Below are 142,996 nucleotides of genomic sequence, written 5' to 3' on the forward strand. Positions count from 1 at the left end.
TAGTGACTTTTTGGATTTTGACATTTCAGATCACAGTCAACAGTAGTTTTATCTGTTGCAAGAGTAAAGCCATTCTTGCAGAGTGTCCACATGTATGCAGGCATGCCAAGCCCCCCGCCCTTCTCTCTCTCTCTCTCTCTCTCTCTCTCTCACACACACACACACACACACACACACACACACACACACACACACACACACACACACACAGGATAAATAACATAACAGTACAACAAGAACAATTGAAAAGAAATGGAAAGTTAAAGAACTCGAGCCGAGCGGAGCCACCTCATTACAAACTCAACTTTTTTATGAAATAATCTGCACACACTCATACACATATTGTTATCGTCATTCACGACACTGCACAGTTTGCATGTGGCAAAATATTATTTGCATTTCTGAATAAAGAGATATGTCGCTGCGAGTGCATTTTATTTTCCTTGTGCGCGTGTCAAATCAGCTTATCGTGAGCGGAATTGGTTGTAATATCATTAAAGAATTCATTTTGGCAAGGGAACACACTCCGAGTGAGACTGTTCGCAGAAGAGCAAGGCCGTAAAACGAAACCTACACACACCAGCACCTTCATTTGCATGAGTGTGTGGCTTGGAGTTAAATAACAGTTTTTTAAGCATTAAAATAACATAACATGGGTAAGATATATCATCACTGAGACGGGGACTTTTTCTTCCCCCCTCCCCCCCTTTACAGTTATGCCAAATGTACCCTCTGCGTTAACAGAATCAACCGTTAATAATCAGATAATCACATATATGAGCAAGACATTAATATTCACAGCATCACATGAAGCACATTTCTTTCAGCGCCCCTTTTCTCGCCCTCCTTCCCTCTCACTCGCTCCCATCTTTTTCTTTGATCCCACGAATTGCTGGCTCAAGAGCTTTAAATTATAATAATAATAATAATGATAATAATAATAAATCCTACCTGTGTATGAGGACAGTTAAAGGCAAGATTTGAGGTTTATTCAGTTTGTGTTTTTTTTGTCTGAACTCATTTTAAAATGGCCTCATCATTTCTCTTCCACTCAGTAAAACAAATATAAATTATATAAATATAAAATCACCATGTCATGCAATACTGGAGACACTGGACATGGACAGAGCAGCAGCTAGTGAGGCTTCCTCCCTTCATGCCAAACTGTAGGTCCTAAAAAACTTTGAACTTACTGGCAGATCAGTGTTAGCGACCCTACATCTTATGCTGAGTCCAGGTGGGAAATGCTGCCTTATTTCTCAGTCTTGCAAAAAAGCTCAAGTCTCACCCCAAATAACAAAACGCAGATTAGTCTTTGAAAATACAGGAAAGGTGCAAGGCCAGGCAACATTACATAAGATTTTATTGCCCTGTATTATGTATCAGAGAAACATACAAATACACAGATTAGTTGAGTTTTAATAGATTTGTTTCCAATTTCAGTGAAATAAATGCGCACATGTCAGTGGCAGTATTGATTTAAAAAGAAATACAGTGAATATTTCAAGGGGATCACACTGCCAAAATTAGTTACACTTCACATTCCTTCGACTATAATGCACATTTGAGCTGCATGTACCAATTGTGCAGTAGGTCATTAATTAAGTTGCCGGTAGTTCTCATGTGGAAAAATAAGTGAGAAAGGTTCAATAAAAGCCAGCGCGGCTGGCATCAAAAAGCTCTAATGCCGCTTTTCACTCTTCCCTCTCTCGCTCTTTTGCTGAGCGACACGCTGAGCTGCACAAGCCGTCAGAGACAAACTCTTATAGAGACAGAGCCGAGTGTCCCTGTATAGCAATCAGGACAATGTGCTGAATGGGCAGTCTAATTATAAATGTGCCATTTAGACTTGCATTTGGTCTCCAGAACCGGCTTACCTTATGAGGAAACGTGCGTAAACAGCCACAGTAAGAGCAACTGTGCAAAACAAAATGCCACACGGACTAAAAACTTTACTTGGGCGGAGGAGCGGACTACCGAGTGTTCTTATCACTGTGGCAAAAATAATAATAGTAATGCGCGGGAGGGCTATCTGGGTTTGAGGTCTTAAAACGGGGGGGGTGCCGGAGTTAATTACAGTGTCATTAATTAGCCACAGGTGTGTCGTTTGTGTGGACGAAAAATGCACGTGCTCGGCGCTGAAAACACAGAAGAAGAAGAAGAAACAGAAAGGGGGGGGGGGGGGGGGGTGTTTAAACTGTTGTCATAGTGGATTCCCGTCTTATTAAAATGTTATTAGAAGTCCCGCAGTAGCCTCAGAGTGCTGTTTTTTTTTTTTTTTGTTGTTGTTGTTTTTTTACTCAGGGAGTGTGTCTAATTTTGAAAAACGTCTTAAAATGAGGGGGCACTCTACACCCGCTGCTGCCGAAATTAATGATCTTGGAGTGATATTTTAGGAAATCTTCAATTTTTCATAAACCTGCAAAATCAATTGACGTGCGTGCAAAAATAAATATTTCCTCAATGAGCAGTGTGTCTGAAATTTAAGTGCTTTTTAGTATCCTAAAATATGACCAAAATCTGGCGTCTCTAAATATCTAAAAAAAAACATTTTATACTGGAAGGCCTTACTATTCATTGCTGGAACTGTCTTGCGGCAACAAACACATAAAAGGTGAGAAAATATCTCCTAATGGACACATGTACAGTTCTCACAATGGAACTTCTGTTCCGTTTATCCCGGGAGCGAGGAGCTTCAGATATTTCGGCTTAAATGGAAAACTGTCTGTTCGAGTACATCTTCTCTAAATGGACAAGCCCCGCGATTGTTGAATTTAATTTATGGCTTATGCATTCTTTTGGGGTCAATTCCCCTGACCCCCGGAGAAAGTTAAGGAAGAGCAAATTCCCAGGCTGCACGGCTTCAAGAAACTCCGAGGTTTCGGACAGGAAGAAAAAAAAAGATTAGTGGGGGTCTGATAACTTCAGGCAACAAAGGTTCTGGATGCACGAGGGTATAATGAGACATAAGCGGAAGGTTCAAATAAACTTGTCTACCTCACATGTGGACAGGAACCTACCGGGACGCACGTCACTGTCAATGAACGGTACCGCTCTGTGGACAGAAGGGAAACTGCCACCAGCAGAACAAAGTTACAGGGCGCTGTAAACACGCACAGAACACCGCAACCAACCATCAAACATTTAATAGCTGATTAAGAATCAACACTCGGCAACGATAGATAGTTGAAACGTTATCGGTGGCAGCGGTCGGGGTTGGTCTAAGCGCTGCAGATTGCACTGTGCAGCCTGAGTCCGCCCGCACGCTCCCCGCTGCTGAAAGGGAGAAGAAAAAGAAGATGATTTTAAAGCTCCGAGCGATGAATCGGGCTGCCGCAGAGTTTACTTGTGATAAAGTTCAGTAAACGCGCTTTTTACGAATTACGAGGTCACCAGAGCCACTTCCAACCAGCACTTCACGCGTCACTCTCGTCTCGCGTGTAGACTTGGCTTGTTTGAGGTGAAAGCGACGCACCAGACAGTCTCAGTGATTAAAGTTTGACAGTCATTCTCCGAGTCTCAAAATGTACCGACTCGAGAAAGCTTTGCACACAGTTTACTTTGTAAAAAAAATAAAATAAAAAACAATAATAGTAGTTTTAAAGCAAAACGCGCGCAAGGTTGTGTGATCGCTCGCGCTGACAGCGCGCTCGCCTTTAAGGAATCAGCAATTAAACACAAGGTGGAAATATAAGGAGAAGGAGGCATGTTGGAAAAGTAGAGAAAACGTGTTGTTTACCTTGTTGGTGTGAGCCGTGCTGATGATTGCCTACTTTTGCGTCCTTCCCCGTGCGCAAAGAACAGCAACTAGTCTCGGCTATACTTTACTGAAAATGATCACCGAGCTATCTGTTGAGCGAAAACTTAAGTCTGCTCACTCGGGGCCATAGGAGGGGATCCCGTCCACTCTCTGTGAAGTTCAGTTGTACAAAACTACAAGTACCTTTTGTTAACCGTCTATCTGGTCTTTATCTCCCTCTCTCACACACTCAGACAAGAGAAGACGATGCTGTCAATCTTGGCAATCAATGCGCGCAGCCATGTCGCAAGTATTCAAAGCATTTCCCGTCGTGCAACATCAGAAAGTGAGTGGCCAGGGCATTGATCTGAGGAAGGCAAAGAGGCAGGACTCCCCCTCCTCCTCCCAGACAAGAGATACGGGAGAGAGAGAGAGAGAGAGAGCGAGAGAGAGAGAGCGCGAGAGAGAGAGGTGGCGAAATAAAAGTGGAGACAGGGAGGATGGCTGTTAGCTTACTGCCCGCTTTTAGTAAGTTTAATAAGCTTACTTAAATTAACACCACTTACAAGCTACACAACAACTGAAAACTTAAGGGCGACCTTTCCACCCCAGAGTTTTTCTTCAGTGACACTTTTTTTTTCATTTGTCTCGTTAGGAAACGAGTAATTCAGCGACCCCTCCCACTTCAGTCAAAGTTTATTATAATTATTACTATTGTTTCTTAAGAGGAAAATGCGGTCATCTGTGAGTATAGGTGACGAGATCAGGTGAGCGATAGGCTGTTTTATTTTTATTTACTTAAGTTTTGTGATACAACAGCATGTATTTGTGTGAATTAATCACCGTTTAAAATATAGCAGCATTAGATTCGGTGTTCTTTATAGTTTGTCACGGTGTCCTATACGCCTAGTTTTCATTTTCACACCATCCAGAAGGCTGCAGCTTCTTCTTCCTCTTCAGATTATTTCTAATTTAATTGACTGAGTCTCACATTATGCATTTTTGATTTTTTTGTGTAGATTTTAAAAAAAATATTATTTATTTATTTCATCATACGCGCATTTCTTGCCAGTCAATTAAGTACATGCAAGTATTGTCACGATATATACTTACTGGAACACAAGTGAATTATTACATTTTATAAAAACGTGTCAAAAAATAAAAGACTTGTCGGTGACTGTCTTACTGTTTAAATTTACACACTTATTTCAGAATTTTGATATACATGTATATATTATTTTGTAAATAATTAAAAACAAACACACACAAATTTATATATTGACCAGTATAACGTTAGAAAATAATGGAAAATTGTTCGAAGCGTTACGTTTAAGTTTTACTTTCATAAACGACATTTTACTGTAGTTTTGGTGTATTTGTTCTTAAGTTTTAACACAGAAACTAAAAATAAAATAACCATTATGTACCATCAGTACGTTAACGCAGAGCTATTGATTAGCAGGTTAGACTGGATACAGCTGAAATACAAAACGCCTCATTTTTTTAAACAGATTCAGCAAATGTAAGTTGACATCTGATATTACTCAAAAATCCAGCTACTGGGACCTTACAGGCAGACCCTCACTTGCAATAACAGAAGATTTTACTGAGAGGAATTTATCTGTCACGAACAGAGCATATGTTTTAGATAATCAGCTGGGTTTGGATGAGGCCCACAGCTATCATTCAAAAAAGGAATCTCGGTAGAAACGTGCACATATTAAAAAAATGTAATTTAATTTAAAAAGAGGAGAGAGAGATCTGACAACGTTGTAGCTTTGAAAAACATCAGCAACATTTTGTGACCAGCAGAAAATACAAATAATAATAATAATATTAATAATATTAATAAAAGGTAGAAGTCCGTTAGTTAACATGCCATAAGTGTCACATAATAGAAATGAGAAAGTTACTTACAAAGACAGGAGACAGCAGAAGAAAATTCTGATTGTTAACTGCAGAATGACATGAGCTGAGCTGAAAGAAGGAGGGGAAGCAGAGGAAGAGAGAGAGAGTGACAGAGGAGAGAGAGAGGGGGGGTGAGAGGGAGGGAGAGAAAGAGAGTGAGGCAGAGAGAGAGAACAACTTCGCGACAGATGCGAGTCCTGAGCGTCTCACTTTCCCTTTCTTGCTGTTCCAGGTGAAGCAAAACACACCAACACCACATCTACATCAAAGACCTTCAAAATGCTCCTGTGCGCGTTACAATGCACACACTGCATGCTTTTCTCCACTGAACTTCTACAACACTGATAGCCTGCAAGTTAAGTATTAACTTTTTTTTTCCCGGCAGTGTGCGAAATGTCAAAGTTTACATTTAGCTACGAATAAATAAAGAAAGACTTACCTTTAACACTGAAACTTTTCTACTGTCACACTTTTAACCTGAGCCCCTCTTCTAAAGCTATAACGATCTGATTCACATCACCAAATTTAATAAAAATCATACAGAGTAAAAAGCTTTGCACCATAAAATTGCATATGATCCTATAACAGTCTGACACCGTGTTTTTCCGGATGCATACATGATGATTCTGTGTTGTTCCTGCTGTTAGTGTACCTTCTTTAACGAGCGGAGTTTTTTCTTTCACCGCTTGCACTTGAACGTGTGTTGGATGTGTCTCATGCGCCACCTTTTGGTCACTGTGTGAAGCTCACCTGCAAGGAAAAAAAAATCTCTTTAAAGACAGACAATCAGTGCATTTAGGGAAAACACCTTTATTTTATTTATTGATCTTTGTTTTTAAAGTTGGACGTTCAATTTTTATTTGGTTAACATTGACCAAACGGCAATAAGGAGTGCAATGGCATTACCACCGGTTTCCATTGTTGCTGCTTCAAAAGTGACAGTGTGAGTAGGGTTAAAAGAAAAAAAAAGGGTGCAAAACAATATGAGTCATTACATTTGTTTAACGTGTATTTATTTCCAGACTTTGCTCTGTTCAGTGACAGATGATTGTGCAGCTGAACAGGTGCCCGCAAGTGCCAGATAGTTCTCTAAATACAAATATAGGCTACTTTTACAGAGGTGACTGTAATGGCTTCCTCTTTATAGTTCAGATGGTAGTGCGCGAAGCCTGTGTGAAGAGCAAAAGACAGTCCAACTTGTTGGGGGGTAAGGCAGACACATTTGCATACCCTGTGAGTCTTTGATGCATCTTGAAATTCAAGTCTAGCCCATAAATATTTGAAAAGGAGAGTGCATGAAAATCAACATTTTTGTTACATTAAATTAACATGTGTTCTTCTCCTGTTCTGCATGGTTAATTAGAGAACACCATTGAGTCAGTGAGTGAGGATTGGGGGGGGGGGGGCTGCTTTGATTACACTGCAACCAGAGGAGGTTTCAAAGGTGTGCAGCTGATTCATGCTTAGGAATACAGTCATTAGTATCTCAATGAGCAGCCAAAATTATCAAAATTCCAAAGGAAGATTTTAAAAGTTCTACTTTAAACCATTTACTTTTCATTCTACAGCAGTTTAGGTGTCTGTCTCTGGACATGGGATCTCCTTTGACACATACAAGTTTGTTTTAACCCCATATTTATGAGCAGTGCACAGACAATAAGTGCTTGTTGCAGTTATACGTAGATACACAGCAATTTTAAGCACTTGTTTAATATCTACACCCATGACGGGTGTATAAATGGGTAATATTTGCTTGATAATGTAGTATATAGCCCTATTTTTAATATAAAAAAAAATCTAAACAGTGCCACCTTCATATAATCCTAATCCATCTTACATTTGGAAATGTGCAGGCAGAAATGTGCAGACACACCTTTGCTTTTCATTTTTAATGCACTTTGCAAGTAGTTGTGCATGCAGGTTTGGTGGTCTAGGTAAAAAGTAAATGCTGGTAGTTCTGCTCAGCTGTTACTTCCATGACACTGGGCGCAGTAAGTGACTCCAAAATGTTGCAATAAATACAGTTTCTTAAGTTTCTTTTCTATCTATTAATACAGTTTATATTTTGTGTTCTATAAAAAAATGTAAATGTATGAGGAACTGTAAGATTTTCAGTGACTAAGACCCTTACCTACCATTGGTTAGATGATCAGTTAAAAACGCCGACAAGGTTCAGCTGTAAGTGATCAGTGTCCGCCCAACCAACATAGCTTACTGAATGCCAGATATAGCAATTAACTCAAACACTATTTGCATACGTGCAAATGATCTATCCCAACTGGACTTGCAACGTGGGATGCGCTGTTCTCATTAGTTGACCCAAATCTCTTACTTGTAACTCTGGATTTCATCAAAGTTTAGTCAGGATCTAATATTTCCTTTCAAGTTAACAGCGAACCCCTGATAAATCATGTCGAAATAAGGAGTGCAACATGCCAGTTCTAATGATGTAGTGATGAGCGACATCATCACGCTGCCTGTGCCAACAACGCTACAAATGTACACATACAACTCATGTATGATGGTCAGTGATGTGCGGTACTGTACATTTAAAGTGCTTCTGAACACGTTACCTGCACTGTCTTATTTGAGGTACAGTCAGAAATCTGGTTATGCGAGCGAGTATAACACAGATTACTCCGAAGAATTTAATTTTTCCACAGCTGTTATATCTTTCAGTAAAACACATTTTTCAAGCTGCAAAGTAAATGTCCTACCATTTTAATGCTGATAGACTTATTAAAAAAATTTAAATAGTGATATGTCATGATCTTTTTGTTACGTAGCTCTGAAGATCCAAGATGCACAGCATTCTCACTGAATGCAGTAAATTTCACTTATTTAAGTGTGTATGTGTACATGGAGCTGCTAGACTAAAGACGAGGCCCAGGGGCATTTGGTTCATTTGCAAAGTAATTGCTTTTATGTACAAAAAACTCATTCACTGTAGGTATTGTAAAAGCTTTCCGTTTAGGGAAACATGAGATTAATTCATTGTTTAGCGTAACACAGCACCTTTTCAACATTCACTTAATGATTCATGTTGGAGGAATTGTGTTGTCTATAATAGGCCAATAAAGAAATGCCTCAATACGTAATAAACATTTGTACCTCTCTGATGATCCCATTGTTTTAAAAAAAACATTAAAAAACTAACAAAGTGGCTTCAACATAAAACAATTCAAAAATAGGAATTGTTTTCTTTTTGGGGAAAGCTGGGCCAATGCGGTGCAGCATGAATGTTATTCAGCTTTCCCTCTATTCTTTATATAGCGTGCACACACGTTGGGAAGAATATTCAGTGATTCCTAGCTCTTCAATTATTCAACAAATTCCATTTCTTACATATTAAAAAATGTACCGTATGTGGAACTTGAAAATGATAAAACAGCATAAAATACTATTTTGAAATCAAAGCACCTATTGCATGGGCTTTCTTGGTTTTGTATTTGTACAATTGGACCACAATCCGGATCCCCACAGTGTGCAAAGGAGGCACCAGTTGGGTTTTCCACTGTAGCCTAATTCTTATTCACTGTAACAATAATATTTATGTGATTGAAATAGGTATCACTGGGAATCGCAGGCGGATTTCTCCTTTCTTCTTCATGTCACAGGAAAACTATGAATATGTTACAAATGCATTGTGCGCTGTAGTGAAGAACACAGACCTGAGAACAAGGTCAGACTGCTCAGCGTGGTGTCAAGAGGCTCTCTCTCTTTCAAGCAAAGGCCTTTAAAAAAAAAAGCAACAAAAAGTCAAAGCCTTAACCTAATCAATGTCATCTGAAGAGCACTGTAAACACTTGCGCGAGGCTCTTTTATGCTTGGATTTTAAGTGAGACATTTTATTTTCTTGTATAAAAGCTACTCTCTAGCAAACATTTCTGTCAGGACGCTGAGCAGCGGTTTTTCTTCTTGTGGAAAAAAAAAATCACTTCTGAAGCCAGTAAGTATTTAGTAAAGGATTAATGCGGGAGGCCTTGATTGCGTTTAACAGAACAGGACCCAATTAGCATAATAGGCCCTCTTTCATTCTCTTTGAAGTCCAGAGCATAGAATAACAAATGTATATGAACCGCCAGCCAAACGTCAATACATGGAAATGCCACAATCCTCGGTGGAGGGTCTTGGGTGAATTTTTTGCAAGAGGAGGGGAAAACATCCCATCTTATTGCAAAATAAGCAGAACAGTGGATGTGATTGGTCTTCTAGCCACCAGGGCCAGCGTGCTCTGTGGGGCCCTGATCCTGGAGGATCAAGATGGAAGCAGAAAGGATGTAGCTGCTGGAGGGTGGGGTGGGTAGGCGGGGGGTGCATCCCCTCTCTCTCTCTCAGGTGTTTTTAAAGCACACTGTGATGCGGATGAGTAAAAGTAATTACTCTCCAATTAAAGATAAAGATGTCACTTGGGAGGGAGCTGCAACACAAAGGCTCGCCATGCAGAGGAGGGCGAGGGCAAAGTGTGCGCATCACATCCTACAGCTGCAGCGGGACGAGTCATGATAAATGTAACGTGATAAATATTTGTGCTGGAAACTGCAGTATTTGGTAATAACGGCGCAGTTGAGCTTTCCATTTAAAAACATATTCTCTGCATTATTTTTCCTTTTGAATCCGAAGTTCAACACATGCATTTCTCAGAGGTTTCTTTTACAATTGCAATGGAGACGTAGTTCATGATTTAAAGATATGAATTCTGTACTTCAGAATCCAGAGTTATTAGTATCCACCTTCTTGGTTGAAAATACACGGAATTAAAAATGCCCTTTTGAGATGGAAAAAGCTTTGAACTTAAGAAACATTTCAAGAAGCCTCTCTCTTTCTTTTTTTGTATTGGAAGTTCACCTCCTTTGAGCATGCCATAGTTTGGTTCCCTTTTCAAATAATAGAATGAAGTTTAATAGGTCACGGCAATCAATGTGAAGGTTCAAAGAGAATCTTGGAGCGATGCAGATATATTTTGTAATTTCCCTTTGTACATGATTTGAATAAAGATACAGTCAATAAACGGCATCAGTGAAATCAAATAAAGACCAAAGGCTCCTGTAGGTTAAAAGCTAAAGTCACAAAATGTGTTCGGTTCCTGCCGTTTGAGGTTCTCAAACGGGGGGAGAATAAACTGTCCATCACTGCAAGAACTTTTTTTAAGGTACCTCTTTCACATGTCAAAGGTAAAATCAGGTCTGAACTAGTTGTGGAGGAATACCAACATCCCACAGGAAACATCAGCTAAAACAACTTTAGTGTCTTCGGAGATGCTCTCTCTCTCTCTTGTACAGTGTGGCAGCTACTGTACAGAAGACTTTACAGCCATATTACAGCTTTGCCCCTGGTATTTCTGCAGTGGGCTGATTTGTTTGGGTGAACACACCACTGAGTTTTGATATTTGGTGTAACATCAAAAGGCGATGCCAGCTGTGCCACAAAGACCTGCGCCACTAATGCGGCAAGGGAAATGTTTCATAAGTCGTTTGCACTCATAAGCTCCAGATAATGTTGCGAGAAAAAAAGGATCGGGACACTGATGCACTTTCTCGTACTCAGCGGGAGTCTGCTTGAAAGCGCTGAAATGCTCTGTTTGGATTCAGGACACTGAATTCTGCACTAACCTACTGCGCTATTCTCCGCAGAGGCACAATCGAACATCACAGGGGCCCACTGTGTCAGGGTGCCTTAGCCTACTCTAGCAGACATTTGGGTATTTGTTATGCCTGGAGAAGTCGAGCGAAAACCGCGGTAGAGTTTTAAAGTTCCCTTGAAAAAAACAAAAGATTTTTACATGTTTTTGTACGTAGTCTGAAGCTTGAGGCCATTGTACGTGGTGCTCGACTCATTCGAGCCAACCTCGTAGAAATAAAATCAATGAAATGAACACATGTGCGACAAAGCAAATGTTGTGTTAATAACTTTAATATTCACATTTTTTTTATAAACTTTCATTGCTCGACCTTCTCAAGTCACACAAAAAATATGTTCGAGGTTATTTTCATCCCGATGTAAGCAAAAATAAAATTTATTTTGGCAAGCCTAAAGGGGACTGGCAGTGCTACAAGTACATACATATGAGATTTCAAGTGGTTTGGTTTAAGAATATTATCTGAGTGTTGACAAAAATACTATCATCGTGACGCATTTAGTACCTTCTCGCTCTTCACATTCCATTTGAGTTTTTCAGTTGCGATCACACTGCAAGAAGCAATTCAGTCGTGTCTTGAAAATATGATACAGTGCACAGTTAAAAGTGCGATAACTTGTAGAAAATGTCATTTTACTATTATGAGATTAACATTTTTTTTTTAGACATTTCCATATTTGATAAGCACAGCCACAGCCACAGCCACAGCGAAGTCCTCAGGTTTTCTATAGAAAGTTGCTTTCAGCAGCTTTGAAACACCTCAGTTAGTTGTTGCTGCATACATCTCAGAGAGCAAGTTCAAGGCGTCGCTACCGTTTTTCTGTTGCTGCATATAAAAATGTCCCGAATCAAACAAAAATCCTCTTTGCTTTGAAAACCCAGTGGATTGTTGTCAGTGTGAAATAGCACCTCAGTGTCCAGAAATTGCTTGAGCTGGGAAGTGATGAGAGAGAGGAAAAAGTAAGCACAAGGAAAGTAAATATCATAAACACAATAAAAACAAAAAACTACAAAATTGGATAAAGTAACAGTGTGTTTCAGTTTTTTATGTTGGGGTGGGGTTACTTAACAGTCCCTTCTTAAAAAGTAGCTTTGTAAAGATATAACATACCTGCACATTATTAAAGGGCAGTTAGAGGCCAATCATTAAAGGTATTATCAGACAGCGATAATAACAGGGCTTTCACCGCGGTGCATGCATAACTTCATGCTGCCCAACATGCAGATTAAAACTAACATGCAAAATGTTACATGCGAGGGGTTTTTGTGAAGAAACAAGTGCCGTGCATGTAATATTCTTAACTTTCACAACCCGACTGCGCATTAAAGCTCACCTCCGAAAGCAAACCCAGAATATAAAGAAAGCATGCAGCGACATGAGTAGATAGTATCTCACATCCACATTGTGCAGTTCTGAAAAGAAACTATTCCACGCTTTCAGAGCCACATGAATGCTGCATTGCTCTGCAAGTTAAAGTTCATATACGTGTTTGTTATTGCGAGTCTTCGTTTACTGTTTTGGGATCTGATTATTTTACGTGCGTCTATTTGTCAAAAGATGGCTGATATGGTTAGTACAGGAAAAATACCTTTAAACAGGAAATAGCATTAAAATATCTGTGGCATCAAGTACTGGGTGATGGACAGAAGTTTTTTTTTTTAAATAAAGCAGTGAAATGACACGAGCTTTATTTGTGCATTTACAGTAACAACAGTGATATGTAGATTTTCTTCTGCCAGGCTACAGATGGGGAGCTAATTGGTGCTGAGGAATGCAGCTGTGCTGACTGCTGAACTGTCAAGGTGCTAAATCAAAAGGTGTCTCTTTTGTTAATTATACACAATGCTACAAACAGTCGTGTTCGTTTGAGCCCTTTCTTTGCACAGCCATCCATAAATATTTTGGCAGTGGTACAAAAAAAAATTTACACACAATTATCACAGTGGGATGAGCAGACTGCCTGAAGATGTTTGTTTTGATTATAATGGGAGCAGAGGCAGGGCTTCCCTAACCTAGAGGAGATGTGTTTCCGACAATCATGACGGCGCGGTGAGCATGCGGCGAGGTGCGAAGCACGCAAGAACACCTTGTTTTGGGGGGGGAATTAGCAAGAAGCATTAGCACCGCAAAGCGTGCACTTAGGCCTTACTTCATGTTTTCTGACTAGACAAATGTGTAGTGAATTCCGTTGTTCAGAGGAGAAGGAGGCGCCAGAGAAACGGGAGGAAGAGGAGGAGGTGGAGGAGGGGGTGGGGGAGGAGGTGTTAGGACGTTAACCTGTGGAGGAACTATGGAGAGAGGGCAAGAGGGGGGGGGAAAAAGAGAGAAGGAACATTTGTTGTTAGAAGCCAAAAGAGTGAAATAGTTTCATATTCATGTTTTCCTGAAAAGAAATATAAGCATGAAACTTTTTAACTGTACTTACAGTTTCTATGTTGTGCATCTATTACACTCGGGATGGGAAATATGGATTAGTCCAATAACACTGCTTATGGTTTTTTATTATATTGGTCTTCTTAAATGTTAAAAAGATTTTTCGATAAAATTGGATCAGTTTTGGGGAAAATTTTAGTCATTTCAAACAGCACTTAAACAAATTAATAGTGCATTTTTTAAACAATAGTGAATACATGCATGTATATATACATATACATATCACCCAACTTCAATAGCAATGAAGTATACTAAAGAAATCTGAAAATGTAGATGTAAATGCAAATGTAAAAAAACGTTTTTTAATAGGTCATCATAACGTGATTAGGACTGGTTAATATTCATTTTTAATTAATCTGCTTATATACAAAAAAACAAGAGGCACTGAACAAGAAAATAACTTTGTAGCTCATTAATCATTTCCCTGTACAAAATTACAGATTTGACGAGATCCAATGAATACAAAGAATTTTAAAAAATCCAACAATGAAAACACCTTTGCAATAAATACCACACGTATGTGATATTGCAGCGACAGATATTCCTGCTTTTATGCTGGAGTTACTGATGTCTCTCATGCATAATACTATGGAAAAGACTCTTCTTTTAATTCAAGGATTTGAAAGTGCACCAACATACCTCACTTTAACACCAAAGGAAGAGAAAGTCATTGATTCAGTCTCCACTGACAAGATGCCACCAGTTATATTCTCTGGCATTTCTCTATGCTGGAAATAATGTTATAATTGTTGACTTTGCTTCACTGTGCATATTAAACTTCCTCACACGCTGACAGCTTGAGTCTTACCGTGTGTGACAGATATATATGTGTGTGCATAGGTGTGTGTGTGTGTGCGTGCGAGGCAGGCAGACTGACAATCTGCTGCAGCTACAGTGAAAATTAACTCGCCTGTCTGCTGTAGAGTATGAAAGAGATGAGATGTGGGCGCAGTGTCTTTTATGCAGGTTCAGAGCTACGTTCAAAGCGGCAGCAACAGTATGCAGATGTGGAGTAGAGTTTGACTGGGTCATTGATCAGATCACAAAATGGCCTCATCAAGCGATTCCTCCCCAGCCTAAAAGATCCTACATGGATTGCAATTAGAGACTATCTTAGATCCTAGTAAGGAATAACGTTCACTTATTAGGAAATGAACAGCCTTATTGCTTGACTCTGCACCTTACGCCCCACCTCATCAATCCAGAATTCTTGAAAGACTGCTTCCCTCTCTCTTTATCCCTTCTTCAACAAAAATATGTCAATATGATCCCAGAAGGAATTCCACTCAAGCCGTCAGCTTGTGTGGAATTATTATTTTTTTCAGCATTTTTTTTTTTTTTGCAATGATTTTTCACACTCACGGTTCAAATAGGCAGATAATGGTTTCAAATTAGATGAGAGACCAACCTGCAACAAGTTTGCTCTTGAGCGAAGCCTCTGAGGCGAGAGCGTAGGACATGGTGATGATCCGCTCCTGTTCCTGCAGAGCTGAGTCGAGCGCCACTGGCACCTCTTCTGGCTTCTCCGCAGACACCGCTGGTGCTAGGTTTTGCACACTGTAAAAGAAAAGAATGAAAGCAACAAATGAACAAAAATCTCACACACCATAGAAATGTGGAAGGACCCTAGAGGGAGGTCAAAAAGAAGCCTGAGATATACCAAACTGTCCAAAAATCTTGGACACCCCTCATTTCTTTATATTTTGCTAGGAATATGAGCAATAGGTGCTGTGACCTAATGAAACATGATTTTATGAATGAAGATATTCAAAGCTCCTGCTTGGATGTCGGTTGACTTTTGTCCTATTCCCTAGATCACTGCTTCAGTAAAGCTGAAGCTCTGTGGAGGCCAATCCATGACTGATGATGCCATCAGTCATCAATCATGCTTTTACTGCACTGACAGTGTGTTTGGGATCACTGTCATGCTCAAAAATAAAGAAATTACAAATCAGATGCTTTCCAGATGGTAGTACATGGTGAATCAAAATCTGATGGTTCTTTTCTGATTGACATTTCCATCTAATTGAATAAAATCCTCACTAACACTGGCTGAAATACAGCTTCACATCATGACAGAGCCTCCACTGTGTTTTACACGCACTCACTTTTGTAAATCTCAAAGTTTGTACCTTGCATATGGTGGAGTAGGATGTGAAACAAAAATTTCAAATTTGAATCAATCTCCCTATAATACCTGTTGTTTCTGGGTTTCAGTCCAGTTCTTGTGTAACTTGGCATACCTCAGTCTTTTCTTCCTCTTTCCCTTCCTTAGGAATGACGTCCTGATGGATTGAAAGGACATATGCATCTCTCCTGTGTCAGGTATTTGATGGATTTTTTTCCCTTTTTCTTAACGGTATGACTTTCAGATACTGTTATTCTGCTGTAGATAGCTTTTTAGTTCTGCCAATGCATCTTAAATGTTTTAAGGACACTCTGTGCAACATGCATGATATGCATACCTTGGCTAATAATTCTTTGGGAATTACCTTGTTGGTACAAGAACACTTTTTTATGACACTCAGACTGTGTTATCTGTGGCATTTTTGCAGATTCTATTAAATAAATGAGAATAAATTGGGCTGCTAGTAACAAAGCACCTAAAGATACAATTTAAAAATGTGTCTTCCAAAGTTGTTATGTGTAGAAACAAAACTGAATAATACCTTGAGTTAGGTTGCTTTAAAAAAATATTTGATTCATATACATCAGTGTTAAATGGCCTAACAAAAAACACATCCTTTTACAAATGGTGAGGTACAAAGACTTCACTGAAAATGAGTAAAAACGCAGCCAGTCTGTAAAGAAAAACTTTGAAAGAAAGGCTGTTTGTTGCTCAAGATCCTTAAAAAATTACAAGAAAGCCTGAATCCTAGGGTCCAAAATATAAAGAAATTAGGGGTGACTCAATGCTTTTTTTTTTACAGTCCTATAGTCCAGAATCTTCAGGGCCTTGAAACTGATTGCATTTGCTTGACTAGTAGTATGGAAACACTACTCTCCTAAAACATCAGAGTTGAGTAACACTCCAATGTAACTTCAGGGTTTATTTAGTTACACTTCATCTACCTGGACTTTGCCAAGATGCTTTTGATACGCTCCACCTTACGATGACGCTCCTCCACTTCTTGAGGACTGAGTGGCTCCTCAGGCTCCGAGTCCACGTAGCGCTCTGGAATCGACACTTTCTGAGGTTTGGACAGCTAGAACACAGATGCAGTGTGTGAATTAAGATGTTTGCCACTTTATTGTGATCTCTACTGTGAGGTCAAAAATGATATACGAGTTCACTACGCAAGTTGAAGATTTGTAATCCTGAAAATGATCAAATAAGCATAGGACAAACTGTAATAAAATATGGAGACTAAATATGCAGAGATGTGCCCTGAAGTATCTTTAAAATGCTATTTTCATTTTAGTACAGGCAGAAAGTTTCAGCACTTGTATAGCTTCACACAATGACGTTTATCTGTCGCATACTAATGCATACTTTATACCGCCAGCATCCAGCCTATAGCTCATTTCTTCAATACCTATGTAGAAACAGTGCTGCAATACTTTCTGATGCTTTTTCCATAATTTCAGCAGCAAGTTTGTCAGCCAGTCTAATCAGGCTGCCTCACGACAGCATTGTGTAGGAAATTATTAATTATGTGCCACGTTTGCTGGTGCAGGTGCTGTTTATCTGTTGCTCATTTTAACATATTCTTTAAACATGATAAAACCTTTCAGTATATGCCTTTTAGGGATTCATCAAAATATCAGTGGAACATCAGTATCGACCAGTATTGACTTCTACCAGCCAATCAGCAAAAAAAGACGAGTGACATTTATTGACTGGAAATCTGTTGTGTCCCATTTGATACAGTTAGGTATTTTTAAAATCAAGTTTATTTTATTTTCCTCAAAAATGGGAGAGAAATACCAAGAAAAAGTAAACAAACAGAAAAAAAATGTCATCTGAGAATTTAAAGATCAGCAGCACAATCCACGAAATCCAATCCATGAGAATATTAAAAAAAGGGCTTGGTTGTGGCGCCTCCCATCATTTTAAATATTCCTTCTGTAAATATTTCTTTTTATTCACTTTCAGTATTCATTTTATAAAAGAAAAACTCCTTTTTGGGGTGAGTAGCCTCCTTTTTAACGTTCAGTGCACTGTTTTCCCCCTTTCATGTTATTCCTATGTTGACATTTTTCCTAGTCAGCTGTATTTCTTATTTTTAAAAAATGAAAAAAAAAAAATACCTCTTTGTTAAGGTCCAGGTCATAGTCCAGAGGTTCCAGGTCAACCTCATGGGTGGGAGGGGGGGTTGTGGCCATGGAGCGGAAGGTCAGCCATTCATCCGAATGCGAGCGGGGTCTCTCTTTGTGCTCGGGAGGTCTTTCCTCCCCCTGGACACTCCTAACTCCCTGAGCCTCCTCCCCCTGAACCGCCCTCTCGAGTAACTGCAGGTCAAACTCCTGCTCTCTCTTCCACTGGACAACGCACACAGGAAAAATGTAGACTGTGAAACAAAGGACAGGGTGCTGCCACCAAGTTTTCTTGACTAAAAGAAAAAGTGAAACTTCTTTCACTTGCCTTCGTGGTTATATTCATGGCACACATGCTCGTCCTATTCCTAACATGATATTAAAGATTGCAGAGGGTTTTTACTTGCAATGTACAATGTCCAAATGCGTGTGTGTGTGTGTGTGTGTGTGTGTGTGTGTGTGTGTGTGTGTGTACAAGTGTGAAAAGGTAAAAAAAAAAAAGAGGGCACATGCATAAATGAGTATGCATGCTGATATGAAAGATCTCAAAACACAGCATGCTAGAACTCTACAAGTGTGACAAGAACACAACACTTCACTCAAACTGATGACAAATTCAACAAACATAAGAAAGTTATACATGTTTACAGAAAAAAATGCAATAAATTAAAAAAAAACATGCCAATGAGTTCTTTAGAAAATATTTTTTATTTTTTGCAGTCACATTTGTAAAAGGAAGGATTCCTCTAGCCAACAGTAATTAGCAGATAAAACACTGAGCACATGATGCAATCACCTAACTCACTGTATGTTGCGATATGTAATGTGCTGTTAGTATCAGTACATCAGCATTGCCCAGGAAAAGTGTTAAATGGGACAAGAGTTGGTCCCAATCTATAAAACATATGATTTCAGTTTTATCTTCATTTAAATTTAAAACAAACAAACAAAAAAATCAGGTGAGAAAAATGGTGCGATGACATTGACAAGAGTGGGCTTAAGAATGTAATGCTCAGTGTACGTAAATGTTTTGGTCAGTAGAATATAAGTAGGCACTTTCCTTCTCTCTGCCTCACACACACACACGCACACATGCAGACACACATATATGGACAGCAACAGCATGGACACATGGAAGAGCTGGCTTTAATATCTACACGAGGAGAGACAAGACGGCTGCTATGTGACAGCACAAAACACTTCAACGGGTTAGAAATCAATGTGGTAGGATAGTGTTGATGTGAAAGAAAAATGAACAGGTCAGTGAGGAAGGGTGAGAAATGATGGATAAAGCAAAGTTAGAATCCATAGCAGAGAAAAGGGAGAAATGCAGTGACTGAGGTCATTAATATGTTATATGTTTTATAGCCAAGATCTCATCTTGTAAAGATTTTGAAAAAGAAAACAAAATCATCACTATTTAATGTAAATGTTATTATCTGCACCTCATAATGAACACTTAAACAGTTATATATGTGTGCTACTTTTAATGCTGCAGCTTGTTGTAGACCAGAAACGTATCTACTTATCTGTATAGGTCTTTTTTACCGAAGGGCATTTAGGACAAGCACACCAGAAAGGCACTTGGAGACCACATTCTCCTCCTAAGTCATAATATTTTTTTCTTAAAGGGATCCAAGTCTGCAACTCAACTGAATGGGTTCTTTAGGCCAAATGACTTTGGCGAAAAAGACCTACTGAAGCCTGAAAACAACACGTGCTGAATAAGCACAGATAGAGCCACACAGTGAAATGCCATACCGCACTAACTTAATAGTTTAATATAAACTTGGTAACAAGAGAAGCAGAGACGAGACCCACTGCACTCAACACAGGCATGCATTACTGCTGTAGACCGCCACTCTCAGTTTGGTTGTCGTCGTGCGTGAGAGTGTGACGTGTGATGCTGCTCTAGTAACATACTGATCCCAAGTCTGCTGAAAGTGAGCGTGAGGATGACGTGCGTGACGACGAAGCGGCGTGGCGGTCTCCGTGACTCAGGGTGCGTTTGCGCTGGAGGACGAGGGCCTTCTGGTGCCTCTTCATCCTCTCCAGCTGCTCATCAGCGCTCATCTTCCCCCTCTGCTGCTGCTGCGCCGGGTCCACAGCGTACAGACGCTCCAAGGCACTTTTTGGTCTCTCCTGAGACGAGTGGGAAGAGAGAAAGATGATAACAAGAGCAAACACATGGCAGACTTTAGACTGGTGGAAATATGACTAAAATAGCATTTTTTTTAATTATACAGTGCTGTTAAATTGCTTTTAAAATGCTTGATTAAGTCTTATTAATATTATAAATGAATATAATCTGGGGTTGGAGTGACATGTTCACTCTGTTGTTACCCCCACCTTTATGCCAACTGCTGACGTTGCTCTTCGGAGGGTAACGTATGAGGAGATGCTCGAAGACTGATTTAACCTAAGTGAAGATCCGCCCGTTCCTGAGGGGAAGACCACAGATGTTAGAAGTCTGTTCTCATCTTAAACAATATTCTAAAGCATTTTGGCGGGATGAACTGACTGTTGTCTATGTACCTCTGCTCGGTAATGTCTTGTAACCTCCGTCATGCCCAGGTGTTACAACACTAATGTGACTGGAGCCATCACCAGCTCCCATGAGTTCTGGATCACTCAGGAAAGGCCTGAGTTCCACCTGACATATACGAGTGGATTTAAATTAGAAACAACATGACATTAAAAATGCAAACACAGCAATACACACAAGCTCTGCGTACCTTGCCGTCCCCGTTTGTGTACTGCCCAGTCTCTCGGTCCCTTTTACGTTCGTCTGACTGACGTTTGAGGCCACGTACAGAGGTGTGTCTGATGACTGTTGTCTCCCGGGGCAAGGGAGGCACAGCGGGGGGATGCTCATCGGGACTGTAGAGCTGAGGTAGAGGAGGTCTGGGAGGCACATCTTCCTCATTCTGCGCACAGAATAAATGTGAACCACTGAAAACAACTGAAGAAGGACTCTAGCCTTGCAAGGACCCCAAATACCAAGATGAAGAGTTCCTGAGCAAGTAACTCTATAGACTGTAGAGCCTGATGACAGTGGCTATGACACAGATTACACAGTATACAGTCATAGAAATGCTGTTACACTTTGACTTCCATCACACATTGGTATAAACAAAGCAGGATTAATGACAAAGATAATACATTTCCAAAACGTTTAAACTTTGAAATACACATTAATTATTTTTCTGCACTTAATAATCCATCAATTTTCTTGACTGCTTATCCAGCTAGTGTCACTGCAGCTTATTCCAGCTGAGATTAGGTGAGGGAGGCAGTACACCTTGGACTCAGGGAACAGATTCAAAAAAATTAACCTAACCTAGAATTTTTTTTCGACTGTGGAAGGAAACCAGGGAAAACTGACCAAATCCACAGACTTCAAGCCTAAACCATAATACAAAGTTTGCATTTGGTCACAATTTGGTAAGCAGCAATTTTCAAAATTGTTATATGATTGCAACATAAGCACGTGGCAATTTTTCTTTAAGATTCCAGTAACACTACAGACAACACCTGTGATGTTATGCAGTTTGGATAACTATAATTAGATTAAATATAATAGTTTTTAACAGTTTTGGAAATTTTGTCACAAATGTAATATATCTTAGTTTATCTAAGATAAGATAAGATAAGATAAGATAGAACTTTATTAATCCCTCGGGTGGGTTCCTCTGGGAAATTCGACTTCCAAAAAGCACAGCAACGACCGAAGTTACAGTTACAGAATTGTTATATATATATATATATACACATACACACACACACACACACACACATATATAAATACAGAGACAAATATAAATAAAATATACAAAGGGGATAAATAGAATAAATAGGAATAAAAAATAAAAATACAAGTGAATTGCACATTTCAAGTATTGAGTCTATTGCACTGTTGACTATTTACAAAAAGTATTGCACAAGGTATTGTACAGTGAGGTGAAGAGGCACTACAGCTTAGTTGTTCCCCCCTCCTTTGTCCTCCTGTTTCCCCTCCCTCTCCCCTCCAGAGAGGAGTTAAACAGTTTGATGGCGTGTGGGACAAAGGAGTTTTTAAGTCTGTTAGTTCTTGTCTTGGGGAGAAGCAACCTGTCACTGAACAGACTCTTCTGATTGTTTATGGCCGTGTGCAGAGGATGCCCAGCATTGTTCATAATGTCCATCAGTTTCTTTAATGTCCTTTTCTCTGCCACTGTCACCAGAGTGTCCAGCTTCATGCCGACCACAGAGCTAGCCTTCCTGATCAGTTTCTCCATCTTGTAATGTTGATTAAACGGGGCTCAGTGTTACTTTTATACATTTGTCTTGCACAATTTAAAAAGCAAATTGAGAAAATTACATCTTAGCTTATCTTACAACAAATTATTCAAAAACACCAAACACTGAGGTTACAGCCCTAACTGCATTTTTCTTGTTCCATTCCAGCTGGGCGTACTTGAATTGAATTGAAAGCCTTTATTGTCATTATACATAGTATAACGAGATTAAAACAGCTCTATAAAAGTGAACTGAATGTCATCTTCTTAACTCACTCAGTTTGTTTTATGCAAAGATGCATGAGCACCAGCAAAAATGTTTACTTACATTTATTACTTGGCTAATTAGTGGCCAAATAAGGTAAATATTCACTTTTTTTCTTGGACTTTTGGACATTATTTCACATTTCTCTATTTCCTGACACTTCATTCAGTTCATTGATCAACAGGGGTAAATAGACTCATTTTAAGGAAAGTGCTAATGGCTTGTTGAAAACCTCCAACTAGAAAAAAGGGAAGTTGAAAATCACAGACTACAAAATGCACTTCTGTGTATTTAACCAACCAAAGCTGAACACACAAATGCAGAGAGCACATGATTAAACAAACCAACACAAACCAGCTTAAGTTTACTCACTTACCCACTTAGGCCCACTGATGACAGCTGTAGAATGGTGTAATGGCTGCTGGCTGAGACTAGAGGAAAGGGTGGGGGTGTGGCTACTGGGACTGAGGTGGGGGCTGTGCTGCTGCTGCTGCTGGGACAATCTCATCTCCATAGCAGACGCGCTCCCAGACACAGAAGGCACTGATGACACTGACACCGAAGGCACAAATTTCCTCTCTGGGGAATATGATGCGGATGATCACATGACAATAATACACACATGCTGTAAAGACAGCACTTTTAGTTTCCTATGGGAAACATTCAAGGGATTGGTAACAAAAATATGACTGCAGGCTTTAATGAGAAGATACAGTCGCAGGTCCACAGCGATTTGCTTTGTAGACATGGAACCTATAGCGCTTGCCTCACCTGGGTTGGTAACAGAGGAGATGGTGACTTTGTAGTTGGCTTTACTGCTGCTGAGACCTGCGATAACATCCTCAATCCTCCAAAGCTCCTTTCTGATCTGGACCTTCTCTTGCTGCTCACATAGAAACACAGAACCACACACACACACAGACGCATACAGACACATTTTCATATTTTACAGATTTTAATTAGAATCCAACACACGATCCTCTGAACCAGTTCTTTGCTTTGTCTGAGTATATGACATCAGCAGTATTTAGCTCATTCCCATTCAAAGCGAGCGACTGCTTGCGGGAGTTAATGGAGATCACTGAGCCACAGACCTGAGAAAGATCACAGCGGCTCATCTGTCCCTGCAGGGCCGACTTCAGCCAGTCCACATCCCTCTCAAGCTGGCTGTACTCATTCCATGCATTTTCCATCTCCTAAAGAACAAAACACATCACGCTCTGTGTTACAATGCCAAAAAAACAGTGTTCACACACTGTACTTAGCTTGTGAATAAAAAGCTGTTTTAGTGGCGTGTATGTGAGCTGCAGTTAAGACCAGGTGTGTTAAGTGGTGATTTTTATGATTTATCACTTCTTCTTTTTTTTAAAATTGCAGTGTGCACTGACAGACTACAACCAATGCCTGGAAATGTCTTTAAGCCAAAGACACATTTGTTTGCTTTCATGTAATCTTGCGGTTTATTTGTGAATGTTCTTTTGAAACTCGTAATTTTCATTTCAACACTAAATATTTTGAATATCAGTGAACTTTTTGACCAAATATTTTTTTTTCTGAGTGGCTGAGAAATCTACTCATTTCTTTGTAGCCGTAGGTTTGTCCCTAAGCACTCATTTTGATAGTGACAGTCATCCTGAAACATTGTGCCAGTTGCAGAAACCATAAAAAAGGAACAACTAAAAATAGAAGCGAACATCTTGTTTTCAACCAATAAAACATTTCTTTAGTAGCATGTGCTTACTGTAAGAGCCTGAGTAGTTTGATCCCTTACCTGCCAAAACATCAGTGTCAAATGTCAAAACAAGGTTTTTCAAAAAATTGTACTAGCCAAAAACTCATTTTATCTCAAAAATGGTGTACAGGGTTTCCTTAAACAATGAGAGGAAATAAGTAGTAGAGAACAAAAGAAGAAGAAGTGGTAGGGCAAAAAAGACCTATCTATAGCAGATGAATAATATCTGAAAGCCGTGCTCTTAAGAAAATAATCTAGAAAACAAATCAAAGACCCGACACAGGACATGAAACATACATCTGGTCCTTCTGCTGTACCATCTCCTGTTCACTGAAGCCTGAAATGGTCTCACTGGAAGGGTAGCTGTCATTTGTTTTGCACGGCAATGATGCCAAACACACTGCGAGTGTAGCAAAAGCATACAGATATAAAAATCACACAAAAGAACACTACCGGTCATGGATTGGTCTCCCCAGAGCCCAGAAATCAACATTACTGAAAGACTGTGGGATCATCTGAACACGGAACGGAAAAAAAGGGATCCAACAGCCAAAGAAGAGCTTTGACCTTTGACCTATGTCCTCCAAGAAGAAAGATATCGTTCCTAAGAGAGTTCAGACTGTGTTGAACAGTGGTCATACCAAATATTGACTTTCAAAATTTTTAAAATTGTGCAAACTCTATATTTCCACATATGTACATGTTTGCACATGCTTCAATAAATCAGTGCACCTATTTCACATTTTCATAGGAGAATATGAAGAAATGAGAGTTGGATGAAAAAGTCTGAGCCAGTTTCACTGAAGAAGGAGGCTGTAGTTTTTGTCATAAGCACAATGGACTTGCAAATCCCGGGTCTTACTGTGGATACTTGAGATATTTCAGCCCTGATATGGACCACGTCCTCTTGTAGTAATTTCTGCTGATAGGCAATTTTCTCAGCATGAGCTGGCTGATCTCTGTAGTCCTCCATCTGCTGGTGGGAAACATCCAGCACAGATTCTAACTTGTCCTACACCAGGGGACGATAACATTGTCATAAACACGTAAGCCTTCATAGACCACACAAGAATACAAACAAATATATACAACTCAAACCTTGTCCTCTTTCAGAGTGCGTATCCGGGCCTCTAGCTCCTGTAGAATCTTGTCTTGTTCACACAGTCGACTTAATTTCACCTAAAAGAAAACATATTGAAACAGTGAGAATGGAGGAAAACTCAGTTCTTCCTATCGCTTCTGATAATACGGCAGAGTGTAGACAGAAAATAAAGAGATAAAACAGTGCCTGAGATTTTTAGATACGGCTTCTGTTTGCAACACCGTTAAACTCTTCCATTCTTGCCTTTGTTCAACTCTATTCCACAATGCACCCAGATAAGACAAATTGATCGTCTCAGTCTGTCAATACGGCTCATCTGTGTAAAAAGCTCAAAGGAATTCCTCTCATCGGTGCAGTGCCAGATATCAAAAGCCTCTATACTATCTAGTTTGGGGGTGAGCTCTGGTAATACCCATTATGAGTAATCATAATCAAGAATCCATATTTTCAATTCACTTTTGGAGAAAGCCGTGTTTACAGAGAGTGACAGATTTGTTTTCCCAGAAATGGGTTATGTGTTTATGAAAACAACATAAGACTGCCTAGTTCACAGTCTTTCTCAAACAGTGTTATTTTTCTTCTCAGATCTATTTATCATTCTGTTCAATTAATAATTAAGCTGTTTTTATTTTCGCTGCCACATATTGTTGTTTTTAATTGCATGAAATATTCATTGTTCCGATAAATTTACTGGCAATTTCTTATAAATTGTTAAAGTGGAACAATGCTAATGATGAAAAGCCAGGACATCCATCTTATTTACCTCTATTCAGCAGAAAACAAAGAATGAGGAAAGCAGAATCTGGGAAATCAAACTGAAAAATTTAACAGCTCAACATCTAAAACTCCCATTACATGTATTTTTCCCTTTAAATTGCAGGGAGGAAAATAAAAGCTGTGGTCGATACTCTCAGGCCCTCACTGTGCTGCATGGATGGGTGTCCCCACAGTGTTGCAACGCAAATACGTTCCCTTCCCTCTACAGCCTCTGTTTACCACAACTTAAGAACACACACGCAGGCAAACCACACTAAAACACACAGTAAAGTCAGACTAAAGTCAGCTGCTTCTCTGTAGTGGATTGTCAGAAGTCGGAAACAGAGATCTTAGAGGGGAAAAACAGAGAAGGATAAACAGGGTGCTTATCTGACTGTTTTTGTAAATCCTGAGAACAGAATGATTTACTTACATCAGCATCACTTTCTGCTATTTTCACAGGCCTTGATGGTCTTTCTTTCTTTAAACTGTCACGTCCAGTAACCTAAAGTTGAACGAATGACAAAATAAAAAACTGATACATATTTCTAGTTTACAGATAATGGGACTGATACACAAGTTAAGCCGAGTTTACTAAGGAGGAAAACAAAAGAAAAAAAAACTGATACAAAATTGGAAAAAAAAAAAAACTTATTATAGCTTCGTTCAAACATTTATGCAGATAGAGTTTCTACATCTTTGTGTTTGGAAAAAAGCTCTTACGCTGCTATTTACAGGATGCTTATTACTGTAACTTAACAAACAACTCCTTAATATTACCAGTATGGGAGAAAAAAGTTTTTTTCAGATTTTGTTTTTCACATCCATGGTTTTGAATGGGAACGTTTTTAAGTGGAGACCTAACAAAGGCGTTGATTATTAAAATGCTCCTCAGCCTCCCTGGGAAAGTCTATGCCAGAGTGCTGGAAAGGACCCTCGGATACAGGAGGAACAATGCGGTTTTTGTCCAATTGTTTATAACATTTGGATAAAAAAAATCAGTTGTAGCCAGTGATGTGGACATCATCAGATGATCGGTTAGGGGTTCACTGAAGTACCCTTTGGTTTCTGCTTTCAATCCATTCACTTCCACCTATCTAGCAGGGGTGCTGAAACCTCTCCCTAGACCAGTGATGGATTTGAACCCAGCAACGTCTTGCAGTGAGGCAACCGTGCTAACCACCATGCTGCCATCTGCATTGTGACACTCTTCAGAATTCATCCCGCTACTTCCTTCACTACCAGGCCATTACACTGCCTCCACCATTTTTGGCACATCATGTGGTTTACTGTCCAGCGGTTTATTCTGCAGAACTGTGCAGGCTCCTTTTCTGTGTGTAACCAGTAAACTTCTATATTTACATTCATGAAGGCATCTCTTAAACCACCTTGTCGAGAGTGTTTTTTGCTTGACTGGATGTTGGAAACGTGTCTTCCAAACCTTTTTGTGTTGCTGAGGTGGGCAGTTCATTTTTTATTTTTAAGGATGTACCAGATCATAGATTTGGAAACTATTTTAATTTTTTTCTTTGTGATAGATTTAGTTTTCTTTTTCAGTGACATGATGGCCTCCTTTACCTGCAATAACAACTTATCTGGACCTCATATTGAGAGTACCAGTGAACCGCAGCCAAGTCCAAGTTCAACACAGAATCAGCTCCAGATATTTTGTCTGCTTAATTTGTACTGAAATAATGAGTGAACAGGCCTGATGTTACCAAGTATTAAAAACAATGCTTAGGTTTAGAATTATTTTAGTCTGTCTAATTAGCCTGTGAAAATGGGGAACCATGCATAAAATGCATGTAATTCCTGAAAGTCTGCATTTCAGGGACATCTATATGGTTTAATTTAAAGTCCATCGTAGCAACAAAATTACTAAAAAACAAAACTAAAAAAAAAACAAAAACAAAAACAACTGTCATTTTCCAGAAACGTATAGACTTAACTAGCTCCACTATAGTTGTGATATTTTTCTCTGCTGATATCAGGCTAATAGTACAGGGTATCTAGCGACTGCCGGTCTTTGCATCGCACCCGGAGGTTCACAAGATAATGACGCAGAGATTTGTCAGCCACTTCTCTATCAGAGTCAGTAATTTTCAGAGATCAAAAGGTTGATTATTCATATATCGCCCACATTAGGGTCACCACACGTTGAACAGCAGTATGGACCAGTGCAAATAGGAGACTCAGTTAAAGGGACATTCCACTTATTTTACATGTCACGGTCAATTAGTAGTCTTGTGGGGGTATTGCACAGTCTATGAGAAAAAGTTTTATTATGTATTCTGTGGTTGTAGAGAGATCGTCATGAAGTCTGGGAAAATTATTACAGTGATCACCAGCATATTTTTTTCTTGGCTTTGGAAACTTTGAGTTTTTAAAAGAAAGTCTCAGTTTCATTCTTGGGGCACTGAGTTTAAAAGGCGTGGGTGCTTACGAGTTAGGACCAACTATGCAAAAATCAACTCAAAATAAACAAGTTTTGACTATGTTTTTTGCAGTCTGTCCCTTTGCCAGCTCTAATTAAGTGCATTACCAAGTATCTGTAGGAGTTTTTGAAGACCATAGCAAACTTACACCGCTGCACATTTTCATCCATTTCCACCAGTTACCACAATAAAACTATGACTCAGCCTATAATATAAAATCGTATTTACTTTGCTAATACATAAAAAATACATAAAATTTCCTAAAGAGCCTAATTAGGCCATCTGTTATGCTCTAACAAATAAAACAAAAGCAAAAAGTCAAACAGACATTCAGTACTGTTAGTGGTGCTTATTAGCATGCAATTCAAAATCTCAGTGGTGAGTATCACACGATGGATGATCGGATGAAGGGATTCATGTGTAAAGATCCTGCATAATTTACTGGGATGCGTCACATTCCATTTAAAAAGCAGTACAATGGTCTATTTCACTTGTATGCACATCATCCTCACATTCGAGCAAAACATGACGTGGGCATTTCAAACACACTGATCTCTTTTTGATCTCTTTTGAACCTAGAAAGCGAAAAGTTATTTGCTGTACTGCGTATCACAAGATGACTTCCCTCAACTCACTTTGCTTTTTTCCTTTCTTTTTTTTTTTTTTACTGATGCAGAGCTGCATCAATAAAACACTTCAACACTTCAGCATCATTATTACTTTATACCAGTTTCACTGGACAATTTTCAGGATTTATCAAAGCAAAACTGAAAAGTATCTTTTTCTTTATCCTTAAATTGATCATTTGTGCAATAAGAAGACAGTTTCGAGAAATGTTAATTCCATTGTAAAGGACAGAAATAGAACAGAGGACAGAAAGGAAAAGAGGGAAACAGGGAGGCAGATGTTGGAGGCAGCGACAGGAGAACAAGATTGTAGTCCAGAGAGGGGAGGTGGAGAAGAAGATGAAAAAGACAAAGTGCTATTTACTTTGTTGGGGCCCACCTTCAGATCTAGATACTCCAGGTCCTTCTTCAGTTGTATGTAAGTATCATCAGCCTTTAAATGAGCAATGGAGAGATAAATCATTTGAAATGAAGCTGCAAAGGATAATGCGTGATCAGATGACACTTAGGGCCTTTATTTGGGATTTTCTAGCAGAACTTTAATTAACTTGGTCTCAATTACAGTGCACTTCTACCTCTGTATTTTTATCTACAGTCAAGCTCTAATTAAGTAATCAAGTAATTGTTTTGATCTGGTTTAATGTCTCATGTATGACCTTATGCACAACTGAGGAACACAGACATGTGCATGACATGTGGTCAGACAGAGAGTTTATATTTCTCCATAAGCGTGGAGGATGGCCAGAGAATGGTCGGTTGCTAAAAACTGGGTGGAGTTGTCGCTGCTGCTCTTACAGCATTGTGTTTGCTTCCCAACTACACAGAAATGTTCTGATAATCAGACATTATTGTGGTTGTGCAAGGTTATACATCTATGAGACAACGCAAAGTGTAAAATACAGGCATGGGCCACAAGCAACATGCTCCAAACATGGCATATCCCTGTTTACAAACAGTCACACAAGGCTCCGAGTATCCATAATATATAACCGTTAATACAATACAAGTCATGTCAAAGTGGTTAAATGAACAAGACATCCAAGCAGAATCAGAAAACTGCACAGTCTGTAACGATGATAGGGTAGTAATGTATGGGAATGGCTGGGGAGCAGGGGACCACAATGCACTGGCAAAGGATGCACTGGGCTGCATTAGGGAAATATGAGGGTCCCTGACCTGCATGCTGGGGCCTAGTAGGCCGTTGTGCTGGTGGTGCTGCAGGTGAGCAAATGCATTGCTGGGACTATGTGCACCAGCCATCTTGGCCTGGTGCCTCCGAAGCTGAATGAGGAGCAGAGTCAGCTCCTCTGGCTGTAGCGTAGCCCGGGTTTAGGGGCCAGTGAAAGCACAGAGGGATGAGAGGAAATATTTCATAATCATCTGGGCAGTAAAGTGGCTGAGCTGCAGTAACTGTGGAGTGTGGCAGAGACACCAGTATACTGCTGCCTCCAATAATGTAACACTTTATGTGAAAGGTACATGAATTGTCACCTATTCATAGAAAACGGGACACATTAATAGCATTAATTCATTTATGAAAAACACATGTTAAACACCAGTACCTCATCCTCACTCTTATCTAACACTGGCCCTGCCCCCAAATATTTCAGATATTTTATACATTCATTTTTGTAATTTTCAGTATTGTGCAGAAGTCTTGAGTCACACCTCATTTCTTTATATTTTATTTCCAAGAAGCCAGACTTTTTCAGTAGTATTGAACAATAGCTCTTCCAAAGCTTCTGTGGACATTTGCTTTTTTCACTCAGTTTAAGTCCAATCCTTGACCATTTTTAGAGGAATGTTTTTATTGTTGTTGTTTGTTGAACCACATAACAACAACATCTGAATCATCTGAGCATAAAAGGGACCAAAGTCAGTGTTGTCTCTACACATAACAGCAAACTGTGTATGTTTATGTTCTGGATATAAGTAACTTTTCCCCCTATAGTTTCTTTATACAGTTATATTTTTACACGGTTTTACTTTAATTAATGAATTCATTGTTTTTCATGCATGAAGTCATGAATGAATTCGTGATAATTCATGTACCTTTAACACAATGTGTCCTAATAATACCTGAAAATGTAAAACCTAGAGCTACACAACAAAGACTGTCATGTGAGGACGGCCTGCTGTGCTGTCTGAACAGAAATGCTATCAGGAACAAAAACACTGGAACAAATTCTACATGTGATAATGTCACAGACGGCCCCCATTAATTACGTTTCCAGTTCTTACCTGGATTCATTTTCCTAGACTATTATAACGCTTTGTTAATATTACAAAAAGTCCATTTTTCATATTGATCCAAGTAAGTAATATTAATGTAATAGAAGCTCATACCGTTTTGCCATGCAAGCTGGGAGCACTGACTGTGTGTGTGATGTAGCCCATGGCTGGCACGGACCTCCTCTCTATTTGGGAATTCTGTGGAGAAATGCAATTCGTTCACTTGTTAACGCAGATCATATAGAATGAAATCAAACAGAATATCTGATTTACTAAATAATCTTCAATAGTGTGTTGAAAGTGATATATGGATCACTTCATCACACTAAGTCAAAGTTAAACCATTGCCTCCAAGTCTGCAAACAAATTTGACTACACAGCAGATTTATTTTTTCCATCTATCCTTTTCTCGCTTTCATCACTCCTACTCTTATACGAAACAAGGTGTGCCCTGAGTTTTCAGATGCTACAGGGCTCGGAAAAATTTGACGTTTTTGCTTAACACACAGAATTAGCGAAAACCAGGCCCACCACAGAAGCTTAAAAGGACACAAACAACAAGAGATTTAATTAACTACACATAAATTATACTAAACCTGCTTTCTTAAAATAACATTTGTTTGCTACCAGCAAGAGAAGCACTGTAAGCCATTCCCTTTGAGATTCCCATGCCACAATTTTTTTGCTGTATAATAGGTTTTTTATTTAAATGCGAGATCAGAAGAAAGAGACCGCTGCTGATGTTTGAGATACAGTAGAGATGTTTATAGGGTGCTGAGAAGCCCAGGGCAAATTGGATTAGCTGCTAATAAAACATACTTCTTAATGATATTCCGCAGAGGCACACAGATCGCTATTACTTAAGTGCACTCCAGCCAGAGAGCACCATCAGCCTCAGAGATGCTGGGTGCACCAAAACTAAGTTCAGTGCCAACTAAATTTAGTTCCCATAAACATCGCTCCCTAGCATAGTCACTGTGGCTACCTTTGTTAAAAATGTATCCTCTAGAGGGTTTTCCATAATTGCGCGTCACTATATTTTATGGTTGTAATTAGAGTCTTGACACTTGGTTGAATCATAGGGGAAACAGAGCATCTGCAACACTTTGTTTACTTGTGTAAGGCCAACGGGTTGGTTATGAGGGTTGTGTGTGTTGGCAAATGTGGTGATGGTTTGGAGGGAGATTTTTTTCACATGTGGAGGGTGTGGTGGGGAGAGAGAGCAGGGTGTGGATTACAGGACGTGCTCCTGGGCTCCGTCTCCTGTGGCGGTGGCGGTGCTGTCTGAGCGCTACGGTGGGGGGACGGCAGAGTAGCGAGCTTTTACTCGCATGCGCTCACACCACCTGTGGAGTAGGCCTGGGTGTGGACTGTGTGAATCTGCAAACGATTCACATGAGCATCAAAGTGTGCGCGCTGTAAAGTCGGAGCCTTCTCATGCTCCTCGCGCGATCTTCCCATGGTGTCCTTGTGAGCTCACAACATTCTCCAAGTTGTGACACCTCATATCCACAAGCTACCATGAGAATGAGACCTTTGTCATTTGGCTCAGAACATGTGAAACACTGAGTTTTACTTCAGTCCCATGTCAATGACAGGCCACTGCTGTTTACTGTCTCACAGTATCACCAGTGTTTAAGGCCCAATTACTGAGTATCAGCACATAAATTCATAAAGGGTGGGACTTTCATCTTTCCATCCAACACTATGTGCAGGTCTCCATCCAAGCTTACTATGGGAGAGAAACAACACTGTCAACACACCGGCTACTTTCACACCATCCACAAAAACTCCACTGTTCCCATCATTCAAGATACACTGAAGAGATTAATTGAACTAGCTGGGAACACAAGTATTATTTTCAGTTACTCTGCCATTTATTTTATTCGTTAGTCAATTAATTATTTAGATAACCAATCAGTCAAAAGACTTTTTGTTTTTAGATGAAAGCAAAAGAAAATGTAACCAGTAATATTTAATATCCAATTAACAAAGGTCCTCTTACACAGAGGAATCAGTTCTTTGCTGGTTTTAATCTATGGGAGGCTAATTAAAAATATGGAATGACACGTGCACTATTCTTACCTATTATATCTTAACTACAGTTTATCATCATGTAAATCAAAGTAAAAACAGGTATTTGCAGGTTTATTTAATAAAATGGATATTAAATTATTACTGTTCACTGAATGCAACATTTCTCTGTGCACAGTTCTCTGTTTTATCCCATTGAGTATTTTAGAACTAGAGTATTAAGAACTGCAATTAATACTCTAAATGTACAAATCTAACTGAAAGAAAGGCAAACTAAGCGCCTCCTTAACTAGGTGTGCTACCTGAGAAAGATGGGCACAAAAATGCCCGGGTGAGCTTGATCTTGTGCTGTCCCCTGGTGCCAATTCATCCAAGGGCCTTACTGTGCGTCTGTCTGAAGGAGTGTGTGGTCTGCGTGGAGACAGGGGCTTGAAGGATGATGGTGGGACTTCACATGGTGATGGAGGAACAGAGATGGAGCGTGGCATTTCTACAGTCACTCTGAAAGATGAGGAGTCTGTGAAGTTGGGGCCGGTGTAAATAGGAGCGGTGGGGCTGCCGTGACGAAACTGCTGCCGTTGCTGCCACTCATACAGCTGCCACACCATTCCCTCCTTGGTGGCCATTCGCTCGTCAGTGGACATACGGAAGTGGCTGAGCCGGTCATGGGCGTACTTGTAGTCACTGGGCAGATTGCATGTTGCTGGAGGAGAGCTGCTGCCACAGGGTAGACGGGGAGACTTTGGCAATGACTGATAGGTGACATCTGCTGCACTTGATTTGGGCTTTAAGGGAGGAGTCCATCGAGGGAGGTTGAACTCAGCAGAGGGAGCACTATGAAAGAAAGAAGAACAAGGAAATCTTTTAGCTGTGTTTTTTTAATCTATTATAGAGCCATAATGCTTTAAATAAGATAAAATGAAATTCAATAGAAAGATTAAAGCAATCTAATAAGTGAATCCTCATAAAAGCCACTAGAGGGAGGCATAGACTCAAAGTTTCTTTGTCATTAGTCATGCTGCTGTTATAGAGAAATGTTAGTTGAGTCAAACTGATTGTGTGAAGTCAGACTGACCTCTTCGGGGGGTCTCCTTTTTGAACTTTGACCCAGTGCTCCACCTGAGCCAACGTGTTCTTCCTCTGAACATGCTTCTCAGTGTCTGCCCGTGTAACGAAACCCCTCTGATAGACAAGATTTCCATTTTGTTCTGGTGGCAGAGCCACTTGGATTACAGTCTTTTGTCCATTCTTATGGGCAGCATCATTAACAGCGTCTGGAGACAGTCTCTCTACTCTCTTCTGTGGGGCTGTCTGACTGGGTTTCCCCTGGATCTCTAATCCATACCTCACCTCGTCTCCGTGAGCCAGTCTGATACCATTGCTCTGAGCTTCCCCTCTGTCTGTCCTGTGAGCACTTTCTGGCTGAGATGAGCTCTGGTTAGTGTGGACATGGTTGGTCTGTGGGACTGCCTGTTGTGCAGCTTTCTCTGGCTTCTCCACCTCTCTGTGAAGACATGACATAGGATTGATATGATATTTAAACCAATGTCAAACCTGCCAGTAAAAATGTAAAGAGTTTCACTGACGTCAGATGATTTTCACCCACACGATGAATTAATATCACTTAGTGGTAATTTCCAAGAGAATTCATATGGTTAAAAAAATTATAGCCAGCTGGTCATTTTTACCCTGTCAAAAATGCCATTTTTATTCATATCCCCCGAGTTGTCAGTGATGCAGGGAGATTATGCCTTTACTGGAAAAGACTCTGTGTCGAAGGAATGAGTAGACCGGAGAAGTTCCCAGTCCCTTTTTTTTCTTTAGGAAGTTTTCACTAATTTTAGAGGCTGTTTAAGGTCCCCTCATGACACTTTTTTAATGATACACATCGGGAGAAATAAAAGAAGGGTACTTCAGTTTTCCATGTAATGTTGTACTTCAAAATATTCTGATGGAAAATAATATGTTTTATCAAGTATATTATGTAAGGTAAATTATACCTGACATTACTGTTACAGGATTATGAGATTACACAGTATTAATCAGTGGCTAGAGAACACAATGGGAACTCTAATCAACCTTAAGTGGTCCTAAAGGTAATTTCCAAATCCATTTGCAGAGACACAAATCCAGAGCACGGGGAGCTATTCATTAAATATCCAACTGCACATTTTCAAAGGAGCTAAATTGGAAACCCCAGAGCACCGGAGTAATATCACTCACTTTATCTTCATCAAATACTTTAGTTTAGAGCACCACCTTTTTAATGCATTGCAACCTAATGCTCCATACTTTAAAACATGTATCCTTATTCCCGAACATTGGATTTTCTTGGTGTGTTATTTACAGTTTCACAAACTTCATACAGTTGATGGACACTAATGTCTAAAGGGTATTTCACATAACTTGTATTTCATTTCAAAGAACACAACAATGGGATTTTGAGCACTTTCCAAAATATTATTAAAAAATTAGGTAGTGATGTACATTGGTCTCTAGATGGCAACATTGCACAGATCATTTAAGCTATGCAGTACAGCCTGCTAATGTAAGATAACTCTGTATACAGCGAGTATCTGGCTATATATTTTAGAGCATTTCTGCCCTCCATTAAATATTTGAGAAAGTCTACTTTGCAGACACAGCTGGACTCACAGCTGCAGAATACTGAAGTTACAATGCAGCCCATTACGGAAAACATAATTTTATTAGTGAATCATATAGATACTAAAGAATCTGACCTTCAGGACTGCAGTATAACAGTGCTGTTGAGTCCTTAAAGCATGATGCACTAGCAAAGGTTCTAGTTGTTTTTGATCGGGACATCCAGGGTCCCTTTTTTAATCTAATCTCAATAGATATCCAGTTCTTCTGTGCAAACTTGCACTAGAACCCCAACCAACTGAACCCAGTAGAGTGAGACCAACCTCTTTATCATGTGACTCTGCTGCATCAGCGCAGCCTGGTTCATGGCCCGGATCCAGCCATTCATGTCCTCCTGTGTGTCCGCACTGAAGAAATATGTCCGCATCCCGCAGTGTTCTGCCTGTGAGCCAATCACAGAGTTCTTATTGTAAATGTAGGAGCGCATTCCAGTATGGCTCGCCTATCAAAGAGAGAGAGAGATGGGGAATAGACGTGAGAGCGTCTTACTAAAGGCAGGAAAAAGCTGCCAGACAGGCCGATAAGTGCTTTATTGTTCAATGATCGCTGCCAACTCACTGAAGTTTACAGCAACAATATACAGAAAAAGAATGGAAGGGAAAAAAAGTGCTGCAGCAGAAAATATGTTGCTGTTGTTTCTGGCAACACAAAAAGCAAAACATAAAGGTTACACCTTCCCGTCTTTAAGAGAAATTCTTCTAGAAATACACAAATTATATACCAGCTGCAGCGAACAACCAAACAGGAACAAAGAGAACAGAATTACGGACTCCTTTAGACACAAGCACACACATAACCGCATATAAAAAACCACTCAAGGGGTGAGCAGCTGTTTGTAGTTTCACAGGTGTTTTTTACCTACTACTGTTTACATACTTTTCCTTACCTTTTACAATATATTATAGTAAGAGGTAAGTGAAATGTTAAATCTTCAATTACTCAACAGAAATTAAAACTATATTTACTCTTACTCTATAGAGGTTTCCAGAATGAATGTTTTTGAGGAATTTATTGGCTATTTCACATGAACTGTAAGAGCATGACCTTCAACGAGTCCAATACAACACACTTGATAATGAGAAACAAAATAAATATAAAAACTTAATGCAATTATACATATCCTTATTCATCATATTAACAGAAAAGCAGAAGGCCACCTGTAATAAAAAAAAGTAGTTTATTGAGTTCAGGCTGACTTTATTAATAAGAGAAGTCTCTATTTTCATTGATCTGTTCAGAAAGATCTTTACTATGTAGCACTCATAATTTAAAATGATTATTATTCATTAATAATTATAATGATTATCACTCAATAATCTACTAAAAACTCAACATGTTAGAGGCCAAACACGGCAAAGCAAACTCAACAAGACCTGCTTCCAAAAAGAGGGAGAGAATTGTGTTGGGTTAATTTCATAGCTTGTATTAAAAAATAAACACACGTACAGGAGATGGCAAACTGCTAATGACGACATACATTCCATGAAATGCAAAGAAAAATGGCTGACACCTCGCCATTCTCCCTCTCCCGCGATGATGGAAATGTGATGAGTAATAAGCAGCCTGACAAGACAAATATCAGAGCCTCAGAGCATTTACGTTACATTTTCAAAGTGATGAAATGGTAAAATGAGCATCAACATTTGCCAATTGATCTCATTTATAAAGTTAGTAATTGGTGAACCTGCTAAATATATGGGAGTTTAACTTGGATTATAAACAAACATCTGAGGGTAAAGTGCTGACTCTTGTGCTACTGGTGGATTAAGTTTTAAAGAGTTATCAGTTCTGCGCTAAATATCTAACATTCATGTCCAGGAAGAATGCTTATACTGTAATAGATGTTTTAAATGTGGTGCATGTAAAAGAAAAGCACTCGATTAATGTTTCCCACTCAAAAGATTTGTCTAATCTAGCAATGATTGCTCTGGCATTGTCCATAAATGATTTGTCATTCGTTTCCATGATGAGGCTTAAATGCACATTTAGAAATGTGCATTCAGCAGCTAGACGCAAACAAATGGAGGTGAAGATGGTGCGCTACTGGTGAGGCTATAGTGAAATCAAATACCTATTCATGTAACACAGGAAGCCTGTGTGATTCAGGACGGCCGCCCACAGAGAACAGTACTCACTCCGCCCACGCAAACACACCGGGTCACAATGGAAGGCAATTGACCAACAGGGAATGAGAGAAACACAGTGAGGTGAGCAAAAACAGGAGAACAGAAAATAACAGAAAGTCACAGCTGATCAGTGCTGATTCAAACAGAGAGAACAGAAATGGCTCCAGCTGGAGTCCCTCGTCATCACAAAAGCAAGAATGAGTAATAATGGGAGCATCGTAAGTGCTTTGACACACGACTGTGGAATCAAAGCACAAAGCATTACAGCACCAAAGTCCTTACACAACATCTTAAGTTTTATAAATCCAACCGCTCATTTAGCTGATTTTCAGTAGAATTTGAACACTTTATTCGCCTCATCTTCAAATCATTTTTAACCCAGGTAAAAGATTAATCTAGAATTAACTCTACATGTCAGTAGATCTAAGAGAGAGACATATCATTCCTGGACACCAACAACAACTCAGCTGTTTTCATGCTTGCTTAGCAGTAACTGAAAATTTCCAAAGCACCTCAGATACACATAATGAAATCTCCTGCTCTTTAATGCATGATGGCACAGGGAGAGCTAAGGGTGGGGGGATGGGGGATCCCTTAAATACAAGGTATTAATGCAAAGCCAACGCTCATTTCTCCTAACTGTACATACACTCCCGCCCAACAGCGAATATGCTGAATGCATTATTAATATTCTAAGCAGCAATTACCATACAAATTTCAGTGCCCGTTGTATGAACTTTAAAACACAGTACATACATATCACATGAGCACAGACATTGTAATTCACACTGGCATGCTCTCACAATCAGATAATCTAAGAAAAAAAAGCCCAAAAGAGCTGAAAGGATTATAACAGAATACCCAGATGCTGCTGTGCTGCATCAACATTCAGGCACTATTATTCTTTGAGGGACTCTCTGTGCTTCCACAAAGAGGACCTAGATGATGTTAACACACAAGAAACATAATTTCTTGTGTCCTTCTTTTTTTCAAAATTTGCAAAAACGAAAGAAAACAAAAGAAAAAAAACCCCAAAATATTTGTTGCATGTAAGAAAAACGTCATGCACATATATTAAAGTAAAAGTGATACAATTAACACCAGTTTTAGCTATATTACCATTCAGATTTTGGTGACAGAAACATTTTCTTATGCTTCACACACTGTTTTGAATACTGAATACACCTAAACATATTTTTCTTCTCAGTTTATAATAGTGGATAAAATCTGATAAGAAATAGTTCTGCTGTACTTGATACATGGACAGTTGTACTGTAGCGGTTCGCTCTAATCACCGCTATTGAGTTTGTTCTAGAAAAGGTCAGAAACCAGGAGGTCAAAAATTCCATCACACTCTGCACAACTTGAGAAAGAACGAGTTATAGAATTATATAAAAAAAAGCTGAGTTAAGACCACCTCAGGTGCATGCAAAATACTTGTTTTGCAAAAACCTGAACATACATAATAATCAAGAGTGGAGCTGTTGTTTAGTTCCAGTGAAACTTTCTCCACTCTTGAGACTATATTAGTTCTTCATGTAATACAATGAAGTTGCAAAAGATACCATAAATAAAAAGTTTAAGTTCAGTTAAGTTTAGCTGCTGGTAAACTGCTGCTCCTGTGTTCTTTAGACATTTCTCACTATTCTAATCACTTGCATGCTGAATCTCTTCCACGGTTTTAAATGGTAAAAAAAAATGTTATTGCTGTGGGGCACAATAGGAGACAGTTGTGTTCTGGATGTCTCTTTTGTTGGGCTTGATCAGTACTAACTGTTCCATGGAAAGCTGTTGATTTATTTCTTAGTCATAACCAGACACCCGCCTCTGATGACCTCCTGATCTTACAAATCGGAACAGCCAATGGCAGCTCTATGAAATCCATACCTTTGGTAATCTTTAAATAGATTTTTATGGGTGAACTTTGAGAACTGTCTCACATCAACTCAGCAACTAATAAATGAAGTTACAGCTGTGGTCATGAATATCATGGGGAATTTTAAAGATGTCTTTGAACTGTTCTTTTTCCAGGGTGGAGAGATTGTACAGCATACATATTTAATGACTTAAAAAAAACAGAAATTGGGTGCACAGGTTTGAGTGTATTTTGGATTTTCTCCAATCCACAGAATCAAAGTATACATACAGAAGCACAGACATCCATATACCCCCTCTGTTTGGTTAAATGTCCCTTGGCAAGTTGGACCTCAATAAGACGTCTTGGCCATCACCAAGCTTCTGGCATAATTCTGGCTGGATATTTGATCACTCTTGTTGGCAGAATTGGTAGAGTTCACTTAAATTAATTGGTTTCCTGGCACAGACTTGGCCTTTAAGCATAGTCCAGAAATAGGATTGAGGCTCTTGGAAAGGTCATCATTCAAGCTTAATATTAGCCTGCTTTATCCATCCCCAAACCAGTTTTGATGTGTGTTTGGCATCACTGTCCTGTTGGAACACACAGATTTGACCACGTTTGAATCGTATACAGTAGTTGTGAATTTGAGGTGAAGTTGAAGAATTTGGTACTCCATCTTCATCATTATTTCATCCACTTTGTACAATGTGCGAGTACCACTGTCAGGAAAACATCCACAGAGCATGATGGTACCACCATGCTCGACAGATGGTACAGTATTCTTACATTTGAAAGCATCGCCATTAACTCTAAACATACTAACGTCATTGTGGCCAGATAAATCCACCTTTGTCTCGTCTGACCATAACACGTTTCTCCAGAAGACTGAAGAAAGACATCTTCAAATTTCAATTGAGTTTGCAGCTGTCAGTTTTGGAGCAGGGGCTTCTTGCTTGGTCACAACCCCTCCCAGTAAAACTTCCCTTGCTGTGGACACTGGTGCTCCAGCATCTTCCAGTTCATAGCAGACTGGAGCCTTGGTGGTTCCTCGGTTGTTCCTGAACATTTTAACCAATTTCCTCTCATCTTAGGGTTAGACACTTTGGGTCTTCTTCCACAATTTGGCAAAGTGCTGACAAATCTGAATGATTCCTAATACAGTTGTTTGAACTGATAATCTTTAAATCTACAGTTGTTTAGAAATCGCTCCAAGAGGCCTTCTCAATTTGTGTAAATCTACTCTAATTCTCCTTCTTAGCTCTTCAATGGGTTCCTTGGACTTTCCTATTGCTCTGAGTATTGGTTAATTCAATGATTGGTGTAAAAAATCCTTGTATGCCTGCAAAGAGAAACTACCTGTTGTATTCAATCATGATCACTAACAAGAAGTTGGCCTTGTCAACGCCGAAGATACTGGAGAGTCTTCAGTACAACTTTACAAAGATTTAAGTGAGTTCATCTATATACACTGCTCAAAAAAAAATAAAGGAACACTTTTTAATCAAAGTATAGCATCAAGTCAATTACACTTGTGGGCTATTGATCTGGTTTGTTAAGTAGCAGAGGAGTTTGTTAATCAATTTCAGCTACTTTGATGTTAATGAAATGAACAATAGGTGCAGTAGAAGGTTAACAGTGAGACAGTGACAATGAGAATTATCCGGTTTAGTGGTGGATCCATGGAAGGACACACAGACCTCTACAGGTTAGGCAACGGCACCCTGACTGCAATCAGGATGAGCTCAGACTGTCATGAGCTCAGTGGTGCCCCGGTCCATATCTGGGAGGAGATCCCCCAGGACACTATCCATGTCTTACTAGGAGCATGCTCCAACATTGTCAGGCATGCATATAGACACTCATACAAACTACTGAGCACCATTTTTAGGTGCTGCAATGGAATTCTGACAAAATGGTATAGCTGCCACATCATTTTCTGGGTGCCTTTAAATTCAGCCCTCTGTAGGTTGATCATTTTTATTTCCATCAAATGATATGCCATGTTTTCATTCCTAATGCATTAGCCAGTCCATATCAGTATAGATATTCAGCAGTACTTTTTTCCCATTGAGATGTGTTCCCTTAAATTTTTTTAACAGTGTCTTTGATCCTGTATGTATACCTCTGACCCTGTGCCAATTCGATAAAAAGAACAAAAAATAACACAGCATTCATGCTCATGATGAGTGTATTTAAACTTCTTTCCACAGTTGTATGATCTGACTATTTTTGATGCTCTGTTGTAAAGACACATTTTGGTAGATACTGAAGTATAGAAGTGTCATACCTAATCAAAACAATAACTCGATAAATAACAATAAACATATGGATATATGAAAATGAGATATGAAAATGAGATCTGGGCACCAGGCAGCACACAAACAGCCTTTCTGTGTTGCAGTGAGCAGAGTGAGGGGAAGGATTGTTAACAAATAACAGCGCAGCAATAAATAATCTCAGATGAAGTTTTGAAATCCGCACATAGACATGAAAACTTCTTTTAAAGATCTGACTCAGTGCCACTTCAGTGTTACCTTGAAAGCATATTTGCGGTTTATGTGGTCCTCAGGCTCAACTGGCGAAATGACATAACTGGGCAGAGGGATGCTGCCAAGTACTGTTTCCTCTCGGCTGTCTGTGAAATCAGAACACACACACACACACACACACACACAACATTGTTACTTGCATTCAGAACAACATCTAATTCTGCCAATATCTTTTACGATGTTTACAAATGACTGCAGATTTATGAATAGCAGGAAAATTAGCGAGGCATAACTCATGCAGGACTCAAGATGCTGCAAGGGCATGTGGCTGCATGTGGTATGATGGGGCATGTGGCTTATCTATTATTCAGTATTATTAATAAAGGAGAGAAGGTACATGCTATGGCAACGCAAGAGGAGATCTCAAGGTAATAAGGATGCAAAAGCTGGTGGAAAAAGCATGTCATATATCTAATTACAGGCTGTCATTAATCAAAAATGGCAGCAGAGGAGATCGCTAAAGGTTTGCATGTTAACCCTTCACCAAGTGCACTGTTCGTACGCTTACCTTTGTAGTAAAACAAGCAGTAGTCGGACAAAACAAACCACTTCCGTTTCCATAGTCGCATTCCAGAGCTGTCCTAGAAATGGATCGGGGGAAACGCAATACAAACAATATTTAGAAATCCTCCTGCAGGAATATATTTTAATTAAAAAGTGCAGTTTGGGAATAACCTGCTTTTTAATTAGGATTACTTTGGCAGAAAGCTGCAGCTGCTACATTTAATTCAGCACTGTAGTTTTATACTTCCAAGGATTGTGAGATTTAAAGGTTTTGTAAGGTCAATATGAGCTTTTAAGTTCTGCTAAGGGAAAGAGAAAGATCGCTTCCATACTGCACAGTTACACCTCTTACACAGTGAAGGATGGTAATCCTGTGGCTGATATTTCACTGCGTGACACATTTAAACATTTTCTCAGTCTTTAACACGTGCTCCTGTATAACACATCTGCCTGTCGGACTCACTCTGAATATCCTCACCTGTTTATAGAGCCAGCCTCTCACCACCACTGGGATATTGAGGTTTCTTTTAATAGCATGATCCCTTTTGCCAAAATTGTGTACTTTCCCCGTACCTCTGGAGCCCTGCAGGAGCCACAGAAAAACATAATCAGTAACAAAATAAAAATAAAACATGAGGCAATTTTAAATTAACATATATAAAGTCATTTTGCGTGATGCTAGCCTACACAGTACAGAGAAAACAAATGCATCATTTTGTTACTTAGAAAGGAAAAATCATTTTTCCTTTAAAATAATAAAATGGCCTTCTTTCCTGGAAGCTCCTTTTTTTAAACATCCTTAACGAGAAAGGGAAATACCAAAAGTATACTCCTGTGGACGCACGTGTTCACTTATAATAGAGTTTATTTTTAGACAAAGTCAGTCAGTCTCTCAGGTACATTTATACAGTAAATATGTGAGGCTGTTTGGCTGACGAGTTGCTTAAAAAGACAAAAATCAGGATTTGTGATCATTTTCTTTTTAAGACACTAAATAAAAAACATACATGGTAACAAAAAAATAACAAAATGAATGAGGTGCACTATTCAACTTAAATACATATAGCTTCTCTGACTGTAACTTAATAGTAGTCGACTCATTTGTTAACTGGGGAAATAAAATTTTGTTACACTTGTTAAATTTGGACTGTTAATTGTGGCTCACATAATCAATGTGATAATTGATCTCTGGACTATAACAGAAAATGGACTGGTTCTTATATAGCGCTTTAGCACTCAAAGCGTGTTATCCATTGTGTTTTATTCATCCATTCATATACACTTTTTACTATATCTAAGTACTTTCAGTCTGACATTCACACTTGGTATGCAGACTGGAGGAGCAAGGCATTAAACCGCCAACCTGTTCTACCTCCTGATATTATGACAAATTGAACAAATGTATTAAAATTTGTAACATCATAATTTACTAAAACTCAAAACAAAAGGTTATCTCGATCAGTAATACATTAACTGGTTCATGCTCTACAGTATATCTAAAGCCTTTGCTTCTCAGAGAACCACTGAGACTCACCTTTGACCCTGAGGAAGCATCGACTGCTGCTGAGGTCACAGCCTTGGAGGACTCTGTGACCATGTTGGCTGATCTCTGATTGGCCGCTGACTTGGACATACGGGATTCTATCCTACATTTGAGACGACAGCGTGGAAGAAAAACAGAATGCAAAAAAGGATGAAAAGCACTGGCAGTGTTGTTCCTTCTCAACTCCTCTGACAGGCTCCAAACATGCAATAAAACAGAGCGCAGTCCTTTGCTGAGCTTTCACATATAAAGGATATGACTATTTCCTGACACCAACGTGAGACCAGTCAGAGCCAATGGTTTTCCACTGGATGTGTTAACAGTGAGGAAAAACTCATGTAACACTTGGCCTGGCAGTCACCTCGTGGCACACACGCGCGCACGCACACACACACACACACGCGCACGCACACACACACACACACACACACACACACACACACACACACACACACAAAAGCCAAAACAAACTAAAAAGACAAAATCATAACAATGGCACATACGCACAGCTTACAAGGAATCTACTTCCCACCTCACACATGACATCATCATATTGAAAGGGAACGTGAAGAACTAACACAGTCACACATGCCAGAGACAAGCTGGTGTCAAATAACAAATAGCTTGCACCACACTTTAAGCTATTCAGACACTTTAAACAGCGTATTTTGGACTGCGGCCAACCATAGTGTGCAAGTACAAGTGTCTGTTGCTGAACAACAATACCAAATATTTGAGTCCAACAGCAAATTATCAAGAAAATAAAGAAGAAAATCTTGTATCACAGAGTTAAAGGCATGACAGAAAACAGGTTAAAGCTTATTCATAGGGGGCTGATTTGTGTGTGTGTGTGTGTGTGTGTGTGTGTGTGTGTGTGTGTGTGTGCATATCTATGTTAGGACAGAAAGACTAACATTTTTAAAGCAGAATTATTTTATTCATTAAAAACTCCAGGAGCCAAGTGAATAACTTACTGTTGGCACAAATTTCCCAAAGTCTCATTCTGAATTATTGTAATGATTTTTAAACAGAAGATCATCTTTCATACCCCAAGTGCCCCAAGCTCTTCCCTGCTGTGTCATTACCATATTCTCCATCCAGGAAACAACAATGTTTCCTCTCATACCTACTGCGGTCTAATTAGTTTTGACTGATTGCAAACAACCGAGGAGAGAAATCACGTCTAAGTACAGATTACAAATAGGGGCCAACGACATGGCATCTACAGCCATTTGTGTGAAGCTTCTGACATTTTTGTATACTGTATGCAACGCACCTCAAAGATAATAAAAAGAACAGAATTGAGATGCTTCTGAGATGTAAAACAATAAAGATTACATTCGGCAGCCTCAACATTAGTTCGCTTAGAGCCACCAACAGCAATGCAATGATACATTTCCTTACATGATGTTACATCATAGCTTTTCCAAGACTTGCATCAGATCTTCTTAACAGAGAACTCAGTTAATGTGAGAAGCGTTTTAACCTGAAGTACAGAACAATGTGATGGCATTATGGTTATGGACACTGTAATAACCAGTAAAGAAAAAATAAACTTCAATCATTTTTGGCCAAAAAGTACTGCATCTCAACTTCAATGGGCATTTCCCCACGGGGCTCAATAAAGTACAATAATGTACAAATTTACTGATGGTGAGAGTGACATGTTTAAAGGTGACCTACCTGTTTTCGCTTCAGATAATGAGGTCAGTGTGTGTTCAAGCATTCCTGATGATCCAAATGTTTTTGATTGCTTTAAACACTTAATTTAGGACTCTTCCTCTCTGTGACATCTGTATGATGCCAAACAAGTCATAAAAAAACATTCGTGTCCACTAAAAGAAAATAAATATTGGCTGATATATTCGAATATCAGATTTCTATGTGACCAAACATTGGTACTGGTTGGTATATCAGTCAGGTCCTTGAAGGAATAACTAATGAGTAGTCAGGTGACCTCTGTGCTATATATGTAACCTAGTAGTTTGTGCTTAGTCGAACCTAATTTACCAACAGGAACTAATGTGACCTGACAATGTCCTAACTCCCCCTGCATTGTTCAATAAATAGGTTATGAGCAGATCCTTGTGCTGATTTTCCCTTTGTGTGCCGCAATACACACAATCTAGAGAAAAGTAGGTAAGACTGAGGCATCTGTCAGAGACTAAAGCAAGAAAACATACAGGTAGAACAAGCGGGGGGGAAAAAGGAAAGTCAAACTGGAGCACAACTTACAGTAGTTCACTCCAAGCTTGGACTGCTGCCAGCAGTTTTACAGGATGTTTCTGTCTTATCAAGGGGACTCTGCTGTTTTATGTGAAGTTTTCATACTGTTTACCACCACTGTCATTGGAGCAGTTCCCCAGGAGATTTGTAGTGGCATGTGGATGAGAGGAGCAATATTTCACATAGTGTGGTGTCGAAGTAGGAATGTCTTCCTGCTTCTTCTGCTATGATGGAAATGGAGGTAGACTAGATGTTTTTTTTTTATCTTTTTAGACAGTGAGTGTACATGCGACTCAATGACTCGATCCTGGTAGAATAATCTAGACAAACTCTGACACTTCAGGCCAGTAAAGCAGAGTCTGATCAACCTTTCTGTGGAACCGGGCTTCATGAAGCTCCTTTTCCTGATCTGCCTGTCCTCAATATCTCCAGGGAATAAGTGAGTCAATTATTAATGGAAGAAACCCACTTCCTATTAAAGTATTATTACAAGCAGAATGAACCCCTAATGTCAACATACTAATGAACAAAAAAACCCAGCAACAACATTTAAGCATGCTGTGAAATGGAGAAATAAAATTTAGCTATCAGCAAGCAACGACCAAGGATAAAAAAGCATGTGGTAGAAGTAGATCCAGAGGAAAAGCAGAAAAGGCCTGAAAGAGCACTCACTCCTGTTTTACAAGTGGATGAGTTTACAGGCGGCTTGTGTTGCACACTGTTATAAAGTCTAAGACATGCAGCTTTTACCAGATATGAAGTGTCCAATGATGTTTCACTAAAATATTAAATTGTATCATCTTGCAGTCTTTTATTACTTCTAAATTGATGCACTGCTCATATGTTGCCTATTTGGAAACATAGTATAAAAGACAGAGTCTGTATAATTCTAAGGAAACTTGAAAGTAAATATTTGGTACACTGCCTAAACTGGCTCAGGCAAACTTTGCTCTTCTTTGGATGTTGAGTGCCTCATTCAACATGATCCACACTTCTTCAATAACGTTAAGGTCCACACTCTGGGGAGGCCAGTCTGTGACTGATAGTGTTCCATTGTGTGTTTGCCTATCTGCATACACACCGGCAGTGTGTTTAAAATCATTGTCATGCTGAGAAACAAATCTTTTGCCAATCAGATGCTTTCCAGACAGCACTGCATGTTGAGTCAAAATCTGATAATTCCCAACACCAAATGCAACCCCAAACTATGACAGAGCCTCCGCTCATGCCTCTTTTCAGACCTCATCCATACATACTGATAACGATTTGAAGGACTGGTGGAGTCATCTTTTCATCAGACCTGTTGCTACTGATTTTCAGAACAGTTCTTGTGTAATTTGGCATACATCAGCCTTTTCTCCCTATTTCCCTTCCTTAAGAATGGCTTCTTGACAGCTACCCTTCCACTGAGACCATTACCGATGGTGCTTCAGTGAACAGTAGATGGATCAGCGGAAGAGCCATATATATCTGATCTTTGCTCAGTTTTTTTGTTCTGTTCCTTAAGGACTTCTAATGGCTTCGGGAACTGCCCATCTGCTGTAGATAGTTTTGTAGGGCTGTCACTTTTTCTTCTGTCCTCTATTCGTCCAGTTTTCTCAGATTTTTGTAAGGACACACTCCACACTGTGCAGAAATATGACAAGTTTTTGGCTAATTTATCTTTAAGCACCTTGTTGGTGCAAAAAAACAACGTTATGCCTTCAAACTGTTGGACATTTTTCATAAATTCAACAAACACACAGAAAAAAAAGTGCAACAGCCTGAGAAAGACACCGTTTAAAGTTGTCATAACACTGATTCATCCTTTGAGTTAGTCATTCACAGGTCAGTGTTAAGTGACTAACCAACAAAACAAAAAACATTCCTCTGAAAAATGACAGGTAGAATGACAGTCTGGCTCCTTGCAAGTAAAATATAATTGAAATTACTTTTGTACGAGACTATCTTTACTATTATTTTCTACCTTTTACTGATTTTAGCTGTGGTGCTGCATCCATTTTGCTTTGAGTGCAATGTTTCCCTCAGCTCAGTTCAACACTTCACACAGACAGTGACTGGCATATGTATGAATTGTGTCAGTGTCTTTTATAGTAATAAAAATAATTACCGTACACTTAGTGTATATGCTATGACTGACTTTTCTTAACTTGTGTTTTCCCTTGCGTGGCATCTTTGTAATGTTGTTGTAGAGCAGACATAAAACAGGTGTTATTCTTACTTTTATGAGCTTAAAGAGATCAGAAGTGGCATTTTGTTACTGTTGAAAATATGCAAGTGAGGCATCCATAGCGTTAAAGCCCCTTTGATGGTATACAAATCCGTGTCTCAGCAGGACTGAACAAGGGATGATGGAGAGTTTTAAGAAGTGAATGACAGTGGAGGATGCATATGAATCACTTTAATCAGTTTTATATTGCTTTAACAGATGCTTGTGCCCCGCCATGGTGCTGTTATAGTGGAATATTTGGTATGCACGATCATCTTACACCAGACAGCTTAAATACAACCAGACACCTGCTGCCTTGAATTGTGTAGCTTTAATGCCTTGCTTGATTTACACAATGACATAAAAGGAAATAAATCCGACTATCGTGCCATGACAATATAGTAATGTTGCCGCCTAGTAAATCCCTCCTTTCAATCAACAGTTCTCAACAATTCAGTGAGCACACAGTCAGGAGCTTGCTTTTATGGTGTCAACGGCATTGAGAGAAACAGCCCAGGTGGGCCGGAATAACTCGCTGTTATAATACAGCCAGCGTTAGCATAACAGATTGATGAGTCAGATTCATGGCTCCTGACGTGATATGAATATGATCAAAGCGAGATGTGAGTGTTGTGTCATTGCCATAGATTCCATTATGGTGTTATAAATACCATGGTAATGGTGATGAATGCATTCAGTTTATTCAAATACAACAGTGCCCATCCTTTTGTGTTCTGACAAGGACTGCTGGTTATGTTGCTAATAAACAACAAACTGGAAATCAACCAATTTTAATCTTCTTGTTAGTGGAGAATAGACACTCGCACTCCCCTGCTGTGGCATGTTTCAAGGAGAGTAACACTAAAGACTCCCATCTCAGGTTCGTAAACTAACTTATATATTTAAGCGAGCGTCATATACATCATTCACTTAAAAAAAGGTAGGCCAGCTCACCTGTCTTGTAGTGTGTAATCTATGTTTTCAGGGGAAATCTGTCCAGTCACAGGATGCCGAAATGATGTAGCCTTCAGGTTGTGGCTGCAGGACAGAGGGAGAGACAACACCAAGAGAAATAAGAAAAGGAGTATCAAGTCATTAATCATATTCCTTCTGGATCAACTCCCTGCACACCTGTGTTTCTATACTCCTAGCTGTCTGTTGGATGAGGGTAAAAATATCACATAAAGTTCATAAGCTTACAGTGATGATTCAGTCAACAGCAAAAAAAAGAATCTTCAGTAGCCCTGCAGCCAGCCAAGGCTCATATAGCTTTACACAGAGTGTAGGGCTCAGCATTCTCCGTAAGCCAGCCCACCAAGCTTTATTGATTTCAATTAGATGGGCCATTCATTGCTTTAACTAGAGCATAAACACATGTTACTGTCACATGAAAGAATAGCAAACAGCAGCTACTGGTGACGAGAGGGCTGAAAAGCATGACACGACAAGTTTCTATTTGTTGTCTGTTGTATAATTACACGTGACTAAACAATGATGGTAATAATCACTTTTTACACCAAAATAAAAATATTTTTCAAATCCTCCGTGAATACAAACTCAACAAACTGTGTCAAACTAAGCCTAAACAAATATAATGCCACGCTGCAGGCCCTGAAACCTGTTTCCAGCAGGTTTACTCAATGGATGATTTCATTCTTACAAGCTTTAAAGTCTGATTGCCCATCCTTATAAACTAATAATTGGGGTATTTTTAGTTTCACTCATTCACTGGATTTATCTAAAGTACCTCACTTGTTGCCTATCCAGGACAGGTTGCCACTGCTCATTATCATTATCGCTCTTTTCCGTTGAACTTTTTCCTTATTTTTTTTAACAATTTTATGTTGGAATATTACAAAAAAAATGTCGGTGAGCAATTTGCATTGCATTTGATATATTGCTATCATAGATGCAATTTCAGGTTTGAAGTCTCGACTCTGGCAACTTAAAGAAATGGTTTCATTCAAGCAAAAGACAAAAAGGCTGGGAGCAATGATGGGTTAAACAAACAAATAATCCTTTTACGTTGATACTCTTTACTAGTGATTTATTAAATTCTTCTCTCACTGTCTCTCTTTTGTTTCCTTTAATCGTCACTGTCATCGTTAACAGCACTGAAGCTGAAAAATACTGTGCGCTCACAGGGTAAATACTGCTATGCAGAAGCTAAACACTTTCATAAGCACTCACACAGGCACGGATAAACACATTGCTGAGATAAAAAAATGTTTACACTATGTTCACTTAAAGTGTGCCAGTAGAAAATAAATGATTATAGTGCAGTGGGAGGTGGGGAGGGGGGTGAATGCTCTGAAGGAAAGCTGCTAAGTTTCAGCACCATACAGACGCAGAATGATAGAAACAGAAAGTGGTTCTTCACTGCATCACCATGCAGCAAAGGGAGGAGGAAACAAACAGAGCAGGCTGGAAAGATTTATGAGTCGACATTTCAGCAAAGTTCACAGGAAAAAAAATCCAATTCTGCAGATGTAAAAACATGACTTCAAGTATAAACGGTATATAAAATGCATGTTTACGATCACGTGTATCCTGCATTGAATTCAGCATTTAAATATCCATAGATAAACAAAAACTTGCACACCCATGCATTCGCACACGCAGAGATTTGACCACTCATAATTTGCTGAGCTGAACTGGGCACATACAGGCAGCAGCACTGCACCAGGCTCCCCTGTTAATTAGGAATCTGCATTCTTTGAGGCTTTTGTTTTAGCCGCATTACTTCTGAACTATTTGTCACGGAATTTGAAGCATCCCCAGCTAATGTACCAACAATGCAGCACACTGGGCCCATTTGTTTGGAGAAAATTTGCTTCCTTGAAAGCTTGTGACGATGCTTAGGCAGGAATAAACGTCCTGTATGTGAGCTACCGAACAGCCATCTAAATTATGTAGTGGGGAAGCACCGAAGGTTTCATTTAGTTGCACGATTTGTTTAAAAGAGTTTTGTAAGTCAACACAAAGAGCAAAACAAAACTTTAAAAAGATGACAGTGTTTTCAGTCATCCTGCAGTTGTTTCTGTCTCCTATGAAGTCAAATGTTGCAATACAGCAGTGAGGGACGCATCATCTGATAACTATGCAGTATATATTATCCTGACAGGAGTTCAAGGCTTGCATATTTCAGCATTCAAAACCATCGGGTCAAGAGTTTTACCAGATAAAGCAAAGAATGATTGATGTTTCTCCTTGCAGTGAACTTCAAGAAGGCATGTCTCATTGTGTCAGTTTAAGCTGAGCCACAAAAAAGGGGGCTGTAAGTAAAAATACTGGTTTAGTTTGCCCAAATGCAAACACCCTTACACCATCAAATGGAGCTTTTTATATGAACTGAAATGAGTTTGATATACAGTTGCCAAACTCTGAACACCAAATGACAGTCTGGTTTTTTTTCATGAGAACCAAAAACCTTCCCTGAGAAATTTGTGCAGAAACAGCAGCACTGCAACTCAGTTCCTATGAGCATGCTCTGTCTCTCTTTGCTGCAACAACTGGATTCAGCCCTGGCACGCTATGCAATATTTTGCAGCAAAACAAGACGCTCAGCCTAATCCCTGTCCAATACATGGGTTAGGTCCAGACAGAAGGGTACCAAGGGCAAGGCGCTGTGGACGGAGCACCTAATACTCTCTCACACCAACAGAAACACCTTGAGGTTTCTAACTACTCTGGTTTTTCTGTAAGAAATTAATCACACTACGAGAATACAATGAAAACTCCTTGTACAATCTTTATAGAACTTTTTCAGGAACAACAAACTCCAGTGGGAAAAAGCAAACTGTTCCCACTATGAGAACATATCTCTCTACCACTATATACTGCTATGTAATACACATAATGGCAACAGTCTGACCTGTTTTGAGATCATGCATCATCATGACGCCGCTGGACTCGCCGTGGTGGCAGGTTATCCTCTCGGCACTGTGTCAGGTGGAAGATGCAGAGGGTCTTTCATAGAGGCTGACATCCACAAAGAGCAGAGTAAAGTGGAGCCAGCAGGATATAGGCTGAAGGGGGAGCTCTCCATCTCCACTTTGTCCTGCTTAAGCGTGCTATCTGAGTTTCAGCCCACACTTACTGAGTGGATGGTAGAGAGCTATCTCCCTCCCATCAGGGGAATGCCTCAGTTACTTATCAGATTTTCCTCCCTTTCCATTTTCTCTTCGCTCCTCTCTCTGTTTCTCTTTCCCTATTTCCTGGAATTGAGCTTTCTGCTTCCATAAATCTCTTTCAGGGAAATATATGCAGCAGCCCTATACCTATGGCTGCTATTAAACTGAGAATAATTTATCTTTGACATCAATTCAGTCTTTTTGTTTTGTTTTGGACATGGCAGAGTTTTTGCCAGTTTCATGATGTTGCCGCCTAATCATTTCTTAAATGCATTATTCATTTATTTTAGTAAATCATTGTCAGGTTCATACATTACTGATATGCCCTAAGTAACAACACTGCAAGTAGAGACACCAAAATAACTTGACAGCAATTTTCTCACAGATCACAAGCTTTGATTGGCCAGGTTATTCCTGTTCTTTCATACTAATGGTTTCTTCCATTTCCAAGTTCAAGAACTGGAAAGGAAAATGTAAATAAAAACAGAAACCAGCAATATACAAGTCTCATCAACCCATATTTAATTCAAAACACAAGCTAAAAGAAACCCAAATGTTTAAACTGCACCATGTCTTCTAAAGCCTGTATATACCTTTTAGCATTGATGGTGGCTTTCCAGATGTGCATGCTGCCAATCTCAGAGGCACCAGTGAACCCCTTTACCATCAGAGATGCAGGCTTTTAAACTGAGCGCTGATACCAAACCTGATGGTTCCTTCTCTTTAGTGCAGAGGAAACAGTGTTAGTTGAAAAATGTTCCTTCAGCTTTTACAGCCTTCTTTACATGTGTGGTTGCTTATAATAAAATTTCTCAGTTCGAACATATGAGATGTTTCCTGTTCTATTGTGAATAAAATCTAGGTTTATGAGATTTACACATGATTGCATTATTGTTTTATTTACACTTTTTCAGAACCGTTGTTTACACATTTAAAGTTCATATAATAAACTGTACGCCGTGAAGTCAGCTAAACATGCTCACAGCCACCACGGCAACAACATCAGTTTTGGAAAACATCTGTTGTGCAGTCAGTGAACTGCTTTAAGCTGGGACTGTTAAAATAACTATGATGACAAAAAACACAAGAAAAACTAGAGTGTTTAAACTGGGGTTAAACCTCAGAGTGTCTCCTTTTGATGCTGGTTTAACAGCAGTATTGATCTATGCTAAGAGGGAATTAAAAAGTAATCCAGTAACCCAAGTGGTACCAACATACTGTAGGCCTATGGAATATATTAAATCCAACAGACAACCAAGGATTGTTGAAGTTAGTAAAAATGTCATGTTTCGGCTGTGTGCAGGCAGGAGAAGGACCCAAACGCAAAACTCACCACGCAGGAATTAAACTCAAAAAGCTGCTTTATTGCAGAATGGCACAAAAAATATAACAAAACTAAACTGGGACATGTATAAACTGACACACAGGGAAACACAGCCATGAGGGAGACTACAACACTGACAAAGAGAAACACAGGGCTTAAATATACTGAGGGATAACGAGGGAATGAGACACAGAAGGAGAGCACAGCTGGGAGTAATCAGGCTGGACGAGACAAGGGAAGCAAAACTAGAAACACTGACATGAGACACTGACCTTCAAAGTAAAACAGGAAACACACTGACTGAACTCTAGACATGTAAACTTAACAGCAACTGGAGAGACAGAACATAGGAACCTGAAACATGGTACAGAAAGCCATAGTAGACGCAACATGGAACACAGGGAAGCCATATTACAAAACCTAAGAAATAAACCTATGATAACCATAACTGAAACCTAAAGAAACAACAAACACAGTACAACAAAGGACTCAAAACATAAACCATAATATAAAAAAAACACAAGAACTCAAAAAGCTGGGTCAGAAAGACCCAGAACCGTGACAAAAAAAGACTTCAGTTTGCTTTTCAGTGAAGCAATGAGAAAGTGTATACATGATGGAACTAACTCATTAATTATAAATGAATTGTAAGACAGACTGGTTTGATACATTTTGAAAAGTCATATTTTTTCCCAGATCCATTTGGAATCAACAGAACAACAAATCCAAGAGTTATCTGGCAAATTTGAGTGGCAGATGTATATTATTCTATAAATATTCAAATACCAAGTGGCATTAAAAAAATGTGCCAAACTATAAGTTAGAATTGGGTGACTTGTGAACATGTTTGGTTTGGGGTGGGGTTTTTTGCCCAGTTGACAGATAGACTTCCTAATCCCATACTTTTAGATACTTTTACATACTATACTGTATCTATACAATATACTGAAAATGTGATGGTATTTATTTATTTATTTGTTTTTAGTATGGTGGGTACCACGGCTTCAGTTCCTGCAGAACCGATGGGGGCAACAGCCACAGGAAAAAGTACACAATGAAGACTAGTGCAGCTGCCACAACTTGTTGATAAAAAATAAAAAGTACTTTGGGTATGAAGGTTTGATGGTGATGCACAGATATAGTGATGACCAACACTGAAGGTGTGAGCACTCAGAGCAGTATTCCCTGAACAATAGGTGATGCTGCTTAGACAAAATTGATGAGATATTATTTTTGATGTGTGGTGCCGCTTGCAAGGGCGAGAACAGAAAGTATAAAGGGCCTGTTATACTTGTAGTAACTTTTGTAGTCTACTTGGCAACCATCCTAACATCTCATTCTGTGTCCAGTCAACAAAATATGTATAATGTAATATTTTTTATATTTTACAGTAACTGCTGGCAATTACAAAACAACTTTGTAATAAAAGTTTATGTTTCCGTTGCAATACCAAATAGCACCACAAGGGAGTGCCTCCATGATTTTGTTGGTAAGCTACATTAGATAGATGCCCACAGAAACTCACCAGTGATTCTCATCCTTATAGCGAAGGTGGAGTGCAGTGGAGAACTACGTGGGCCTTGTATAGTTGACTTTGAGTACCGTAGGACAAACATAGTATCAGCCTAATTTTTCTGTCTTACACAACTCTGAAACACTGGAAGTCTTGTGGTTGTTAAGGCGTCCACTGAGTCAAGAAGATGCACTGACAGCAACAGCAGCTGCACAGAAATCTGTCTCTTGAACCAGTGTGCTTACATAAATCATCTGCTGCATTTGACCTCTGAGAGAAATAAAAACTACAAATCAATGTTGTGAAATGAATCACAAGATAACAGCAATCATTTAATTGAGCTGGGCTGCTGATTTAATTTCCAGACCAGTGCAATTAGCGGTAATGAATGTACAGTATCATGTTAGTGTGCAGATGATAGGCTTCAAAAGAATGAGATAAAAGCAAATCAAAGATGTGCTGGAGATATGCACACATGACAAGCCAAATGAGGTGCCACAAGCTGTTAACGAAGTCTGTAATAATACTCATGTCTATGCGTGTAATACCCCACCCATGCAACGAGAGCGTGTTACAGAGTGCGACGGGACATTACATCATAAGGGAGATATCGTGGACCTCCAGAAAACACCCCATAGCATAGGAGGCAAAAATAATTAAGCCTTAATAATAGTGGTTTGTGCACAGGGAGCCATTAAGGAGATAAGCATTCAGCAGCAGGATTTCTGAATGTTGACTGAGCGTTATCAGTTTCATAGAAGAGGACTGCAGCAGCCTCGCTCAGCATCATTTCCCTGACATTTGTGGAAGAATTATCTGGGCAGTCTCTCCCAAAAAGCTATCGGGAGATTCAACTGCAGTTCAGTATGGAAATGAGGGATACGAGCTTCACACTGAATAACTGGATTTTCCCCATCACTGCACTCATTCATCATCAACTACATTGTTTTCAACAGCAGCAACACCAAGCTGAACTGGTAGCATGACACAATGATTGCAGCTGAAGGACAGCTGTGTCTCTAAGATGGAATAAATGAAATAGGAAAATCTTGGTCCAAGCTTTACTTAATGGAGCACAGTCATCCAGAAAAGAAAAAAAAACACTATTCAAGTAGCACTGGACAAAGACAGGCTCAAACGGGCCCAATGTGGCTCAAAAACAGGTGCACAGACTTGCCAGTGTCTGAACATCAGTCAAACAAAAGGGTTGGCAGTAAATGAAAGAAGTGTTGTCTTATTAACATTCAAAGCATGTGCAGTTCTGACGCAGCACATTTCATTGGAGTCACAATTGTCCTTTGGTCATGCTGTTGCAAAACAAGTCTGGCAACAGCTAATTGTTTTACAGTGAATGTAAGAGAGACTTGAGTTGGACCAATAATAACAAATGCATGGAAACCTGATTTTAAAAATTGACAAAAGTAGATGTGGCTGTTGAGATTCTGATCTCTTATATTTACTATTAAAAAAAACATTAACTCCTGTTATTTATTTGTTGAAGATTGTTATAAATTCCAAATATGCCAGCAACTGGCAGGGCAGATAAGGCTTTAGTTTTAGCTGGCTGATAAATATTTATAAAGGGTGATAAGTAGTAATTCATCAAAGACACTGTGTTAGTATAATGCCCCAAAACATGACAATAAAATGGCTTTTAAAAGCTTATTCCAGGGATCAATAATAGAGATATGCTGTGACGAAGAAAAAGTTGGGAAGTCTTCTGAAGTGAGCATTACTCAGAAAAAAAAATCAATGGCAGGTCCCTGCAGCTTTTTGGGTCAATATTTAATACCACAGATTTATCCACACATTATTGGACGAATATTGATGGCCAAGACCAATGACAAATCACATTTATTTGACGTCTTCAATCTTTGCTAATAAGAATTGTCACATTTCTTCGAGTAATAGAAAGTAATGTTAAATGGCGTTCTTGTAACCTTAACGGGATGAAGTCTACTTCACAACATCCTTGTAAAGTGTGAAGTGCATACATAAAGGAGAACATATCGTGCTCATTTCCAGCTCCATATTCTTATTGTTGGGCTCTACTTGACTAATCCTGAGTTCATCCACTATCTGAAACAGGCTGTTTTAGCTTCGTTTCCTCTTCCCTTTAGGCCAGTGGTTCACAAAGTGTGCGTTAGGCAGCACAATTGAGGCATCCAGCCACTATACAAGGAAAACCTGGGGGAAATATGACATAGAAATAAGCTAAAAAAAAGATCAGTTTGTAAGAAAAATAAACAAACACGAGTTTTCTGATGCTATCATACAGAACTTTATTTCTTATTTTATTTATATTTTATTTATTTCTTCTTTCTGAAGTAGCATATACCAGAAAATGATGGCACTGTTATAGCTCATGAGGTTGAGCCAGATGGCTATTTCAAGGGCCCAGGTTCCAAGCCTGGGTTTTTCATGTATTTCCATCTATTTCTATCACCTTGCATATTTTAAACGATAAAAAGTCAAGGTCTCAAATATCCCAAAGCTTTTTAATGTCTATCAACATGTTTGGTTTTTTTTATCACAGAACAGAATATTTTGCTTCAATGATGCACAGAAAGCATCCGGCAGAGATGCACGCTACTCAGCTAAGCAGACTGATTTCAGGTTCCAAGCAAATGATTCCAAATCAGGAATTAGGGCTCCTTGATGAGCTAGCCAGTCCTGATCAAGGAGATCCTGGACACGGTGTCTCTTAAATGCAAATGCTGTTTCATGCTCCATGAACTGGAGCATGCTAACTAATGTCAACTAACACAGCAGGATGAATGTTGCCCCTTTTAGACATGTACTCCTTTCTATTAATCTGAGGGCATATGAACCTTTCTGATTGAATCTAGTAACATTTACATTTTTTTAAATGGCATGAGTCTGCCACTTTCCACCTCGCTTGCTCACACGGTCTCATACTTTCCAACTAATCTCGTGCCAAATTTGAGGAAGTATCAAACTTGCCCTATGATGGGGCAAGAGTTAATGAAATGATGAATGTTCCCTCTTCTCTTTTAATAATAATAATAATAATTATTGTAAAGTAAATCTGTACAAAATACAAAGACTTCTTTTTTTTCCACATTTCCAGAGCAAAAGAGCATCACAGCGAAGTGTGTGAAGTTGCAACTTAATTACTGATTATAATAAATTATTTGCCACATTGAAACAGACCTGATCAGGAGCTAACCACAAAGGACACTGTGTTCTTCACTTTACAATCATACAGTCTGATCATTTGTTTGATCTGTATGATGGATTTAAATGTCAGAGTTGTGTGAAACTCTGAATGAAGCCATGAGAACATTAACATCAAAGTGAACTATTTCTGCATGACAGGATGCCCTTGTTGTAAGAGATGAAGGCAGCAATATTATGTACCCCATGCCTAAAAAAGGCTTATGTGCCAACACAGACTTAACTCCTTCCTTACTGAGACAGACAGGAAGGTACTGTATTCTAGGTCATTCTGAAGTGGAGTGCTTCAGTTCAGTTCAATTACATTTTTATGTACAAGAGCAGTAGCCTCAATGCACAACAATATTAAAAAGAAACCAAAATTATCCCATAATCCCCACTTGGCAACATTGGAAAGGAAAAACGTGTTTTTAACAGGAAGAAACTGCTGGCATAACCAGGCTCAGGGAGGGGCAGCCAGCTGCCATGACCAGTTGAGAGTGAGAGCAAAGAGAGACAGGACAAGAGGTAAACTATAATAGAGAGCCCAAGTTTAATAATTGCTAATGATTAAATATAGTAGTTTTTCACAGGGAGCGAAAAAGAAATGCTCAGTGTGTAATCCCCCCCACCGAAAGCCTAAGTCTAATTCAACAAGACTATAAGCTTTACGAAAAAGTAAAGTTTTAAGCATAATCTTAAAAGTAGAGTGAGTCTGTGTCCTAAATCCAAACTGGGAGCTCACTTGCATATAAAACAAAATCAAGCAAAAACAGTCAAAATAATTAAAACAAATCTTAAGCGTGAAATATAAAATGACAAAGAAGATCGATTTCTTTCTTTGATAACCTGATTTCCCCTGTGGCTAAGGAACACTGAACTAGAGCATATGCTTCTGTTTTACATACTGAGCCTCAGGCTCAGCAGCTAAATACAGAGCCCAACCCGCATCACAAAGCCAAACACAGCTAAACGCTTAGCTGTGCAATGTAGGACAGAAGGGGATGTGAAGTGTGCAGGAAAGCTAAAGCTGAAAATCTTTGGGCAGAAGATAAACACAGGGCCGTTAGCTGTGCTGATTCCAAAGCTAAACATACCACCAAGATCCAACAGTCAGATCAATTTTACCAAAAGTCACCAATTTTGACACTTTCATAGTGCGATAATGGTTAAACTCATTAAACTTTTATTACGCCTTCTTACGTTATGACTCATTTGAATTTGTCTGACTCACCCTTGAATCTCCCCCTTCTCACCCATGTGTAGGAGGCTTAACTAGCAAAGTGATCATGGCACTGTCAGCAGAATAAAATATATTAAAGAGCATGAGCCTGTGAAATATAACAATGAATCAGAAGAGATAAAAAGATGTTAGCTCCCCCATTCCTTCTGCTCTCTTCCTTCTATTGTCCCTACCCATAGCCTCCCATCTGGGTAACTTATGAACTAAAACAAGGCAGTACATAAAAGCAGCAATGCGTCATTCTGGAAGCAGAACAAATAGACAGAAGATAAAATACTTCACAGGTCAGCGATATCCTGTAACACCCTTTCCCCCCCATCTAATTCCTGTAAAAACACACAACACAACTGAATTAGTAACTCCGGCATCCTCAAAAGAGTGTCCTTTATCCTTAAGATGCAGATGGACTGCTGAGTCTTGTCCTGTGGAGGTGGCTCTTCTGTGTTGTGCCATGCGCTTGTGAAGTGGCTGTTTGGTCTCTCCAATGTAGAGGTCTGGGCATTCCTCGCTGCACTGTACAGCATACACCACATTGTTAAGTCTGTGTCTGTGTTTGTCGACTTCACCGACAAGGTCCAGAAACTTACCCTGGATCCAGATGAAACCATGGTGTCCTTTGATGTAGTCTCTCTCTTCACTTGCATACCCACCACGGAGGCCGTGGAGACTGTCAGAAAACGACTACAAGAAGACAGCTCCTTGGAGGACAGGACCAACTTCACACCCGATCAGATCTGCACACTGTTAGACCTCTGCCTCACCACTACATATTTCAAATACAACGAAGGCTTTTACAGACAAAAACATGGCTGTGCCATGGGCTCCCCCGTGTCACCTATTGTAGCCAACCTTTACATGGAGGAAGTGGAAAGGAAGGCTCTTGGCTCTTTCAAAGGAAGAGTACCCAGCCACTGGTACAGATATGTGGACGACACCTGGGTCAAAATCAAGACACAAGAAGTGGAATCCTTCACTGCGCACATTAACGCTGTGGATAAAAACATCAAGTTCACCAGGGAAGACACAAAGGACAACTGTTTGCCTTTCCTGGACTGCGCTGTGCACATTGAAGAGAACGGCAAACTCAACATCGAAGTTTACCGGAAGCCCACACACACGGACCAGTACCTCCTCTTTGACTCCCATCACCCTTTGGAACACAAACTTGGAGTAATCAGGACCCTACACCACCGGGCAGAACATGTTCCCTCTAAGCCTGAAGGAAAAAAGAAGGAACACACACATGTAAAGGAAGCACTCAAAACGTGCGGCTATCCTAAATGGGCGTTCTTAAAGTCAGCAAAGAGGCACAGAAAAGAAGACCAGACACCAGCGAGGGAGGATAAGAAGGACAGACGCAACAACATTGTCATCCCCTATGTAGCCGGTGTATCAGAAAAACTCAGGAGAGTTTTCTCCAAGCATGACATCCCAGTGTATTTCAGATCCAGCAACACGCTCAGACAAAAACTGGTTCACCCGAAAGACAAAACGCCAAAACACAGACTTAACAATGTGGTGTATGCTGTACAGTGCAGCGAGGAATGCTCAGACCTCTACATTGGAGAGACCAAACAGCCACTTCACAAGCGCATGGCACAACACAGAAGAGCCACCTCCACAGTACAAGACTCAGCAGTCCATCTGCATCTTAAGGATAAAGGACAATCTTTCGAGGATGCCAATGTTCACATTTTGGACAGAGAGGACAGATGGTTTGAAAGAGGAGTGAAAGAAGCCATCTATGTCCACTGTGAGCGACCATCTTTGAACAGAGGCGGGGGTTTACGACACCAACTCTCTGCCATCTATAATCCAGTTTTGAGATCCCTTCCCAGACGCCTTAACGCCCACTCACATCCTGGGCCATCTGACCTCAGGAATTCGCATGATAAGGTGGGGCCAGGTTTCACAATGAACACACCCGAAACTCTGGCTGATTGGGACCCACACCCAGTTTCACACCTTGGCTCAGGCGATTAGAGGATCATCAGGGGGTCCTTTTGTCCCTCTGTGGGGGGTTACTCCCACTAGGTTTATATCTGGGACTCTCCACCATTTGACCTTAGAACTGAAGAAGCTTCTCGGATGAGAGGTGAAACGTCTTCAAGCAACTTAAAGAAGTCCAGACGCTTTTCTTTGCAAGCTCCTTTGACTATATGTGATAAAGTTTAAGAAACAGAGACTTGGAGAAGAACATACAAAGTTGTGAAAAGTTAGAGTAACTGAAGAAATATTTTCCCTCTTTGTACCTTACATTCGTCTTTGATGGCAGGAGTGGTGATAAATAAATTGTGCAACATATCCTTGAGGAGAGAGATTAAGGGGGAAAGTCTGGCTGGAACAACCTATAAAAGATTTTTAAAAGTAAAGGTCTGTCAATAAGCAACAGTCTTCATCTGCAGTTTATTTATCTGGCACATAGCAACATGTGAGCTAAATTAAACCCCAGAATCCAGCACAACATAGTAAGGTGGTTGTTTAAACTATCATTTTTCAAGCAAACCAGATGATAAAGCATAGCTGTGGCATCCTTTGTAAAACTAAGGCTATGCAATCACATGACACGATCTGTGTTTATAGTGGGGCAATGTTTTTGAGCAGTGACATGCATATAAAGGAATTTACAAAAAAAGACTATTCCCAATAACCCGTCAGATTAAACATTTTCTATAATCAGTGCCAAAGCAAAATTATGAAAGAAGAGGAGATGAGAGAATTCTGTGGAAATCGTCTGTACATCTTTCTTGCACTCCACTGCATTCGTCATTGATATTCATAATAAGTGTCAGAGCTGTCACAGCATCTTCCCTGTAAGCATAAAACTGATTTTGCAGTGGTGCATCATGCACAGCCTCTTAACACTCTTCCCATGTGTACACAGATGTGTTGTATGGTTGGGGGTGGGGGTGGGGTGGATGCAGCATTATATCTAGTATAGAATTTACATGGCAATCGATTCAGCAACACCAAATATCGATATTTCATGAAATAAATGAATATACTCGGGGAATGCTATGAACAAGAGCGCTCATCGCATGCACAATCATCTTTACTTACATTAAATCAGCTCGACCAAAAAAAACATCCAACACTGGACATACTTAGCTTGACAAAGCTGCTTCCTAATTCAGAGCAAGCTAATGGCTCAGTCACACGAGGAAAACTAGGACAAAAAATCAGTGGCTGCACGGTGATTGCATTGATTTATTGTTTTATTTTTGTTTTGTTTTTTTAATACTGATGATTGCCCAGGACATCCAGCAAAAAGTTGCAGTCTGACTTGGACTGACTACAATCCATCTCAGAGAGATTGTCAAAGATTAGCAAATAATTACTGCCTAATTTATAAATGCAGACAGATTGCCAGCACATTGCCATCAGTGTGAATGAGCCTTTGTCACTGAGCACAACTCGAGGGGACTCAACTCAGCTGGCTGCAAACTACTTGTATTCTGGTTATATTTAGAATAGGATGGTTGCTGAATGCAAATGTAACAGTTAAATGGAAATTTCTGTTAAATGTGATTTTCTGATTAAGTAGACAGCAACAAATATGTGATTTTTATGACTTATCGCAGTTGATTATCAGAAACAGATTGCACTTAATTGCCAACTTGACACCATTAAATTGCAGACTGATAGCAGACTGACTCTGTCTCAAAGCAACATAAATTGCAGATTTTAGTGACAGTGTTGGTATGTTTGTCAATCTCATTTTGCAGGAAAAAAAAACAAAGACAACTTTATCTTATTGGATAATACAGATACTGACTACATTTATATTTGCGGACATAATGAGCAATCGAAAATAGGTGACAAATCGCATTATATGTTATTGCAATACTCAGCGTATCATAAAATGTTAAAAGAATTGCAATAATACCATATTGTGAGTGAAGTATTGTGATAACATCACACCATGGGTTGTCTGATGATTCCCACCTCTAATGTGTAATGCTTTCTTATGCTGCCAGTAAACCTTTACAGAATCTTCAGTAACCCAGCTTGTCTTCACTTCTTCAGGTGACAGTGAGAGATGACTGCTCTTTCTTCAGAATAAGAGAATCAATTGCATACAACAGCCATGAAAAGATTTATAAAAAGACAGATGAAGAGTTCCTGAAAAAGTGAAAACTGGTGAACAAAAGCACAAACCAAAATGTGGCTCGTCACCACTGTGTGCATCAGAGTTATCTGGACTAGCATCACCAAGTAAGTAAGAATATGTGGCCTAAAAATGCAAATCTTAAAAATATGTGTCTTAAAATGCAGGCACGGCCTACCTCAGTGCTAGCCCCATGCAGCAGCAGTTATCATTTATGAGGTTTATTCCGAGCATTTTTCTGTCTTCGACCTGTCTGCACCCAGTTTTGAACAGTACCAAATGATGGATGTGCAGAATGAATGTGTCTGAGTCACACAGCGAGAATATCTGTCACGTTTCCCTGAGCACACACAGAGTGACAAACTGCATATGTTCATGCACAGATTATCTCTCTGATCTCTAAACCCCATAATCCCACAACATCAAAAACTGAATCAATAAAAAGCTAACAGATAAACAGACTGTGAGCAAGACACCATGTATCAGATACAAAAATTCCAGTTCATAATTTGCAAATATTCAAATAAAAAAAACACTATATCTGAATCTTTTTCACAAATAACAACATTTCTTCTATTCAATTTACAGTATGCCAGGCTACACAATATAAGAATAAACTGCAGTAATTAATAGAGTTGGTGAGCGCCGTATTAAACTGATAGATAAATAATGTGGGAAATTAGGTGGCGATACTGTGGCTAAACTGCACAGACTTGAAACTGACACAGCAGTTTGTTCTGTCTTCTGGGTGAATGTTTTACTTCAGAAGAGCTGGCAGAAAACCTTCTCATTACACAAAACACCGGCCCTCCTTTATTCCCCCTGAGCGTAAAACACCTTCCATAACCCTTTATACCCTGTTTCTTGTCTCACTACCACTTTGATGCAAGGGGAACAAATCTTCCTTCATTTGAAACTAAATGGTAGAGATGCTATCAGTGCATTGAAGAAAAAATTCCAATTGTTATCAGTCCCTGCATATCACCCTCTCTAGCTTTTAGCAGGCTCAGAAGGTGCTCCTCTTTTATTATAACCTGTGATAAACAGAGGACAGTATTGGAGGCTCTCATAGGCCTTAAGAGGTGCATATAAAATGTCTTAGTAGCCAACAGAGCTTTGTAACATGCGCTATCTAGTAGTATGATGATAGATCTAACTGAACTGCACATGACACATCCAAAAGACTCAAGCTACCACTGAATAGGGTAATAGCTATCTAATAGCTGACAGAGGAGACCACTTAATAGTGATATAACTACTATAGTGTAACAATATCAGTTCAGGGAGATATATATATATATATATATATATATATATATATATATATATATACACACACACATATATACACACACACATATATATATATATATATATATGTTCTCCTGTGCCTTCAGTTCACCATATGCTCTTTGCAATGTAGTGAAACAAAGCAGATGTAGCTGTATCTTATTGTAGCCTTAAGGCTTACTTTATCTGAACCAGGGTAATCCCCATTTTCCACATTTCATGAAAGCCATGTCACTTGCCAGTGCTTTTGTCCAAAAGCAGAGAAGCAGATAAACAGCCACTGGATTCTTTAACAATCGGATTCAGCTAACCCTCATGCTGTGAAACATGTCTAAATCCTTTACACAATTGTGTCAGAGACTTTATTATATCATCCAGCCACTAAATACCCTCTACTTAACCCTAACCAGCACACACACACACACACACACACACACACACACACACACACACACACAGATATATGAAATCATCCCGATGAAATGTATTTATTGTAAATGTCTTCACTTCATTTACATTTAGTGACAGTTTTCAAAAAGTGATTATGTTGGTAAGAATCCAAGGCCTGAGGGCATCCAAGTTTGTAAAGCACAGCACTTTCTTTTTTCTAAACCACACGCTTATCTTTACCATTGAATGTGTACAGTGTATCTAAAATAACGAAGACATTTCTGAAATCTCATCAAGGATGGCGAATGCTTTCTTCCGTCACATTCTTTCCTTCGCGGGACTGAGTCGGCTCTTTCTGTGTGAGGGTGTCTGTGTGCTGGGAGCTACCTGTGCCCAGATTGCCTGAGGCTTAGAGAAATCTCTCCTGCAGTTCTCATTACAGAATCTGAGAAGACACACAGCCCAGAGTACAGGCAGCCAATGAACACACTCCCACTGGGGAGTTATATTACAGTGATACACGGGGTTAAGACAAAAAGCGGCTACTCCACGACTGCAGTGCTCTGTGGCAATGAACAACACCCAGGCACCACACACAAAGGCCCCTGCAGTCCAGAAACCACACAACATCAACTAGAATTTGTCCAGGCTTCATGTCTGCTGCACACATAGCTATTTTTTTTCCTGGTATTCCCTTACTGAGACCAGAGGAGCACAGTGATGACATTAAATCCTTCATCACTAGACCACATGATTGTTGATCAAACACATTGATCAAATGTTTAGAATTATTATTTGTTAGCAAATTTTGTTACCCATTTTCTTTCACAAAAAACATGTAATAACACATTGCATCTCTCTCTGTTGACTGCCAAAGCATGCATGCTATCACAGTTCAACATGGAAATTAAACTGATGGATTAAATTAATTAGGTGAGGGTCCACTTGGCTGGCAGAGGGTAAATGAAGGCTATTTTTAGCCCTCACAGGATACCTGTGTGTGAGGAAAGCTTGCTGTGACTTAGTGGGTTTATTAAGGCAGGGAAGGTAGGCCACATCTGGTGCACTGCTCGAAAAACTCTTACCAGCCAGCAGGATGGAGATTTTACTAGAACAGTCTCTTCCCTGGAATCTCTATCCCACTCACAGCGGCTCAACTAAATAACAGTTTGGGGGATTTAAAAAGGTCACGATCTTAATACACTGAGAAGACCCTCCCTTTTCAAATGCTTTAACCTTCTGTTAAGTATCACCATTATAGTCTATTCTTAGAAATAGTAAGTGTCCCTGGAAATGTGCAGTGGGGCGGGGTCTGTCCCCTGTATTCAAAGGTATTCTATCCACTGCACCTATTTTTGGTGTTTCATTTTTCAGCCTGAAGTGCTCCAGCCATTCAATCAAAGACATGACCTCTATGTCAGATAAGCATACAAATGAAGCACTATGGCTTTTGGCTACATTCCACTCTGTGGCCGAGGACTGAAGCAGGAAGGATGAGCTGTGCTGGGTGTGACTGGGGACTGTTTTGGTGAACTAAACATTGAGTCAGATGTTCAACACTAGAAGGTGAGCATTAGCTAATCCATTAAAACCAGACAACCGCACAGGACTGGAAAAAACTCACCAGTCTCATTAATGTTATTTCAACATGTGCTGTGCTGTTAATGTAGCATACTGCAATTAAAAGACTATTGATTCAAAGATGATCCAAGCCTTCACGCTCTGCTATTTGCTGATCTTAGAAGAAATTTTGCAGTGTGGTGCTTACTGCCTCTGTGGCAGAGAGCACTGCGGGGGATCTGGCCGATGCAGAAGCATATGTAGGAATGACAAACAGGCTAAGTAACCTTATCGCTTCAGCTAACATAAAGACCCTGACAGAATGGCAATAAGCTTGATGTAGTTTGTGCAGATCAATAAATGGATGGTTTCCATGTCACATCCCATTTAAAAGTGGCATTAACCACACCAATAAACCAAAGAGCAGCTTCAAAATTGCCGGCTTCAAGCTGCTCTTTGGCTTTTCATACACTGGGCTTCGAACTGTGTTAATGTAAAGCTGTCTGTCTACAGCAGCATGCATACTATATGCTGCTGTATCAATTACATATATGATCCATTTTGAACAATTATACTAATGTAACAATTTAGTCTTTTATTTAAGGCAACAGCGCCCACTGCATGTAGTTTATAGAGTGTAACATATAGGATTTGAGGTGTGTAAGAAACATGTAACATACAGCAGGTGTGCTGTTTGTCTGCATATGTAAAGGGTCCTAACAAACAGCAAGTGCACTAAGAATAAACACGCACTCCCATGTAAACTACATTCTTTTACAAGTCTGGCTCACTCTGAACTTAGGACTGCATTAAACCCCTGCAATAGTCTAGCCTATAGAGAGATCTACATTAAAGTATACAAGCCCAAGGGATCACAGTTCTGCTGACATCAACACAGCAATCAGTGACCTGTGATCATGAAGCACTGCAGTGAGCATCTCCCTCTCTCTCTCTCTCTCTCTCTCTCTCCCTCTCTTTCTTTTCCCTCTCTGTCTCTTCACCCCCGTAAAGACTGATCCAGTTCGCACAGGTACACACACCCTCCAAAAGCAATCAGTAGGTTTATACAGGCATAAAAAGCCAGATGCCTTGTTGGCAGCAAAAAGAGATAGCGGACACTTTTCAGCATGCCTCTGAAATCTGCCTGCCTGCATGTAGACTTTGTACAAACACTTAACAACATGCAATCTAAAGCATTTTATTTCCTGCCTGCTGGAAAGCCTTAGCACACACACACACACACACACACAGCTCCCGACAAGCTATGCAGCAATACAGTCCCATATATGTGCTAAGAGAGGGGCTGGGATACACACCTGTGAGTCGCCCCATACACTGGCTGCCTCTTGTAGGAGACGTGTGAGGTTGATTGTCCTGGCTGGCCCAGCATGTTAGCTGCAGGTCTGTGATTTGCTGTGCTGTGCTCGTCTCAGTGGTGCCTGTGTGTGTGTACTTCTCTCAGCTGGTAGTGCCGCTGTTGCTGACGTCCTCTGCTGAGCCCCGTGGCGTCAGTTCATTCAAAACATCCTCCTTCCCGCCTTTGCTGCTTAGGTGAAACTAAAAATATATGCAATCACCGAAGTGTCCCCGGTTTCTGAGTGACACCCGTGTGATTGGTATTATCGAGGCCAATCAACCTCACCAATAAGTCTTTTAAGAGGTCCCAAAGCACAAACTAACACCACAGGTACAAAGAATAAGCCATAACAATATAATCATAATCTCTTCCCTCTTTCCCTCCCATTAACGGTACTCTTTTCTTCCTCAGCTCTCCTCCTTCTCTCTTCTAATAAATGCGTTCCTCAGCAGAGCTCTGTCGCCAGAGCACTTCCCTGAACTGGATGCTTTGCTCCATTCTCTCTGCAGTCATGCAGCCAATACACAGCATAAAAGGGGGGAGTTAAGGAGGAAGGAAGGAAGGATGGATGGATGAGGAATTTAAAAAAAAAAGAGATGAGGGGGTGAGGAAAAGGGAGAGAATGGGTAGCAGCATCCAAAATGCTGCAGTGAGAGCACTAACTGGGACCAGAGAAAAACTACATTAGCTTCACTTCACAGGCTCTCTGTAAAATCCAGGAATGATTTTAAAATCCATCTCCTGACATACAAAGTCCTGAACGATCACATCCTATCACTTCTAAAAGGGGGGATCTATTATGCTCTTTCTTACTTTCTCTAACAGATATTGTTTCAGTCGTGGTTGCTCATATGAAACATGGCCAAAGTTTCAAAACTGCAGTCAGTCAGTGTGCAAGGGCCCCGACTCCACACTCCTCTAAATGCTTTATTTCAGACAGTGTTTTTTCTACTCTTGAATCTGTTACTTTCAGAGACACTATGTCCTTAATAAAACCATTCCAGGTGCACAGAACCAAACCTTAAAGGCACTTGTTTTAGAAAGGATAATAAAAGGGGCTGCACCAGCGGACAGTATACGATAGAAAAGGATTGTTTACGACTGTGAAACATGCAAAGCTGTTCTTTTAGAGTACTAAAATAAATCTATCTTAAATATCCAAAAATATTAAAGTAAGTGTTTTAGCAAGTACACTGAGAGCTAAAGCATCCAGATATCAGGCCCCTCTCGTGTGGGACAAGCTCTCAGTTTGGGTTTGGCAGGCAGACCCCACCTCCCCCTCCTTTTGTACTTTTAAGATTAGGCTTTGTTTGTTTTTTCCTTTTTTCTAAACTCTTAGTTATGCTGCAATAGGCTCAAGCAGATGGAGGTTCTACCATGATGCACTGAGCACCGCTCCTCTTTTTCCTCTCACTTTTACTCCCCCGTACTACTGCTGCATGTCACATGTGTTTCCCTGTTTGTTGTTCGTCATCACTTTATGATCTTGTCTTTCCACTGGCTTAAAACAGATGGCTGCCCCTCCCAATCATTTGATTGCTAAATTTGGAATACTTGAAATTCTTACAATATGAAGAGCACTTGATTACTTTTGTTGTGATTTATAAGCCTATAATATTAAAACTGAACTGAGCTGAAGTAAGTACTAGAAATATACTATGTTGTAAGTGCTTATTCTGCCAGATAGTATGATGGAAAAGTTTATTACATGAAAAGGCGATGACTACAGTTTATACTCTCTATATTCCCATGTTACCAGTCTCTACAAATGATCTTCTAATGATGTTTTTCTTTTGCAAACATTACCTCAGTCCTTCTGCATATGCACAACAGGACAATACTGTCCAACATGATGAATTTAAACACCAAGAAAAGACAAAAGGGGAACATTTTGCATAGCGGAGACATCAGATAACATGAGAAAGTGAAGACTATAAACCAAAGAGACTGACGACTATGTCATGCTACAAATACCTTCAATTAGCTATTAAAGCAGTTAGGCTTTAAGTGAAAATTAATCTGATGGCACCTGAGCACACAAGTACACACATGAACATGTAGTCGATGTGTCCTGCCCCTGCTGCTCTCATTCCCTTAGTTTCACCCTCTGCTGCTCTTTCTCATCCATCTCCACACTGCTTCACATCTCATTATCATACCACAGGAGTCAGAGGCATGGCGCTGCAAGTAAAGACTTCAACACTGTGGCGATAATACCAGTCTGTCAGATATCTGGGTCCGACCACCACCAAACAACATCTGAATTGTGTCCTAGCCGCCTCTTTCAACATATTCATGTATCGCACTGCACAGTTTTGAAGGTAATTAATTTAATTGCATGGACTAACGCCAACATACAAATCATATCAGATGTAAAACAGCTTCTTCTTCCTATAAATATAATGGCTGTTGTCAGCACTACTAGGTATGAAGTGACAAATGGCTACTTGTACACCCTCAGCAGGACTGATATCAAACATAGCACATCAAGCATACGAGGCCAGATACACACAAAAATAAGCCCACACCTTATAAACAGACACAGCGTTCATTCAAACTTTAAAATGACTGTCGCTCATTCGACAACTGTAGAAATGGGGTAAGTGCACTTGTTAAGTTACTGCTTTTGACTGATCTGGTCCCTGATTGTTAGCGTAGCATTTAGCCATATCTTTTGCTAAATGCTAATTATCTCTGTCTCTCCTCTACATTCACTTTAACTTTCTGTTATGTTGGGCAGCTGTAGAGATGCAGGCAAACGCGGCAAGCTTTACAGAGGGGTGGGGGGGATAATGAATGTACACATATACATACATCTGTGGGTGGCTCACCAACACACCATCATCACATTGCTAAGATCAGTCTGCTGAGGCGCATCTGATGATGTGATTTCTAAAGTTCCGTAAACACTCCACTGCTCCCCAACATTAAGTCTGCCACTGTCTGTAATAAATTAACTACTATGCAGATTTCTCATTCTAAATGAAACCGTCCAATACAGAATACATAAGTAATATTCACCCACCAGAGTTAAATATTAATACATAGAAAGGGCAATCACTGCATTGCATTATGCACTACCAGAAATTAGCACTGTTTTCTTGATAGTACACTTTGCTTTACTTACTTTCCTACTTAGAGATTTTGAATGCAGACGTTTTATTTGTAACACAGTATTTTACTAATGTGATATTACTGCCTGATTTACAGTAGGTGACAGATCAGAATACTCAGAAACTCGCCGCACAAGCAGTAGCATTTCAAAAAGTGTGAAACTACTGAAAGTAATCTATAACAGGAATCGATTTACATGCAAAGAAGAGAACTGAGATCTGTGGAGGGTACTCGAGCACTTAGGTAAGTAATAAAATTACAAAGAGGACAAAGCAATGAAACATTTTAATGCTTGCAATAAAAAGCTTCATCAATATGATGAAGTGAACAACAGACAGAACAATGCGTTTCTTCAAAAGTTGAAACTGTTTGTAGAACAGGTCATTCTATTTTTGTCCCAAGACAAATATGTTGGACATTACAGTCACTAAGTATATAATAGACTAATCTACATACTCCTGGCTTGTTTCTAAAAACTATAAACTCATATATATGCACATGTTGCTACTCACCAGTTTAGTGATCAGACGTAATACAGTGAGTCCACTTAAAAAGCCTCAGATGTCCACATCTGTCCTGATTCTGAAGACAACCAATAGGGAGTTTCCCTTTCTGCTCTCTTAACATATGAAAACTGAGCTTGCTAAAGTGTATGCTAGTGGGTGTGCTAGAAAGTAGAAAAAGAGGGGTGTCAGATAGGAGCATAACTGCTGTTTCAGCCCTCTCTCTCTCTCTACTCTTGATCAATCGGTAACACTGGCGGCCCTTGCAGAATATAGCTCTACTTATGCTCACTGGGGAATAATAAAATAACACTTTGCTGCTTAGTGTCGATGCAGAAGCTGGTGATGAGAAAAAGAGCTGGACCTGGCCTGAAACAAAACTCTAAAGGTGCCGCTCTTTTTGATTATCACAGATGAATAGTTATCACCTCTTTGTGGTGTCCAGCAAAGTGCTGACCTTGGTCTCTGACTGCAACCAGAGCCTTCCGTCTCACCCAGAGTCCTCTTTATCAGATCACATCCCAGTCCGCCTGGGGGAGAGAGGAATGGATGGAGAGCAAACCTGAGTGGCTGGTGCAGGCTGCTGCAGTGCCGGTTCAATAATCCACAGACAGACATATAGATAAGACCAGAGGGCTGAATGAAGGTGGTCAAACCTGAGGGTAGGTCAATCCATACCATGTCGATATCCATACACTGCTTTTATCCCGGCTACCGTATAACAAATTAAGGTTTTTAATTTACTGTATCTGATCCATCCGGTTAGCAAACAGGAAACCCACAACACAAGAAAAAAAGGTTTGAATTAACAGACTCTCAAATAGCTCAGAGAGACGGGATGTTCTGACATTTAGCTATACATTACAGAACAAATACACGAAAGGGGTAATCACACTGTGAGATGAATGGTGAATTATTATATCTCGTTAAAAAGTAAAACAAGCTTGTAACTCAAGCTTGAGTTAGATGCTGTCATAGGATGAAACCACAATAAAAAAATATACCTGATTCAACACTTTATGTGTAATCTCCGTTATCTGACCTTGTCATTGGCAGAGACGGAAAAAAAAATGTGTGATAAACCACCAAACTGTCAATAAGTGTCTTGGTGAAGTGTACAAAGACACAACAGCAGTATCTAGTGGCTACATGCAGAACAGCACCATGGTTCTCCTGCTAGTGCTTCAGCAGGTCTCATTGATCCGATGACAGTTGAGAGCCGGTGCAGCATCGCAGAGACTGCAGTTTTAAAAACATGAATACATCGCTTAAAATTAGCACTTTTTTGTCACTATATAACTTAAACAGAATGATTAGAGGTAATGCCAGATCACAGCAGGTTTTAATTAATCAATCAAAGATTTAGAATAGAAAAAAGAAGCACTGAGGAAAGGCTCATGAATACAAAATTAGCCATGCATCTTTGCACTGAGGCAAATTAAATTGGATCGGTTTGCAAGAAATCACACAGCTGTGTGGTCAATGTGCTCGATGAATGCTGCAGTGAGAGAAATTGCTCAAACCCTCACATCTGCTCTCAGTAGCAGTGGTCGGTCCAGTCTTTTCATTTCTTTTCTTTTTTTTTTTCACACTCAATATTCCATTAATGGAAACAGCAATATTCAATCAAGTAATCCACAATAAGCAACATTTTCTCACAGCTCATACACTCAATCTGCTGCTAACATAAGCTTATTGAAGTGTTTGGTTTTTCAGCCTTTTGGAATATATCAGCAGTAAAGCACCCTGCATGATTAGAAATTTCTAGAAACTTATCTGCAGAGAGATAGAGCAGGTAGGATGTAGGATCATGTGCTTTGTAGGATGCACTGTAGCAATTAATAAGCAATTTTATAATAACGTTTCTCTCCACTTGGGTTAGCACAACACGCTGCCAATGTTTGACATATATAGCCTTCACATTCACCACTTTTTAGCACACAGCTGTGTTAAATACTAAGCAGAAACTGAGAAACAAAAGCGCTCATTGGCAGTGTTTCTCATATTCACTCGATTGACAGCTCCACTTTGCCCACTGGTCACAAACTTTTTCCTGTTTGTCTTTTCGTACCAGGCAGGTTTGTCATAACCCGCAGCTTTGTGTGTTTGCTTGCTTTTTTGTTTTGTTTTTTAAAAAGCAAGAAAACGGCTAAAACACCTAATAAAGAATACTCTGTGTGGCTGTATTAATTTAAGCAAGAGCTAAAGCTCTTTTATGTTAAATTATAAGCCACTGGTAATATTTATAATACAATAATTAATAACAATAAGTATATTCATTCATCCTTTTAACTGCTAATCCAGTTCAGGTGGGTTGGATAAGGGGTGGAGGTGCAGCGGAGCATATCACAGCTGACAACTGGAAAGAGGTGGAGTACAGCCTTGACAGGTCACCAATCCATCACAGGGCTAACACAGAGAGACAGACCATTCATATTCACACTTAGTTTAGACTTACAAGTTAGCCTAACATTAAGAGCTTTAGACTGCAGGAGGAAACCCACAGAGTCACATGTAGACCATGCAAACATTACAAAGAAAGCCTAGCAGTCCAGTTCAATTCAAATAAACTGCCCTTGTGGCTTGTTTGTGGCAGTTTTAGCACATGCTATGTTGCAGATTCAGCGTATGTTATAAATGTAGTTAGTTAGAAAATTAAAAGATGTTTTACTCAGCTCATAAACCTTTACTTTACAGGACACATAATCACTGAAAACCAGTGGCTTTCCTGTATTCGTGGCAACACAGGAGCACTTGCTCACATTTACTCTTTATACTGCTTATCACTTTAAAGCAAACTCTGGGTAAAATACAAAGTATTGCACAAACAAAATGTACGTTTTCTTTCGTTTCTTTTCCCATGTTACAGAACATCCATCATTTCCTTTGTGCTACCTAATCACTTCTCCTGTCACCCATCTGGTGAGATGAGGACACGGTGGGACCTGCTTCTCTCTGCAGTGGCTCCAGTCACACTCGGGCTCTGACAGAATGCGGCAGAAAGAACTGTCATCTGAATTTAATCAGAGAGAGGTATACAAACTGCTTTTCCTCCAGAGAGGCAGCTGAAATTACTACGGTCCAGAGCCTCTTTCTTTAATAAGTTGAAAAGAGTTGTAAATGATAGCTGACAAAAATGCTGCATGTTTCAATTTCTGTCACATCTTCCTGCATGCTAGTTAAAGTCAAAGATGGCATGCTTTACCACAATCATAGTAATGTAGTGACATGAAAACACTAATCAGGCACAGAGATACAATTCAAGGCTAAAAAAAGTATTACCTTGCCTCAACCTGCCTCTCCTTCTCCTCCAAATTGGAGAGCTCCAGCTCTGCAACCACCTTTGTTTCATGATCAGCCCCGTCAGTCTCGTGCCTGATGGGCAGACAACTGCAACAGCAGGTCCCCATCCCAGCTCGGTCATCTCCCCTGCCCTGTTTCTGCTCTGACTCCTGCTGCTCCAGCTCTGACTTCTCAACCTGCTCAAGTCATCTAGACAGTGAATGACTCATTCTACATAATGTACATCATCAACCAGCGCACACCTCAGGCCTGCAGTCCAAACAAGGCCTGATAGAAAGCTTCCTCTGTATTCTGCAGAACAAAAGCTTACTGTACCAGACACTAAATCTGCTCTTTGTTTTCATCATCTTTATTCAGTCCACTGCTTCAGTCTCCATCCCTATTTGCAGGCCCAGGCAATAGTGAGCATTATTTATTTTTTAACTGCCACAAACCCTGTAATGAGTCATTGTGGACATGATGTTGACAATATGGCCCTTTTTTTAGAAAATCACTCTGACCTCAAATAAAAGTCCCGGCTGCCTCACACGTAAGTTGTGAAGATGGATGCAGAAACATAAGAGCTTTAGACATGATCTACTGATAATAACAACAAGTCAACATAAATAACCCAGCAAAGGTGAAAGCACCTGCTATCTCACCAGCAGCACATTTGCAAATCCTTGGCCAAGAGTCCAAATATCAATTTCACTGTCCGTGCATTTGCTGCTAAGATGACATTATCAGGTGCGTCGCTGCCTTTCTCATAGATTAATGATTCACGCTTCTAAGCAAGTTTATCATATTGTTTGTGTGTCGGTGTTGTCCATGTAGTTTGCATGTGTGTGTGAGTGAGATTCAAACAAGAAAAAAAAGAAATCCAATAAGATCTTTGGCAGGCTGGCAAAACAGCAATACATCATATTGCTGTTTCCAGTACCCTGCAATGCATTCAGCCTGTTGGGTGTGTTTTTTAATTTCAAGAATACCACAAAAGGGCTGTTAAGTAAAAAAAAAAATAGACACCTATAGGTTACAAAATAACCCACAATCATTTGGTAAAGTCACATAAAAACGACTAGCCTCAGCAAGCACTATTGTGCAACACACAACCTACATGAAATTTTCCTCAACATGAAATATGAAATAATTAAAAACTCAACTCATCACAAGCCTCAGAATAGAAAGTATCGAAACAGGAGTCGACTATAAATCCCTAGTTCTGGGGTTGGAACGTGAACTGTCTGCCATCCCTACCACAATATTGGTAGTGAATTATTCTAGGTCTCAACTGACCCCCTGCAAGACCCGAGTATCACATTTTTGGAGTGTTGTCTTAAACTACTGCTCAGTTAGTTAATGTATTTCATTAGTCTGCTGTAACTGAAAAAGAAAGAGAACTAAAAAAGTTCCTCCTCTCTCTTTCTCACCACATCAGTGGCAGTATATCAGTGGTGCAACACAGCTGTGCTGACACTGAAACACCACATATTACCCCCACATATACCGCCACATTGTGAGTTGACAGTGCTCTTTTAAAACCCATCATTTTGTATAGCTTTGGAGTAAACCACTATTTTTCCCCACAGTCACAATATCACCATAATTTAAACAAGCAAACATTTACTTTTTTTAGTTATATAATCCCAGTTAAAACATTTCTGGAAAGCCGTACAGCACAAGTGGTGTAGCTGTGTAAAATAAGTACAACAATCTTCGAGTTTAATTAAAATGAGCTTGCAAAAGCTAAGCTACCAGTAAAAATATAGAAGCTAAGCTGATGATGCTGCAATAAGAATGTCTAAACGTCGCATGCTGTTTCAGAATTAGCCAGATTAATCGGTGAGTACGTATAAAATTAATTATGTTGATGCTTCAATAAATTTTTTTAATATATTCCCGAGTCAGTAGTTTAGTAAAAGACAAAGCCAACCTGGCAAAGCAGTTCCTTCAATGTGTTGTTTTACTCCCTATCACAAACGTATCGTTTTTGTTTCAGCTATAATTTAAAATTTTCAAAATGTTTAAGAAAATTGCTTTACCATCTAATGCTTTCGAAGATATATGTGTGGTAACTTGATGCACTCATGTCAGAATCCCTGCTTAGTGGTTAGTGCTGTACAGTACAAGAATAAACAGTTAACAAATGTGCTTAAGCTACATTAAAAGTGATGCTATCAGATTCTGAAGACACGCCTAATGGATGCAGTTTAACAAACACAGCTGGCACAGGTGGACAAGAAAAAACACACTGCAAATGAAACGTGGAGCAGAGCCGATTTTCAGATAAAACCAACCTTCACCGATGCTTTGTTGAAACAAAACTTGTGCACTGATCCCTGTATGTTTCTTCGTGACTTCCCATGGCACTAGAAACTTTCAAAACATGTACTTTTTACAACTACAACCCGCAGAAACACAAGGTCATTCAACTATAGTTGGTCTTACTGATGTCAATAGACGACTTTGGTAAGGTTTAACATCCAAGGATAACATCTGACATCACTTAATCTGAGAGTTGACCATTTCTGACAGGATGAAAGGTTTGATCAGGTCACTCGAGACTTTCTGCTTCTTTGCCTCACTGAGAAACAAAGAAACAGGACTAGCTTCCTGCCTCAGGGCCCAGGAACACCAGTTGGGAAAACAATTGTTTTTAAGTGATTACCTGTCAGAGACTAGCTGTCTCATACAGGGTCCTGTACAGAGACACATACTTAGTTTTACTTGACTTTAAAATTTTAAAACTTAATGCCAGGAACCAAAAGTATAATACCCCTTTGACAGAAGACAAATTAACCCTTACAGTTAATTTAACTTACACATTAGAAAAGCTTTGAAAAGGAAAAGTTTGTTTATCGCCCCTTTGACCTTGTTTGTTCCATCTATTTTGGCAACCATGTTGTGGCCTCAGCAGTGAGGCCTGGATTTGATGTGTTAGCAGAAAAAAGAAAGCTTCAGCTTCATTAAGACAGGGTTATGATAAAGGCCTGTAGGGACATTAAACTTCTTTATTTTCCATTTCCTGTTTAAAAAAAAAAAACTGCTTCAAAACATCTCACGGCTAATTAACTCACAGCACTGATCAAAAACGTCAACTATTTAAAAAAAAATGCAAGCACAAACTAAAATCATAACAAGCTGTGGGACAAAAGCAAGATAAATATTCATCAGAAATCTCAGGCAACGATGAAATATTGACGGAAAAGGCAACTAAATTTGAGAAAAAAGCTGAGAGAGCCTTTTTTTGGTGTAGAAGCTAAGAGTGATTCAGTGTGGATTTCAAACACTTCCGCCTGGACTGGCCCACAGCATTGTTAACCCTTTCAACAATGTAAACCGTGTCCTCAACAGGACGCCATTGTACCTCGGCGTGGTAATTTTCTCCCTAGGGGAGCTATAGAATTGCACTTTTCTTATTCTCAGTGAGTGCCAGTGAAGTGGTCGAAAGTGAACCTTAGTGTACTCAGTTTTCTCAGTTTTTGTAAGTAATGAGATAATAATACACAGCGTTTAGTAATCACTAGTAATATTATAATTTATGTTATGTCATGAGTTTGTGTAATGAAAAAAATTGTTATTGTATGTCAAAGCCACTGGCATATCAGCTCTGCGCTCTCAGAGTGTCCTTTGGCATCAGTACCTGATGTATTATGCAACAGTGAGACAGGGCTTACTATAATAATGATGATAATACTAATAAGAAGAAGAAGAAGAAAAGAAGAAACTTTCTTTATATACTTGCATCTTTAAAAAAACAGAGCTTAAAAAAATGCTTTGACAGAAGTGAAAAAGCAGCATACTCAAAGGGTAGATTTAAACAGGAAGCCTAGACAAAAGGACCTTCAGAGGACCTTTTGTGTACATGTGTACACAACAAAGAGAATAAAAGACATAATTAAATAAATGAAAGACTAGAGGCAGGCAATTAGCATGAAAACTAAAACCAAAAGATAGAAGAAATCACATGTAGCAGAACCACTTAAAACAAAGTCGGGAAAACTGAGTTCTAAGAAGTAAGTCTGTGAGCCTGATCTCTTCTAGCCGGTCATTTGTAAACCAAGGGGACCTGACTGCAAAAGCATAGTCATGGTTAAGTTGTCATATTTGACGCCAAACCACATTTTTAACAATCTAACAAAGCAAGCAGACCTAAACAATCAAACAGCCAAGGATAAGTTCAAAAAAGTCATCACGTGCAGATCTTTGAACTATTCCCAGAATTAGATATAAGTGTGCTGAGGTTGCTTCTTTGGAACAAGCTGCCCACTGACCTGAGGTCAGTTATAACTGTGTCTGCAGAAAGTTTGGCATAATTTAATGTAGTTTGTTCCAGAAGCAAACTCAAAACCTTTTCATTCTCACAGGCTTACATGTAATCTGGTTGTTCAGTCTGACGTCACTAGCCGTGTCTGGGTCTAAACTCCGCTGCAGGTCCATATATCAAACGATCACTGTGGCATTACTGAGAGTTGAAAAACTGTCTAAAGTCTTTCATCTTTAATAAAATGATCAGCGTTCTGCTCTACCAGGTGTAACAATTGAGTTTAACATCCAGGCATCCATGAAAACGGAATTTATGACATTTAACGGAGTTAGAAGTTAGCAGGGAGTTAGCTCGCTAGCTTCTATCTAAATACAATATAGCATGTCCTGACTGCGGGGTTTTGGAAACAAATTAAAACGTACAGCTGTGCTATCACTTCCAGCATAAATGAAGACAGAAAACTAAACAGCAGTGACGTTTGTAGGGTAACTGAAGTTGGTCTAGCTGGTATATAATGATGTGCTACGTGACCGCTAGTGACACAGCTATGTTAGCATAATATAAACAAGCTAACTTTTTTTCCACTCGATAAAAGTTAACTGAGTGTTCTAGGTGGTCAGAAACAAATGTAATCGCATGGCAGGATGCTGTAAAAGGACCAAACTTCAGCCAGGAGAACAACTGAGATAATCCATCCACAATACGAGGTTAGTCATTCATATACTGCTGCATGGGCTGGGCTGTAGTTACATCCTAAGGTTTTAAAAACTGAGCTTAAATAAATGATTAGTGATTAGTGGTAATAAAAGCCGAGGGAGGTCAACAGGGATCACTGACTGTTTTAGGAGCTTTTTGAGATCAAATAGAAGAAAATACATAACATTAAACATGTTAACAACACAAAAGCCATATTAAACGCAGACTACTTTAGACCCGGAGTAGGATTCGTCGCGTCATCACTGAACAACCGGATTATTGTGTGTATATGAGACACAAATTCCCTTTGGGGTTTGCTTAGGAAGGGCATTTGGTTAAATACCACCACCACTCTATCTGCCTCCTTATAGACAGAGTATAAACATCTATAAAGAGTGGATGGTTTCTTGTCATGGTACCCCCCACCAAACGAGTTGGCCACCAGGATGTGAAGGGTATGGGTCTGACAGGGCTCCAGGTGTACTGAATTGCCCTCAATGTAATGACATGAAGGTGTGAGATGCTGGGATTGCAAGAAGAGGCTACTCAAGCATCTTTTTTTCATTTTTGTTGTTCCAGAATATCGTGTCTTTTATGTCTTGTGGAACAAATATTGAATTGTCCACAGGGTGAACAACCGCGACTCAAGACATGAGTGCATATGCTGGCACAAATCTTCAGAGTAAAGACTGAGTGGGAGCCGGGTATTCATGACTTCACAGTGAGGGTCGTTGGCCTAGTGAGCCCAGAGCAGTCCAGATAAGCCCCACTTCTTTTCATGCCAGATAGCCAATATTTATACCTGGTATGTGCGGTGCCACTCTCCGATGGCGCCTAGAGTGATCCGAGATGATTGTTTTAAGCACATAGACACAGAGCGGTTCGTTGACCGTGACATTGTAAAGCTGGAACTATAAAACAAAACTAATAATTATTAAAAATGTTACCTTTTTCCCAAAATAGTCTTACTTTCCTTTTACTTAGATTAATCTACATCCGTCAGACTAAAGACACAGACCTCTTTCATCTGTAACATTATGTTCAGGGATTGAAGCGGGTTGATTTTGGAAGATGGTTTCAAAATTGGGTCACTCCCTGGGAGATTTGCTGGAAGTATGACAGCCTGACGAACTCTATTTCAATCTGCTGCCACAAATGACAAAAGTCTCACCCATTAGCTTGGACAATTTTATCCTCAAAATAATGTGAGTGTTTCAGGAGTGCTCTAAGTAAAATTTTCCTAATGAAACTATACTTAATTTGTACAAGATCAGATCAGCTGAGAAAATCTGAAAACATTACACTTTAGGAAACTTGAAGATAACATCAGTAACCATTAACCAGGTAGTTAAGGGCTGAAGGCTGCACAGCTCACCAGCAGTGAGGTGTACGTAAACGTGAGTTTTGCAATAGCCGTGGTGTTAGAACAATCCCTTCTTTGTACTTCAAGTCAGCTAAGTTCCACTATCAACACACAGCAAATCCACTGACTGTTGTCAGGGCAGCACCATGTGGACTTCAGTGCAGAGTGTTTTTGTTGTTTTTGGGAGGGGGGGCTTGCACACTTCCTGGAAAGCTCAGGGATAAGAAAAGAAGGGCATTATACCAAAAAGACATGCCAACAGTCCAACTCATAAAGTTTCTCAAAAAAACTGATGTTAAAGTGAGATTTATTCATTAAACACACACACACACACACACACACACACACACACACACACACACACACACACACAGGAATCTCAGTTTCTACACAGACTATAAAACCAAATCATTACTAATGGTTACCCCTGTGGGATAAATATAACACTGTAAATGTTGAGTTGCTGTCAACTAAAAACTAATACATGATCATTTTAATGGTCTGAAACAGACACATTATCGAGCCCATCACATTGTTTATAGAGCGTCTGAGTTGAAGCCATCGTCACTGTGTTTCAGCTTTGCCAACTAAAGTTGTGATAATCAACCCGGCTTGTGAGTGCTAGAATCTGCCATGTGTTTGAAGATTAAGGGATTCTTTTGACAAAATCTGAGGGCTCTTCTCTTGATAAGGTCATTGTCCAATTTCACAGTTTACCAAAATTTGATTGGTTCTTCATTTGCCCATGTTTAACATGATGAAATTAAAAGAAATAGCAGTGTTAACACAGCTTTGAAAATTATACATTTAGTTTCGTTTCGTTTGTTTTTTCTTTTTCTTTTTTGTCTGACTAAGAGGACAAACCTCCGCTTTTACTCTTTTATTCGATTTATCATCAGTTTACTATATTGGCTGTTACTGTACTGCTATCCATCTGAGGCAGTGCTAGCGGTGGGGTGGCGAGAGTAAAGCTGCCTATGTGCATCTCTGCTGACAGCAGAAGAGACAAAGGGGGAGTGAAAAATGAAATAATGAATAATTAGTTCATGCATTATTACCTCTGGGCTAGAGTATTGTAAATCATCATTATTATCAGATTGTCCAAAAAAAGACTAGAAATAGAGAGCATATTTCTCTCATACTGACTTCTCCTCTCATACAAGGTCTTGAGTAATCAGTCCCTGTTTTATCTTAAAGACCTCTATCACCCCAATAGAGCACTTCACTCTCAGACTGTGGGCTTACTTGTGGTTTTACAAGAAAAATGGGAGGCAGAGCCTTCAGCTTTCAGGTCCCTCTTCTGTGGAGCCAGCTCCCAGTTTAGATTCAGGAGACAGACACCGTCTACTTTTAAAATTAGGCTTAAAACTTTCCTTTATGGTAAAGCATAGAGTTACGGCTGGATCGGGTGACCCTGAATCCTCCCTTAGTTACCCTGAAATGTGGGTGTTTAATCATTAGTCATTATTAATCTCTGGCTCTCTTCCAAAGTGTGTTTTTCTGTCCTGCGTTCTTCCCTCACCTTTCCTACATTCAGTTTTTCAGACATCATCTGTATGATTCAAATAATAAATTAATTAAAATGGATTGTTTGGTTAGGTTTAGGCATTAACAACACACCGTTTAGGTTTAGAAAGCCCACGATTTGACATCTGTGGAGCAGCTAAAAACTAATAAGAATTTTTAATGTGCACGTCGGTAACTTTTTGTTTTCTATATTCCAGCATTTATTGAACAATCATTATCACATTTTTTAGAAAAACTGATCTCTAAACAGATAAAATTACATTTGGATGCATTTGAACTACAAGTTTTTTACTCAAGAGAATAAATTAAAGAAGCTATGGTGGAGCCTTTGAAAGTCATCATGAGGTTCAAATTACCAAATTATCCAATCTAATAAAGCAGATTAGATGACAGAGATCAACAAATAGTGATCATCATAAGTTCTGTTGGGATGCATAGCACCAATAGTTGTAGTAAACCAAGCACATCTACCAACAACAGCCTCTAGCAGTGCCATCACACCTCAGAAACTGCACAGGAACGGCTTTAGGGACGCAAGAGCATAAGGCAATGACATAACCCCCAAAATTAACGATCCTAATCAAATTGAGCATGCAAGTGATGCAGTAGTGCAAGCCTAATCCACACAAACCACAAGACCTTCAAGGTACCCCAGAAGTTGAAGGGCAAATATTGTGTACTATAACTAGCTGATAGATTTTTTGGCATCATTTTGTTTTCATTTACATGGAAAAATGTCAGCTGGTGCTCTTAATAAGCTGAATGGTACCAGAAGACAGCGCTGGTGAGTTCCGTTCCACCGCAAGAAAATAAGGTCTCCAAAACAAAGAAACTAAAGCAAAACAGGATCCTTCCACCAAGCCAAACGGGCAACAAGTAGAAGAGTGATTTCACAGCCTTGACATTTAGGATGCCATATATCACACAGCCTCACTGCTGTATTGTTCTCACTTCTTACAGAGAAAAAGTGAGTGAATGAGGGGAAAAACAAAGACTCTTATTCTGTACATAATATGTGTCAGTAACAACAAATTTGTTAGCTGGAACCACTTAAAGGCCTTTTTAAAAGCATCTTTGGATACAGAAAAAGTAAAAGAAGGAAATAATTTGTTTGCTGTGATATGTGTGACTATTGCAACATCTCAGATGCACAAATGTATACTAAAATCTAAATATAAAAGTCATTGATACAAAGTGTCCACATTGTTACAGAGCTGCTCACTGGTATCTGCAGAGTACTATATGTCATTGAGTAACAACCAGCCTGATGCTGAGACCGCAGCTATGAGGATGTAAAATTCTCCATGTAGCCATTGCATCTGCAACAACTGGGGCGAATTAAAAGGGCAATGTGATAACATGTCTGGGTGGGAGGTGGGATTTGTAACAATGAGCTACATCAATGCAGATGTCTCCAGGCTATGTCGTAGTAAGCTTTAATGTTAGCCCGACTTATCTGACTGATTTGGGTATGATTTCCGGGTTGCTCTCCTGCACTGGTTCCCATCATAGTAACTGTCTGATATACACACTGACAGCCGCAGACCAGCATCCAATAACCCACTGCATAATATAATCTACAGTAAATGCAACAGTAGCTCTAGATACTCAAAATAACGTGTCTCTTGGTTGCCTTCCACTGAAGCCAGATTTAATCCAGAATCCTCCTGCTTTAACGTGAAAATCTGAGAAAAAGCGGGGAAAAAACTTCAGAGTGCTGCATGTGACTTTGAAAATTCTGTCCTTTCTGCTTCAATAATGCAATCATGCCATACATCTCTGTCACCACATGGTCACAGCCCTCTCCTCCAACCTTTACAGTCTCTCTCTCTCTCTCATTCACATCTGCACATACACACACTTACACACAGCAAGTCTGCACACCTATCGGAGTGAGTAGAGGTCCTGCATGGTGGATGTGAGGAGAATTTTAATAGCCTTTCTTCCTGTCCTGCTAGGCTCTGTCACTTTCCATTCACAATGCAGGCAGAGATAATTGGTTTCACCTATCTAATGGGACCCTAGTGAGTTAATCCATATGTTGGTGTGTGCTTTCCCTGTCATCTACATGCAGCTCTCAGATAAATCAGTGTGTTTACAATACAGCCTTTAATGTAGTTTGGTTGTTATAGTGCATCAGACGTGTTAGAGCAGCAGAGAGGAGGAGGAAGGCATTCCACATAGAGCACTTTAATAATGATCAACTCAACCAGCCTGCATGGGTTGATTTTTTTTTTTTCCTTTTTTCTACACGACCAAACAAGGCAACAATGCACAAAAGCCACTCACTTGATGAAGTAACTGGCTCCTTCTTCCGTGAAGCCCTCTTCCCAGCCTCTTGGTAAATCTATAACACGAGCAAGAACACATTGAGCGACCCGCTGCACACTGCAGCAAAAGCAAAATATCCTGCTGCTATCCTGCAAAATCAGATAATTTGTGGCGTACCTGAACGTATCATATGTCCAGAGTTAACAGGTTCGCCAGTGCGCGGATGTAGCCAAGTAGTGCTTTGAGTTTTATCACTGCAAGAAAGACACCTGTTACTGAACGCTAATAAAACAACGAGAGGGAGAGAAAAAATCCCTTCACACCGCCTCGTAAAGTACTCAGAGCAGAACAAGTAAAACGCCTCACCTAATGAAGAAGACTCGACCATCTCGACAAACTCCATAAGACCAGTAGTCAGGTAGGGTGTCCCGTCCGAGAGGTGCCGCCATGATCTCTCGACTCCAGCTCGGCTCGTCCCCCCTTTCCCTCTCCGCAGACTTTTTCCAGGGAGCCCACATAATACCGCCGCTAGGGCTGCATAGTTTTTAAAGGGGACGAATACCAAACAGAGCAACAGACGACCTCCCCTGCGAGACTCTTTTGTTGAGCAACCGGGTCCTCATAAGTAGCGGTCTGGCAAATGATTAAAAACACAGCCGATCCTTGCATAAGAAATTAATAAACTAATAAAGCCTAACCAAAGAAGTGCAAGCACAAAATAGTGCGTGAGCTAGAAATGAACCGGATAAAAGCTTTGGCGCTGGGGAATGGAGACTTTTCAAGGCTGGTGATTGAAATGATTTCAGTTTTTGGGTGGCCTAGTTGTGAAAGTAGTTGTACTATAATTCACACATGAAAGCAAAACGTGCACGCTTTCAAAGAATTGTGGGTATATGTTAAATAAAGCTGAAACAAATCATCCTGCTTAACTGATCTTTGTTTTAGAGAAATGCAATGAGAGAAACATGGGTGCAAAGGGTTTCATCTGAATATTGGTGGAGGGGGCTCTGTGTTCCCCGTCATCTTCCATTTACTCTTTATTTTTACGCACCACTTTTTATGGTTTAGTTAATTAAGTATTACTGTGTTATCCTTTATATCAGGGGTGTGCAATGAATTTTCCCAATGGGCCAAATGAGAAACTGGGACTGTTGTGGAGGGCCACACCGATAAGCATATAAAGGAATAAAATCAATGTGGACATTTGTTTTGTTTTTAATTACATCTTTGCTTTTATATTGTCTGTGTTTTATTATGTTTTAACTTTTCTAAATCCACCTTTACATTATCTTATCTCTTCTTATTGCAGCCCCTATAAGTCGGATAAGTGGTAGAAGATGGATGGATGAGTGGATGGCTGAATTGAGTTCAGCTTGTTGGCATGGCCCTCCATAACAGTCCCAGTTTCCTGTGTGACCCCTTGGGAAAATCAATTGCCCACCCCTGATATAAAGGATAACACAAAAATCAGACAGCAGATAACAGAAGTGAGGTTTTTGGGCATTCCTTCTGTTATTTTCAGATAATTATTCTCAATTTTTTAAATTTAATATTATCTCTGCATTGTCAACACATATCCAAGTATGATTGACTCTCCTATCCTCCTTTTTGTTTGCTTAGTCCAGATTAAAGTGTAAGGAGTTGACAATTCTGCCTGATGTCAGACTACTAAAAACAGCATGGACAGCCAGCACGACCTAGACGATCGTGGCAAATTAGCAACAATCCAACAACTTACTTAGTTTGCAGACTGGAAAAAGAAGTCCCTAATAACTTCCTACGCCTTTCCCTTTTCTAGTATATCTGCTCTGCCTGTGCACGTGCACAGTGCCACAAGAGAAACTGCAGCTGCTGACTGAGTTTACATGTGTGTTGGGGCATGGATAATTATGTTTACCACAAAACATTTGATGTTTTTATGAACTTATAATTAAAATTTTTGCAGTTAAAAAAAAGCGTTCATCACAGAGTGTTACTGAAGTATGGGTTTTCCTTTTCTAAATGAGTTTTGCTCTGTGCAGAACACAAATGCATGTGCTGTCTGAAGGGGGGAAGTATCCCTAAACAGTTTCTAATCTGCTTTTTTGATATAGAGCTGCTTTTGTGACATAGGTGATAAAAGTATCGGTCGGTGGCCATGAGATATTTTTGCATGGCCAGCAGTTATCAGCTTACAGGCACAGTATCAATAACCCGAGGCCACGAGTTAATAAGGAGTGGGAATGAGTTTAAGTTGTGAGATATTGTTGGGTGGCCACAAGACGGGGCATGTTTACTGATCACACTGACTGAGCTACAACAAACTAGATTTAAATAATCCTATTTTACCCTACAATATTGATTTTAGTTGTTACCAGGCAATTCTAGCATATCGTTCTATCAGAAGACAGGCTAGGGAATGAGTTAGCCAGGCTAGCCTCCATAAAGCTCTTTAGTTTGACACACAGTGTAGCCGACGCACTTCAATAAGGATGTGCTGCGTTACAGAGACAGCTGGGACAACAAGTTATTGTTCATCTGACCATTCATTACTAACAGGTGGCCGAGCAATAATATTTTTCCCACCATCAATCCCACCTAGATTATTAATAGTTTGGGAAAAATGCAAAAATAAATAAATAAAAGATTTTCAGGGCTAGGTGCTCTGGGGCTTAAAAAACTGTCCAGCACGTGAGTCATGAAGTAAATATCAGTTTGAAAATGCCATGAGTCTTCTGTAAGGCTGTTTTAATAAAAGCTGGACCAACATCACCAGTTTAGACTAATAGAAATTTCATATAAATAAACATCGCAATAACCCCTCTTTTTTAAATTTTCTTAAAACAATCTTTACAATGAACGATAAAAATAATACAAATGTAGATAAAGTTGTCTATTGATTCAGGTTTCCTGCCAAAAAAACGTCCTTTTCATTAATAGAGGAGAACAAGCAGACAATCAAATGAGTTCTGCTGAAATTTTATAGAAACTGTCTTTTCCCTTTTATGAAAGAATGATCCTGGAAGTACCACATAAAAACTACACAAAGTGATATAGGAGTAAGCACAGATAAATGCTTATATTTTGATATTTGTCTTCCAAGGGAAAACAGAGGACTGGAGTAGTGAAACGTGAGGATATAAATGTGTGCTGAGAACGTCCGCAGGTCAGGTTGAATCTATGTCCCTGCATTAATTGTACTGGAAGCTTTAGGTGATGTTTGTCAGCCTCGCATCACCTTCACTGGCACTGCAGCCAAGCTTTAAGGACAGAAAGCCTTTCTGACCATGACACATTACAATAATGCTTACACTGCATCAAACAGACCTGCCCAATTTACCACCGCTGCTCATAAATTTTCACTGGGCAGGCAATGTTCAAAGTCACAGTGGTGTTGGCACAGGGGCTATTTTGCTGACCAAAAGACAACAAGACAAGCAGCACGGTTTCATCTTATCATCCCAAGCTCTCTTATACTAATGAATCATCACTATTATGACCCTCATTGTGTAATACCATGTGCTTTAACTGGTTCTGACTCACTTCGGGGATGTTTTGTTCTTCCCCGGTGGTTCAAGGCACAGCTTTTTAAAGATAGTGGAGGATAAAATTTTCTCAAAAGCTTTGCCTTTATCAGCCGTGCAGAAGCTGTTTAACTGAAAATCTCCCAAATTCTTACCTACATGAAAGAAAAGTAAAACAAAATTGGGTCATAAACTATTTCTAACCTGTAGGATTTCCGATCATATATGACATGTAATAATCTAATTATTAACTAAATAAGATCTACTTCCAGGGAACCATTTCAGTAAAAGAATTGGTATTAGTATTTTTCACAAATGTACACTTAGACTCATGAGCCTCCTCATTTTTTTATATTTTGCTACCAAAATGAAAAAATAGGTGCAGCACCTCCACTGTCTTTTAAAAATGGCTGTGGATAGTCACTGCTCGACCTCCATGCTAACCTCATCCATACGTATTGATGAGGATTTGAACCATTTCAAATTTTGATTCATTACTCCATAAGACATGTTGCCACTGATGTTTAGCCCAGTTTTTGTTTAATTTGGCATACCTCAGCCTTTTCTCTCTGTTTCCCTTCCTTAAGAATGGCGTATTGACAACCATCCTTCTACTGCTAGTAACAAAGTGCCTAAAGATACAATTTAAAGTTGGCTATAGGTCATTCATAGGTCGGTTTTAATGTGCTTAACAGATAAAATAAACATTCCTCTGAAAATGGTCAGGTACAAGGACTGAAAATGAGTTTAAAAGCCAATAAAGTCCAAAGAAAAAAATTGAAATGATTGCTCAAGACCACTTTAAAAAAAAGTACAAGAAAGGCTAGCTCCCTCAAAATATAAAGAAATGTAGGGACTTTTGCACAGTGCTGTAGTGCCATACATAGGCAGATTTATCAGAGATTTTTCATGACCAGCTTGATTTTTTCTTAAAGAAACAAACAAAATGTGTGAATGTTGAAATGTACTATTATAGCTGTTACGATATTATAACATCACTACCCTGTTACAGCTCACTGCAGCTAAAAATGTGATGCATTTTGGAGCTTTTCCTCTGTACTGTACAAAGGTCAGGCAGACACAAGCAACAGAATTAAATAGAACAGTGTCTAAATTAATCATCAATACCACCAAACATTACATTTACACTTGGCATCATTTGATTCAACTTGTTGTGTATTCCTCAACCAGTCTGCACAATCAGGTACAGAGTGCTGAAACACCATACGCACTGCAGCGTAATCATCTCGTAGCCAAACTCAATTGCTGTTATTTGACCTTGCTATGATTTATTATCATCCCCACTATGTAGACATCCATCTATACATGCTAATTTACACAAACAAATACACACTTAGTTGCTGCGCAGGCCAGCGCAGCTCTGCAGTATGTTCTCTGCTGCTACTGCTGCTGAATCCTGCCTCTTGCCTGCCAGAGGCTCACAATGCAGCAAGGTGACTCAATGTTATTGTCTTCTCCTCAGAGAGCCTCCTCCCGCTGAATCACTTACTTATGCTCGCTAAAGGTGCTGAGCTGAAAATGAAATAAAGATTCTCTTGTTCTGACTTCCAGCTCTTCAGTAAGGAATCATTTGGATCTTAATCTAGTTGGCAGAAGCCCTTATAGGAAATCAATAGCATCTTTTCAGAAATGCTTTTTTTAAAATACACCTTCATGTCAGCAGAGTAAGGTATATAAATGAGTGTGTACAGGTTCCTACATTATTAACACTCTCTGTAGGGTAATATTTAGACAGTAGCCTTCTTTTCATTATGCAGCACATTTTATGATATAGTGGCTGATTAAAAAGAAATGCTGATCTTCCCATCCACTCTAGTGTTCTTTCACTATCAATTCCAGTTATGATCTATGACATTGAATAATTGCCTTCCAACTCAGTGAACTATTACACTGTCATCTAAAGAGCAGGGATGTTATATTTAGTCATAACCTCACTTATCCAGATAGAAATTTGATTCATTGTCTTGCTGGACCTGCCAAAGCTTCAAAGTCTTCATTGCATTTTTATTCTGTCATCCATAATTCCAGTAGAAAGCTAATGGTTATACAACTTGCAGGCAGCGGCTCTAAGTCTTCTTTCAGCCCTGGTCCAATCAGCTGTTGAAGATGTAGCATGAAAAAGCAGAACAGCGTTTAAATAATTCCTTTGTAAATAGGTTTTCATATATGCTTATTCGTAGGTAATTAAACCACAGCAGCAGGGATCGATGCTAACAAGGTGCACAATTTCATGGCTGATGTTAGTGTCATTTGCCTTTAAGTATATTTGACCAGTTAAGCAAAACACTCAGTACTTTTACAAAAGTCAAAATGATGGTAATAATCGACGCAGCCAGCACATAGCAACAGCGCCCTCTTCTGGCGTTATGGTCTTTCGATACAGATGGCTGAATCTACACCAATCAGGACTAAGTTTGAGATTTGCTACAGATTTGCGGTGGGACTGCAGTAGCTGTGAATTTCACATCCACTATGGAAAATATTATTATAACACCAGTTACACATAGATTAAACGACTGTGCACCCTTTTCTTTTCGCCCCAATATTTAAAACATGACCTTCATTTATATCCCAGCTACACACCTGTAAAGTGTTGTGGCTCTATAATGAACAGTTACAGTTACAAAAAAAATGATCAAATCTTTACAGACACACTGAACAAAGGCAAGACACACAAAAGAAAATGAGTAGCAGTCATTTATTCATGGCTAATCAGCCTCTAAGATGATGAGTACAGTTTGAGCTTGTATAAGCACACATACACACACACAAAAAAGTTTCATGTAAGATCTTCCCATGAGGCCAGTGAACAGGACCGGGGTTAAGAGGTGAACTTGGTCCCATTAATCACAGACTGCTGCTTCCTGAGCTCAGAAAAAGCTGAGGCAGAACTGCACTTAGGGGGATTTTTTTTCCACAGGAAGTAAAGCAAACACTGACTGAAGAAAGTATTAAATGCTTAAAGCTGCTGGTGAAGTCCCAACATTGGAATTGGTTAGCTATACATTTATTCAAGTACTCTATTTGCACTTTTTATTTTAAGGTATAATAAAAGACTTTCTGAAGGTCTTTGAAGTTTTTCTTTGAACACTGGATGGTCCTTTACTCATTTTCAGGCCTTGTACCTGACCATTTTTCAGATGGTTTATCTATAAAATGCAGTGGAGGCTCTCTCATGTTTGGGGGCTGCATTTCAAACAGTGGAATTAATATCAAAACTGATGGAATTATGAATGGGATCTTTTGCATCTTCAAAAAATAAAAAATACAATAACTGAGACTTACAATAAAGTATCGTTGCACTGGTTTACTGAACCTTTCTTTCAGGGCATGTACAGAACATCAGTATCCATTTTCTACTGCCTCCTACAGGACACACTCTTCTTCCACTTCCTTACACATTAATGTAACACAGAACTAATACTGCCTCTCCTGGCATTACCATTGTAACAACACACTCATTCTGTTTCTTTCAGAAGAATAACAGGAACTTAGGATGTAGGTATCTATGGATAATAACTATTATGCATACTCATATATTTATATAACCTACTAATTTCTTGCGATACCACAGGATCGTACCAAACAAAAGGCAGCCAACATCAAAAGAAGAGCATTGAGAGTCCTATATACTACTTCGAGAAACTGCAAGAAAGCTTGCCTAAGAAAGTTCATTGTTGTAGAATAAAGGTGGTCATAATAAATATTCACTTTCCATCTTGTTAGAACTTTGTTTTTGCCTTTTATACTGCATCTTAATGTATGTTTAAATGTGTGCTTCAATAAATCACTGCGCATATTTCCCATCTTCCTAGCAAAATATTTAAAAAATGAGGGGTCGCTGAAGTGTTTGCACAGTTCTGTATCTTTAAGACTGGGATGTCAAGCGCCTTCACAAACGGTGTTTTTATAATCTGCAACATATTCTGACAAATGAATGAAAAATGTTCGTGTATTGTATTAAATAAACAAAAACTACGGAGCCCCCCAGGGGACATGGGAGAAAAAAAAATTAGGGAGGAAAAAAAAAATTAGGGAGGAAAAAAAAAAATTAGGGAGGAAAAAAAAAATTAAGACGGACTTTTGCGAGATCTCGCAAAAGTATTGCGAGCGCTCGCAAAAGTATTGCGAGATCTCGCAAAAGTATTGCGAGATCTCGCAAAAGTTTTAGCCGCATTCTTCGGAGGCCGCCAGCTCGAAGCCGACCGGGAGGTCGAGGCACGATGTGCCGGGAAAGCGGTGTTCCTCCCGGCTGTAGTAGGTCTCGACCTCCCGTTAGCTTCGAGCTAGTGGGTGTCAGATCTCCAAAAACGTCGGAGCTCTTTTACAAATATGTGATGTCTTGTAAATCGAGCAGGTATCTGACGTTTACACAACTACATTCACGCCTCAAAATATCTTAAAAGTGTATTTTGTGACCCAGAAAGAGTAATATTACAACTAAGTAGCTGCCGCCATTGTTGGAGTTTTGCGAGATCTCGCAATACTTTTGCGAGCGCTCGCAATACAGATCTCGCAAAACTCCAACAATGGCGGCTAAGTTGAAAACAAAAATGAAAAACTGAAAAGGGGCAAATAATTAGAAAATTTAAATTAAAATCGTTATACTTTGAAGAAGAAGAAAAAAATCCAACTGTGTGTTTTAAATAAATAAATTAGTCATTCAGCATCACGGGTTTCTTCCACCCCCAGCGTTAATTTTCCGTCTCATTTTCGTTCCGTGCGGTGCAGTACATGACAAACCAAAAGACCCGCCCACCTGCTCTGCTGTCATATCGCCACGTACGATTCAGTGCAACGCAACATGCTAGTGTGTTTGACAGACCGCCCAACTGACCAATCAGGTTAACCACCACACGAGCTACTCTGTCCAGCGGGCTGGTGGAAGCTGCTGACACCTCTCCAGCTGAGAGGAAGTGACGGGTGGAAGGTAGAGTAGATGAGGTCCTGTGTTCATAATAAAGTGAGTATACTGGCAACATATCTGTCTATGGGGCTCTTTAGTAAAGCTTTAAAATCCACGCTGAGCGTGGGGAAAATGCTGTATAAGCTCTTCTGCTCAGGCTCACGGTGTAACGTTACATGAGAGTCTCATTTGTCCATGCTTGGCACCGAAGCGCTAAATCTGTCAGTGACGGTGCTAAAGGCTAACACCAACAGCTTCCTCTGGTTATTATTATTAGCCAATAATTTGCAGTGTGTGGAGACTAGATGGGCTGTTCGAGGAAGATCAAAAATGAGGAAGCTGGGTACACGATGATGCTTACGCACTTAGAAACTCAAGAATGTATATTTCCAGATATTGTAAAATCTAAAACACGTCACCTCAGCCGGCACTATAGTGATTGTTCTCGTTTGTAGATGTGGGGGAGCCGGGCCTTTCTCGCCGGCTGGCTGCTGTTGCTGCTTGTCCAGCTGTTGTGTTTGGAGGCTGTGCCCATCAGCATCGACAAGACGAAAGTCAAAGAACCAGAGAAAAAGCCTGAAGAGCCTCCAGCCAGTGTGGTAAGGAAGAAGACATAATATTTACACTGCACGCTGAAAATTCACCACAAACCATAATACATGTCGTATCAAATAACGACCCTTTTTCAGCAGTGGTACAGAGAGATAATTGTGTTTATTTGGCTTTCATTATCTATTCGTTTTAACAGTATTTAAGGCAGGCATAAAACTCACAATTTTGGTCATTATTTTTAGGATAAGACGATTTTTTTATTATAAAAATATTTGTTTCCTTTTTTTTTACTTAAAACAATGTGTATAGAGATGAGCGGCTTCAAGAATCTTTGTGGGATTGGATTACATAATTTCACAGAATAAACGATTTATTAATGTTTATTTATTAGCTATTTCATAGGTGGTACACTGTAGTAAGTACGCCCTGCTAAGTTTATTGGAAAAATGGCCTCTTTCTCTTATTCAAAACTTTAAAACTTGTGATCTCACAAACCAATTTATTTCTCAGTACAATAGTTTCAGATGCTATAGATTGTTTAGTGCCCAAATACTGTTATCTGTGTACTCATTTGTGCCTCTGGAAGGGGTAAATACTGTCATACAGAGGTTAAACAAGTACAATATAGTTTCAGTGTTGATTGCACGGGAATGCTCTTTTTTAGATATTAAGTATATGATCTTTACAGAAAGCGGCAACCCAGTTTGTATTTGTCATGTGGTGGTGTTTTCTGTACTTGCTCAGACACTTTTGGTTGGATTTTTCTTTAATTTGTCACCCGTATACAGATAGAGATGCTGTACTGTATATATAAATATAGATCTATATCAGAAATGTTTAAAATAGGATTTGATTACCCAATGTAACATGTTATTGGCGTTTTTACATTTTATTTACTGTACTTTTAGGACACTGGACTCCACTATGACCGCTACCTCAGAGAAGTCATTGATTTTCTAGAGAAGGATCAGCATTTCAGGGAAAAGCTCCACAATACAGACATGGAAGATATTAAGGTACCCCGCTTTCTGTTGGTTTGGTCTTACTGCAGTGGCACAACATTTCAACCAGCTCCTTATAAGACAATAGTCACTATAATATACTCGTTTCGTGTACATGCACAGCTTCCTGCAAAGTTTAACCCAGTGTAAGCAAAAGTACATTATGCTTCGCTGTAAAAGTGTAGTGTATGTTCCAGAATTGTTTTAATCGCTTAATTTGCTACAATTTATTTATGTTGCAGCAAGGTAAGCTGGCCAAAGAGCTAGACTTTGTCAGCCATCATGTCAGAACAAAACTAGATGAGTTAAAAAGGCAAGAGGTAAACCGACTCCGGACCCTGATTAAGGCCAAGCAGGACCTTGAAGGAGGAAATGGTAAGTTGTGCAAAACAAAAATAATTTCATTTTGAATTCTGTTTAAAGTATCAGGCTCTAAATCAACTTTAAGTTGATTATTTTAGAGGTAAATAAAAGAAAGTTCTATTTTATGTATTCATATGTTTTAATATGTGTAATATATTTGAATTTCTCCCTGGACAGACATAGCAGTGGACCATCAAGCGCTGCTGAAACAGTTTGAATACTTGAACCACATGAACCCGCACACGTTTGAAGTGGAAGATCTGGATCGGCTGATCAGATCGGTAAATGTTGTTGCTCGATGCTACTTCGTACTTAATGAAAAGTATAGCATCTTGAAACTATTTGTGCCTTTGCACAGTGGAGTCCTGCAGTAGAGAGAAAGAGAAAAAACAGGAACCTATGCAGATGCTTAATTCATACACCAAAATTGGCCCGTAGGTGGTGAAAGCTTCACAGTTGGTGAATGACTATAATTACCAGCAACTAGAAAGGAAAGGGTAGTACTGAGTACTGAGGTGTAGAGGACAGATGTATTATTTTTATTTGACCTTCTTTTCATTATTGTTTTTAAAAACAGCAATGCGTTTAGTCTTGTATCTGTGTCTCAGATGATGTTAAGACAAAAAGGCTTTTCACAATGGTTTCCAGAAGTGTGCTGATGTATAGAAACGTGCAGGCATAGACCTGAAAAATCCCGTTTACTACTACTGTGAGGGTCTGACAGTCTGGAAGTAGTCTGATGTTCTGAATAGTATCTCTTGTTTTGACTTCGACTGTGTCTAAGTGACATTTCCAGCTGATGCATTATTGTTTGCTGGGTATAGCCTTGTGTGGTTCTTACTGTTGAACAATTTCTGTTTTCTATTTGTCATCAGGCCACTAAAGATCTGGAGAACTATGACAAAGAGAGACACGAGGAGTTCAAGAGGTACGAAATGATGAAAGAGCACGACAGACGAGAACACCTGAAAACACTGGATGATGACGAGAGGAAGAAAGAGGAGGAACACTATGAGGAGATGAAGAAGAAGCACGCCGACCACCCTAAAGTCAACCACCCGGTAAGTGACGAAGGTGCACAGAGAAAAATAAATGATATATTTTGTTGTTGTTGTTGTTTTTTTTTTGTCCAGATTGTAATATTCATTTTACCTCAATCTGGAAATCAAATGTGTTTTTACTTCAATGATGCAGGGAAGTCAGAATCAGCTGAAGGAGGTCTGGGAGGAAGCTGATGGCTTAGATCCTGAAGATTTTGATCCTAAGACATTCTTCAACCTGCATGGTAAGACCTGTACTATCATTTACTAACATACATAATTTGCTCTGTAAAACATACAGTACTAGAACACGGCACATTCGCCTTCTTTTCTCTTTTTCAATAATACAGATACAAATGGAGATGGCTTCTTTGATGAACAGGAGTTGGAGGCATTGTTCACCAAAGAGGTAAAGCTGTGGCTTCTGAAAATGTGTAAATATTTCAGAGTAGGTCTTTGTACTGACTGTGGGCCTCTGTGATTTCAGCTGGAAAAGATTTATGACCCCACCAACGAGGAGGACGACATGGTGGAGATGGAGGAAGAGAGGCTACGTATGAGAGAGCATGTTATGAATGAGGTACAACAAGCTGCACTCAGCAACCTGTTTTCCTGAAACTATGCAGGTGAAAAAGCCGATCCTGGATTAGTTGGGCCAAAATTGTTCTGTGTGTGAAATATACATAGGGTAATATTTAGCATCATTAATTCTAATGTAGTAATATTCACAATCGCAGTCCTCTACTACCTTTAATGCAGCTCATCAGTTTGTTAAAAGGTTGGAAGCACAAAAACTTTATGCGTGTGGACAGTTAGTCTCCATAATTCAAAGCCTGTGACTAAAGTCACATGACTGACTTTAGTGACTACAGAAACAAAATAGAAAAGACACCTAAAGCTCATTCTCGGTCTCAGCTGGGTTTGCATCTTGTGTTAAACAGGCGCCACTGTGTTTTATCTGCCTTAGTCCTTTCAGTGAATAAGAAAATATACAACTAGTGTTCAAAGCCTTTCTGCTCTTGTCTGTGTCACAGGTGGATTCAAATAAAGACAGGCTGGTCTCTCTGGATGAGTTCCTTGTTGCTACTAAGAAGAAAGAATTCTTGGAGCCAGATAGCTGGGAGGTGAGAAACATTAGATGACACTTTATCATGATAACAGCTTTTATGAGTTATTTAATACAGAAACATTTGGTTAAACAAAGCAGGACTGTAAAAAATGGCTTCCTACCTGCTCTGTGTTCTTCAGACCTTGGAGCAGAACCAGGCTTATACCGATGACGAGATGAGGGAGTTTGAGGAGCATCTTGCTCAGCAAGAGCAAGATCTCAACCAGAAGGCTTTTGACCTCCAGAAACAGAGAGATGAGCTGGAAAGACAACAGGAGCAGCTTAATGCACAGAAAATGGAGCTACAACAGGTAAGGAATAGTACACTACTAATGGAAAAAGGGTTGCTTCTGTAGATTTACAGTCAGTGCATCAATCTGCCCACATCCTAACCTTCACATTTTACCAATTGATTCAGCTGTGCTTATATTGTATTTTAAGCAATCAAATTGTCTGTCCACATGTAGTAAATGAATTCTAATGTACTAAAACTCTACAGGCAGTTGAGCATATGGAACGTCTCAAGTCACAGAAAGTAGACCCTCCTCCAGAGGTTCTCGGTGAGTGTTGATTTTGTTTTTCTCCTACTTTTATTTTGATAGTGGTTTGATTTTAAAGGTCTAACCTCTGAGAATATAAAATTGTTCTCTTTGTTACAATTGAAGGGAACGCCGTCCCAGAAATCCCTGCAGTTGACAGCCAACTGCATGAGGCCCAACAACAAGGACATGACTCTGCACCCCAAGGACATCACCCTGCACCCCAAGGTCATGACCCTGCACCCCAAGGTCATGACCCTGCACCCCAAGCTCCTCAGGATATACCACAGGAACACCATGGACAAGAAAATCAAAACCAGGCCCAGCAAGGTCTCCCTCAAACACATGATAATATACCACCTGGTCATCAAGAAGTTGTGCAAAGCCAGAATCAGCTGCCATAATAATGTGCACAAAACTTTACAATCAGACTTTTTCAGCACCTGCACTCGTAAGTGCTGAGGAGCAGTCCCATCAGAGTATAAGGACCTCTTTAACCACCCTGACCAGCATTAGTGGTTTGAAGTGCATTTGAGAAGAACAACCACTCAAAGGGAATCCGTTACCCCAGATTTCAGTCTTGGTGACAGTAATCCCTTCATTACATAATTAAATCACACAGTGAAATGACCTACATGGGTTTGGATCCTGATATGTGCATACATAGATTTTACCACAGTTGTGTTTGCTTACATTGAGGGTGTTTTTTTTTATAGAATCATATAAATAATATTTTGTGAGCTTTCAGACCGGTTGTTTGTTTCCTCTCAAAATGACTTGCTGCTTGCTAAACATCCTGACCCAAGAGCCTTCTGGATATGTACAGTGCAGCTGTTTAAGAAGATAAGGTGTAAAAATACTCATTTTAATTACAGCCTTTGAGATTTAGATTTTTTTAAATTACTATCAATATACTCCAAAAAAACCTGCAAAATAAAAGACATGCATGAATCATGATGGACCTTATGAAAACATACTTCAAGAGTTAACTGCAAGATGTTTGTTTTATTTAATTATGACACTAAATTGGCAAAAAAAAAAAAAATCTACGGTAGCAAATGCAACAAGCTTACATCATTTTCACACCATCCCCAGACATCGCACTAAAAAAAACTAAGGAATTGATACAAGCAGCCGCTGTGTTGTGTAATGATCTACAAGGTGCTGTCAGATCTGCAGCTATCACTGTGACCTGACATTTACAATCCTTTAACCTTCAACACCTTATGAAGCCAGGTCGCTGTCTTTTTTTCAAATGCTCCCTTCTTAATGGTCATTTTGCTTCCCCTCAAACTACCAGTTTACTATTTTCCTACTATAACACATTTTTTTCTTTATGTGTACAGTTAATTTACTGTACTGAACAGTAAAAGCTCTTAAATAGTGCTTTTGTTAAATAGTATAATGAACTCATGGTCCATACACATGTATTGCTACGTGATTCTGATGAAACAGTTTTGATATTGTTTATTTAAGGTTTACTTTTACCTAACCATCTAGTATTTTGCTGAAACCGTCTGTCAAAGTAAGGCAATGAAAACCTTGAATTTTGTTTCTCTGTTCATTTTGAGGTATTTATGACTTTTACATGAAAGAGAACATATTAGCATATTTGGCAAAATGCTGGTTTGGTGTTACATGCTGTGTTAGCCTGTATGCTTTTGTTTAATGTAAATTTGCTTCTTCAATTCGGGGAGAATAATGAGATATTTGGGAGTTGCTGCCGCTTCTCACTGAAGACCTAAATTTTCAGTCTGTGAGATCTCTGCTTTTTGGTTTTACCTTACACAAAATTTAAGAAAACGTCTTTATTTGCTTTGTCAGTCGTTTCCCGTGTGCCATGCATTATATTTTGCACAAAATGTAAAGCTGGTGTTTGATTTCTTGCTGCTGGATCCAAAGGTCATTTGACAAAATTGCACACCTCACTTAAAATAAAGTGGTTCAGGTTGTCAAACAGATTTCACTGCTAATGTTTGAGCGATGCCTTTCCTGTGGGACATTTACCTCCAGTGAAACCATGAACAGATGCAATGTAATAAAAAGGATGGGCTGTTTCCATAGCTGTTATTGTCATAGCTGAAGGCTGCTCTGAAGTAGACTGAATTCTACATTGGATTGTATTAAGTTAAACTACTCACATGCAAGACCACACAGAATGAAAATGTCAGAAAACAAACAGCTTCAGCAACAGAAGGTAATAGGGCACAACTTTATTGAAACAGTCTCAATCAATAACAGTGTACAAAGAGGTGACGATGCAGGCAGGGACACAGGAGTTAAAAAAACAAACAAACAAGAAAATTAAACGTTTTGATGAAAATTATAAAGGGAGTAACAAGTGGCTTACAGCACTCATGGAATCAAATAGACAGTGACGGGGTATTTTTTGCATTTATTTTGTACAAAAAATAAATTAATGAAATCTTTCAAGTTTACAGGAATATCTTTTTGTTGTTTTTCCATCACACGTACTTGCTGATAATCCTACATGTAGTTAATTTCAGCATTTTTGTGACAAAACATCAAAAAGATCTAGACAGACCGAAGCAGGCTGACTGATAAGTAGGCCAGGAGTTAAAAAAATAAGATTACCGATGAGAAACAAAACATTGTTATAAAAGTGAGCTGGGGCAAACACATTCAAAAAATCCTGAATGTTCAACGTGGCGTAATTCGACGGTCCCCGGGATCCTTTAGGATCGCATTGCCTGCACATTACCTCGGGACAAACCACGAGGTCCTTGGGCTGCTCCACGTTTGTAGCCTTGCTGATATCCCTCCTTAAAAGAGATAGTAAGGCTTCATAAGTGCATGTTTTGTATTTATAGTTACGCTTGGTTATAAAAAAGACTGATGTAAATTCAATGCAATGACTTAAATTAATGCATTAACTCTTACCCGCTGATAGGTATTGCTGGAATAGTCCCGAGATGTGTTGAACGGAGTTTGACCGTATCCACTGCTGGGAGCGTTTGAGAACGGTGGACGGTAGCCTTCATATCCACCTGACGACAGAAAGACATTAGTTCAACAGGTGATGCATATTTACTCCTAATCAAAATAAATCACAATATAATTATTGTAAATCTGTGAAACAACATTGGATGCTTTTACCTCTAAATCCATTCGAGGAGCCCCGATATCCATTCATAACGCCACGAGCGTTCCTGGGTCCACCTCTTGGCACAGCTCTGCTGCTGTAGAAGGACTGACCAGACTGCCCAAACCCTGCACCTACAGAGGGATCTTCATGTCCTGGCGTTGAGGACATAATCTGGTCCTGGGGCTGGAATGCATTAACAACTGGACAGAAGAGACACAAAACGACATCAAAATATACGTCACGTACTGCTGGATAAGTTCTAGTACATTTTTAATTTTAGACAAGGTATTAGTGGGTTTAGTTAATTGGAAATTCTAAATTGCACATAGGTGTGGATGCAAATGCCAGTGGTTGTCTGTCTCTTTGTGTTAGTCCTGTATCAGACTGATGACCTGTCCAGGGTCTGCCCTGCTCTCACCCTATGGTGGCTGGGATAGGCTCCCTGATAAGGATGGGCAGAAGAGGATGGAAGGATTTTTTACTTTTAAAATGCAAAATCACCTTCTGAATTCTGAGAAGGCTGCGTGATTTTTACTTATGGCATCCTCACTGACTCATATTTCAACTTTGTTGCAACAGAAAATATTTCTTTTGTGACAAAGTGAAGCTTGGGAACCTCTTGATATCCTAATACATCTTTTACCACTGTGTTCATGCTCTAGGGTTTCCGTACAAAACAAGATGCACACCTGTCTGTAATCTTTCTTGTGGGATGTCAGGCTGGTCGACCACATTTTCTGGCTGGCTGCTAAAGCCCTGTCCATAGCCACCAGGGAACTGGCTAGGCTGCTTCAAGGGGTCTGCTTGGCCATCGGTAGTTGGAGGTACAGGTGCATTCATGTTAAATACCTGAAAAGAGAAACAATTTTTTTCCTCCCCCATTCCTGTCCATATCAATATAACAAAATAAAATAACCACAATACCCGACGATGGCCTGGGGTCAAAGATCTGCGTAGTTTGGGAAGTCTTAAATTGTTGCTCCTTGCACGAATAACTGACCAGTTTTCACTGTGACTAATAAAACATGCCAACCAATCTCTAATACTGACCTATGACTTGTGCAAGTATGAAAGCTGACGGTTTCCTACAGAATGCATCAAGTCCAAACATGCTCACTGTGACACCGTTTAAATGGACCCAATAGAAAGCGTACCGCTTGCACTGACTGGAAAGGTGCTGCGTTGACATTGATGCCTCCAGTGAGGGTGGGTTTGGAGACAGGAGGGAAGGCAGAGGACAGAGAACATGGGGCAGGAGACGGTGCAGATGACAGAGACATTGAGGCCTGGGTAAGTAAAAGAGGAGGGAATTTGGAAGGCAAGGAAACAACGAATATGGAGAAGTCAGTGCAAGAGATGAGATGATTTTCTTTTGGCTTAAAAAGTTCCCTTTTCTGTTATTATAATATTCAAATGAATCAAATATCTCCCCATCGCACGCAGTAGACAACAAAAAAAGATGTGTCGGAGAGCATCACATTCAATCCATGGAGAAGACCTTTCGAAATCTCTCTTCATAATACAAAAACAATCTGAACTCCAATTATTCATGAGCTGCACCACTTAGCCAGAAGAGCAGTCTCACCACCCATATCCTGCAGGGGCTCCTCCCTACTTACTTGTGAGGATTCCTGTGGTCCAGACACTGCAGCTGTCTGAGGAAGTCTGGACTCTGAGTGGACTGTTCAGAAAGACATAAAACAAATAAATAAGACAAACTCCTAAAAAAAAGACATGCTGCTAAATTATGCACTTTCAATTATATCCACATCAGAAAGCAGCGACCAAACAACTTAATAGGCATGCACTAATTACTAATTGAACCTCTGGCCTAACAGCAAAGTGATCATTTGTGCCCAGGAAACAAAGAAATCCTATTTAAAATATATATACACACCGTAATTGTCGGGCTATAAGCCGCTACTTTTTGCACAAGCTTTGAACCCTGCGGCTTTTAGTCAGGTGCGGCTTTTCTATGGATTGTCCAGGATTTTTGTCATATCGTAAGACGATTTGTTTTGTTTGTTCCGCTGTTGTACGGCACTACGTTGCCTGGCGGAAGGGCATGTGATCAGACACACAGTATCGGGGTTCAAGAGTGGTATGTTGGTCACATGTCCATCCGCCAGGCAACATAGTGCCGTACAAGTAGCGCGAAAAACAAACTTCAAAGTAGCGCTACGCGTTCAGCGGGAGTCGTGGATGACGAGCGGCGATAAACTTGCGAAAAGCAAGTTATGCTCAACTCCACCGGTGGAATCTGACAGCGTGGAAAAGTGTGAAAACATCCATGATCACCAACGGATTTGAAGGGCTGGACTGCTGCATGATGGAGAGGACACCGCCACGGCCCTTCTGAGGGTGTTCGACTCTGACAACGAGGATTTGTTTGGTTTTGAAAGTGACAACGAAGGAAAGAAGCTGAGAGTGGATGACGAAGCCATCCTGAGCCTGTTCGTATCCGACACTGGAGGAGAGGACTTTAGTGGTTTTAGTGCGCAGGAAGAAGAGAAAGATGGTGGTGAATGACTGACTTTTCTTCTTGTTAAAGCCGTGTCACTGCACCTGGCCTAAAAGGTAGTCCGAATCTATTTTTCTGGTGTGCTGTAGGTTATTGTTATGTACTACATTTGTTACTCATTTATGAAGCACAGTACATGTTTCGTACTTGTAATTACCGCTACTTGTACATACCTAAAAAGTTATGCAAATATGTACCCATAACTTGTTTTTCAAAATATTAATAAAAAGGGGTGTGTCTCCAAACAGCCATCTCTTTCCTGACAATTCCCTTTGTGCATATTCTCTTACATATGATAAGTCAACATTGAAACACCTGCAGCTTTTAGTCAGGTTCGGCTAATGTATGTACAAAACAGGATTTTCCCCTGATTTTAGCTTGTGCGGCTAATATTCAGGTGCACTTTGTAGTCCGGGAAATACGGTATATATATTTATATTTTAAAGTCTATTGGCCAGTATGAGCAATACTAATAAATCAGTGCATCCATATTCAGTATAACCTGTGAGTAAATGTCACTCACGTAGAGGACCGCCCATCTGTTGCAGGTCAACAGCTTGCACAGGCTTCATTGGCTGCGCAGACACAATGGCTGGATCCAGCGCCTGGCCATCAAACTCCAACATGGAGTCCTACGACAACCAAACAAGAGTAAATGTAAACAGATGAGATTTGCAATCAGTCCAATAAGCAAGCGAGCACGTCTGTTTCATACCCATAATCCTTCACTCCACATTAGGAAAATACCTCAACTACAAACAACCTTGACTAAAAGGATCTTAGTACCAACTCCCATGTAAGCACATCTTCCTAAAACCTGGGATAATCATGATCTCATTTAAATTGTACTTCTTTTGAATTTTTGTCCCAAATGGGGAATGGGTTTTTTCCCTGTTTCGATATTTTACTTTTTTTTTTTTTTTTTTTAAGTTCACATTCATATATCAGAAATTACAACTAGATTCGTTTTCTGAGTCACAACAAGTACGTTCTTGTCTCATGACCTCTAGCACGACTTCATAGATTGTTGTAAATTGCCTGGACATGCAGTCCTCATCTTTGGCCAACCTTTTTGCAAGTTCATCCTACTTGCCATTGCTTATTTGAGACACACACCACACACTGTGAGCCATAGGATACTACAATATACAGCATTTTGGGCCATCTAACCTGCATGAAGTTGTATGTCCCTTGCATCTGGGCCATGAGGTCTTGCACTGCCTGCTTTCTAACCACAGGATCAGTATCAGGAGTGGGAGAAACTTGGTTCACAGTAATGGTTTGTTCTGGAGCCAGCTGAACAGGGGGCTGATGCTGGAGTGAATTCACCATCTATTCAGGCACATTAGAATCAAACTCACGGCATTGGAAAGTAGATTTCAAGGCACCGAGGACTGATGATTCAGTAATAGAGCATACCTGGGCCTCCACACTCCACTCCTCGACTTGGTCTTTGTCTGTACTGCTGTATGTAGTTTCTGGAATGAACTGTCTGTTTACAAACTGCAACAGAAGACAGTACACTAAAATGTGATATAACAATTTAAGGAAAGAGTTGATCTGTGTGGGTTCTTGTGCAGCATAAATACAAATCTCACCTCTATAGTTTCCACTTTAACGGGCTCTGTATTTTTTTCACTAGCGAATCCTATATTAAATGAAAAATATACATGAGGATGGCTTTCTTTCTGGGTCTCTCTCTCTCACACACACACACACACACACTTTGCTAATTGTTAGCTACCAGGTTCCGATGGCTGCTCCACAGCTTTAGACTCAGCCACCACGGTCTGTTCCTCTTGCTCTTCTTCCTCCTCGCATGTCCCATTTTGATGAGTTTGCGCTCTGTCAAAGTAACCACTCTGCAGCACTTTGTCCAGGGTTTCCTTCAGTGACTTGTCTGGAATAAGAGAACACCGAAGCTGTTCAGACTTTCCTATTATCACAAACCACAATGGACGATTAAGGTCTGCCTCCGTTTTCTTACACAGTCAGTACAATCTGCAAGAGAAGTCCTGCAACAGCTGGTATGAGCCAATCTCAGAATTAACCGAGTGAATCAAATGTTGTGTTAAGGGATGAAACAACAGATACAATAAACTGGGGCCGATCAGATGTCTTGAACAATCTAACTACTAACAATGAGTGCAAGTGAGTTTCCGCCTGTGTGGATAGGTGCACACACCAAACATTTTCTTTAAGATATTTTTTTTCTTACTGCACTTAAGATGAAGGCATGAAATAAATATCAACTAGCCACATGTTAAGCCTCTCCATTTTAAGGCATTTTCCACAAGTGCTTTAAATATAGTTTAAAAATAGTTTCTTTAAAAAAAAAAAAGAAAAAAAAAAGGTATGTGTATGGGTGATGAACGATATTAAGACATGAAAATACTTACACGTGGTCCCTGCTACAGCCTTGTCTCGACCCTCAAGCAGTTCCCACAGGTGTAGTGATGCTTCTTCATATTGGCGAGTCAACCTGCAAATCACAAAATAAATGCAATTAATTGCACAGAGTAGTAGTAGTATATAGTTTTTGTAGAGCAGGATTAAAAAACAAAACCAAAAACATATTTAAGCACTGATAACTCTAAATGTAACTTCTGTACCAGTGACAGCACACAGGTACGCGCATACCTTACATCGTAGTTCCTCTCAGGTCCTACCAATTTGTAAAACTCATCGAGGGATGAGAGTTCAGCATCAGTGAGCAAAGGCGCACCAGAGGCATCGGGGTGTTTAAGGTCCTGCCTGACACCGTCTTCTCCCAGCTGGTCGAGTAAATACTGAAGCTCCAAAACACTCTTCAATCGTCTTTGTTCAGTCTCTTCTCGCTGCAGCTGTTCCCGTCTTGCAGATTTCTTGACTGCCTTTTGAATCTGAACACATCCAGGCACAATTTCATGCATTTAGCTTCACAAGATAACACACACCCATTACGTTCACTCTGTACATCACTGCACTTTGAAAAAAAAAAAAAAAAATCAAAAAGGTCAATGAGCATGGTCAAAACAATTATTCGCTTCCCTGTTCACTCCATCTGGCACTTTAAGCTTTTGTGAGCCATTTGGGAGTATTTCATAAATTACACCAGGTGTTACCAACTGATTGTTTTATGGCAATAAAGAATGTACGTTACAAAAAATTACTAGGGCAGAGAATGAATAAGGATTTGCAGATGCCACTAAAGAGCACAACAAGTGTCTAAAAGCTTTGCAATTAGGTATTTTAATTATACAGTGGGATGCAAAAGTTTGGGCAACCCTGTTAACAGTCATTATTTTCCTGTATAAATCGTTGGTTGTTACAATAAAAAATAAAAAATAAATGTCAGTTAAATATACCATATAGGAGACACACAGTGATATTTGAGCAGTGAAATGAAGTTTATTGGATTTACAGAAAGTAAATGGCCTGTATTTGTATAGCGCTTTACTTTGTCCCCAAGGACCCCAAAGGGCTTTACACATTCAGTCATCCACACAGTCACACACTGGTGATGGCAAGCTACATTGTAGCCACAGCCACCCTGGGGCGAGGCTGCCGGACACTGGCGCCACCGGGCCCTCTGACCACCACCAGTAAGCAACAGGTGAAGTGTCTTGCCCAAGGACACAACGGCCGAGACTGTCGGAGCCGGGGCTCGAACGGCAACCTTCCGATTATAAGACGAACTGCCAACTCTTGAGCCACGATCGCAAGTGTGCAATAATTGTTTAAACAAAATCAGGCAGGTGCATAACTTTGGACACTGTTGTCATTTTATTGATTCCAAAACCTTTAGAACTAATTATTGGAACTCAAACTGGCTTGATAAGCTCAGTGAAACCTGACCCCACATACACAGGTGAATCCAATAATGAGAAAGAGTATTTAAGGGGGTCAACTGTAAGTTTCCCTCCTCTTTTAATTTTCTCTGAAGAGTAGCAGCTTGGGGATCTCAAAACAACTCTCAAATGACCTGAAGACAAAGATTGTTCACCACCATGGTTCAGGGGAAGGATACAGAAAGCCTTCTCAGAGATGTAAGCTGTCTGTTTCCACAGTTAGGAACATATTGAGAAAATGGACGACCACAGGCTCAGTTCAAGTTAAGGCTCAAAGTGGCAGACCAAGAAAAATCTCGGATAGACAAATGCGACGAATGGTGAGAACAGTCATAGTCAACCCACAGACCAGCACCAAAGACCTACAACATCATCTTGCAGCAGATGGAGTCACTGTTCATCATTCTACCATTCGGCGCACTTTACACAAGGAGATGCTGTATGCGAGAGTGATGCAGAGGAAGCCTTTTCTTCACCCACAGCACAAACAGAGCTGCTTGAGGTTTGCTAAAGCACATTTGGACAAGCCAGCTTCATTTTGGAATAAGGTGCTGTGGACTCATGAAACTAAAATGTAGTTATTTGGGCATAACAAGAGGCGTTATGCATGGAGGAAAAAGAACACAGCATTCCAAGGAAAACACCTGCTAGCTACAGTAAAATATGACTCGCCATGAGCTGTCCATGCTTGGAAGCCATCAAACCTGAATGAACTAGAGATGTTTTGTAAAGAGGAATGGTCTAAAATACCTCCAACCACAATCCAGACTCTTATTGGAACCCACTGGAAGCGTTTAGAGGCTGTAATTTCTGCAAAAGGCGGCTCTACTAAATATTGATTTCATTTCTTTTTTTGTGGTGCCCAAATTTATGCACCTGCCTGATTTTGTTTAAACAATTATTGCACAATTTCTGTAAATCCAATAAACTTCATTTCTCTTCTCAAATATCACTGTGTGTGTCTCCTATATGATATATTTAACTGACATTCTTTAATGTAACAACCAACGATTTATACAGGAAAATAATGACTATTAACAAGGTTGCCCAAACTTTTGCATCCCACTGGATCTATAAAAAAATAATTGATGCATACTGATTTTTAGTATGCGTGTTTAAGACTTCATCAGCAAGTTAAAAGCACACCTATAGCTCAGGACTCACCTCCTGACCCAATGCGAGAAAGCTCTTTTGCAATTCTCGAGCAAACTCTAAGTTGTTGTTGATCTCTTGATACTTCGCCAAGGCCTCCTTCATGCACAACACGGAAAGAAAATCAGATGTTTTTAACAGGAAATGATTTAAAGCAGGAGGTAGTAACAACTAAACATGCAATACTTTCATAACACTTGAATGTGAAACATAACTTCATATAAGTTTGTTACATACACAAAGCTGTTTGCAAATAAGCTGGGACACAGTAAAAGCTAAATAAAAATAGAGTGACTTGAAAATAATTTAAAGCCCATGTTTAAATAGTGCACAGAAAACATTTCAAATGTTGAATCATTTGAAATGCAAATGTTTAACGTTAAAAATATCATTGCTTTTAATTGTGCAATATTTAGTGCTACCAAGCATAACTCTGACCTTCAGTGTTCTCTGGGATATAAAAAACAATCAATGTCTAAAGTCACCAGTCAAAAAAGAAAATACTTCAGAAGTTTGGCAACTGGGTTTGCAGATCTTTTTTCCCCCTCTAAGTTAAACTTAAAGACTTTTATAATGGCTCTTTCATTCCACCAGAGCACTTGAACAAATACTGTGATAATGGGCATTATTAAGAGAGTGAGTGAAGAAAAGCAAGACTGTTGAGATATATATTAGGGGTGCAACGATACACAAAATTCACGGTTCGGTTCGATACTTTGGTGTCACGGTTCGATATTTTCTCGATACAAAAAAATGTTCATGCCTTTTTAATTTGTCATTTATTAAAACTATAAATATATATTTTAACTCAAAAGTAGTTTTTAAATTTAATGTTGCTGAAACAAAACAAAACAAAAAAAAACAAAAAACAAAAAAAAACAAACCCTCTGGTCGAGGAATCACTCATCTTTGGAAAAAGAGTTTATTACAGAGAAATGGCTCTTTCCAAAAATAAAAGCTACACTATACGCTTCTTCTGGGGTATATTCTCAGCAGCATATTAAACATATCAGGTCCCCATAAGGAGAATCATGTGCTAACGGCTGTCTAAATGACTCGGGTAAAGTTTGTAGCATGCGTGCTTGTTGTTTTTGTCTGCTTCCACTTGTCTTTGCACTACGATGATGTCGGCGTAAATGTGCAGTCATATTCGTTGTGTTCCCACTAGTGCTGTCAGCGTTAAAATGACATTAATGCCATAACGCGGCAAATCTCCCTTAACGAGTTACCGCGGATCGCCCCGTGTGTGGGGCTGGATGGCGTCAACACAATAACGAGCTAACTGCGCTAACGCACTAGTTCCCACCACTGTAATTGAGCATTGCGTGGCACATCCGACATACTGTTTTACTTTTGTCCATCAGGGTCATGCTTCCACATGAAAACCAAAATAGTTCCAAACGCCAGATCTGAATGAGGGTGGGGGAGGTTCAATTTCAGGTAGAGTTGAGGCAGTTGCCATGTTGCAACGAGCTTAGCTTCTGTCTTGCTAGCTTGCGCTGCGCTCAGTGGATCTGCGCTCGACAGTGCAGCCTAGGCGGAGTAGTTGAACGCAGATCCACTGAGCACTCAACACAGACAGCATCGTCACAAGAAAGGTTTTGTATTGTTCGATACATATCCGTACCAAACCGAAAGCACTGTATCAACGATTCAACACCGATACATGTATTGGTGCACCCCTAATATAAATACAGCGTTAGAGTGACTGGAAATCCTTGCATTTGACAGAATTTACATTTGATCCTGCGACAAAACAAAGCTGTGTCCAAATGAGAAGCAGTTTTGTTTTCTTACCAGCTGATCCTGATTTAGTCTCTCGCCCTTATTCTTCCTTGCCTGGTAGTCATCCAGTTTGGACTGCAAGAAGGTTTTTGAAAAACAAGAAATTTGACATTAAAGTTGAATTCAAATAAAAAGAGCAAACGTATTAAAAAATGTCATCATTAGGTTTATTACCACTGTGGATTTATATTTTAAGGCAGTTTGATGACATTTCTCACACAATCTTAACAAATTATGAGCAAGACAGAGGAAAATCTGGATATCATAATTAGTGCTACAGTCTATTAAGTGGATTCATTGGGGAAGGGGAAACCTGTTATAAAGCCAGTTGAAATTTAAAGTACCTACTCCAACATTTTTCTGATTTTCAAAACACATCCCAACACCTGCATTCTCCCAAATCAGTATGTTTGATAATTATATATTACTGTATGTCATTATATATTGACAAAAGCATACATTTTCCAGCATCCACAACAACAGACAAAACAGATAAAAGCTTTACACCCTATTTGAGGTTAATCCAAAGCGAAGTTTACTCTAAGATGATAACTATAGATACCTTTTTCTTTTCCATATTGCGGACCTTCTTGTCAATCACACCAATAATCTGCTTCATGGCCTCAGAATGACTTCCATTTCCCAGGTCTGGAATGGCAGACTGGACAGCACTGTTGCCAGCTGTTGCTGAAGGCATCTTTGGGAGGGAAACATGTAAATATTACAATTAAAATTTGGACCTGAATAAAACAAACAAGTAATCCTAACTTAAGATGTTAGCAGAAGAAGACAAACTATTTCAAAGCCTAAGAACTAGATCGTACACTTATGTCTTCAACCAGGTTACAAAATGCTGTTAAGGTCATGCTCTGCAGTCTCAGACTTTCAACCTGCAGTTACTGTATCTGACACCCATCAGAAACAAGGTTTCCTAGAACAGAGCTCACAACTGGATATTTACTACGCATGCACATACAGACTTGTATAAACAACTTATATTATACTTTGATTATAAATTTTTGTTTTATGATATTTGTTGCATAGATCCACGACAATTCTAAAAGATTTTTAAAGGGTTATGTATCTTGAGATGCTTGTGCACATTTCAACATAACTGTCTGCACTGTGATACTGTAGGGATGTTCTGTATTTTGAGGATTACACAAATGATTACAGACACATTGCCCTTTTCCATTTTTGTCCAAGTCTAGCAATAAACAGTAATTAAGCTGAGCACCACCCGATTCAACTGATACCTGTGGACGAAATGGACCCACAGTTGTTGCTTAAATGTACCTTTCATTGTCAACTGTGTATTAAATAAAAGCCTAAAAACGATCTCTCTCTCTAGATAGAGAGATAGAAGTGGTACCGTATGAATTGTTATTTGTACTGTATTGCCCGGTAATCTCTAATATAAACTGAGCTCATGCTGAGTTCAGCTGGTAAGATATCCACTTTATGTAACGCCAGCAGTTTCACGTTTTGAACTTTGAGGACCCTGCTTCAGCGACCCTCCAAGCTCCACATTAGGAGACCAAACCCTGACTCAAGCCCAAATACCCGGGCCGGTGAAAGTGATACTTACCGATGTGATCCCTTATTAAGGTTTGAGGGCTAATTAAATCGATACGTCGAGATACAACCTCCTCTTGGACGATAAGTTGTTGGCTGGTAACAGCAATTATTGGGGTGAGCTTTGAAAAAAAAATCAGAACACCACATCCAATATAACAGAGGAAGTTAAAACAACATAAAAATGTCGGGCCTCCTATTCAAAGTTAAAGTCTTTTAGCGTCTGTGGAGAAAGAGGCTAGCCTTACTGACAGATGCTAACAACACAAAAATCCGCATCATAACGTAAGCCTCGAAACTCTTATCTGCGGCTTAGTTGCCAAAATAAACTTTCACTGGTGAGAGCTCGACGTTAGCTAGCCATGCCAAATCAGTTTAATAAGCATAGTGCGCTCGTACTAATCTCCGCGTCCCATTGTTAGCCGAGCGTGTTCGGTAACGATGTGCTGCTAAAGCCCCGAGTTCAACGGTTGTCACTCAAAACCAAAGGTTAAATCCATATGAAACAGCCATTACAGACCCCCAGGACAAGCCATCGTTTCGGGACGTTTAACGTTAACTGCGAAAAACAAAGAGCACCTCGGGACGCCGAGACAACTCGTTTTCGCGCAGCCGTCTCGAATCCAGATGATAAAGACGGTTTATTAAAAAGACCTAAAATGACAGTGACCTCGTGAAAGCCATACCTTTAAGACTCTTTGTCTTCAAAGAGATCTCGTTGGTCTCGTTTTACTTTAGCTGTGTGGCGTTAACTGCGGTTCGATATCTTTCACTTCAAGCGGTGTTTTTCTAGAAGGATGCTCTGACTTACACCGGCCAATGGCTGCTTAGCTGCTGCAGAGCTAACGGTAGCAGCTAAAAGGACCCCACTGCTAACCTCGACGCTGCCTTCTTCTTCTTGGTTTTTATTGGTGGTTGAGAAACAACGAATTGGTGCATTACCGCCTCCAACTGATAAGGAGTAGGTACCGGAATGTCACTAAGTATTAGATCCTATCATACAAATTCATTTGTCTAAGATCATTAAATATTGCCTCATAACTTTTACTTGTCGTAGTATTTCTAAATAAATCAATTCAATCCTGTTTCAGTTTGATTATGTTTAGGTTTTGAATCAGTTGTCTTCTTTCTTTCTCATACTTCTGACAGTGTAATATAACATGCTCTAATGTCTCATCACAGTACTCTCATTTAATTGGCAATGTTTCCCTTAAAATGTATAGTGTGCATTTTAGCCCAGTGTGTCCAAATCTGAGACATGAAATGACTGTTTCCTCTCTCCTCCTGCTTCCTGACAAATATATTTCTGTACCACATGTGAGTTTAACATTTTCTTGCATTTGTCTTTAATTTTCTAAATATGTATGGCCCATGTAACCCTCTCAAATCAAACCCCAAGAAATTTGAATTATTTCCTCTTTCTAGTTCTTGATTCTATAACTTTCGTTTAATGTCCTTACCAATTCTTTTTCATGTAAAAACAAAACAAAACATTGTCTTGGTCTTATCCACTGAAAATTTTAATCCCCACTTATGTGTCCATTCTCCAACTTTAAAAATTGCTTCCTACACCTTTCTAGTAACAAACTCTACATAACGTCTTCTCTTCCACATGGTGCCGTCATCTGCAAAAGGAGAAAATGCCATTCGACTGTCTTTATTATGAAACATCATCAATTAAAATAATAAGGGACTCACTATAGTCCCCCGTGGTGTTCCATTTTCTACTATATACTTCTCATAATAATTATTCCCTATCCTTACTTGTATTTGCCTTCTTGAGAGAAAATCCTTTATCCATCTGTACATTCGCTGTGTGATGCCTGTCTTCCCCATTTTAATGAATAAGCCTTCTCTCCGTCAAAGCTGTCTCGCTTTAAAACAGACAGACAGGGGTCTTATGAGTCCCACTGTTCAGTCTTTTCTTTCTCTTTTAATTGCATATTCTTATTGAGAATTATGGAAATTTGAAGATAAAATCACTGTAAACACACCTTTGATTCCACTTGAAATTCATCTTAAAACTGTTTCCTTTTTTAGGGCAGGGATAGCTCAGTAGGTAGAGTGGTTGCCCCATGATCGGAAGGTCGGGGGTTCGATTCCCCTTAACAGCTACCCTGAGGTACCCCTGAGCAAGGTACCGTCCCTACACACTGCTCCCCGGGCGCCCAATGGCTGCCCACTGCTTCACTGAGTGAATGGGTTAAATGCAGAGAGCAATTTCCCCACGGGGCTCAATAAAGTACAATAATGTACACACTTTCTTCTTCTTTACTTCTTAACCATTTCTTTGCATTCATCTCAAAGCTAAATATAGCATGCATATTTTAATTTATTTTTTATTCACGTTTTTAAAATTAAAAATTATTTAAACAGTGTTGGGGGACTCAGACTCTTATCTTTTTGTCAGTGTCATTATCTCCAAGCCATCACAGGAGGTTTCACTACATCCTTTAAATTTTTCCTTTCACTCTTGCTGGTATCCATCTGTCCCAAATCACCACTGACCCTCATCTGTCGTTACTTTGGATAACTGACCTCAGGTATTTAAACTCACCGTCACTACCTCTACTCTTTGCAGCTTCCCTGTTAAACCTTTCTCCCTCTCATTCACAGACATGTATTCTGTCTTGCTTATCCTGACATTTATACTGACTCACCTGCCCCCTACTCTCACTACAGATCACAGTGTCAACTGTGAATATCAAAGGGCAAAGACACTCCTGCCTGACCTCATCCATCCATCATCCCTGCAAAAAAAAAAAAAAAAGGATTTAGAGACAATCACTTCTGTGTGTGTAATTTTCTCTTCTTTATTGTACGTCAGCAGAAGCAGCCAATGCTGTCTTGACCAACTGGATGAACTTGAAAAAAGTAGTGCGATTTTCTGTGTGCCTTGTAATTTCAATAAGCTTAAATAGTATTAGTAATAGTAGTAGTATTAGTAGCAGTATGCATATCCCACTTTTAAGACACGTCTCAAACAATGGCTGGTGGCAAACCATGTCAAATGGAGCAGGACATTAATGATCAGAGTGAAATGAGCCCGCCTGGTAATAGCAAAGACTGAACAGAAGATGGCGCTTGTGTCTCAGACACCTAGAAAAAGCTCACGCTTGAAACAACATGAAAAACCATCTCTAAATGTACAACTCTTTGTCTTTTTCACTCTGCGGGGTGTAGTGATAACTGTTGAAATGAAGAACATAAATTCAAAAGTGAAGCAGCTCATAGAACTATATTTTTACTTTTTAGTTCAGGCATCAGACTGACTTTAATGCACTGAAACACTAAACAAAACGTAACTAAGAAGAGAATTTATGTGCTTTTTAATCAAACACAAGGCATTTTCCACTCGTATCTTTGTATCTTTAATAGTTTTAGGCCATAATCGAATTTAAAAAAACGGTCTTTGTGAGAAGTTCCACTCCCTCACATTTCACATCATATAAATGACCATGTATAATTGCACCAATATTGCTAGAAGATCAGACCTTTTCAGTGAACTTTGAATACTGAATAGTTGATTTTCACACCTTTTCTTTCGTGATCCTCATGTCTGGTTTCCACCCCATGCTGAGCATGTCTATAAGTGGTAAGGTGGATCTGTAGGTCCTCTCCTTCTGATGTGGGTTGCTGAGTAATGGCCATACATCCCTCAGTGCTCCTCTCCTGCAGCACATCTGACTGGATTAAATATGTGCAGAGGATTTATTGGCTGAAAAACCACAAGAGCCTCACACCACTTGTAGTGGCGTCCAGGCAAACACACAAATTCATCTGCCCCTTTCTCTCTCTTAACGCTCTCCCTTTCAAACTCATAGGCTGTAAATGTTTTGTCCATTTGTGTTTTCTCACTCTTCCTTATCTTCCTTCCAACCATGCCACTAGCCTGTTTTTTCAAGGTGGATTAAAGTTTTTCCACTCACAGCCTCTCTCTTCAGCATTAATAATTCATGACCCACATGTGTTGCAGACAGATTACAAACATCTCCACTTAATTGCCATAATTATCATTATTGCAGCCAGAGAATTTCATTCACCATCATGCAATTTGCGATTTTAAGCGACTGAGGTTTGATTTTGGAGCGTGGATCAAAGGTGGATTTGTTTACAAATGCTCTCCTTCGCGGAAAGCTATGATGATTAGAATCCCCATTTGGTTGAATTTTAGAACCAAGTGCACCAGTCAGTTCACAGGCGATGCCTTTGGAAATGTGGCCGCTTTTGAAGATGCTGCATGACGTATGACGTCCTGTGCCACATGGAGCTGCTGAGAAACTGTTTGCCAACATCTTTCTCTGTGAGGCTGCTGTTCTTACGTTCTGTCTGTTTCGTTTCGTAGAGTGTAAAAGAGCTCAAAAGGTGACATAGCAGCTGGAGAGAAGCAGATGGTGCTGACCGCAGCGATCCATCATGGCATGTGTCCGTCCATATGCACTGTGAGTTACGCTGGTGTTTAGAATGTTAGCTTGCCTCGCATAATTGTTCTCCTTCATTTAGGTAACTCAAAGCTAAAACAAACTGTGATATCAGGAGTTATTCAAAAACACATTATGGCAAATATCCAGTATAAAGCAAATAATTAGCATGCTTGTGGCAGGAAGGATCATCTTTCCACAGACTCACATAGAATCTGCAATATCTCTGTAAACCGTTATTTAGCATGGCCCGTACACAATGGGCGAAAAACATGAATCGATAGAAATATAACAAAGATGTAGACACATATTAAAGGAAAAATAAGTATATCTGTTTATAAGTCACCAATGTTGCGAAAGAAGACACAATTATTTCCTGAAAGTTTTTTAAAAAACCAGGATTTCCTCTTTTAGCATGTTTGAGTTTTCTCTAAGTCCTTAATCGGCTTCAGAGAACCACACAGAAGACAATGAATGGACAATGATATTATATCAGACATATCATGTTATGATTTATGTCACAGCTGGTAATAATATGGTTGGTTGTGATAGGAAAATAAGAAGAGAGCTTCAGCTCAGAACATCTGTTTTGCATATTATGCAGCATAAAACTGTAATATTTCAATTCTAATGTGTAATTCTTAATATCCACAGCATTGTTATAATTAAATAGGAACCAGAATGTGGGCCAAACCCAAGAGAATAAATTGACCAAATAAATGGACTGTGAGCAAAGAGAAAGTCTGGAAGTGTATTGGAAGGAAGATATTAGAAGTAAAGGTAAAGAAATTCTACCTCATTTCTGTAACTAAAGAGTTACAATTAAATGTGTCCTTTGTCATAACAAACAACTGTGGACGAAGTAGCAAAAAATGACATTATGTGTTTTTTTTAATCACATGTCAGAAACTGTATGGAAATATCGCTCACACATGGCAAGTATAGAGAATGTGCACAGCTGCGTTTGCAGCCTATAAGTCATCATTGTTTTTGTTTCTTTTCACAGAATTTGCATCTATATTAGAAACAGAGGGGAAAATTAACTGTGTCTTCCATATATTTGTCAGCTGGTAACTCAGCAGTAGCTGACTCTGCTTCTCGTTCAAAAACTGTTCTTGCATTTCCATGTTATAGCACTTAAATCCATGCAAAGGGACAAATCCAGGCACATTTGCTTTGCTGTCATTAGATGCTCAGCCATCTCGCCGTGAGGAATTGAGTAAATGAGGAGGTGGGGACTGTAAAATATGGCCTTTGACTTTTTGTTCTGTATTGCGTGACTGGTGTTGGCAAACCTTTGTACTAGCTCAGCACTAACTTTGACTGCGCAGTGACAGGAGTCCAACACACACACCGATCTTATCTTCCTGTGTGAAACCAGAGGAGACTTGGCACCTCTGTCCTACAGAGCTCGGCCCAGAGGGCATCATGGGAAGCCAGTTTGGGGATGAAACTCCCACAGAGGTTCAGAGTTCCTTTTGTTTTTTTTGACCACCTGTGAATCTAGATTTAAAATAACATCTGTTGGTCGTGCACATGGCTTGGCCAGCTTTCCAGGAGCAAAATTATATGAAATTGTCAGAACTCTTACGGTGAAAGATTAAACTCTATTCCTATTATTTATCATCTTAATTTCAGATTTCTTTTTGTTTTGTTCTGAAGTGCTATATATATATAAAACTGATTATATATCTCACACTTCCAACAATCTCAACGCAATTTCAATGGTGTTCTCTACCAATGATGATGGCCTATTTCTCTGTTTTAATTAAGACTCACCAGTAATGGGTTTATCCTTTTCCCTTGCTTGACCTCTTCACCAAGCTTCTTCAATTTCAGCTTGATACCTTTTGCATTTTCTTGCTGAGAGGAAGGCGTAGGGTTTTTTTTATAGTCAAGATCTAAATTTTTACAGGCTATAACAAACCACACAAACCCCGGATCAAGAGAGCATATTAGAACTTCCATACACATATAGTTTAAAAAAATAAAAACACCCCAAGGCTACGAGTCATGTTTTACTTTGTGTTTCAATTTTCATGAAAATCTAAACCGAAACCCTTGTGCCAAATAACCTCCTCTGTTGGCCGGTGTCTTTCAAAGTTATGGAAGAGTTTAGGACTTCCACTGTTTCCTCGTATGAAATCTATCAACTCTGAAAAACCAAAACAAAAGTGATGTTTTATCCAAGCAAGGCAAACTAGAAACACACTTGAATGCAGCCTGACCGTGAAGATGGTATCAACCACCAACTGCGAATTGCCACAAAAATGTCTGACCTCCTTAGTTTGTGTTGCAACACTAGAAATTCAGTCAATCAAAACTTTAGTTGTGTTATAACTTACAGGAATAGAGAGAAAACTATTTTTAAGTCAGGAAAAGTTAAGGTTTGTGTTTTTATATATGTATGAAGTGTGAAAAGGCACTGAGATGCACAGAAAAGCCCTTTATGACAAATGTGGAAACGCAGTGCCTGGATAAGAAATGCAATACATATTCATCACATGCCAAAGTCAGAGCTTAAACAAACAAGTGCAGACCTGGACAATGACAAATGCACGACTGTTTTTAAGTGAGTGTGCAGAGCTCTCGCACATGCGTGATCGTTTCCGATAAGTGCCCATGTGACATCAGGACACACAGGCAGCTCAAGTCTGGTTTGCATCCTTAACAAAAGTCATGACTGCGCCGTGTCCCAGAATTCCCTGTGCTTCTGGTGAGACTTGCACACAGACTAAGAGAGAGTATCTGGACCCTGTCAGTGTTTCCTGAAAGGCCTGAATTATACAGACCGGCCTAATTAGATCAGCTTTGATTGCTATTTTAAATAATGGAAATGACATGAAGTATTATGTTTGTGCTTCCCACCCATCTCTTTGCTGTCTTGCAGTTCTGCCTAGCTCCGTGCCTGTCACGTCTGGAGTCGGTGAGTGGGTGTTGTGATGTTGATGAAGGGCTGACGTGGCAGGTGCTCTGCTGATGATCTGGGGTCAGGCGCTACATTGAACCTGAAAAGATTTTAAAGGAAAGGCAGACTTTTGACATTACACATCAGACTTCCCTCACAGTGTGTGGATTTATACAGAGTTACCAGCAACACAGGACTCCATCACAGACAAACACACAATGGCACGCACAGTGACATCCCCACAAGAAAAGTACCAGAAGCACAACCGCACTGAGGGAGGGCCGAGTTGTATCATCCGGAGTTCCACAACAGGTCTCCATTTGTGTTTTACGTGCACGTAAACAAAGCGGGGTAATTTTTCCTTGCATGCTTGCAGCCTATTGAATTCATGCAATATTTTTTTCTGCCCATGTATATATTTGTTTGCATGTTAATATGTCAGCATCAGAATCACTGAAATTTTACACATACAAGAAATGTTTTTTATATAAATGTGCTTGTTGTCATCACAAAACTGTGTTATGTGACTTTGAAAAATTGCGTGCCAAGAAAAAAAAAAAAGGCACACTTGGAGTGATCTTGTGGAAAGATTTCTGACCACACAGCTCCCATTATTGCAACAGCACACATCATTTTAATGTTCTCACAGCAAGGTTTTGGTCGAAAACAACCTCACTGTACAAAAACCTTCATATTTATCATGTGACGCACAGGTACTTTTTTTCCTAATTGCAATTAATCACAACCAAATGACATTTAACGTGAAAAAGCTTTAGTGTTGTTAAACTTAAAATGCGGAATTTGAATCATTGTGGCAGTCTTGCTTACTAATTCCACAGAAATTTCAGACTACTGACATTTTAAATTCAAGACAGTACATCATTGATTCCAATACGAATTTAAGCAATACATTTATTGTTAGTTTACACATATTAAACATTAAAGAACTAAAGTGGTTCCTTACAGTTGAAAGTGTTTGAGACGAAAAAAATACACATTTTGATTCTTTTCTGCAGTTTCGTGATTGATAGCATATAAGTGTAATTATTTACTTATATGAAAATGTGCGGTTCAAAAAGAGATTGAAGATAAGGGGTGCAGGCTTATGAAGAGAGGGCGAGATAGCATGTGACTGACATCTGAGGAGAAACGTGTCATTATGTAGTTAGAGCTGAAGATCAAGTGTTATTGGAGGTGGTGTGACTATGCATTCATTGTGAGGAAGCCTTATGTTACATCAGGTACAAAAACACAGGCCACAGAAAATTGAGCTTGGCTACTTTCCCATTGTAAACCATTAAATAAATTTTCGTATTAAGCCCGGGCAATAAAGAAGAAGCAGAAGAAAAAACGTCTAACATGTCATTTTAAAACTGATGATTCAGCAGAACTTTTAAATGGCAGCCCCATCCACTACCTCTGAAGAAAACACTCACAATTATGTGCCAACACGTGTGAGCAGTAACCGTCTCAAATTTGGACTGTGTTAACTCTGGGGTTGAAAACAAAAACACAAAACAAAAACCATTGCATCTGAAATTTATAGTGAGCAAAGATTTCCAGTAAAAAAAGAAGAAGAAAAAATCAGATTTCACTGTGGTGATGGATGTTTGTTTGTGGACTGTGCCATTTTTTGCTAATTAGGCCTGCTAAACCCCCAAACAGGAAAACATGCTAAGTGTGTAAACAGACGAAATTGATGGACACAAAAATTCTTTCCACTAATATGATAGTGTGTAGTGACATCATTTGTTGTAAAACTATTTGTGCTGCTCACTTATCCCATAATACTGTGATGCGTGACGGAGAAACACCCAAACATCGGACTTGCTGATCTGTTAGCAAGTCTGTCTGTTAGGCTCGTTGCCTTGCGCTAACAAGACTAATAAGCACGTAGCGCTGCAGTAGCCTCCGTATGTGCTAACCGTATGTATCTTGGTCAAACATGACATCTGTTTGGCTTGTCTTGCTTTGACTTATGTCAAGCTGTGGCTAATCCCTCCTGTTGCTCTGTGTCTGCATGGGAAAGAGGAGACTGCAGTGACGCTTGGATTTTGTGCTAAGGCGCAGGCCTTTGATGTCCTATGCCTCAGTGTCTTTAAAAATCTTCTTTTTTTTGGTTGCTTATTCCGTGTTTAATTGCCAGATCAGCTAATCTGACAATTAACTGGCACTAGGCTGTATCTCTGCTAGTTCTCTTTCTTAACCCAGGCCCCAAAAAAGCACTCTTTTGTTTGAAAAATGTACTAAAACTTCCATCATGCCTATTGAGTTCATATCAATAAACATCTTTGGAGGTCAAGGGGTACGAGTCTGCGTCCCCGGGGATAGGAACAGAGCTGTGGTTCTGGTTTTAAACACACTGTAACTGCAAAAGGAGGAACAGAAAAGGGGCTCAGAGAATGCAGATGCTCTTGTCAGTAAAATATGGTCAAGCCATGCAGATAGCCAGCAGGGCTTGTTTCTCCATGTCAGTGAAGAGAGAAGAGGATGAACAGCGTAAATACACCACTTCCTCCTCCTTCTCCTCATGGTTTTTATTTTAAGCCGCATTCTCCTTCCCTTCTGTGCATACCCCCTCGGTAATTTTATACAAACAAAAAGAAATACATGGCGCGGAGCGAGGAACGAATGTGGCGAGAACCTGTTCGAAATGATAAGACACGGTTATCCACTCACAATGATAGAAGGCTTTATCTTTACATATTCGATTGCAAAGTCGGCCTGAATGCAAAAGAAGACGGTCTCATTCATAATTGCAACTGGCATAATTTTGCCACACTATACTATAGGGAAACTGTGCAGGACCAAACAATTACAGTGACCTTAAAGACACAATCAAGAGCATTCCCTTTCTTTGTTCCACAGACAACCCTAAGCACTTGTGTTTGCTGCTTTTTCAACAAAACAAACAAAGGCAAGCAGAGCTGGAACAGTGATTAAAGAAATCAACAAATCCTCAACAGGACATGAGCACATGGGCCTCTAGGCTGGATCATGTTCTTTGGAAATGGTGAGTCAATGACGGTACAGGACAAAGGGTGAATTTGAGGAGGGGATTTGGGGAGGGGGGGTTGGACGGGCACTGTGGGACCAGAGGTGCGAACTACAAGCCGACAGAGCAGCCTCTCTCAATTTAGTTTACCATATCCGTCATGGGAACGTCACTTCTATTTTCTTTTCATTACAAGACCAATCTCATCAAAATCCTTTCAAACAACAGTGGAATAACAGCTTATTTGTTCAATGTGGCCTCTGAGGAGTGATTTTGGTCAGTATGGAGGTCTGTAGGGTAGTCTTTGTTGCTGGGCTCGGCACTCGGTGAAGGTGGAGACTGTTTTTTGACTCACCGTGAAAATTTAATTTAATTTCCCCCTTTTTTCATATGGTATATTTCAACATAGAAATGAATGCAGAATGCTACAAACTTAGATATATGTATATTTTTGTGCATAATTGGCAATCACTGTAATTTGAAGTAGAAAATAGACAGCCAAGCTGCGGTAATGAGATCATGACCTTATTTTTGTGGGTAATGTTTGGAGAGCTTAGTGATGTGGTGCCAGAAAAAAAATGGGGGGAACTAAAATAAAACTCCTGAAAAACACAGTGGGACGGACATTTTTAAGCAGTTTTACCAGATGTTTCCCTGCCTGGGTTTATTTAGGTAGACAGGTGAGTGATGCATAATGCTATGGCCTGAGACTCCTGTGCACAGCTCAGCTCTTTCCCTCCCTAATTGTCCCTCCCATCCCTCCAGCAGACATACAGAGAGTTAAGATAAGATAAGATAAGATAAGATAAGATAAGATAAGATAAGATAAGATAAGATAGAACTTTATTAATCCCTCGGGTGGGTTCCTCTGGGAAATTCGACTTCCAAAAAGCACAGCAACGACCGAAGTTACAGTTACAGAATTGTTATATATATATATATTTTTTATTTATTAACCTTTATTTAACCAGGAAGATCCCATTGAGATTAAAAACCTCTTTTTCAAGGGAGACCTGGCCAAGATAGGCAGCAGCAGATGTCTCACAGTTACAGAAATTACTCAAACACAGGCAGCAACAACACACATGCAACAATAAGTGAAAGAATACAAATAAAATAAAAATAAAATTCAATAAAATTCAAATAAAATAAAAAGTCAGTTAAAATGACAACTGATATATACACACACACACACACACACACACACACATATATAAATACAGAGACAAATATAAATAAAATATCCCACCCCTCCAGCAGACATACAGAGAGTTACACCTATGACTTCTCTAAAAATGGCTTTATCTGCATGGATGGATCTAGATTTGAAGCTGCTAATACAAATTATGACGGCAGGTTACAAGACAAGTAGTGCCAGCAGAGGAGTCTGTAAAGTTGTCACGAGTTCGAGTGGTATGATGACAGGGTTTAGCATTTTATCAAAACTGCTCCAAAGCTCCGGCAAAAATCCTCTGAAACTCTGTTGAACCTCCAGATATGTACGCATAAAAGTCCATGTAATCAAATGCCAATTCTCTCCAGGGAGTGTGGTCTGAAAAGGCAATAAATCAAAGCAGTGCTACAGGGAAATCAAATAAAAGGCAATGATACTGTTGGGGCAGTTTTTGCTCAAATGTATATCGTCCTTCTCTGCCAGGAGTCCTTGAGATAGTTTCCTGCCATAATAGCATGTGTGAAAAAGAAGAACATCAATGGCTTATTCTGAAAATGACTTACGTTAACACTGGAGCTGGAAAATGTCTGTTTTGAAAAATAAATCCGGGACTTATCTTGTGAGTGAATCAAAGGGAATGTTTTGAACATTATGTTGCCAATTACTGTCTGCGGACTGCGGTACTATTCAGCTATTCAGTATACTTTTTTGAAATAACCAGACACACTGTACAACCCCCCCTCCCCTACCCTTCTTTTTTGTCTGGGCATAGCTTTTAATGTAACTGCAATCAACCACAACAAGATTTTTGAGGCCCAGCATTCATCCCTTAGAAATCCCACCAAACGTGAGTAGTATTGGAATTCCGGAGCACCATGCCAACCGTGAAGCCTCCCTGCCTCTCACAAGCACTGCGTGGAAGGGCAATTTTCCTCCGGCTGAACTTCCCAAAGCTGCCTCACCTGGAACCAATCTGTAACACAATCGAAGGGTCCTGACTTGAAAGCCCATTCCTTCCCTTTGATAGTCTCTTCTTGGTAGCCTGCACGGTGCTGGAAATAGGCCCTTTGCAATCTGCAGATGCAAAAGAGCCGAGGATTGAGATGAGTATCCACCCATCAAAGTGTATTATGCAAATAATTGAGAAACAAAGCTCAGATCCTCTCTGAATTCCTTGCCTTTGTGCTGGGATGATACAAACATTCAGTTGCTTTTTTTAAGCGTTATTGTCATCTGCTACTTTCCTTTGGATAGTGTTATGCTGTTCATTGCTTTACCATTTTGCTTAATAACTTCTGAAACCACAAGGCCACTCAGCTAGAGCATCCCTGCTAGTGCCAATGCACAACTTCAGAATTTTAAAGAAAGATCTGTTCCCGTGCGCCACCTCTCCATCAGTTTTCTTGGAAGTTTAGGAGTTTTGGGGTAAGAGAGGTGTGAGCAACAAGCTCCTTCAGTGTGACTAAACAACTTTCTTTTGATGGCAGCTCTGAAATGTACCACATCAGCACTGTCGCAGCTCTTCCAGCAGGAAAAAGGGGCAATTAAAGTTTAATAGCTGTCCATTTGGGACTGCTGGGAAATTAATCTTGAGTCAACATGCCAAACCTTATTTCCTTCCTTCACTTCTCCCTGTGTAGGCAAACTTTCCCTCAAGCAAAACTCAATCGCAGACTTTTTTCTCTCTGATGTAGTAGAACGTGGCTGTTTTGGAGCAAGTCTTTCCTGCAGAGGAAATAAAGGGTTAAATAACCACAAGAAAATATAAAAGCATCACTACATGCAATAACATGGAGCAGGATGATGCAGCCAAATACATTTCTTTCTCCATCCAAAGGAAGAAAAAGTTATTTTTGTGCTCAGTTCTTTGAATAGCCCATTTACTTGTTCATACATGTGATTTCAATTCCTTGATTAGCTGCAATTGAATCAGTGGCAGAAGAACGGAGCTTATGGATGTAAAGCATGAAATGAAAAGGACATTTGTTCTGGAAACCCTCCATCTACATAGTCACAGTCTCTAAGTTTGGCAATCAGTAAGTCACAAGCATGTGTCCACTGCTCTAACCAGTGTGAAGTCCAGCCAAGCCGTACGCTCCTCTGTTCATTCCATAATCAATTTATCCTGTCTGTCTTTTATGTTCCTCATTTTCACATGCAAACCTTTTTTAGAGGTTTGGACCTTCAGCTGAACTTGGAATCAACATGGATTTTGTAACTATAAACAGCGACCTCTCTGTCTGTTTGTTAGCTAGCTGTGTGGAGAAAGATAGAAAAAACAAATGCAATTTATAATTTCTGGAAGATGTGATGATTCAATATTGTTGACTCTTGACTGTCAGGTGAGAACAGCCAAGACAGAGACATATACAAGCCTATATATACAGGAAACATAAACAACAGACCTTCCATCGTAAATATGATCCAAAGATAGTTAAGCTGTCACAAATATTTTTGGCCCATAATAACTGCAAGCCAATATCTTGGCCAATGTTTAATCTAAACTGTTTTTTAGGTATCATTGATCCCTGAACCTGCTAGCAACAAAGTCCCTAATTCGTCCATTTTCTTACATGTATGCAATTCAGGGTCACAGGGGGAAGAGGCTGGGGCCTATCCCAGCTGTCGTTTGACAAGAGGTAGAGTAGATCATAGACAGCTCATCAGTCTGTTGCAGGGCTAATACAGAGAGACAGACAACCATTCACACTCACACCATTGGCCAATTTAGAATCATCAGTTAACCTAACATCATGCATGTGAGTGGACTGTGGGATGAAGCCAGAGGACTCAGAGAGAAACCATACAGACATGGGGAGAACATGCAAGCTCTGCTCAGAAAGGTCCAAGAGTGGATTCAAACCCATGACCTTCTTGCTGCAAGACATGTGTGCTAATCACCGCACCACCTAATTTAAAAGTGGATCTTTGTGAAGTTATCCCATGAGCTGTTCTAAAAGAGATAACTTGAATGATTTATAGGTCAGTATTAAGTGGTTTAACGTCCAACCACCAATTTTTTTGCTGAAAATGGTCAGATACTGAAAATGAGTGGAAAGTCTGGAAAAGTATTGCTCAAGACCACTTTAAAACTTATAAGACATTTTGTATCCTTGGAAGCAAAATATAAGAGTTTTGCACAATGTTGCATCTTGTTTGTTTGTTTGTTTTTCCTCACCTTTGAGTTCAGTTGGGCTGTTCGTGCTTATTTTCAGTATGTCATAGAAATGTCTGCCAGACATGGCTATATGAACTGTATGCCTTTCTTATAGGCTGCAGTTGTGTGCATGCCGGTTTTAGTTCTGTAAATCAATTAGACAAAACATATACAATAAAAAACCCCAGAAAAAAAAAAAAAAACATATTGCAAAATTTGAAAAGTATTGAAATGTAGACAGAAAGTTTCTATTGCGTGGTTAGAAAGTAAGACAATGGACCTCACTGTTCATCTGAATAGAAGATCCAAGGTTCTTTTCTGCTCTCTTCTTGTAAGATCAGACTCCTTTGTGTTTGACTTGCTCGACCCCAGCCTCAGTAAACAACACATGCAGCTTTAATTGGAATCACTTGGTCACCCTGAAGCAGGATGAACAGGGCTTTGTTGCCAGCATGGCGGCTCCCAGAACCTGAAATATCTCCAAAGAGGTGGCTGGACTACAGAAACCATATGAATTTCCAGCAAATGCAAAAGTCATGACCTATTGTAGTTATAGCGCTTTTACAAGCATTCCTAGTATGTCGTGGTATTGGTAATACTATAATAATGCATATTAAATGGCCAGAAATATAGTTGGTGCTGTTGTTGAAAAAGACAAAGATAAAAATTGTGAAACTGTTTTATTTTCACTGATATTCAGTTTATTCAGTTTGTTATTATCATTCACTTTATTCAACTGCCCTCATATGGTCTCCATATATAGATCACCCGCTGGTCTGCAAAGATTAATAATGTCTTTATATCGAAATGATAAGATGCATGTGGTGTAAGATACAATTGCACAAATATCAGTGATACCAGATCACAATAAAAATTTGGCACATCTGCAACTCTGGCTCTGACTCAGGGTAAATATAGCCACGGATCTAAATTGTTTGGGCCAAATATCAGATGCTTCACAACATCTGGGCCCTATAGCATTTCCCAGTGCCATAACTGATCATTAAGTGCCAGAATTAGCACATTTGTGCTAAATGTTTTATAAGTAAGGTTATGATTATTTTCTTTAAAAGTGAGCTGTTGATTTATCTTTGCAGTTAGTGGCTGCATTGCTTTATATTTGATGTTCTGTCCCACTAATGCATGTCCAAGAGACCGACACATAGTGAACTCAAACATACAAAATAATTATTACATGTAACGTAAAACATGAGAGATCAATTTTTTTATTGTTATTGTAGTGCACTAGTTATGATCTGTTCTTGTATGATATAAAAAGACCTTATGAACGCTTTTTTAGACGATAGAAATAGCAACCATTCATCTTGTGTTTGTTTCATCGAACTTAAGTGAATAAATGAGTAGCTAAAGAAAGGAGCATCTGCTTTTGCGAGAATGTCATCTCAAATTCAATAAAGAACATGACTCTGATTAAGATGCTGCTTGAAAGGACTTCTTTCCTTGCAGCGTCCAGGACATTCCAGGATATTAGACCAGTGAGTGAGCTCTCTGTTTTCTCTGGCTGCTGACCCTTGATAAAAAGATCACTTGGGTTTCAGTGCTGGTCATCAGTGCTGTTTCATTCTTGACATCTCAGTAGCTCAACAATGGATAATGACCCATCATTATCACAGGCTCAATTGTTTTCTGACATACAAAACCAATAAACAAAGCACTGTGGTGCAATGTAAAGTCTCTTAGCTTTTAGGCTGTAATCAAAGTGTCTCAACAATCATTTTTATGACACAACATAATCTCCATAACCGCTTTCAGATATGTCGTCCCATTCGCCACGGTGCTCCTTAGAGGGATTCCCGGTGGCATTTAGTGGCTTTGAAGAATCCTCAAATGCACGGGCATCTGTTTTGTAGCCACCCAACAGTCACTGCAATTTTTGACATGAGGAAACAGAAAATACCAAACTTTGATCCCATAGACTGTATTTAAATGCTGGATGTGGCTTCCAGGTCTCTGAAAACTGCTTGTTTTCTTGCTAATGGACAGAAGAGTGCAAATCTTCTGCTTACAAGAGAAGTCCAGTTGCAAAGACATTTATGTAACCTCTAGAAACACTTCCCTGATGAGATTATACTCTCAATCACTAGTTTTAAGTCTTACAGAATAAAATAGGATGTTTATTTAGTAAATTATGGTCTTCATTAGAGTCAGAAATAAAGCTAGAACAGATCCACATGTTTTTTTAAAAAAAGATGGTAATCGCCAAAACACCCAAGGCTTTAACCAATGGATGATGTCACAGTTGTTACAGCCATCTTTTAGATACAGTCTTCTATCCAAGCACTTGGATAGAAGCAGAATGTTTTTTAAAGTTCTTGTGATGTATATTAAATCATGTTTTTCTATAATTAGATAAGTATGTTTACACTGACAAGTATGGCTGCAACAAGCACACTGTAAATATCCAGATGGTGCACTTATAAAAGTCCAAATGTGGAGTCCAGAATGCTCCTCACTTCCATACTTGGTCACCAGTCTGGCCTTATAATATCAGTAAAAAATACTGTAATTGCTATTGTCAGTCAGTGCACAACTTTCCATGTTCAATTTAAAACAGCATTCACATACTACCTAAGTGCTTGGTATATACTGTACACTAAATGAATGTGTAATAACAGAAGTATCCAAATTAGGATAACTGTAACTTCTAATGGAAGAATAACAAAATAAATTTGGCCTGTGAGTAAACAGGAAAACTGTTGGTACCCCTGCTGTCTGCTAACTGCAAACAAGGACTTTTTAAAATTAATGTAGGAACTACCTAAGGTATTTAATGTGGTCTTATGTCTCTGGGTCCAAGGTGAAAAGAAATGACAAAAAGAATCAGAGACACTGTGTTAAAAGACCTTGATAAACTCTGCAGCACAGTACAAATGTTTATACAGGAACCTCTTTAAACTGCAGGTGTTTTGCAAAGAGCTGTAAATTTGGACACCAAGACATTCTTATGTTCATGTACAAATCTTAACCATGTGTTGACCTGACTGACTTGACACTGAATTTTCCCCAAGTTTCACACAATTAACTCTAGGAAAGGCTACACTCTTAACAAGTGCACTCATGCCAAAAAGAAAGTACATTATTAATTTAACAAAACTGTTAAATGCAAAAGCAGTGCGTGAAAAACAAAGTACACCCTTACTGCATCCAGAGGAATGAAGTACCTGAGAAATCCTTATCTTTATGAAAGGAACAATGCAGCATAGCACAGCATGATTTAGGATTTTCTACTGCCACAGGACCTTGGAGTCATTGAGTCGACCATAAAGTCCTCTGTGTACCAAAGTATTTTAGAATCAAATGTGAGGTGTGACAGCTAAAGTTTGGCCCACGTTCAGTCATGCATCAGCACAATAATCCCACGAACAGCAGCATATTTACAACAGAATGGTTCAAAAGAAAAGAACTGAGGTGTTGCAATGGCCCAGTCAAAGTCCAGACCTCAGCCTGAATCAAATTCTATGGCAGGACCTTAAGAAAGCGGCACATAAATCAATGCCTGCAAACCTCAATGAACTGGAGTAAAAGCGTAAAAAAGAGCAGGTGAAAATTCCTCCAAAAATGATAGACTGATAAAAACAAACAGTAAACACTTACTGCTAAGGATGGTTCTACAAGCTACTGAATCAGTTTTTCATCATACTGCTTCTGAGGTTTTGTTTTTTGTTAAAAGAATAAATAAATAATGATGCAATATGTTGATGAAATCAAAGAATATCCAGTGAGACTATTTCTGAACATCTGAGCAGCAGCCCTGGCCTTTGACCTGTTCACTGAGCCGCCCACATGCTGCTGTGGCACTAGTCTCTGGAGTCATGATGATGTCCGGCGGCCTGAGTTCGCAGGTCACGGTGATGACAGCAAGCACCTTGCTGCGAGACTTCTATCTGCCCACCAAAATAAATAGAGTTTCTGCTCCAGCCCTCCCACAACACACACCCTGTCCAGCTCTCACGGAGTCTCTGAGATTAAACACTAAGGATGGACAGGATCCTGCCTGCTCTAACAAAAACACTGTCAGGGCAAAAGGTTGAGCTCAGAGATCACAGAAAACTTTTATCCCTGACATTGTTTCAGAGAATGTGGCTTTACACTGATGGAGGGAGAGTCCTTGCTGTTTTCCTTTGCTAGACTCCTATTTTAAGGGACCTGTTTCTCTTTCTCTTTTCTGTTTGCAGATCAGACTGTGTGCCTAAATGAAAAAGCTGAGCATGCACGTAAAGTCAGTGGTGTACATGACACTGCTGAGTTTAAATGCATCCAAATCTGATGTTCCTCTTTTGAAAAATCTTTACAACAAAATTAAAAAAAAAAATTTCATTTTTCTCCAAATAAATCTATCCAGATTCAGAAGCATTTGTGTCAGTAAGCCCTGTGTGAAATAAATAACACAGTCCCACATTAACCCCACATTAACCATATGCTCATGTTGCACTTTTATAGCAAAAGACAATGAATCTTCAATCCATCCATCCATTCTCTTCTGCTTGTCCAATTCAGGGTCGCAGGGGTGCTGGTGCCTATCCCAGCTACCATAGAGTGAGAGGCAGGGTACAGCCTGGACAGGTTGCCAGTGTATCACAGGGCTAACACAGAGAGACAGACAACTATTCACGCTCACATTTACAACAATGAATAATTTAGAATCAATAGTTAACCAAACCCCACTATCTGTGTGTCTTTGGACTGTGGGAGGAAGCCGGAGTACATGGAGAGAACCGATGCAGACAGGGCAACAGGAGCATATGGTTAATGTTGGTTTAATAGAGTGAAGGTCAGCACAATTTTATTAACTTAAAAAAAAAATACAAATAAACTAAAGGGCATCTGAGCAGAGAGCAAAACAACAACAAAAAAATCTCCCCTGCATTCACTAAAACGAGGGTGTAAAGCTTTTAACTTTACTTTTAACTTAACTGGACCCACAATCAGTCGGTGTGCAGATAAACATTGGACGACTAGATTGTTTAGCAAAATACATTTGCTTTGCTTTTATGGACCAGCAGTCTTACATAGGATCTTGTGCCTCATATAAAGTGATGTTAATGGATGGATGGGATTCCACAAAATTATGACCCTGCCAGACCCATCAAGGCCCCACTCTGCATCCCACAGGACTCAAAGAATCTTATTTCAGTGCAGTGATGACAGACACTGCTGTCTACACAATACTTGTTTTTAATGTTACAGGTTAATTGGTGACTCTAAACTGGCTGTAGGTGTGAATGTGAGCGTGAACGCCTGTCGACTCTCTGTGTTAGTGTTGTCATTGGACCTTGCATATGTCAGCTGGGATGTGCTGCAGTGCCCGATAGAAATGAGCTGTATAAGCAGTTGATGATGGATGTAACGCATCGATGGCGTGGCTGAGGATATATTTAAAATAAATCTCAAAACTGTATTTGCTAAAACCAATCAGCAGCATAAGAAAATACTCCATGAAGTTTAGCTGTGCTCGTAATAATAAATTGTGTCAGATGGACTGTACTCTAAATAGTCTATTTGAACAGCTTTTGTTTGTTGCTATTCAAAGGGGAGATCACCCCTACTAATATATGACTGCATTACTTATAAGAATGCCATATGTTACATGAAAACTGTGAAACTGTCTATTTTGGTGATAGGTAGGTTTGTAGCCCTCCAGCTGTTGCCAGGACTTTTAAATTCCCCTGTGCTGATAAATATATAAATAACTACAAATTTAAATTAGAGATCAGTGTTTGTGGCACAACAATAAAATGTCGCACAAACAAGAAAATCTGTAGTGCTTGTTTCATATGACCAGGCTTTCATAAACCAATAAGGGTTGCTGATCAAATAAGCTTCGTGCTATTGAAGCAAATCAGTTGGAAAACCTCAAAGGACCGCGCCAGATACATTATGGTTTTATATCAGCTTTCATTTTTCAGTTTTATGGTGGAGTCCTGAAATCTTAGTAATAAGACTGAGGTTAGTTTGGGGCAGAAGAGCTCCAGTTAATGACCCATCTGTCTGTGTGCTAAGTCCAAATTAAAGACATTTGGTTTCACTGACTGTCAGTAAAAACTCAATCTTTTCCAAATAACTTAAAGAACGAACTGACATTTAACGCTTTTTTGGCAGAAACTGTAACTTTATGGTTTTTAAGACTTTCAAGATAATATACTGCAAATAAATCTGGGTTTAACACAGCTGACAGCTCAGGGAACATCCAACTTTTCTTGTTTGTCTATAAATTTTTATTTTTATATTGAGTTTAAATTTGGAAAAATACAAAAAGACAATGCATTGTTGCAGTTGCACACTGAAAAAGGACCCAGTGGAACTAATACACTGACAGTGCTGACCCACACAGCATGTAGACATTTACCAAGACAGGAGGATGGGGAGGGAGACAACAAATTACTGGACATTTGTGTAATTTATTCAGAATAGTGTTCCCTCTAAATTGCAGCCTGCAACCTATTTGCACAGCATTATCTCTCAGAAGTGGTTGGATTGGGTGAGGTGCCAGTTCCTGAAGTCTCTTCATACTGTTACACATTATTATCACATGTATCCACTGCCTGTTTCCAACTTGCTGTATAGCTAAAACAAAAAAGAAGCATCACTTCAGTTTTTCTGTGAGCACTGTTGCTCATTTCAGTCGAGGAAGTAGGAAGTGGTTACAGCATCGTATATACCATCAGTCAATGACAAACTTTACCAGAGCTAATAATGATAACACTCAGTGTCATAATGTCTTCACGTTATTCCTCAAGTGACATAAAAATCATTCATGTAAATTTAACTTCATCATAGGTCATCCTCGCCACAATAATACTGAGTCAGCTCAGCAGTCATCATCTCCAAGCATCTTTATCCTCTGAGGACCTCTATATGGACATATTTGTGGCCGTGGTTTCCACAGATTATAAAGCCAAGCCATTACAGCAGCTCAGGGGAATTAAATTATAGGTAGGGGCACCCACTTGGCAAGAGAGGTTACCAAATATGTCAAGCCTCAGCCATTTAAATACCTGTGGGTGACTCCTAAATAGCCATGAATTTAATTAGGGCCACAGCTTTTTTTCTGTCTCATGGATTCCTAATAACTGTACAATGATTCAGAAACACTTTCACTCTATCTCAGGTCTGAAGTGTAAAGCCAAAGCCAAAGCACAGAAAAGCTACATTCCTTCTATTGTCCAGCAGGGGGCAATGCTTCCGGTTTAAGAACAAATAAAAAATCAATCAGAGTAAATTCAGCTCACTATCTCTATAGCAATCTGGGGTGGCTGTAGCTCAGCTCAGAAAGGCGAGCAGGTCAAAAGCACTTTGAATGCTCAAATTGAGCAAAGGTGAGCTATATAAGAAGTAGTCCATTTACCTCAGTAAACACTTTGTTGGTGAGTTTATGGTCTCAGTCACTAGTTTCTCACTCACTGAATACAACACTCAGTTCAGTTTTATATATATGTAGTGCCAAATCACAACAACAGTCACCTCAAAGCCCTTTATAATGTGAGGTAAAGACCATACATGTCATGATCCATGTGAGTTTTTCTGTTCTGGCTGTTTCTCCTGGTTACACACCTACACCTCGCCACCAGTTGTCCATCTGCGGCGATCAGCAGGATGGTACTAAAGACCAGCATTGCCATCTGCCGTATTAGGAAAAAAAACACCTACAACATGATCCCTTATGAGCAAGTACCAGGCAACAGTGGGAAGGAAAAGCTCCATTTTAACAGGAAGAAACCTTGAGAAGGACCAAGCTCAGACAGGGGCAAACACCCACACAGCTGGATGAACATGATGTTCATTTTGTAAAGTCTAGTCTTAATAATACTTGAACAAGTATAAGTATGCTTTAGGTTGGGCCTACCTTATTGTATGTTGTAACCAAATGATGATGCAGTGTCTCCTCTGTTTCTTACTCAGATCCATCTTTGGTCCTGGTCTGGTTTTAAAACACATTGACCAAAATACTCAACTACAAGTCAGGGGTTCACAAACCTCTGGAAGAGGCCTGAGTTGTTTCCATCTAGTCCATCTTTTTGATGCAGTCTATGTTCAAGAAGCGAAGCCATCACCATAGATTATTGTAAAATGCAAAACTGTACAGCAAATAAAATTAAACACATTCACAGCATAGTGATGAAAATTATTTTAGTCTAATTTCATCCAATATGACAGCTCCCCTGTTTACATTTTATTCGAGTCGTGAGATGGGATCACTTGACTATATCTGTGATGTTTTGACATTTTTAACGTAATTTCCTGGGGGTGGGGAGTATGGCTTGTTCTGCAGCTAATCATACTAACCTTTAGGCTAGAACACAGTATAGCCGTGATTTCCCTGAAAGAACCACGAAACGTGGTTTTGACTGTCCAGGTAGTGTGCATGCCTGGGTTCTCCTGCATTTGAAGCCAAAAAGACCCTTCAGCAGCGACCTGTTTATCTGTTAGCACAAAACAGCAGGTATGTTTCTTTGAAGCGCTCATACTGACTCATGTGGATCTGGGTGCTCATTGCTAACCATGCTAACTAGCATTAGCTATATAAATATCAGCGCTAGCCAGGGTTGCCCACTGTCCCGTTTTAGCTGGAACATCCCGTATAATGAGCAAAATTGGTTCACTATTGTTTTAGATGAGGTACTGATTAAACTGAATACCAGTTTTTGCATTTTTATTATACTAAAAATGCAAAAGCTTGCTGTGCACTGTGCTTCTGGCACGCCGGTGTCCCTTATTTGATAGTTAAAAAGTTGGCAACCCTAGTGCTAGCTGGTATTTTAAAAGCCACTTTCAGCTTCAGAAAAATAAGATGGCAAAGGTTTAATGACGACCCCAAGGCTTTGAAACACAAGGCCACAAAACAAGGGATGTACAGTCTGTGTACCTCAGCATTATACCTGTATACTGTACCTGTTATTGTTACTGTAAAGGCTGCTCAGTTTATTGGGTTAAACTCTTCTCCTCCTATCCAAATATCAGTGTACTTGAAGAAGACTAAGGGAAAACTGTAAGAATCTCCTCAATACAGTGTCAATGTAATATTTTGATTTTAGTTCTTTATACATTTTTATTCAAACCTCAAGTTATCCCTTCTTTAAAGAAAATAAGCACATTTTAATAAGATGCACATTATATCATGCTCATTTCCTCATGTCAGTCCCATCTCAGTCCATGTGAATATGAAACAGCATAAAAAAGTCAAGTCTGAACCTGATCCATCACTTCTCTGCAGATAGTGTTATTTTCTTTGTTTGTTTGTTTTCATAAATGTATGAAGGTCAGTAATATAATGTTCCTACTACCAACTACTCACATACAGGCACAAATGAAAACAGCAACAGCTTTGGACAGTGCAGTGGACCGTAAACCATTTGTGCCAGTGTCTCAGAATTACACAGGTGGATCAATAATCCCTCACAGAGGCTATTTCATTGCAAGAATGTCCTCATTTTAATTAAACCGCTCTCTCCAGAAATACACAAGCGCACACGTCTCTGTTGCAAGCTTTGCGTGCTAGCTGGGTGTGCCCTGAATATAATGAAGCAGGATTATTCTCTCAACCGATCATATCAGTAAAGGAGGAATCCCAAGATCAACACCAGATTCTGGAGGTAGTCACATATGGGACACATATTTCCAGATCCTAACACGCTTTCATCTGTGGATTTTGAGCATGTTGTGGGTTCGGATGGACCAGACACAATCTTTAGGTTTCCTACAAGAGCTGCAGCGCCCAAAAGTCAAGGTGTTTTTAAAGAAGGCAGATGGAAAATGATCTCTCTGGATTGAATCCATATTCTAGTTCTTGTACACGGTGTACAAACATGCTAAAACATTGAAGACTGAGGAGAAGAGACTGCCTATAAGAGGTACATAACATAAATCAGTGATTTATGCTCACATTCACATTACATGAATATTTAGTGAACCATGAAAGCACATTTGGAAATAAAATTTTATACTTATGAGAAAAACAACAGACACAGCCCACAGTGACTTTACCTGTTATCTTTAAACCTGACATAAGGTGCCAGATGTTTAACCCTCCACCACAAGAAGTCCAGCAGATGTTTCACCGGCACTGTGTGCACTGGAGGTCAGTGCAGTATACCCTAAGATTATACACTAACCTGACCTCTTAGTAAGACAGATGCTCTTTCTATCTTTACCGCCTTCTGGGCTTTTTAAAATTCAATTCAAGATTAATGCCACTGCTTTTTCTTTTCATTCTTTCTTCATTTAATTTCATTGGAACATCTGCTGATGCAGATCAGTGCCTCGCTCATGTGAAATCAATTTGAAGCAGCGCGTTTCAAGCAAGCAGATCAGCAGACCCAGAAGGACACTGAAACTGTCCAGAGATGCGCGAACCTGCCAGTTTGTTCTCGCCACCTTCGACTGCACAGAGGATACAGAGAAGGAAGAGATGCCGGTTCACATAATCAACCAGACCGTCACACGAACAAAACCAGTAGCACTGACAAAATGTTCTGTGACTTGCACAGAAAGATGATATGCTGGCAAAGAAAAATCTGTTTGATTTTAAAGTGTGTGATTTTAAAATCAAACAGAGTCATGACCACCTTTACCATTACTTATAGAAAGGACGTCATTTTCAAAAACAGAGTTAAAAAGTGATTCACAAGATAGAAAATCAACCAGCAATAAAACATCTGACAAAAGCTGTGGTTGATAAAGGGGAGATGAAAGTGAGCGAGAAAGTAAATTAACAATGTAAAAACAGGTAAATTAAGCTCAAATATAAAGTGTTTTAAACACACTTTGTAAGATGTTGCATCACTGAGAAGAAATAATAAAAAAAATCATTGAAGCCAACATAAAATAACTCAAAGGGAAAAAAATGTGTCTTAGAGCATAGAACATAAGGAGCTCGCCAATCTGATCTCCTTGGGGCGGTTGTTCCAGAGAGCAGGGCCCTGACAGAAAAAGCCCGGTCACCCTTGGTCCTCAGATCAGATTATGGGGTGACCAGCAGAGCCTTGCCTGAGCACATTCAGTGGGTCAGCTGCAGCATTTCATATGTGAGATACACTCAGCGTATTTATTGGGATTTAAAGAAATGCACTGCTGCGTGTGATCTGCATAAGAGTGAAAACTAATATCTATTTATTTTTACATGCAACCAAAACTTGAATGTTCAATAACCTAATTCTAAATATATTTTTGATATTATTTGAGCACTGTATGCTGGAAAAGTCTGCTAATATGCTCACAGCGGTTCTGACTTATTCTGCAGACCTCTAAAAATACAATCTACACTTGTGAGGTTGTATTGAACAAGGCCTTCGTATTTACATGAAGGTAAAAATAAAGAGCTATTTAATCCCACTAAACTATCTATATACACCACTGATGAAGTGACCAAAGGAAGTATCAGGTGTCATGCTTTAGTTTGGCGTTACCACAAGAAAAGTACTTGAAGCGTATAGATGTCGCTGTTCTGTTTGTTCTCTGAAGCCTGCCATTAAATAGAATAGGTCCTTTTTAATTCCTGCAATGCATGCCACTGGCTCTACTGGCTCTTCCAGAACTTCGTCCTCCAAAGCACTTTTCATATGGTTTTGATAAAATACAATTAATTTAAAGCATAGAGGAACAAACAAACAAGAACAAAGAATACAGATCAAAGCATAACAAAATGAAAGAAGTGTCAGTGTATATAATTAAAATATATACAGAAATATACTACAGAAGTATTGTGATGTATGTGACACAAATAATCTCTTACTCAGGCAGATTGATTACAGATGAACAGTTGAGTAGAGCTTAAGTAATTTTTACACAAAGACTAATTGCAGTTATTTAGCCTCTGGCTCTCGTCATCGTGCCAGGTATGGGCTTCTGATTTGTCCACCGCCACCGAAAATGTTATTTCGAGCACGTTTTTAAATTGTCACAGGCAACATGCTCAAAATGGTGCAGGCCGAGCTGCTATGACTTCAGAAATCCTCAGCATATTTCTGCTGTGCACACACACGCACACACACACACATACACAGAGAGAGAGAGAGAGTTATGATCCTCAGATTGTTGGGAACACGGAATTTGTCTTTTATGTGAATTAAATAAGATCTTCTTGTGGGCCTCTCTCCTTCCTGTTCCGCTTTCCATTTTATGTTCATTTCCATTCCCGGACAAAGCCGTCTCTCCACGGTGTATTAATGCCCATCAAAGGCCTCAATCAAGTTGCTTTGCCACAGGCTAAAGTCAAACTGGAGAGGCTAAAGTTTAAAGCTGTTAGTGCAGTGAGGATGTGGGCTCATGTCTCTTCCTTGTCCTGGAGTTTATTTTTAACCCCAACATCCACAGATATCTGGTAAGTCCGGTTAGTGGAATGAGGCGTCTGAAAAAACTGCACTCGCTGAAAGTGCCATTTCAAGGTCACTGACTATGACAACAGCCTTTTTCATTGTGCCATTAGGACAATGTCTTCATGTTTCACTGGGAAAGCAGAAAATTCATTAAATATAACATAATTACACAGGGCTTCCTTAAAAATTAGTCACGGCTGTGAGTCAGTAGACTCGTGGTTTCAAAGTATCCGGCTATAATAAATGTTTATGAAGAAGCTGCCGACTGTCTGCTGACATTTTCACTTCCTGAGTGGAATATTGGGCTTTGTATCAGTCCTAATTAAACTTTAACCTTTCAGTTCCATCTGCTACTTGATTTGAGATATGTTTTGAGCAATGCATCCACTAAGTGCACAAAATTAACACAAGACATGAATTTTACAGTCATAAATCCCCATTTCCCCCCCAAGTTAAGTGTGAAATTAAAGCTAAAGTAAGAGGAAAAAATGCTATAAATCATGGAATAGAAAAAGTCAGTCTTCATACAAAACTGCACGTCTTTCTGGTGCTGGTTAATGTACTTGTAATAACATGCAATTGAAACTATATTGGATTTGGTCAAATGAATTTTCATCAAGGGGCTCTAACCATGTGAACCTCATTATAGTTACTTAGTTAAACTTCTGTCATCAGTCGTCACTTCTCTCTAAAGGAATTTGACTAAATACTGGACTTTATAAAGACAGACGCAAGCCGAGTTTTTGGAAGTAAAATATGATCCATGAATGCATTCATTGTGTATGTGTGTGTGTGTGTTGTGTGCTTTAATGCTCCATTATTCACTGCAGGTGGGCCTACTGTTAGGGGGACGCTTCCACTCACGGTGCCAGAAAACTGACACGTAAATAATTTTTTAGTAGTGAGGACCACAATCCCACACGCTCTCGCTCTGACCTTCCTGGGCTGCAAAAAACAAAGAGTGTCCAAGGTTCTTGTAAGATCAGTTAGTAAAACTGTGGATACTTTTTCTGTTTTTTGTCCGCTGAATAAAAGGAGACCAGATTATGTTTGTGGCCAAAGCATGAAGCACCCTCTAAACACACCAAGAAAATTCAAAAGGAATAATAAATTATGCTACATTTCATCTTCATTTACAGCCATCACATTAGGTAATATTCTGACACTTAGGATACAAGTTTTTATCTCTGAAAGGATTCATTAATTAATCGATACTTTCTTGATTCACATGCAGTGCACAAGAAGCCACAAGCTCATCAGTTATCGTCAGGTTCTCTGCTAAGAAAAAGCCCAGACAGAAGTATACTGTTCTAGCAGGTTGACGATTAGTTTAAGTGATCATGAACTCTGGTTCACTGCCATAAATCGTCCTTCTGGCAAAAGAGGAGTGAGTTCAAAGCAATTAGATATTTGTTTGACAGCAAAAGATGCAACATAAACTGTTGTAAAGTCACTTTATCTCTTCCCTGAGGACAGTCGGTTTACAGCAGAGTGTGAGCCAGGTTTTCAGAGCATGAACATTGCATCAGACATGCAACTATGGACACCTTTCATTCTCATGGATTTAATTTGAAATCCAACCAAGTCAAAGAAGCAGATTTCTGCTCGTCTTTCACTCGCTTGCTTTCTTTTCTTCCCTCGGACATAAAACGCGTGTTTGCATGTGTCCACCATGTGTGTGGGACAGTATGAGCTTACTTGTGCCTTGAATGCAGTGTGTGTCCGCATATAATGTGAAGCGAGCAGTTCATCCGTCTTTCTTTCTGCTGCTTGCCCATAAGCTCTGTGAGTATATGCAAAACAAATGTGCACTCCACTGGAAGAGCAACTAACACACACACACACACACACACACACGCATATATATATATATATATATATATATATGCGTGTTAGACACATGTTAGACCAGCCCGTTCTCACTCCCGAGGCGTAACATGTCGACGTTTTGTCACGTCCCGCGGCGTTCCTGAGGAACGTGAAAGGAGACCTTCGGCGTTCTTATGGTACGCGGCGGGTTATGGCTGGAATCCAGTTCAATGACGCTCCCGCGGTAATAGACGTTCCAGCCCTGTATTCCAGCCCTAAACCTAACCTTATCCCTAGCCCTGACCATAACCTTATTCCTGACCTTAACCAGGACTTTAATGATGTTAAATAGCGTGTTTCTAAGCGATTTGAAGAAAAAGAGCAAACATGTGTAGATTCAGTCCAGACAGTTCTCATATTTCCTCTTTTTTCCGAGGTCGTCATTCAGGAACGTGGTGGGTAGCCAAAAACGTAATATGGTGACGATTTGTCACCTAGCGTAAAATGTTACGCTTTGGGAGTGAGAACGTGTTGGTTAGACACATGCAAACACGCGTTTTATGTTTATATATATATATATATATATATATATATATATATATATATATATATATATATATTAGGGGTGCAACGATACACAAAATTCACGGTTCGGTTCGATACTTTGGTGTCACGGTTCGATATTTCTTCGATACAAAAAAAATGTTCATGCCTTTTTAATTTTTCATTTATTAAAATTATAAATTTATATTTTAACTCAAAAGTACAGTTTTTAAATTTAACCCTAACCCTTGTGCGTGTTTTTTATTTTGACAGCGAATGCGCACCTGCGGACCACTTATGTGCAGCCCTGGTTATATAGTTCGTCATATTGCAGCCACAGAAATTCTTTTGTCCATGAAACCATAAAGCTGCACTTTCTTTTTGCCTTATAGTCTGATTTGTCATAACTTCTCCGTTTTGTGG

The 142,996-nt window shown here is 39.6% G+C and overlaps 4 protein-coding genes across 9 annotated transcripts in view; 1 reads left to right on the plus strand and 3 right to left on the minus strand.

Moving 5' to 3' along the window:
- Positions 1 to 5,846, minus strand: part of sox6 (SRY-box transcription factor 6) — a 133,179-nt gene extending 127,333 nt beyond the window's left edge. For 3 of the 5 annotated variants that reach the window (XM_085343063.1, XM_085343216.1, XM_085342913.1), the window contains exon 1: positions 3,740 to 4,703. The gene's annotated coding sequence lies outside the window, so the exon portion shown is untranslated. Of the gene's footprint in view, positions 1 to 3,739; positions 4,704 to 5,656 lie in introns of those variants that run through there. The other 2 variants (XM_085342992.1, XM_085343140.1) reach the window with 2 other exon arrangements.
- Positions 5,847 to 13,449: 7,603 nt separating this feature from the next.
- On the minus strand, positions 13,450 to 86,750 carry plekha7b (pleckstrin homology domain containing A7b). The gene is made up of 28 exons (XM_085354419.1): positions 86,599 to 86,750; positions 86,410 to 86,486; positions 86,251 to 86,308; positions 50,069 to 50,152; positions 44,671 to 44,782; positions 43,615 to 43,719; positions 43,141 to 43,213; positions 42,618 to 42,718; positions 36,363 to 36,541; positions 34,511 to 34,939; positions 33,738 to 34,269; positions 31,516 to 31,599; positions 30,346 to 30,480; positions 29,549 to 29,602; positions 26,542 to 26,613; positions 25,349 to 25,429; positions 25,113 to 25,262; positions 23,613 to 23,714; positions 23,290 to 23,401; positions 22,895 to 23,097; positions 20,712 to 20,903; positions 20,512 to 20,629; positions 20,326 to 20,417; positions 19,900 to 20,118; positions 17,971 to 18,201; positions 16,792 to 16,925; positions 15,128 to 15,276; positions 13,450 to 13,574 (listed from the first exon to the last, which is right to left on the minus strand). The coding sequence occupies exons 1-28, from the start codon at positions 86,748 to 86,750 to the stop codon at positions 13,450 to 13,452; spliced, it is 4,155 nt and encodes a 1,384-aa protein (XP_085210545.1).
- Positions 86,751 to 94,619: 7,869 nt separating this feature from the next.
- nucb2a (nucleobindin 2a) lies at positions 94,620 to 101,642 on the plus strand. Its single transcript, XM_085355056.1, has 13 exons — positions 94,620 to 94,719; positions 95,118 to 95,261; positions 96,123 to 96,230; positions 96,458 to 96,590; positions 96,756 to 96,859; positions 97,454 to 97,639; positions 97,773 to 97,863; positions 97,969 to 98,027; positions 98,106 to 98,198; positions 98,653 to 98,742; positions 98,867 to 99,037; positions 99,226 to 99,286; positions 99,392 to 101,642. Exons 1-13 carry the CDS (start codon positions 94,696 to 94,698, stop codon positions 99,667 to 99,669), a joined length of 1,542 nt encoding a protein of 513 aa, XP_085211182.1. The 5' UTR covers positions 94,620 to 94,695; the 3' UTR covers positions 99,670 to 101,642.
- Positions 101,643 to 101,783: 141 nt separating this feature from the next.
- On the minus strand, positions 101,784 to 114,077 carry caprin1a (cell cycle associated protein 1a). 2 transcript variants are annotated; one of them, XM_085355068.1, is made up of 17 exons: positions 113,921 to 114,077; positions 112,222 to 112,356; positions 111,672 to 111,734; positions 109,887 to 109,973; positions 107,533 to 107,774; positions 107,292 to 107,374; positions 106,637 to 106,792; positions 106,491 to 106,540; positions 106,312 to 106,395; positions 106,063 to 106,224; positions 105,416 to 105,524; positions 103,991 to 104,052; positions 103,526 to 103,657; positions 103,061 to 103,220; positions 102,383 to 102,571; positions 102,167 to 102,273; positions 101,784 to 102,048 (listed from the first exon to the last, which is right to left on the minus strand). In XM_085355068.1, the coding sequence occupies exons 2-17, from the start codon at positions 112,354 to 112,356 to the stop codon at positions 101,962 to 101,964; spliced, it is 1,908 nt and encodes a 635-aa protein (XP_085211194.1). In that variant the 5' UTR covers positions 113,921 to 114,077; the 3' UTR covers positions 101,784 to 101,961. The 2 variants fall into 2 exon arrangements, with proteins under 2 accessions (XP_085211194.1, XP_085211203.1); XM_085355077.1 differs by lacking the exon at positions 103,526 to 103,657.
- Positions 114,078 to 142,996: the final 28,919 nt, after the last annotated feature.

Source organism: Diplotaxodon limnothrissa, linkage group LG1 (assembly GCF_057381915.1).
Source record: "Diplotaxodon limnothrissa isolate DT_005_m linkage group LG1, D_limnothrissa_male_GT1.1, whole genome shotgun sequence".
In the NCBI taxonomy this organism is placed as follows: Eukaryota; Metazoa; Chordata; class Actinopteri; order Cichliformes; family Cichlidae; genus Diplotaxodon; species Diplotaxodon limnothrissa.

Excerpts from the sequence above, each read along its gene's own strand:
- plekha7b (XM_085354419.1), bottom strand. The coding sequence starts at position 86,750 with ATGTGGGCTCCCTGGAAAAAGTCTGCGGAGAGGGAAAGGGGGGACGAG. Across the intron at positions 34,270-34,510 it reads AAAGGAGACCCCCCGAAGAG|TGCTCCCTCTGCTGAGTTCA; the intron begins GTCAGTCTGACT and ends TTTCTTTCATAG. Across the intron at positions 30,481-31,515 it reads CCAGCTTGCATGGCAAAACG|CCAGAGGAGCTGACTCTGCT; the intron begins GTATGAGCTTCT and ends GCTACGCTACAG.
- nucb2a (XM_085355056.1), top strand. The coding sequence starts at position 94,696 with ATGAGGTCCTGTGTTCATAATAAA. Across the intron at positions 94,720-95,117 it reads GGTCCTGTGTTCATAATAAA|ATGTGGGGGAGCCGGGCCTT; the intron begins GTGAGTATACTG and ends TCTCGTTTGTAG. Across the intron at positions 98,028-98,105 it reads AGGCATTGTTCACCAAAGAG|CTGGAAAAGATTTATGACCC; the intron begins GTAAAGCTGTGG and ends CTGTGATTTCAG.
- caprin1a (XM_085355068.1), bottom strand. The coding sequence starts at position 112,356 with ATGCCTTCAGCAACAGCTGGCAACAGTGCTGTCCAGTCTGCCATTCCA. Across the intron at positions 105,525-106,062 it reads GGACATACAACTTCATGCAG|GACTCCATGTTGGAGTTTGA; the intron begins GTTAGATGGCCC and ends TGGTTGTCGTAG. Across the intron at positions 102,049-102,166 it reads CCAGCAATACCTATCAGCGG|GAGGGATATCAGCAAGGCTA; the intron begins GTAAGAGTTAAT and ends ATCTCTTTTAAG.